Raw genomic sequence first — 112,467 nt, 5'->3', positions numbered from 1 at the left:
TGCAAACCAAACATAGCGTGTTGGAGAGAAGTGGCCAAGTCTAGAAGATAATAAAGATCCAGGAAGAGTGAGAGCAAATTTTTGCCCCGTGTTCAGCTCCACCGTGCATTCGCCAGGAGGAAAAGCATTCCTGCATATCCTCTCAGCTTTGACACGTGAAATGAGTAAATTCCATCCATCGCCAACGATAAAGACAATGTTATTGCAAGACTCACAGTGTTTGTCTCCTTGCGGCGGGGTTAGTAGCCGGATCGAGATCAGAAAGCGGTGAAGGCTCTCACACCGTCTCTTTACTAAATTCTGCAACGGCGAGAGGAAGCCCGATGCCGACAGCGGTCAACTTGGTCAATTCTGAGAATGTTTCCATCAAAATCGGAAGTCTTTGGGCCTTCGCGAGACACTAAAAACTCTCCACTGAAAGCCACATAAATTCAGTAGTTTAACTGTGAGCAGCTCGATGTGGCAGTGACAGAGCGCCGCCCGTGTGTTAAAGCGAGCATTCACCTCAGTGCCATCGATCTCCATTTACAGGAACCGTGCGCGCATGAAAGCCAGGTCTGGACTTGATTGGGAGGCGAGCGGAGAGGCGGCCAATTTGTCATCATTTGTGTGACAACTTGTCTGACTGACATGCTCCCTCACTGACCTCTCGTGGAGCTTTGAACTGATAACACAACTGTATGTGTGCGACTGTGTGTAGAGGAGGGGAGATGGAAAACGACAGCGACGACGGGTCAAATGGTAAATTCCAAGCCGTAACATCGGTATACGAGAGACGGTAAAGCGGTGACATTTTGATTCTCATTTTGTCAGGTTTGTCGCGCTGCCGTGAAATATTTCGTTCCAAAGCGACGCGGATCGGACTCATACGCAGCAACACCTTGGTGGATCAAGTTACAACGTGTAAGGTGAAAAGGGAACGAACCCACAGGGAATTGTCACCCGACTCTGCAGTTCCTCTCAGCTGTGGTGAGCCTTTGAGCATCGTTCGGCTCTTTGTTTTGTTTTTTACGGTCCACAACTTCACTGTTTTCATTGGCTGTCACAGTTCTCATCGCTTTGTTTCCAGCAGCAGGCAGCTGTACTCAGTGAATAAGCTGCCAGACAACGGACAGAAACGTTAGCGGTTGAATAGTGAAGCATTTTACTAGCTGTTTAAATGCTGAGCTAAAGGGCCAGATGTTTTCCTCAGTAGTTTTTTAATCCAACTTTATTGAGAAAGTTCAATAAACTTATTCCATGGAGCATACATGTTCCAGATATTCATTATGAAAATTACAGCAAATATATTTTAAATGACAAAAAACCTTAATAATAATACAATTTTCTAATAATAAAAATCATAATAATTGAAAAAAAAAATCACAAAATGTTGGTAAAGGAAAGAAGAATAACGAAAATAACAAGAGAATATATTTAAATACATTTTGATAAAATGTTAGTCAGATTAATTGGTTTCATCTGCTAAGAAATTAAATGACGTAAATGTGTGAAAAGTGAGTAATATCTCAGTTAGTGTGATCTTTTTCAAAATGTTTAAAAAGGTTTTCATGTAACTCAAACCAAGTTACGTAAAGAGTTTATACTGGACTTACAGACAGATAAAGTTAGCAACTACCTGGTGAACATAACCAAGTACTGACTACGTTTATGCTTAGCTAACTTAGCTGGACTAGCTAAAAGGCTGGATGCATCCAAAACTCAGCTAAAAGCACAGCGGATATTGGATTTATATATATATATGTTTATTTTTGTCTGCCATGTTGGCCAATGTCAATTACTGCAGGTTTAACTTAAAAACTGTGGCGGTAAATGTCCAAAATAAGTTTATATTGAACTCAAACTGACTACTACCTTCGACGGTTGTTTTTTTTCCCCTCAAAGATGCTTAAAGTTTCACCTTCAACCTTGTTTATTTCTACAGGAAACTACATAATTATTCTATGAAAGCACTGTTTGGTTTTGAAATGACAGCTGTCCACTCCGGTCAGCATGGGACTCCCAGATCTGTTTTATGAGTTCACGGAGACTCTGTTACACATTTTTGTAGACATAGTAATGAAATAATTGGCGGTGTCGCTCAGGCCTCAACAGAGATGGCACACAGGAAAGCCAGTGTGTCTCCGTACGCCTGCTAATTCACCTGGAACAATTGCATACAGGTGTAGACCTCCGTTCAACTTGTTAATCACACTCTGCTTATGTTTAGACATTCACAGTTTATGTACAGCGTATGTTGGCATTCGTCTTTTGCTACAATTTTATATGGCATGCGGGCTATATTTCCTTTTCTGCTATTAATAAAATCACATTCTCTGCACTATTTCTCACACTGTAATATTTCAGCACCATCAGCAGCTAAATCAGAGGTAAATGAAGCCTGGTTTTCATAACGCTAAGAAAAACTGCAGTGGATGAATAAACCAAATCTGAAGTTGATTATGAGAAGTAATGAGTTGTTCTGTTTCAGAAGCTGCTTTTTTTTCTAACTTTTTATTTTTACAACCAATTGGTAGCAGAGCAAATACTCCCTGCACGGGGAGCCGGCCAGGTACGCAGGCAGGCGAGGCTGCAGGCGTTGTGAGAGCTGAATAATTACATCGCCTAAAATGTTCTTTTGCCTTAAAGCACGGAATGGAAGATTAGTTCCCCAGAGAGGGGGTTTAAAAGATCCAACCTTCCTGGCTTGAGGACGACTATCGGGGCTGAAGAGAATTAAGAAAAGGCTCTTTCTCTAGATTTGTTTATTAGATGAATAAAGCAAAGTGAAAGGGTAAACAAGCGGCAGGCATGCGCGCCAGCAGTTTTGAGAGTTTCCCGTCTCTTTAAGTTGCACAGGTTCAAATTATATAGAGTTATTATTCACCCTTAAGTCCCGCCCCTCGAACGCAGACCAATCACAGCATAGAAACGGCCAGCTCTGACCAGGGTCCAACAACAACACGGCTCCATATCATGTAATTGATTAAACCTTTCTTCGTTTTCAGGCTGGTTTTGTGGATTTGAAGTCGTGACACTCGTCACCTGTGGAGCCAACATGTGCACAGTACCTCAGGTAAAAGCTTCCCAGTATCACCAAAGGTCTCAGGACTGTGTTGTCAATATGTCAAATGGACCGCTCTGCCATTGGTTCTATTCTCTCTCTATTTGGGCCGGTTCTGTGCCACTGGATTTGGGACTGGGTCTAATCATCCTGCTTGGGCTCCTTTTTTCAGATTTATTTTTCCACAAATTCAATTAGGTTTTTCACTTTTAGGTAGGTTTCAAAATGGTCCTTTTTGAGTTGGGTTCAGGATTTTGGCCTCGTGAAGACTTCTACACTCAAGTCACGTGCTCAGTACTTTGGGAACGTGGAGTTCACAATAGATTTGCATTGTCGGGCCACAAGAGCACTGATGCGTTGTGTTTATCAAAAGTTGAAGTCATTATCCTAGTGTGTGCCACCACCTTGTTTAATCACACCAGCCCACGAGGAACTGCACCGTCATTCTAACACGCCGTTTATAATTTGCGATCGCTCTGCTCAATGTTTATGTAAGCTTTTAATCACTTCAGGACCATGACATCATATTCCTTTTATGAGCTGAGTGCAGGGCCGTGTTGTTGGGCAGGAAGCACAATGTGACTTTACCTCGCTAACTTTCAATTTAGGTGGAAATGGAATGTGGAAATAGTCCACCGAGGCATGGATCACAGACCGCATCACCTTTTATTTTGAAATTTAGACCTCACCTCCTAACATAGCCGTATGTGTTCTGTTTTTTTTATGTGTGTGTGTGTGTGTGTGCGCGTGTGTGTGTTTTGGTGTGGTTGATAGAAAATGGTCACAGACGCCATCGTTGATTAAGTGTTTTTTACAGCAAATATACATAGAAAACACATCGTTAAACACTTTCTATAGTATATGGTGATTCTGTATTAATTGTGCTCATGTCCTAGGTTTCGTCGTATTCTACTCCGTTGTTACTGTTGAACAGTGAATAACATTTCTTTGAGTGTCACAACCTACTCGAAATGACCAGGCATAATTGAATCACTTGATCCCCATTCGAGTTACCATGCAGGGCTAATTAGCAAGTCTCTGGTGTGCAGCAGTGAGAATGCCATCATAACCGTACATGTGTAATTAATAATTAGTTTTATCGTTCAAATTTAGCTGTGTGGTTAAAAACTCATGTTTACTGTATTTAAATGGTTTACATGTTTTCTATTTTACACACAAACAACTGTGAGAATATATACGTGAGGAAATGCAGAGACAACTGCTTTGGTTTAGTAACGTGTGTAACAGTGGTTCTTTGTTAGGAGACCGAAAAAACGCAGGATGCAGGCCTCATAGACACACACACACACACATACGCTAAGGGAACTTATACATCAGAGTAGTCACCCTCCTATGAAGGTTTAATAAGCAAGGAGAGGGGCCAGTCAAAATTCACACACACACACACAAACTTAATGAGGGGTGTCTCACATGTAGTGCTTCAACTGACGCCAGGAATGGTGGGAGAGGGAAAGGTGTGTGTGTGTGTGTGTGTGTGTGTGTGTGTGTGTGTGCACAATGGGGGTTTTGAAGGTGTGAATCAAACACTTAACTAATCTGCTCCGCTCATGCTTCCCCAAGACTTACACAAACACATTAAGCAGCCTGTCATATTTCTGCACGTTCACTGACTGCACGCACACAATAGAACTGAACTCGATGTCTCTGGGCCTCCAAATGTAATCGGTGGAAGATTAATAGAGCTAAACTTGAACTTTCGATTCATGTCTCGATGTAGCAGTGAGTAATAAGCCTGACTTCCACTCTCTTCCACTCATCTATTGTTTTTTTTCTTTCTTTATGATTTCTACACTAAGCTAGTAGACAAAATTAAGCCTTGGTTACACTCATAAAAGGACAGACACACACACACACAGAGCTGCGGATACCACAGACGTGTAGTAGTTCTGTTCATGGTGTCCGCTTTGAGGATGCGTAGCACACATGTGCAGATCGCTACGCTACGCGCATAGCCTTCACGGCACCGTGGCGCTTTTAGCTAACGTTATTATGCTGACCACGCTGATGTTCAGCAGGTATAATGCGTAGGCCTACCATGCTCGCCAGCTGAGTTTAGTGTGTTAGCGTGCCAATATTTGCTCATTTACAACATAACGTACAGCTGAGGTGGGAGGGAATTCCATTAGTTCTTAATGTATTTATTCATGAACCCAAACAAATGTGCTCATTTTTCTTTTTGTTTGTTTGCGTTGCCTTTTAACACCCTCGCATTGGTCTTGATTGGTGTTTGCCTGCTTTTTAAACTTGTGACGTTAGTATTTCAAAGGTCGAACATCAGCACTTAATCAAATGTTAATTGGAATCTAAATACCGTAACAAGCTTATCAGCGTCGAGGATGCTCAACTCTGCTGTTCCCCTGGAGCGAATGGTGGAACACGTAGGGCTCATAAAACTGAACATAACACACATGTGCACACACATAAATATATATATATATATATATATATATATATATATATATATATATATATATATATATATATATATATATAATAGTCCACTGCCTGAATGACCATCACGCTCCACACAGTAGCAGCTCAGCAGAGTTTTGTGGTCAGCTCTTCTCAACACATTATCCTGAAGAGGGGAAACCAGTTTCATTTGTCCCGAAGCGTCCGCTCTCTTCTACCCCTGTCACAGTTATTTTGATGCGTATTCCCCCCCTCGGGCCTGAGCTGTCTCTGCAGCACTCAGAACGTGTTTGTTGTTTCTTGCACTTGCACGGGCCAATTAAGGTTAATGTGATAGACGTGACTTGAGCACACAAAAGCGTCTGAAGTTCCCTGGCAAAATAGTTGAGAGGTATTCCCAACTGCTATGTGTGCGCATGCATGTGTGTGAGACGGGACTTACAGGACCCGAAGCTAGCCCCAAGGTTCGGTATTGTCAACGATGTCTGGAGAAAAAGCCTCCTTTTGAAATAAAGACACAGACTCAGTATTCTCTCTTTACTTTCCATGTTTTTCTTTGTGCCTCACCACAAACCAATCGGGGCAATAAAGTTCAGAACCTGAGCTATAAAGCCAACTGGATGGAAGTGTGTGTGTCTTTTTTCATCTTCTTTTGCTGCTGTTGAAAATAACCGATCTGTGTTCAGCTGCATTGCCACAAAAATGTCTTTCACTTTCAGCAGAAACATTTCATGATGGTGGTACATTACTGGATAATTAATGATGGTAAATCCTAAAGCGCAACAGGATCACATTAATAATCCATTTACTTTATATAACTCTTTTTAAGGTACTCAAAGACACTTTCCATGTAGGCTACGGGGAGCAATTCAGGTTAAGCGCCTTGTTCAAGTACACATTGACTAGGGCGGGGATCGAACCACCGATCCCCTGATTGAAAGACAGACCTGCTAACCACTGACCCACAGTCACCACGACACTAATAGAAAAGTAAGTCCGCAAGCTGTTTCAGTAATGTCAATTCCACAATAATATCTAAGAGGGGCAACGTAACAAACGCTTACGACTGGTAGTCCATGTTCAATCTCCTTTTAGCACCTTTTTGGTCTCCACCAACTCCGGACTCTGACCAACTCTTTTCCATGTAACTCCTTGGTCACCGTGCTGTCCACGTTCCCAGTGTGATCTCATCATGTGGGTTCTTTTTAAAGCACTCACGCAGACCCACATCCATATAAATGGTGGTCCGCTGCATGATGACCTGCAAGGCCCTGTGGGAATTGAGTCCTCTAGTGTGAGGAGGAGATTCAGATCTAATCCAAGTTCTCACCTATTTAAACAAGAGATCACAACCTCAAAGGAAAGTCAAAATCCCCACTAATAGCGGTTTAGGTGGCCGACCTCCACACTCACACACACAGACACAAAGAAGACAGCCGGAGATGAATTGTAGTGGGAAAACCCCTGCTATACGGATCATTCAAAGGCAAAAAAAAACCTGCAAAGCTCTTCAAGGCATATCCTCAGAGCACTCAGCAAAGGGCTCGCTTTCACCCAGTATAGAGAATAAAAACGAATGAGAGCACTGGAAAGTCATTCAGACACTTTATTAAGATCTCAAGTCATAAAGCCGCTGGAAAGCCATCGGATCCACGGCCATTTGGACGCTGTCCTGTGGACAGCAATCAAAACGCTTGATGCATAGCACACATCTGGGGGAGTGCTTCAGGGCTGAGTCTCTCGTATTGGTGTCCAGTTGAGAAAACACTCGCAGAGGCGAGTTGCACCCAGTGTTCCTTGTGAGCCAGCGCTGTTCAGTCCTGGAGGTTTTCTTCCAACTACCTGCAGAAACCTACAATTTTGTTGGATGGAGCTGACCTGAACACAAGGGGACATTGGACACAGTAGAATGTAGGTCAGAGAAAAATGATTGCCTACTCAAAGTGTCACCAGACAGTTGCCAGATAGTCGTAAAGCGTCAACATACTGTATCATTTGCAGGTTCATCAGTACAACCGTGCCAGGACCGAGTGCCCAGGTTAAAGGTTCAGCAGTATGACCAAAAATGAAAAGTGTACAGTATGAGTATTTGTAAACTACGAAATGCTTTTGTCTCAAGCTGGGCCCGACGCTGTACGTTTTTATTCATCTTGTACGTTTTGTCCACTCGCACTACACATTTTGATTGCCATGCCTTTAAGCTCAAATTGCACGACAAACAACAAATGATCTGACGAATTTCCCAAATCACAAATTTGTCAGGGACAGCAAAGTTGGGACGAGGGCTGGCCGATATGAAGAAAATCATATATAACAATATGTTTAACCGAATAACTCAATATCGATATTGTGACAATATTGGGTCACAATATCCCGAGCTGGACGTTGACCCACTGGTTCTGCCAAGTGAAGCCAATTCAAACTTGCATTCTCTCTAATGGACATCAGGGGGCGACTCCTCTGATTACGAAAATAAGTCAGATTATTTGGAAGTCTATGACTAAATTACTCGACTTCCCATTTGGGTTATTAACTCAGTAAACATTATCAACATGAGTTTATGGTAGTTTCAAGCCTTCTACAGCATGATGTTCATTTAGTAAATTATGGTCCATTTAGTGTCAAAAAGACCATAAAGCGGATCTTTTGAAGAACAACAAATATACCATATTACCATTTTCAAATTCTATTGTATTATCGTCTCATATCACGATAACGATATAATATCTGTATATTTTCATCCCTCGTCGGAACCATTATTCACTAAATTTACATTGTGCTGTATTGAAGAATACAAAAAAGCTAGCAATTGAGACAATAAACTCAGGTGTACAATATTTATAGGGTAAGAAGTTTTGTCATTTTCTCATAGACACGCCCCCCGCTGGCTATTAGTAAGTTGTTGGTGTGCCTTCACCCGTGGATTTAGGTAACAATGAACCACTTGTATCATTGTCAAAGTTACATTATTGTGTACGTTAGAGCAGTTGTAGTGAACTTTTCTGAAAAGTCTGGACAACAGTTTCCCAATACATAATGGCAAGTGGAAGCAACTTAATCTTCTTTGTGTACATATAAATGTTCTAAAATCCATAACACTATAGCATTCTTTGACTCTACCACTAATGTAAAGTACAACAGATTTAAAAATGTAAAACAATGCAAAACAAGGTTATGTTTCTTTGAATATAACCCAAACACAAGTAAGGTTGCTTCGGAAATATGTCCTTATTGAAACTTATTTGTTATGTTTTCAGTTCATTAGAACGCTTATGCGTAATTACAGCAATTATAAAACTTCAAATTATGGACTGTCCCCCGACAAACACTTTTTTTATGGTTTCAATTATGTCTGCTATGCAAATGAGTATCCTGTTAATGTGTGGTACTTTGAGGTGAAGCGCTCATGCAGGCAGGCAGGCGGCAACCCATGCTGGCTTTATTTCAACACAAGTACATTGACACACGCACACTCTGAGACACACACACGCAGCTTTTTACAGTCTCTACAGTCGCAAAGCAGCTGCGATATTTTTACAAGCTGCACACACGGAGAGAAAGGCTTGCTTCAGATCATTTACTTATTGAGCAAATAGCCCAGCTATGCGTATTAAGGCAATATGAGCGTTGTTATGCCAGTGACACGGCTTTGTCAAAAGGGGAGGGGGGGGTCAAGATTGTCACTTCATTGCTTCCTTTTTATCTTTCTCCTTTTAGATCACCTGAAGACCCACAGATGGATGAACCCCAAACACTCCACCACACATTGCTTGTCAAACTAAAAATCATTTCAGTAAGTTTGTTCCCTTGAGTCCCCTTTAGCAATCTATACCGTTAGCATGCCTGTAAAATTAACAATTAAATGTGCAATATTTACAGCAGAGGTCCAAACAAGTCTTGAAAATGAAATATGTGGTCGTCTGATCTGTCTCCAACGTGTCAACATGCCTCAGTAGCATCCTTTAACACTTCCTCCTGCTCTCTTGGGTTACACAGCTGTCCCGTAAAGACATCCTCTTCCTATTGCTGTACAATGCGTCTTTTTCACCGTGCACCTCTCTCTGTTTGTCGGGGGCTTGTAAAGATTTACTTTTACCAGATGCTCTCTGCCTTGTCAACTGCAGCCCATTTGTCCCATTGTAGCTCAGCTCATTTAATAAGACTCGCATGGCTGAACATGAAGTCAACAATTCAAGAAGCTACCCACAACTATGTGTGGTGGAAGTTCGATTTGTTGGAGAGTTTTATGCACCGCAGCTCATTACACCCGTGTCTTCCTCTTCCGCGTGGCCCGACAATTTTCCAGTCCGTCTTTTTTATCAAAATGACTTTTCCACATTTCCACGGGCAACTTGAGGTGATACAACGAGCTACTGTTGCATTGTGGGGCTCTTGGGCACTTTTAGAAGTTGAATGAATTTGTATTTATGGTAAGGAATCAGTCAAATGACTCTTGTGATTGTTTTGAATTGTGCATTTTTTGGGCAAAACTCACAACAGGTCCTCATATACAGATATTTAGGTTTCACTAAGGACATAAACAGCTGTCTATTGGGTATTGCATCACATGACTTCCTCCTTTACTCCCGTAATAATAACTATGGCCACTAGAATTTGGCACCTAACATCACAAGTAAGTATTGGTAATAATATTTTTTTTTTTCAGATGAGGATGGCTTTCTAAATGTAGTGAAAGTTTTTTTTTTTTTTTTGGTGCTAATATTCACAAGCTAGAAGGATTGGTTCGAAAGGCTGGCTGTGAAATGTGCTCTGGAGGTGCCTTGAGACGTTTGTCTGGATACCAACTAACAGAGATTTTAGATGCTACAGTATGCATTTGTATGTCAAATTAAAATATAATTACTGTGTACAAATAAGAGAGCTTAGTAGTTTAAAATGTAAATATATTTCATTCATTTCTTTTTTTGGGGGGCCATTTTGAGGCAGCTGAAGAAAGCTGTAAAGAACATTCCAAACACACACTGAACATTCCAAAAACACTGAACATCCCAAAAACACATTCTAAAAACACCGAACATTCCAAAAGCACTGAACATTCTAAAAACACTGAACATTCTAAAAACACTGAACATTCCAAAAACACTGAACATTCTAAAAACACCAAACATTCCAAAAACACTGAACATTCCAAAAACACTGAACATTCTAAAAACACCGAACATTCCAAAAGCACTGAACATTCTAAAAACACTGAACATTCTAAAAACACCGAACATTCCAAAAGCACTGAACATTCTAAAAACACAGAACATCCCAAAAACACTGAACATTCTAAAAACACCGAACATTCCAAAAGCACTGAACATTCTAAAAACACTGAACATTCTAAAAACACCGAACATTCCAAAAGCACTGAACATTCTAAAAACAGTGAACATTCTAAAAACACTGAACATTCCAAAACACTGAACATTCTAAAAACACTGAACATTCCAAAAACACTGAACATTCTAAAAACACTGAACATTCCAAAAACACTGAACATTCTAAAAACACTGAACATTCCAAAAACACTGAACATTCTAAAAACACTGAACATTCCAAAAACACTGAACATTCTAAAAACACTGAACATTCTAAAAACATCGAACATTCCAAAAACACTGAACATTCTAAAAACACTGAACATTCTAAAAACATCGAAGGACATAAACAGCTGTCTATTGGGTATTGCATCACATGACTTCCTCCTTTGCTCCCGTAATAATAACTATGGCCACTAGAATTTGGCACCTAACATCACAAGTAAGTATTGGTAATAATAATGTTTTTTTTCAGATGAGGATGGCTTTCTAAATGTAGTGAAAGTTTTATGGGTTTTTTTGGTGCTAATATTCACAAGCTAGAAAGATTGGTTCGAAAGGCTGGCTGTGACATGTGCTCTGGAGGTGTCTTGAGACGTTTGTCTGGATACCAACTAAAAGAGATTTTAGATACTACAGTATGCATGTGTATGTCAAATTAAAATATAATGACTGTGGACAAATAAGAGGGCTTAGTAGTTTAAAATGTAAATATATTTCATTCATTTTTTTTTTTTGGGGGGCCATTTTGAGGTAGCTGAAGAAAGCTGTAAAGAACATTCTAAACACACTGAACATTCTAAAAACACTGAACATTCCAAAAACACTGAACATCCCAAAAACACTGAACATTCCAAAAACACTGAACATTCCCAAAACACTGAACATTCCAAAAAAAGTGAACATTCTAAAAACACAGAACATTCCAAAAACACTGAACATTCTAAAAACACTGAACATTGCAAAAACTCTGAACATTCCAAAAACCCATAACATTCCAAAAACCCATAACATTCCAAAAACACTGAACATTCTAAAAACACTGACATTCTAAAAACATCGAACATTCCAAAAACACTGACCATTCCAAAAACACCTAACATTCCAAAAACAGTGAACATTCTAAAAACACTGAACATTCTAAAAACACAGAACATTCTAAAAACACAGAACCTTCTAAAAACACTGAACATTCCAAAAACACTGAACATTCCAAAAACAGTGAACATTCTAAAAACATCGAACATTCTAAAAACACTGAACATTCCAAAAACACTGAACATTCTAAAAACACAGAAAATTCTAAAAACACAGAACATTCTAAAAACACAGAACCTTCTAAAAACACTGAACATTCCAAAAACGCTGAACATTCTAAAAACACTGAACATTCCAAAAACACTGAAAATTCCAAAAACACTGAACATTCTAAAAACACTGAACATTCTAAAAACACAGAACATTCCAAAAACACTGAACATTCCAAAAAAACTGAACATTCCAAAAACAGTGAACATTCTAAAAACATCGAACATTCTAAAAACACTGAACATTCTAAATACACTGAACATTCCAAAAACACTGAACATTCCAAAAACACTGAACATTCTAAAAACACTGAACATTCTAAAAACATCGAACATTCCAAAAACAGTGAACATTCTGAAAACAGTGAACATTCTAAAAACACTGAACATTCCAAAAACACTGAACATTCTAAAAACACAGAACATTCTAAAACACTGAACATTCCAAAAACACTGAACATTCCAAAAACACTGAACATTCTAAAAACACAGAAAATTCTAAAAACACAGAACATTCTAAAAACACAGAACATTCTAAAAACACTGAACATTCCAAAAACGCTGAACATTCTAAAAACACTGAACATTCCAAAAACACTGAACATTCCAAAAACACTGAACATTCTAAAAACACTGAACATTCTAAAAACACTGAACATTCTAAAAACACTGAACATTCTAAAAACATCGAAGGACATAAACAGCTGTCTATTGGGTATTGCATCACATGACTTCCTCCTTTGCTCCCGTAATAATAACTATGGCCACTAGAATTTGGCACCTAACATCACAAGTAAGTATTGGTAATAATAATGTTTTTTTTCAGATGAGGATGGCTTTCTAAATGTAGTGAAAGTTTTATGGTTTTTTTTGGTGCTAATATTCACAAGCTAGAAAGATTGGTTCGAAAGGCTGGCTGTGACATGTGCTCTGGAGGTATCTTGAGACGTTTGTCTGGATACCAACTAAAAGAGATTTTAGATACTACAGTATGCATGTGTATGTCAAATTAAAATATAATGACTGTGGACAAATAAGAGGGCTTAGTAGTTTAAAATGTAAATATATTTCATTCATTTCTTTTTTTGGGGGGCCATTTTGAGGCAGCTGAAGAAAGCTGTAAAGAACATTCCAAACACACACTGAACATTCTAAAAACACTGAACATCCCGAAAAAACATTTTAAAAACACTGAACATTCCAAAAGCACTGAACATTCTAAAAACACTGAACATTATAAAAACACTGAACATTATAAAAACACTGAACATTATAAAAACACTGAACATTCCAAAAACACTGAACATTCTAAAAACACTGAACATTCCAAAAACACTGAACATTCCAAAAACACTGAACATTCTAAAAACACTGAACATTCTAAAAACATCGAACATTCCAAAAACTGAACATTCTAAAAACAGTGAACATTTTAAAAACACTGAACATTCCAAAAACACTGAACATTCCAAAAACACTGAACATTCTAAAAACACAGAACATTCCAAAAACATTGAACATTCTAAAAACACTGAACATTCTAAAAACACAGAACATTCCAAAAACATCGAAAATTCTAAAAACAGTGAACATTCTAAAAACACTGAACATTCCAAAAACACTGAACATATTAAAAACACTGAACATTCTAAAAACACAGAACATTCTAAAAACACTGAACATTCTAAAAACACTGAACATTCCAAAAACGCTGAACATTCTAAAAACACTGAACATTCCAAAAACAGTGAACATTCCAAAAACACTGAACATTCTAAAAACATCGAAGGACATAAACAGCTGTCTATTGGGTATTGCATCACATGACTTCCTCCTTTGCTCCTGTAATAATAACTATGGCCACTAGAATTTGGCACCTAACATCACAAGTAAGTATTGGTAATAATAATATATTTTTTCAGATGAGGATGGCTTTCTAAATGTAGTGAAAAATGTTTGGTTTTTTTTGGTGCTAATATTCACAAGCTAGAAGGATTGGTTCGAAAGGCTGGCTGTGACATGTGCTCTGGAGGTGTCTTGAGATGTTTGTCTGGATACCAACTAACAGAGATTTTAGATGCTACAGTATGCATTTGTATGTCAAATTAAAATATAATTACTGTGGACAAATAAGAGGGCTTAGTAGTTTAAAATGTAAATATATTTCATTCATTTCTTTTTTTGGGGGGCCATTTTGAGGCAGCTGAAGAAAGCTGTAAAGAACATTCTAAACACACACTGAACATTCTAAAAACACTGAACATCCCAAAAACACTGAACATTCTGAAAACACTGAACATTCCAAAAACACCGAACATTCCAAAAACACTGAACATTCTAAAAACACTGAACATTCCAAAAACACTGAACATTCCAAAAACACTGAATTTTCTAAAAGCACTGAACATTCTAAAAACACTGAACATTCTAAAAACACTGAACATTCCAAAAACGCTGAACATTCTAAAAACACTGAACATTCCAAAAACACTGAACATTCTAAAAACACTGAACATTCTAAAAACATTGAACATTCAAAAAACACTGAACATTCCAAAAACAGTGAACATTCTAAAAACACTGAACATTCCAAAAACACTGAACATTCTAAAAACACTGAACATTCCAAAAACACTGAATATTCCAAAAACACTAAACATTCTAAAAACACTGAACATTCCAAAAACACTGAACATTCTAAAAACACCGAACATTCTAAAAACACTGAACATTCCAAAAACAGTGAACATTCTAAAAACACTGAACATTCTAAACGCACTCTGGATACCAACTAAAAGATGCTACGGGATGCATTTGTATGTCGTTGTGAATTAAAATATAATTACTGTGGACAAATAAGAGGGATTGGTAGTATAAAATATTACTATATTTCATTCATTTCTTTTTTTGGGGGGCCATTTTGAGGCAGCGGAAGAAAGCTGTAAACACAACGTTGACATATTATCACTTCATTAAGTTAATATGACAAACAGCTGCCATTTAAGGGTCCACAAAGCTCATTTTTTCTGGCAGAAAACCAGTGTTTCAATGAAAAAACACTGGTTTTAAAGACTAATAGAGTATCTGAACATCTTCAACTGTCTCACAAAAATAATAATACTGGCTGAGATTCAACTCAAGGGGTTCAAATTGTATATAATTCAAGGAGAATTAATGTGGTTCTCTGGTTTTATGAAGCCATTTCTTAGGTGCCATGTTACAGTATGGAGAAGGCTTTTTACCCTACAAAGTTGTCTTCTCTCCATCTTATTTCATATTAATGCACAAAGCAGCAGACCGTCCCAGATTTTAGCCTCAGGTTCCCCTTTCTGTTTTCTTTCTTCACCCTCTGTGTCAGACATCATAAACGAGCCATGCAGTAGCAAGGACTGGCAACGAGATAAGAGTTTTGTGTCTGTGGTTCTTATAGATGGAAGACGTTTGGAACTACCAGGACTCTTACTCGAGGTGGCCGCCCAGCCAAAACAGAGTAATTAGGGGGAGAAGTGCCTTGGTTAGAGGGGTAACCGCAAACCTCACGCTGGCTGACCTCCAGACCTCCAGTGTGAAGATGGGAGAAACCTCGACACTGGAACACTGCAACACCATCTAACGGCCATAAGGAAGCCTCTCAGCGAAAGGCAGCTTGGAGATTGTCAAAAAAAAAGGAAAAAAAAGCATCTCAGATTGAGAACATATCACAGCCAAGAAGGGACAACTCTGACTTTACTTGAGTGGCACAGACAAGAGGCTGGACCTGAACCTCTCCGGAGGGCCCTGAAACTAGCTGGCCAACGACGGCCCCCGTCCGACCAGACAGATCTTGAGAGGTTCTGCAGAAAAGACTGGCAGAAAAATCCTCAAAAGCCAGGAGTGCAAAGCTTGTAGACCCGGGGCTGTAATTTAGAACGGTTGAGTCTCTAAATACTTCGGTCAGTTTTTGCTCTTTATTACATTTTGCTGATTTAAATCCTGTGTTCGCTTTGTCGTTACGAGTTCTGGGTTCTGAGCACTTTTTGAATGCACCGATGGATCCACATGTGAAATCATTCTACATTTTGTATATGACCACGTGTGGCATTCCAATAAACAGTGAGCCATACGTGTATTGCCTTTCCGTATGTTCAGTTATTGGTGCGCTGTCTGTTGATTTTGTCGGTTTTTGTACGGCTCTAGTCAAAGATAATTTAGAGATTAATGAGACAATAAAATATAATACAGTATTTTACAACACCACATGGCAAACATTTCAGCGTGTCGAGACACATTTCCTTCATACAAACAACCACCACGAAACGATGTGTTCAGGATCGCATGACGTCATTGTACTTTCTGGTTGGATCTCAAACGACGTTTACCTTCACTGTTCAGCTCTTCATGGCTTTACTGGCTTTACTGGCTTACAGTAACTCATCCGCCGCTTTTCAGTCACGGAAGTTGAGCGTATGGGATTCAAATTGTGTATTCAGTCATTTGCAGTACAGTCATTAATGCCACTAATTAATAATAATAACGCTTGGACGACATGGAGGTCGGCTCGTTCGCTGTCGCGTCGGGAGTCTGATGGCGGCTCGTTTTCTTTTTGGCCTCCAGCGTCCAGCGGAGAGGCAGTTTGGGAGAGATTAATTACAGCCGTTCAAATCATTTCTTGAAAGAGATGACCCATCACTGTCAGCCTGGGTGGTTGATTTCATTTTGGGTGAAAGCTAACTTGACCTCAAATATTTTTGACTATTCCATCCAATACGCATAGCTGCAGCAACTCAGCATGCGGAGAGACAATCGTCATTCCAGCTTAACAATTTCCAGACGGATGGCTTTGGATCTTACTAAAAACCTTATCACAATTACTGGTCAATAACCTTTGTTTGTGTGTGTGTGTGGGGGCGGGGGGGGGGGGGGGGGGGGGGGGCGATCTTTGAACTCTCTAACATTCCTTTATGGCCCCTGTCGCTGTTGTCTCTGTCTTTCCTGACTCCCGGGGCCGGCTGGCTGGTATGAAGGGTGGGTGGGTGCCGTCGCTCTCGTTAGCATTTGGGCCATTTAAAGCTGATTATATGGAGCTGGCTGTGCCATAAAGCTTCCCTTCATGAGAGATCGCCCAGACAAACGGCACGTCCGACCGTCAGTATGACGACGGCTGTTGCCCGGCAGGCCGAACACAGTTCGCTGGAATGTGAGTGTTATAATCAGGAGACAGATGCCATATTTTGAGCGCTATGTTTTTTGTGTGTGTGTCCCTTTGAATTTGTGCTTACATAAACATGCATTGAGCATAAGCACATGTTTCTCTTGCTTCTGTGCATGCACTGCATACTTTTGGTATTTGAGAAGTTTGATCTTGCAGTGGTGTGTATCTTCCTGTACTTGAAGGAAACGTGAGCATGTTAATGTGTGTGTGTGTGTGTGTGTGTGTGTGTATGAACATGGGAGAGAGCGATTATAAGTACCCTTTCTTTCTCCTGCGTTCTAGTGTGCATAAGAGAGAGAGAGAGAGAGAGGTCGTGCTGTATACTACAGGGCAAGTTAGCGTTCATGTGTGCGGTGCCAAAGGCCCAGTGTGGCCACCCATGACGGTTGTGGCGCCTCAGAGAAACACAGCTTGAATCAACAGCAAGACAAAACACATTTGAACCCCGCTGAGTTTCTCCGCGAGGGGCCGGTTAACGGTCCTGTCCTGAAAATACAAACAGCACACAAACGCGCAGGCTCGACACACAGAAGCAACCATTGTGTCTGCCCTCGCAGCTCTCCTGCCCCGGCCGCTTCTGTCTTCAATTCAGAAGATTGTTATTGATAATGAGAACTTACGCATTAAAAGGACCTGAGAGTAAATGTTCACTGTGGGGAAACTGGCCTTGATTTGATTAACGTCTGACCTGGAGTCCTGACCTCAAATTGTGTCTTAATACATCTCAGTATATCTTCCCTCCTGCACCATGTTTACTGGAGGTATATGCTGCAGTCATACAGCAGGAATGTCATACTGTATATGCCCCCGTTTCTTTAATGCTCATGTTATTTGTGATGGGAGGGGGGCCTTATGCCTCTTATAGTTAAAAGGCACAGTAGGATTTGTTGGTTGCGGTTTGTAAACAAAACTTTCAGCGTGCATCTCACGAAACGCATTTGCAGAGGACGATTAAATTGACCAAAATCCCTCATTAGAAAATGTGCAAAATGATTTCTCAACCTGTCACTGCATCGAGTTTTCAGACGAGAGAAACATAAACTCTCTGTCGTCAAGTAGTCTTTATTTATGTGGGATTACTTTTAACGGGGGACATCTGTCTCTAACTAAATGTGGAGGGCCATTTGCGCTCAAACTTTTAACGCACAAATAATAAATATGGCAGATTTGCACCAGATTAAAATCATACTCGACAGAACAATTACGACATAAAGAGCAGGGCTTTTGGCCCAGACATTTGTAGGAGACTGTATCATTTGTTCCAGCGCTTATGAAAGATGTAGGATAAATAAATGTATGAAGGTTTTCATGGCAGCTTTTCCTTAAACAGATTTAAAGGTTTGAAGGGTGGTGGTGGTTCGGTAGATTAGAAGGCCTTCTTATGTCTCACGTGTATTTCTTTAAAAAAAGCAGTATAGCTGCATTTTGTTCTGTAATTGATTGTTGATTAATAATAATAATAATACTTAATACTCAAAGACGCTTTACACAGGGCAGAGACAAACAGAAGAAAACTAAATAGAAAGACAAGGAGCAAACTAAACAGACAAACACAACATTTCGGGTAAAAAGGAGAAAAAGAAGCTGGAGAAGCTGAGTGAGTCATGTAGAGGGGTCGGGGGTTAGCAGGTGAAGGCCAGTTAAACTGATTAGTTTGATTTGAGGCGGGCTTGTGATGAAAGCCCAGTAGAAATAAATAAACTTGAATCCGAGGGAGCATTTTAAACAACAGCTACCAGGGGCTTAGAGAAAATATGCATCTGAATCAGTTCCACACAAAGACTATAAACAGTATTTAGTTTGATTAGACACAACAAACCCCGGAATGGATGTGGATAATCATTGGCTTCGCCCACTGAGTGTTCTGTTGTGTCATCCAGACCATAAACGGTGCAAGTCATGTATTTCTACGTCCCGATAAGGCCCAATTTCTGACCGAGAAATGACTCCTTCGAGGACATCCTCTTTGGAAGTGATCCGAGTCCGTCGGTCTTCATCTGGGAAGCAGAGCTGGTCACGAACCACAAACTCTTGGTCTGGCACAGAAATCAGAAATCAGTCGATAAGTCAATTCAAACCTTTTGTGAGAACGCCCTTTTTTTTCTTGAGTAATCTCTGAATGTGTATTTTTTCTACTTGCTCTACCACAAAAAGCATTAATCAAAAACCAACGCTGACCGTAAAGAGGACGACGCAGCCCAAAAACACTTGGAATGCCTCGTTTTTTTGTGGGCGTACCTATTTCGAACAAGAATAATAATAAATGTATCCATAATTCTAATGGTATTCCTGTATTTTCTCCTCTGGCATAGCTGGATGTAGTTGGTTCTCCTGAAGAAGCCATTTGTTGCGATTCAGTCTTGTCCTAACTGGACATAATCCATCACAATAACCATAAAGAGAGCTTGTGGTATCCTCCTCTCACTGTGCTGAGTCGTGTTTTCATATCAGTTCTGCATGACGCTAAGCTCTTCCTTGCTTCCTGCCAGTCACTTCGTGCCCACAGGAAGAAACGGAAGCTCTGCAGGAAATTATCCGTCAAAAAAAAAAGTTTCATGTCTTTATGGATTTTGGCACATCGAGGATCCAAAAGAGTGATTCTGTTTTTAATTTTTTTTTCTTCATAAAAAAAAAACAAGCCTGCACATGTTATCAAGTCATTACCAAGTGGGTATTGGCCCGGACGCTGTGGAGATGAAATGAAATGGTTTTATACTTACAGCCCCACTGCATCCCGCCTCAACATGCTTCCATTACATTCCTACTCTAACCGAGGTCGCTTTCCTTCTTTTACTTTGCGAGTGACTGGAGTTATACATCCATATTATTGGTCATAAACCAACGCATCTTAACTCTGAGCCACTGACGACGCCGTCCCGAGAACAAAGCTAACGGACGCTAACGCAGCGCGGCTAAAAGGACAAAATAAAGTCACGTTGACAGCTGCTCATCATGCATTAACTATTGGACGACAATTTGCAACTTAAAGTTACTGTGAGGAACTTTTAACTGGTTATGAATCAGCAGCCCCCCCCCCACCCCGGTATGAAGCTGGGAATGTGAACCTGGACCCTGCTGCAGTAACATGAGAGGTTTTCTCAGGGGACTCTGGTGCTGGGAAACATCCACCAGTATAAACAGAAACATTAAAGATCCTCGTAGCTTCAACATACTTTTTTTTTATAGTAAAGCTATTATTATTATTATTATTATTATTATTATTATTATTATACACCCATTTAATCATCAGACATTGTGACATTTCATACACAGTTCTGTTTTCTCATTCATGCATTCCTTTATTTCATTTTGCCTTTATAGCATCTCTCTTTGGCCAGTTCAATATAACACAGGCTCTGTTTAGTTTAGTTTTCAAAATGGTGCATGAACAAAAATCTGTGTGTATTGCAAAATAACTTAGAGAAGCAGAGGTTCAGTAAATGGACTGTATCCCTCCTTGACACTGATATCCTCCAGCAATGTAAAAGAAATGACTCCAGTAATGTCTATTCAACATTTCTCTTCTTTTTTTATTACCAAGCCAGGAAAACCACATGCGCACTCGTCTATAGGATCTAGTCCATATCTAAAGACAATATAGGCTAGCCTTCCGCCAGTAGGGCTTTTGAATGGCAGTCAAAGGGGATCATGTTTTGTATCCCACTTAGCGGTTTGGGAGAGGAACGACGCTGGCGGAAATCAAAGAAGTGTCTTTGTGGAAACAAAGATCATCTGTCTCTCGTCTCGTCTTTTCTTTTTTGACAGGAAAAAGAATGTCTGAGGGTCGTGATTAATGAAAGAATGACGAGGGTATACTAAGTCAGGAAGCATGCATACACACACACACGGAGACTCACACACACACACACACACACACACACGGAGACTCACACACAGTCAAACAGAGCCCGGGCACCTGGAGGAATAAAATCCATCCCAGTGAGAAAAGAAGACACATTTTTTGGCCCAAACCAGCCGGCTCAGCTGTGTGACCTGGGGCATTCACCTTTGGCAGGGAAACACACACACACACACACACACACACACACACACACACACACACACACACACACACACATTGAAGCTGGATGAGCTTCAACTATCATCAAAAGTTGAGGATGGAATCTTAGTTAGTGAGAATAATGGTGTTATTATAACAGTGAGGTAATGGCAGATGGAAAAGCCAATGTCACACACACACTGACACACGCACGTACACACACACACACGTACACACACAGTATGCACTCTAAGCCACTATCCACCTGTTCACGTAGACATACACACACACACACACAGTATGCACTCTAAGCCACTATCCACCTGTTCACATAGACGTACACGCACACACACACACACACACACACACACACTTAAACTAAACAGGCAGACACAATCACAGTTACACTTATGCACAAATACATAGAAACATATTCAGACTTTTGACTACAGTTTAGTGGAACGTCCCACGACGACGCTGCAGGTCTTCAGGGTGAGGTTTTTAGTGCCGCGTAACAAGTGTAACATGTGACAGACACTCTGTCATTATTTATTGTGTTTAGAAGCTCCATCCAAAGAGCCGCTGGCTGCTCTGCCCATGTGCAACACACGGGTGAGGGTGTGGAACACGGAATTGAGACGGAGTGAAAGGTGGCACATGAGACGACAGGTATGATTTAAAGTAAACCTTTATTTCCCGGGCACGTGTTTGTATGAAACGGCAGTCGTTTTGACCCGGTGACTTTGATATACACACTTTGGAGAAAAAGAATGCGTGTAGTCTTTTATTACAATAGTGACTACGAAAGAAATCGACCAAGAAAAGCTTGGATTTGGATTCCTAGACGATCTCGTTTCGTTTCATACAACGTTCTCACACAACGCGCATTTTCCAGTCTGGTTCGGTCTGTGGACACAGTCCTAACAATGATGCACATGTGCAACTACACGCACACACACACGCACACACGCGCGCGCACACACACACGCATGCACACACACTAGTAGGGTACATTTTAACAATCTGATGGTCTGTCTGCTCCGGTAATAGCCAAGCAGACACAGACAGAAGCAGACTGATTCATCTATAATGATGGACACATTCACACACACACACACACACACACACACACACACACACACACACACACACACACACACAATAAGATGAATCAAGCAGATAACACATCGAAGAAGCCTCTCACTGAGCAGGTAACAACAGATTCCCTTAAAGAAAGTGTCAGGTGATGGAGTGCAGTGAGCACAGAGGCTACTATGAAATCAGTCCTGAAGGGGGAGTATCTCATGACTTACAGTTGGCTCAGAGCCCTTGAAGGCCGAGGAGCACCGATCCACACCTGGAGCTGTGGCACATGCAGCACAAAGTCCTTTGGACACCAAATGAAGCGCTGCACTGCCATCTTCTGGCTCTGCACACACTGTGATGAGCCAACGAGCGTCCCAATAACACAATGTCGCAACGTTCGGATCTTTTTCCGTCACGGAGGATGCCGGGACTCAAGCATGCAGAGTGTATGCACGCCGTACAGTGAGCTGCGTTCCAGGACGATGTATTTAAAAGCGTTATGACTGTGCACGATTCCTCCCGTCGCAGTCGAAGCAACCCATGTGCACTAAAGTACCAATTTGTCATTTCTGTGAAACGGAATGAACAACACGAGTCAACGGGGAAATCTTTCCCCTCAATTGCTTGTACAAACATGTGTAGCTCCGACCGTAGCAACCCTATCTCCCACTAATGACATACCACGACTTGGCAAACGTGTTTGATAGACGCTCACTTCAATGGCTGCCAGTAGACATTCTATTTGTCAACCTAACGAGGAAACAAGATTGAAGGTATTTGATGATTTTATAGACAGAACATATCGGACCAAAAGTAAGAATGATCAGAACTTTTTTTAAATGTTTTTCATTCCATCATCCGGATGCATTACAAATAAAGTATTGTTTTTCTGTTTTAGGCTCACACATACCTTGATTTGGGTTAGGGAAAGATTGTGGTCCTGCATAATAAGAGAAAGGTCAAAAGTGACTTGAATCATAAGTTTAATCCATACATTTTTTGGCCACTCGGGGGAAGCTGGGAAAGGAGTTATGAACATTGATATATTATCACCTCAGTTGATGTGATAAACTTAGTTAGCAAGCATGTTTCCTTATCTGCACGTACAGCGGGTGTGGTTGTGTTTCCAATATAAAAGTTCAATATATTCCTTGTTTTGGTCGCTATCTATTCCTGATTCCTGAAATATCAAAAACTCCCCATAACGCTCAGTAAGGTGATGGGAGATGATCATTTCCTGTAGCTTCATCATTCACTGTCCTTGTGGAGGACGTGGACAACCTTTCCTTCTTTTGGGATTAGAAAACCAACAACTGGTTGTTCGGTGTGTCCTTTGAGTGACTCTTGCTGGAAGACCCACGTTTCAGCCACGGTCCTATTCATAGGGTCCGAGGTCAAGATTCATAAATGTTTCGCAACATTTTGGAAAAGCAACAGGAGACAGAATAACAGGTGGAGACAATTTGACCTGCAAGAACACACAGTCTGCTCACATGCGTGCATCCATCCTTAATTCAAGCTCCAGTCCGCCTTGTATCAATCTGTGCATCAAATCATCCGCTCCAAGCACAGCACTCGGAGGATGGTTTGTAAAATGCATGGCAACAAATTATTTACAGGGATCCTTGCCCACCCGAAATAAAAAAATTAAAACATTCACAGGGAAAGGAACTTGAGTTTTTACTGGGACAAATAAGACTTTTATGTGAAGTGATGGACAGATACAGAGCCGAGATTTATGGCTCTGGTGTGGCCTACTCGTCTGTAGGGATACATTAAGGAAGAGATGGGCGGGAGAGATAGAAGAGGAGGAAGAGAAAAAGAACGCTACATCCACAGCCATTAGCTTAGCGTCCTCTTCAGAGTTTTGAGTCTCATCTTCAATTTACTTTTGCCAAATCAAAAGTAAAAAGCTTTGGGAAGGGAGAGGGGAAAGAGATATTTATGTATGGTTCTTAATGTGTATATCCCTCATATTTGTTTTTTTAGTCTCCATCAAATAAACAAGATTATCAAAAGAGTGTTAGTATCGTCAACCATCGTTTGCAAAAGATCCAATGCAAAGATCCCATTGGCGTTTTGTGGAGGAAACCAGTGTGAAGCTGACTTCCTGGGTTGGCATACACACATACATCATCGCTGCAGCACTCCATTAATGGCTGAAACAACACCACCGTTTTTAGGGAGTAAGGCAGCAGCTATAGGACGAAGGGAAAGATGAACTCTGGACCCAATTATAGAAAAAGTATGGTGGAAGGGTTAAAAGAGAATTCATTCTGTTTTCTGTGCACCTGATGAGGACTGCAGGCCAAGTGGTGATAGGTTCCCCTCCCCCGCACGCCACAGCCCCATAGATGTACATGCTTATTTTGCACTTTATTTTCACAATATACACCCATTCTTTTTTGTTGCAATGCGTGTATATCTCTGTGTGTGTGTGTGTGTGTGTGTCTGCGCACATGTGTGTATCATTTCCCCTCCTCTTCCCTGCCTGTTATCTACTGTATGTTGGACCAGTATAGGAAGAACGAGCCAGACATTAAAAGCTTTTCAGCTGCTCCAACGGTTCAGAGGACATAAATCAGAGAACGAAGCCTCAAATTTATGATGCAATCTCGGTTGGTTAAGATCCCAAGCTCGCTAAGTTCAAAATATGGCTGATCTTTAGCTCCCGCCCGTCCAAATGGTTTCTGTCTCTGGAGCAGCTGTGCGTAAAAGAACATTTTCTTTAAGTAAAACCTCAGCTCGAGAGTGCTAATGGGGCCTGGGGGAGTGGTCTGGGTTGGGGGGAAACGGGGCCTTTGGGGGAAAAGGGGCGGTCTGATGGAGGGCAGGACTTGTAAAATTTATCTGGGGCCGATGGCGGTCTCGCTGCGTTTCACGGAGGCCGACGTTAACTGCTGCGGCGAGGTGGAGGGTCCGAGGCCGGTCTGTTTATCCTGGACAAGAAGGTAGCTGGGTGCAAAGAGAGCGAGAGAGAGAGAGGGAGAGAAAGAGAGAGAGAGAGAGAGAGATGGCTCTGGATGATCCAGGCTCTGACTGCAGATGGGTGGGCTTTACAGTACGCGTGAGAGTTGTACTGAACGCATGCGTTCATGTGGCGGATGCTCGTGCCACCCGACTGACAGAACGATTATCGCCTTCACAATGTACTCGCACGTCCATGCTGGACATTTTCACGTAGGACGTAACTCCACTCCTGCACCCGTAAAATCCATCATTTACGCTGGCGTTTGCATCGCACAGAAACACATTGTCTCCATGAGCTGGATGCACACCTGAAGGTCAGCTCCGTTTTTTTCCAGATACAACGCTGGTAGAAGAGCTGCCTGTCGTAACTTTTTATTTTTATTTAGCAGGATAAGTGTGTTCCGCTTTAAAAAAAAAAAAAAAAAAATCTTAATTTCTATTTATTGCTTTTGCCTCCTATACTGTACAACAATCGTCACCGTGATTAATTTCCCTCACTCGTGTTTGCGGTGCTCTACATCAGGATTCAAACCATAAAGTTGCAATGGAGCGTGTTGCATTCGACGGCGTGGAACATTTGGTCCATTAAAACACCCCGTTCGACGTCCCTGTGTCCCTAATTTGTCAAGTAATGATTACACCGCAAATTATCTCCCATATTTCTCCAAACACAGAGGTCATGTGGTCACATATTAGTCTCGTTCAAATGTCTGCAATTTGTTTTTGTTTCATGTTTTTTTCGTAACCTTTTCCAGGTTGAGAATTATGGAGGCTGCATTGGCAATTAGAAATGTATTGATTTTGTCAGCATTTTTAATGCAAATTCAGAAGGCAGACGGGAGGGAGAAGTCTTTGTGAGTATTATATAAACGTTATATAAACATGTGTAGGCCCATATAAAATAATAATGACATTAAAGATACAGACTACACTCATTCCGTCAGTCTGCACCTCACGAAATACAGACGTGGGGGGATAATTTCTAAATCACATGAGGTCCCATGGTAATGCTAGTCCCGTGCAAATAGGGTTTTTGGCTAAATGAAACTCCTTCCCCTTATGTAAGCCTCATTAAGGCTTTTGGGAAAATGACTTGATTTGACGCATCGTACCTCATCCTTCTGGTCTTATCATCACTGTAAAGGGATTCAGGGAAATAGAAGTCCCATTTCTCCTTTGTCTGTTACAAGTAACATTCTTCCCTCATTGTCCATAACCAAAATTCTTGGCCTTGAACTACGCAGAACATCGGGCCCTGGCCTAACCGCCACTGCAGGGAGACTGAGCCTCTTTCCTTTTGGCCGTTTGATCCTTTGCACAGATGGTTTTCCTCAGCAAAAGGTGCCGAGTGAGAGCTGAAAAACCAGGTTTTCTGGCATCAAAAGAACCTGAGAATACTGACCGCTCTCTCTCTGTCCTCTCTGTCCTGCCAAGAACAGATCAGGCTAGCGGGAGAATGAGCACACCAAAGGGCTCTGACTGAAGGTAGGCCTACGGATAACTGTGGATGCTCAAATAAAATGAAGGGCAGTAAATATAGCGCAGTACGGAGGGAGTCATTGCGGACAAAGCCCATGCGTGAGGTCAAATATGTCCACAGCACCTTCTCACTCTGTACGACTCCTATAGTAGTGAGCTAACGTTAGTTCTTATCAGTTGGTTCGATTATGCCACAGTTGAACCAGGTTTTAACTATTTAGTAGCCTCTGCATAAGAAATAACCACCTCTGCTTTGGTTTGATGCAACCCATTTAAATGAGTAATAATAAGTCTCCATTTAGAAGTCATGACTATGCTAAATTTGAACTTGCAAACGCGCTAGCCGGTGCAACCGGCTCCATGCCTCTTCAACAGTCCCACGCCAGCACTCCTTTATCTCCGCTGGGAAATATAGAAAAACTCGCTAGCGTAACACATTAGCAAAAGAAAATATTAAATACCACAGGAATACGTTGTGATGAATAGATGAGCGCATTCAACTGAGGATTTTTGGAGATTTGCAACAGAGATTTATAATTCATGAATGTGATAAACGTGTCCCCAGACAAAGGTTTGTTGGCGGATTGGCAGAGCGACATGCCCAATCAACGATGTTAGCTAATTGCTAGGTACTCAGATGTAAAACTGTGTAACCAAGTGTATGGAAGGGTGTTTCCTGAGAAAGCACACCAGCATGAGACATATTATTGTCATTTTTCCCAGGAAAGGTGGATCCTGTGAATACCTTAAAGTTCCTCCGGGTCAAAATGAGTATTTATTTCAAAGAGAACGGGAGAGCTGTAAATCTCATCTAATGAAGCAATCACTGAACCTCTGGCATCAGACGCCTTATCAGCCCCAGGCAGACGTAAAAACATGCCAAATTCACCTTAATAAATACTGTATCCCGCTCTGCTGAGCTTTGACACATGAAGTATCGGATTTCTGTCGTCAAAGTGAGTAAATCTTTCACGTTCCTTTCCAGCTCGCAAAGTGAGACAACCGCAGGCCAGCTCCAGCTCCGGGGCTCCACGGTCATCTCGTCAGGTTGTGTTTTGCTTTCCCGAAGTGGGGGAGATGTATGATGAGGACTTCCGTTGAAAGAGCTGTTGAATTTCTCCCTGGTGTGTTAGGCGGCTTTCCCCTGGGGCGACCTCCCACACTGAACAGTGTTGACACATCAGGGGCTAGCTGTAGCACTCTCCCATTTCCTTTGATTTTTCTCCATTCCCCGAAGAGTGTGAGCGTGCGCACACCCACTTACCCCTTCAGTCTATTTATCTATTCGATGCATTGAGCTCGCTTTGGACTCCTTTTCGCTGACGTCCCCTCAATTACCTTTTCAGTCTACTTTGTCGTCGTGTCTCGCCCAGAAAGGTGGAATTATTTGGCTGACTGCGCAATTAAAATGCGCAATTACTATTGTTTTCATTTTTTTTTTTTTAAATCAACCATCTCGGTCAGGATATAATTATAATTAGAACATCCTTTCCCACTTGCCAGTAATAAGTCACATTTGATGATTTCCCCTTCACGTCTCAAACCTTTTTCCAAGCCCGGAGTTTGTGCCTGCTGGATGCTTGGCGTCGCAGCCATGGCGATGGATTTGAGGCCCTTCTCAAAAACAACACGGCTTACCTTTAATCGTGACAGCCCACTTTACACATTATCACAATCAATTTAATTGGGGAAATTGCCGAGCGAGAGGTGACATCAAAAGACGGAGGCGAAACGGCAATTACCCAGCAGCCACTGCTGCCCCTGGACAGATCTGTGGCTGCAGTGGAAAATGTGAATCGTTCGCAATGCCTTGTAATGCGAAGAGAGAGAGAGGTCTTTGAGGCCTGCTTAACTGCATCACTGTGCCCATTTGTCTGGGTGGTGTTTTTTTTTTACTTTGGGGGTCACGGAGCCATGTGACTCAGGAGCGGAGACGCGTATCCGTGTCCGTGCGTTGGAGACGCAGTATGAAACAATGGGCGACGTTGGCGGTTTTTAGAGCCAGATTCTCACGTCACATTCTCCTCGCTGACATCAAGGTGAGGACGAGGTCACACCAGACCTCGTTGGAGTTCCAGTTACTGTATAATGCTGTTCTTTGTAACTTGCGTACAATGCACAGTACCGTGTACCACAGCATGTGGGTGGGACATGTCACACCCAGAGCGTGTGCTCAAAGTTCCGTACCGAACCAAAACGGGGAAGTTTTGCTGGTCGTAAAAAAACAAAAAAAACAATGAGCAGAAAAAAAGGTTCACCGATGAGTGGAGTGGAACTGTGGAGTTTGGCGGTGCGGCAGTATAGAACAGGCAATAAAAGGCGCTTCGAGTCACCACAAATTGTCCGGCGGTTTGCTGCAGCACAATGCGAGATTATCTGTGGACAGACACCGAGGTGCACGGTCACACGCGCGGCTGATCAACAAAAGTCAACCAGCAAATGGGTGGTGCTCTCCTCTTTAAAAAAAAAAAAAAGAAAAAAACTAAACATGCTTTTCGTTACAATATAACACAACACTTGGCATAGTTGACGGTGGCTCAGTTCCAGCATATTAATATATGGTAAAGTAGCTGAGAAAAAGTTCATAATACTGTGTTAGCACTTAATGAAATGCTCCCTGGTGTGTGCAGTCACGCACCTACGAGGTTGTAACAACACAATGCGAGGAGGGCAAACAATCCCATTTGCACGGCTTGCATGCTAAATGCACGGTGAAAAGGTTCATCCACACCCTTAGACTCAAACCAGGAACATGTATTAAACATGATGCAGCTCTTGCATACTGAACGCTTGGCTTACTAAACGTCAGCGGCCCGAATACAGATGTTAGGAAGGTATTTTTCACTGTGGATGAGACCAATAACTTTCTCTCACTGTAGACACTCAACATATGGTTGGCGTGATATTTTTTTTTATTTGCACGACTCATCCTCAGCCACCCTTTAAGCACAGCGGGGGAAGGCAGCAGACGAGACCGGTGGAGAAAATCCATCTCCGCCCCATCTTTCACTCATCAGTCGTCACCACGTGCAGTGACCTAAGCAAAGGCCGCAGAGGTCAAGACCGCGCTGTCCGTCTCCGTTACCTTGTTCATGAATAAACAGAGGCCAGCGTATGGGTGTGCGTGTCCGTCAGGGCGATTACACGCACACACACACACACACACACACACACACACACACACAAGCGCTCACACAGCCTCGTGCCGACTCCACTGGCATAATTAGAAACATTTGGGATCATTTGCAAAGGGAACACGAGCTCTGATGGGATCCAGATGCACTACTGGGTTTCACCGAAATATAGGAACCCTTATTTACGAGAGGCCATTACTGGCTCCTCACCGAGGGAGGTGAGTGTGTGTGTGTGTGTGTGTGTGTGTGTTGGGTCCAGATACTAAATTAGTGTTTGTTGGTGGATCATCGATATTCAGGTCAGACTCAGTTTAATGACTCTTGTTTTTATGGGAAAACGAGGGTTTGTATTCACGGGCGTCATTTCAACACACAGAAAAGTTCATTCCTTTTAATGGTAGAGAAATGTCATCCACAAGTTTGTTATTTCAAGATGCAACATATTTTGTGTGACCTCAACAACAATGTATAACAACTATTATTTTACAGTTGGTTTTAGTTGTCCTCTTCTTCTTCGTTAGTGTCAACAAAATGCCTCCTCTGGATTTCCTATGGAAAAAATGTTTAAAAAAATGACTATTACCTTTGTCTCCAAGAAATGCAGTTAACTGCGTGTACTATTTTGGCATCAAAGTTTTTCTTTCGTGGCTCTACTAACTTTTTAAAAAATCTTAAGCATTAATGTTGAAGCATTCTAATAAACAAACATTTTAGACGTGCACTCAACACGGTGGTAAACAAATCAAACGCTATTCTTCTTTAAAAAGTTGAAATGAGTTTACAATGAATTCAATGTTATATAATGCACTGGTGGTTGCCGTTTGCCACACACACTTTTAGCACTCTGCTGCCACCTTGTGGCTGAGAGATGAACTGGGAGTAACAGACGATGGTTGCTTTACAGCAGCAGTTTAAATGAAAGTATGGATCTGAATTGTTCCATACTATAAGTAAAAAAAAATGCTTATGTTTGGATACAACTGACAACTCAAATTTAGAAAATGAACAGACAGATAGACACCAGGCAAAGTACTCCACACCTCCTCTGTGGTAGTTCCAACTACAGTAGGTAGGAAACATTTTTTCGCTGGCAATAGACATGAACACATCTTTTTCGACTATACCTTGAATAGGGAAGGTAGCACCATAGTAGCACTTTAGTAGCACTTAAGTAGCACTTAAATGTCTCTTACTGATAGCACTTTGTAGTTTAACTTCATTGAAGAAATTGTACTTTCTTGATTCTTGTTGTTCTGAGTTTGGACCCATGGTTTAATGCATGTAAGTCGCTTTGGATAAAAGCGTCAGCTAAATGACATGTAATGTAATGTAATGAACGTATTTAACATGTTTAATAATGCCCTTAGGCTCCCTAATTATCCAGTTACTCACATTTTGATTTCACTGTTGCCTCCACAAATCCATCCACATTCAGCCGCCAACCTCTCCGCTCTCCTGCCACGTCACTGTGTCTTCGGCGTGCCTAGTAAACAGAAACAGAAACCTCACGGTTGGTTAGAAGCTTAAAGACAAAGCGAGCAGCAAGCTCGGATTCAGACCCGACATGTTGCGGTGAAGCACCGTGTGTCCTGTTCCGTCTCTCCAGTCATCAAGAGGCTTGACAACACGTTGCGTCACGCGGCGGAACGCCACTGACCTTTCAGCAGAGTCGGAGTCCATCGAGAGGATCGGTTTGATGGACCGATCCAAACACACATAGAGTTCAGTCTTTCCTCCGTCTCCATCACCACTTCCTGACTGAACAGGAAGCACAGCGTTGCTTCTGAGCATCCCTTGATGCTGGTGCTGTGTGACACTGTGACATCACTCATGTGCCAGTGAACTGCTCAATGGAAGGAAGGATCCCTACAGAAAACAGACAAATGGGAGAGGAAATGATGTGGGTGTTAGCCAGTAGTTCAATTACTGCGCAGCTACCATGCACAGTAGAGTGAAGTGTGAGGGGGGCCTCCTTGCCCTTCCTCAAAGAGAAACAAAAAATTAGCACAAAGAGACACAAAGAGACTAAAAGGAGACCAAATAATAAGAGCAAAACCACCACATGACTCAGAGAGACACACAACACTACAAACAGAAGCAAATTAACCACTAAGAGACACACAATGACTAAAAAGAGGCACAAAGCAACTACAAAGAGACACAGAATGAGCACAAAGAGACACAAAACAACTTAAGAGACTCACAAGGACTAAGAAAAGGAGCAAAGCAACCATAAAGAGACACATAATGAACACAAAGAGACACAAAACAACTTAAGAGACTCACACGGACGAAGAAAAGGAGCAAAGCAACCACAAAGAGACACAAAACAACTTAAGAGACTCACAAGGACTAAGAAAAGGAGCAAAGCAACCATAAAGAGACACAAAATGAACACAAAGAGACACAAAACAACTAAAGAGACTCACAAGGACTAAGAAAAGGAGCAAAGCAACCATAAAGAGACACAAAATGAACACAAAGAGACACAAAACAACTAAAGAGACTCACAAGGACTAAGAAAAGGAGCAAAGCAACCACAAAGAGACACAAAGCAACTAAAGATACATAAAATAACAACAAAAAAGAGGCTGAACAAATCCTACTCCTATGTATGTCATATGGTGGGACTTTGTGTGTGTGTGTGTGTGTGCGTGCGTGCGTGTGCGTGTGTGTACCTGGAGCAGGTCGACTGAGAGTAAGTCGGACCTCAAGCGTTGAAGTCTTGAACAGCTTTAGCACCCTCTACAGACACAAGAGAGACGTTTTAACAGCAACACCGCTCTTTGAAAATGCTCCATAACAAGTTCAAGTCCTGCATTAAAACCTTTATTAAGTACAAGTGTGTAAGTATTATTAGCACAATGTAATCTAAATGATTAAAAGTAAAAGAAGGCATTGTGTCTCTGAATTAATAATAATTTTATTGTTGTAGATGTTTACGGTTGTGTTAATATTCATTACTTTATATACTGTTGGGTAGTTTAAGCTGCAGCAATGCATCTTGGTCTATAAGATAATCCTAACATTACATATCTCTAAAAAGGTCTTCTGACATTTTATGACCTCAGAAAGACTGCCCTTTTTTCAGCTTTGTGACTATTTTTAAATAGTTTGTATAGCTTGAGAAGTAGGAGAATGTTCTCCAAACATAAAGGAACCCTTCCTCCTTCAGTTTATTAGGAAAAATTCATAATTAAAAAATCCCAAAATCTGGAGATACATGGTTTTCACTGGAAAAGAGAGGAATCAAAACTTCCAATCTGAAACTAAAGGAGTACAAATGAAGTAAAACAGTATTTGCCTTTGAGATGTAGAAGTACACAGTTGAATAAAATGGAAATACTCAATGTGTCAAACTGATAAATCCTCATGCAAATAACACCAAGTAAATGAAAGAAAAGTCCACTTAACGTAAAACCAAATCAAGGATTACTAATGAGACGAATAAAAACATCTGAATAGACTAAATGTCCAATGTGCACATACTGAGTAGGGCAGCTCCTTGAGTGACTGGCCATTGATTGCCAACAGGACGTCTCCCTCCTGGATCCTGCCGCTCTGCTGGGCGGGCTGGCCGGGGTAAAGCTGCTTTATCCGGACCAGGCTGCCAAAGTCCTGAGTGGGCGGATCCAGCTCACACATTAGGAAGCTGAAGCCCAAGCTGTTGGCGATCTTAGTCAGCGTCACTTCTCGGGTGTTGTCTGAGGGTTCGGGAGGACAGAGGCAGTAATAGGATAACGAGGATGGCAAACACAGTACAGGTGTGTAGAGGTCAGGGGTTAAAGGGGATAGGAAAGAGGAGGTGGAAGGGATCGAGGGATGGAGGGAGGAAAAAGATAAAAAAGCTGATGAGAAGTATATTTGAATCAATTCTGCTGCGATTTAAACTTTAATTGAAAACTACAATGCAACAATAACAGCAGAATTGATATTCGGTGTCAAGTCTCGGCCCTCGTCACGCCCCGCTGGTCAACTACAGAACAGATTATCTTCATCGCAGGATGAGTATTATCGAGAAATTAAAAATAAAGTCACATTCAAGATAAATACACCTTTACTCGCAAATCCTCTTTATCCCTTCGTAGACATGATGAAAGGCAACAGTATACATTCAATTGTATTCATTGTTTATGATAAATAGAATGAGAGGAGGCAAGTGGAATGACAGATGTAGGAGGACAGGCCGAAGGATAAGGGGGGATAAGGAGGGGAAGGTCAAAGTCAGTAAGGAAGATCAGGATGAAGAGAAGAAAGTGTGTCAAGGTTCACTTTGAAGCAGCCGTGGTCGGCTATTAAAGCACAACACAGCTTAGAGTCAACCGGCTCTCTGGCGCAGGTTGTTCCTCAGTAGTGTAAGGTTCCTAAGACCTGCATATCGATCTATTGGCAAAACTGTATTCATAATGGGAAATTGGCAAGAGCTCAAATGCTCTCAGCAAATATTTCTGAGCACCTCCCAGAAAGAGATCGTGGGCTTTCTTAGTTTGCTAGGGCACTTATTGTGCACTTAAGTTCAGGGTCCATTGGGCTAAACGGAGTTCCCCTACCATCAGTGACGAAGCTGTAGTCCCGGGGCCGGTCAGAGGTCACGTTTGGAGCAGCGCTGATGGATGAGCAGCTGTTGATCCTCAGCGGGCTGGAAGCTCGGCTGATGCTCTGATTGGATACACTGCTGAGGGTTTCTGTGCCAACAGAACCCCTGGGTAGGTTTACCAACACCCTCTCCACAACCAAGGTTACCAGCTGGACAAGAGGAGAGGGGAAACGTGAGAATCACTAGCAACAGCTTTGTGCTCCGGTCTCAGGATCCGATTCTAAAAAAACAAGTTGTGCAAACGCACTCATAAAGTTTGTCAGTTTGTATCCACGTGGCAAAGTACAAAATGTATTTGATGCCAATATGACGATTGTGAGGGGTGACAGTCAGCTGAGCCAAAGGTCTTGTGAGGAGGGTTAAAGCCCAGGCTCACAATGACAACGCTATGATTAGCAGGTATAATGTTAGCATGCTAATTTGCACACAACTCAGAGCTGAAACCAAAAGTTTTGGACAATTTACCATTTTGACCTGATGAAAAAAGGAAACTGAAGGGTTCGCCATTGTGATTACAATTCATCCTGTTGGGACGTGAATGCACGTATGCCAACTTTTGTGACAATGCATCCGGGCGTCGTTGAGTCATTTCACTCAAAACCATAAATATCAATAGTCGTGGTGACGCTAGAGGGAAAAGTCAGGTCGTCGTCAAAGTCATAAGCATTCGTCCTCTCGGAGCCGTAAATCTGCGTCTAAATTTTCCGTGCCAATCCATCTTGTAGATAACGATCATCATCATCAGTTTATATATATAGATAACCATCGATTCTCCCACTGACGTCACACAACGTCAGTCACACGTTGTCCGTTACCTCCCCAGTTTTACTCAGACGCTCCACAGCCTGCCGGTAGGTGAAGCGCTGGAAGCTAATCCCATCCACCTCCAACAGCCTGTCCCCTGTAACAGAGAAGGTTTGAGGCCAATAAAGAAACAGATTCATGATTGTTCTCCTCTTTCTCCCAATTATTGATTATTAAATGCCAACATGGTCACACCTAATTTCCCATTCTTAATGAGTGATGAATTTCCGTGACACGGTGTTGTTTGCACTCTGGAAGCTGTTATGGCTCGGGGGGAGATGCTTAAAAATAAATCTAATGTGTTACATTTAATTATTTACTGTATGTAAAAAGATTATTAAAATATCATTACATAATTGGTACCCTACTTTGTTTTTCTCCCTCTTTTCCTATTTATCTGAATATATAATATGCTACTCATTATTGGATGCATTATCTAAACAACACCCAATAATGCTGTGCTCAAGATGCTCAGGGCTTTCTCACTATCAAATTCAGAAAGAGTCAAAGGAATCAATAGGTGGGTAAGCTTCACATGACTGTAAACAACATAAATATAGTATTAATAAAGCACTTTGATAAGATTGCTCTCCATCATGTTGTACCTGAACGTACTCGGCCGTCTCTCTCGGCAGCGCCTCCCGGAACAAGGCTTCGTATGTAGATTCCTCCATTAGGAAGGATCGTGTCGACACCACCCTGAAGGATTCACCATGACACTTTGAATCAGAACATATCTGTGCTACACTGATGTCTGGTGCTGGGGAGGGTGAAGTAACCTGGACCAACCTCTCTCCCTCTGTAATCTTGTCAGATGGTAATCAGATTGAGCAGATTTGTGACCCACTGCTGTAAATGAGTTGCTGCACTTATTACACTCCCTGACTGCTCATTTTCTCACATTTTCTTTTACATCAAAGAAATAAGGTTGTTCTGTCTTCTGGCTAGCACTATTTTACATGTTTTCGATGTCAGTGATATTACATGTCGGAGATGTTTCATACACTTACAGAGATGCTGATGCCCAGACTTCCTGATATCTTTCTGAGCTCCACAGTGATCTCCTCCGGCCTCATACAGTTCAGGGGGACGGACAGAGAGCAGCTGTCCTAAAAACCAACACGGATAGAAGCGACACTCACTTCGGTCCTGTATCTCTGTATGCACACTGACCCATGCGACCATATGGATTATTGGCAGATATTAACAGTCACAAGTACAACTAAATAAAGAAAAAGACTTAAACTTACTGTCCGAAGTACAGCAAGTTAAATTGTGGACATTAATTCTGCCTATATGGGGTCTAATAGGTTATAGATTACTCAATGACCCTTTTCAGGATAAATACTTATACTTATATAAATAAAGACACTGCCACAAAAGCAAACTGTCCCCATGATTCTACCTGTGCACCGAGGACTCGTGCTTCTCGGGGGACGTGAAGCCTGTTGCAGGTCTTCGGCGTCATGGTGACCGAAACAATCTCCTCCAAGCTGTCATCCCGTGATCGGACGTCCGTCATTATTGTGGTCTGAGACTCGTAATGCCGCAGCACAGGAGAGCGCACGTTGTTGGGGCTGAGGGCCACTGTGGAGAGAAACAACAGTCAGTTAATGTTACACCTCAAAATACTAACGCTTTTGAAATATGGTGAGAGATGCTAACTATTCTTCTCATTTTCTTTCGTCTGAAGTTGGAAATATGCTTATTCGCTCTCATAATGTTGATTTTGTAAAGTACACAGCGGATAGGTGTGTGTGTGTGTGTGTGTGTGTGTGTGTTTGTGTCCAAAGCAATTTGACCATCCAACATCCAACAAGCACCTCTGAGGGAGTACACTGTCCCTTTAAGAAGTCCAGTAGCCAGTAAGCATAGCTTAGCAATAAGACTAAACAGCTAGTGGCCCCTATTTTGTGTGCAGCTTTAATATATTAATATAATATATTGAACATATTTAATATAAAGATTCTGTGATTTGTCTCATCTAACGCTCGGCAAGAATGTCAATAAGCGTATTTTAAATTTATTTTAACCACTATATTGATTGTGATATAAGTGAAAACATTGTGATATATATGTTTTAGCATTTCAAATGTAAAGAGATGGAGAAAACATTTTCATAACACTAATGAACATGATGTCTGTAACGACAGATGGCTCTGAAGCTTTAACTGTGCAGTATGATGAGAGGTGGAGGACGGCTTCTTGTGAGCAGGATAAGTCAACAAAAACAGACAAACAAGTCTTAAAACACACTAAAAATGTTCTCCATATTATTGCATATAACAATAGAGGGCAACGCAATACACCCAGGGAGGCATGCTAAAAACAACAAGACAAGGCAGAGAAAGGAAATCCTTCTTACTTTCACATCATGAGAATAGGCTAATTACTAAATCACCACAGTATGATCACACACACACACACACAACAGTAACCACACACGGAGCACCTTTTGGCTGTGAGATTATGAGCTGCACCTCCTCGGGGCTGTTCTGCATGACCTCTGCTGCCTTGCTGAAGGTGACGCCCTCCAGGCTGATGTGGTTCAGAGAGATCAGACGACCACCTGCGGGCAAAGGTCACAGTGAACTGGTGCCCGGTGTCCAGTATCAGTGGAGTCTGAAGACCTCCCCGCCACCTCTGAACCCACGTGTGACCCCCAAGGCCCTGTGACCTTATCAAACAGACACCTCCCATTCCCTCCCTGTCCTCCTTTGCACTTCCCCGCAACACATATTCTCCGCATTCATTTCCTTAAAAACACGATGCTGGATGAACTCAAAAGGAAAAAAAAATAATAATTGAACACACGTGAGGGGGTACTGCACCAAAATGAAGCAGCCACCATTTGAATTAGAAACGATATGGGAAAATCAGGAGGATACATTTGATTTCTAAATTGGATAAAGCAGAGAGCTCTGGAACCTCGGTAAGACCTTGAAGACAGCGTTGCTGAGAAAGTAGAAATATCCACATGGTCCTCTACCTTGTCGGATGCGTCCGTCCTTATCAGCGGGTCCACCAGGCACAATGGAAGCAACAAAGATGCCCAAGTCATAGTGGCCCACGGTGTCTTCTCCCACTATCACAACACCTGTGTGAGCACAAACCACGTATGTGTTGAGAGAAGACCAACATGCATGCCGTGTCCCCCCCCCCCCCCTTCTCCATACCCTTGTAGAAGAGAGCGTGCAGGGGGCAGAGGGGTAGTTTAGTTGAATAGGTTTAGTCTAGTCTGCCTGACTCATTGAAATATCCGGGGGCCGAACTGTGTATCGATAAATCCACGGCGCTGTCCGTGGTGCTGAAGAAGCGGACGGCTTTTGGGTCGTTCACGAAGTAGTGAACTAAACAAAAACTGTTAGGAATAAACAATTCACCGCCTGGTTGTAGTGGTGGAGCAGTGCATTTCTATAACATCAAAATCAGAACAAACTCTCTGAGGGGAAGGGGGGGTCATATCAATCTGCTGAGCTCACCCAGGCCGAGCTTTGGGTCTTTCTTTAAGTTAACGCATATGACTTCTCTCTCTGGCGATGACTCCAGTTTTGTTGAGCTTTCTGTAAGACACAAAAGCAGAACGGCACGTTAAAAGAAGGAGCGGCAGAGACGTTGTTGATCGTGCGGCTCGTTTGTAGGCCAGGTCCGGCAGAGACAACCAGCCAGTGTGATGACAGTGTGATGGACCTTTGGCCGCCGGGGAGCCAGAAGGGGCTTCGGATCCGCTCCTCTGAGAACAGGCTGGGGAACGTATACCGGTGCTGCTGCGCTGACTGCTGGAGCCGGTACTGCAGACGAAAAGCAGGAAAAACAATGCGACAATAGGGATAATGAGCCATTACGCAATTCTGTCTTCTGAGAACAGGAAGTGCATCTTTTTTTCTTCTTTTTTTTAATGTTTGGAATAGGCAGAAGAAGAACTGAAAGCTACCTCTGCTCATTGATGAGCTGCTGTTTGAGGCGCGCCTCGATCCTGGCTGTGACGTCATCGCACAGCTTGTTCAGGGACCCGTCCTGAGGCGTGGTTAGTCCGCTGTCGTCCTGCCGCGTCTCGGAACAGGAGAAGGTCTTGAGCCGGCTGCTCTGAGCGCGGCACACTGCAGCGTACTGCACCATGTTCTCCTCTGGAGGTAACGGAAAAGAAACAAGGAAGAGTTAGTCAGTCCTTCCAAATTATGTCTTCTGGGGGCCGCGGCTGGGTCTACAACTCAAAAAGATGGCTTTGGTAATGGTCATGGTGCAACAACTGACCTGAGACCAGGTTGTGGCTGAGCTGACGGGAGCTCATCTCATTGTTGAACTTGTGTTGGGCGGAGCAGAGGTTACACAGATATTTGGCTATCTTCGATCTCTCTGCGATAAAGATGTGCTTCTTTTTGCTGACACGGCTCTCTACCACAAATTTCCGCCTCTGCAGGAACACGGAGGCAAGGTTTTTTAAGGGAATACCACGCAAAGCCAAAATGACGAATGTCACTGCCAGCCAGCAGCATTTATATTCACAATTGTGTAGAGGAATTAAATCGCCATCCCTCCACTCACATTAGAGGAGATGGTTGCTGCCTCCCTCCAATAGAAAGTCTGACTGGTGGATCGGCAGCCATCTTTAACCTCGAAGACGATGACTCCTTTGGCACAAACTCCCAGCGTGATCGCTCCCTCTAAAGGCTTTTTCTCACGAATCACGCGGTGGAAAAAAACGCCGTATTCAGGCAACTGTTGACACACCTAAAAGGGACAAACAGAGAGGGATGACTGTGCTCCATGTGTTATTACTGGCCGTCATAGTCATTACCGCTAGATGTGAATTTCCTATTTTGCCACCTTGAGGAACTCGAGCTCCGATTCGTCGGCGAGCATCTGAGCGTTGTTGGTGTGAAGTCGTAGCAGCTCGCCCTGGATGTGAGGCAAGGCGCGCTTCTCCATCACGCTCTTGGAGACGTACTGGTCAGGGCGGTAGTAGTTTCTACCGTACACCTAAACACAACCGATCAAAAGCTTTCATTTAGAGACACTCCATCGTTGCCTCTCCAGTAATTATGCCGTGCCATTTATATCTCAATGTTTAAAAATGCTGTTCAGTTTGGGGTGACCTTTTTACAAAATGATTATTTTTATTGGATTAATTTGACATGCTCTAATGTGTGGCGCACAAACCTCCGGTATGCAGTCTCCGCACTCCGTCTGCAGGGCCAGGGCTCCGAGGTGCAGAGCCGTCTCCTCATGGCAGGACAGCCGGTCCTCCAACAGGTCTCTGCGGAGCTGGAGGTAATGCTGGTGGCGGGTCTGCTGGTGCCTGACAGAGAAGGCCGCACACGTTTAAAGGATTCGACTTTTGCACTTTGCACATGTTGCCGCAAGAGAGAGAGAGAGAGAGAGAGAGATAGAGAGTGAGAGAGAGAGAGAGAGAGAGAGAGAGAGAGAGAGAGAGAGAGAGAGAGAGAGAGCAATACTCACAAAAGAGAAATGTCATTGACAAAAAATTTGACCCTGAAAAAAAGGACAAAGGTGGTCGTAGGCACTTTCTTCCAGCTATCTGGGGCAACTTTGGAAATCTTGGTTTCATTGTCCACAAAGAACAACTCATTATCTGACCAGAGAATAGAGAAAAGAACACAGAAAAAAACAATATGAGTTGACAGACATAACACCACAGACAACGGTCTTTTTGGTATGTGCATGTCTTCCCACCGGGATGTAACGTATCAACAAATGACACAACCTAAAGAACCCCAAAATGCTCAGTGTGTTCAGATAAATTGCTATTAAAAAAAACAGAGCACCTCCAGAAAGACTCCCTCTTTACCGTCAATAAAAGCAAGGCCAAAGTAGAAATGCTCCACCAGGTTGAAGTGAGCCACGATCATGTCAAAGACGTCCCCTCCTCTGGTCTTCACCTCACACTTGACCAGGATGCTCTGGCTGTTTGGCATCAACACACTCAGCTCTCTCTGAGTGGATGGAGACTTCCCTTTCTTTGACTACGAAAGGGAGACCATTATTTATTTTTTAAGGACAGAATTAGATTTAAAACAAAAAACTGATGGTTGCCAAATATGTTAAGGGTGAGAAATGATTCCATTTCTATTTTCCAGAACTCACCACGATGGATGCGGGCAGCTCCAAGACGACCAGAGGCTCATCTAACATTCTAATAAACTCCGGACCCATGTCCTGCAACAGAGGAGGAACCATTAAAAGGCAAGGTTTTCGAAGACACATGTGATGAGCTATATGTGTTATTACTATGAATATCATTATAATAACCCCGGCTCACCTTCACTTTCCTGTCACTGAGACTCATCGTGGACTCAAACTGTGCGAGGGATCTGGAGACGGCCTTGCGGCTGCCGTCCATGTACGGACTGCAGGGGCCGCGGTTCAGCTGCTGCCAGCTGCCGTATCGCTCCCTGTGAGCACATCCCGAGGGGATCCTGGGGAAAAAAAAGAGTTTTCCATCCTCAGTGTGATGGGAGCCAAGACCTATCACTCAAACATCACACATTTCTTTTCATTCTCCTCAGGGTTTCTTTTTGTGGTTATTGCTGTTTATCTTTTTAGCAACATGTCAAACTCAACTTGAATTTGGTCGGTTTTGAGGCAACGTTTGTTTATTACTGTGCCTTAGACCTGTTAATGGGTCAATGACAAGGTGCTGTGTGCTCGAAATAAAACAAATGATTGTATTATAATAACGTTATAAGACGTGTAATGCTTCATACCCCAATGGCTCGCATGGATAAGATGCTCCGGAGAATGTTCTAGAAATCTTCCTGTTCAGTGCCCATGATGAGTTACTGAAAGAGCCCCCTGAAAAACAAATCGGTATGCAATACTTATATCGTACTGATATTATGGCTTTCACAGTTGGGATGGAAAATGTCTAAAAACCTTTTTTTTTAATTTTTTTTTTAGTGAGATGAGAAGATTGTTACAACCTGGTTGGTGCCACTCTCCTCATCTTACTCTGCAATAAAAGTGAATATGCATATTTCCTAAAATGCTGAACTATTGCTTTAAAGTGAAATCACATGCAACCGTCCCTTTTTTTTGCCGTTCAACAAGAAAAGGAAACTAAATTGAAAAGGTGCAGGACAAAAGGCGTGTGATATAAGAAGCAGACTTTAGGACAAGTGGTTTCACAGAGCAGCTCTATGAACGCTGCAGCAGACACAAAGAAATGTTGCAGTTTAATTTCAGATGGACTGCGAGTCTGACAGATGGGATCAGTTTCTTACTGTGTAATCTGTCCCTGATCATTTGACTGCGGTCTGTTAGCCGGGATCCATTTTCAGCCATGGACACATGATCAACCTGCAAAGACAACACTGTCCAGGTCAAGGAAACAGGCAATAAAAAATAAAGAAAACATCTCAAAACCAAACACGACCTCCTCCCCGAAGCAGCTGAAACCAACACCACCCACTCATCCACCCACTCACTGAGTTCCTGTAGACGTCTTCTACCAGCTGCCTGACGAGCCGATCGGCCGGAGGCAGCATCAAGGCCTTGTGGTGGAGCTCGCAGGTCTCCAGCACCGTGAGCAGGTCGGTCCTCCGGATCACCATGTCCTCACACATGCTCAGCAGCAAACCCTCCAGCTCCGCACTCAGCTGGACCGGCTGGGAGGAAAACAAGCGATGGCAAAAAATGGCTGATAATGCAAAACTACTAAGAATATGCAAGAAGTAGTTGGAGCAAGAGATAAAAAAAAAAAAAAGGAAAGTACCTGGTTTTGAGGTAGATGATAATCAACACACCAATAAAGAGTCATCCCCAGCGAGTACACAACCATCTGAGGAGAGCGGAGAAAGTGATTCAGATGTTAACACGCTGGACTATAAGGATGCTCCTTTATGTGCAGAGCTCATGCTATTAACTGACGTTTGCTGGCGTTATTAAAGTTAACTTCATACACAATCTTTGGCCAGTTAAAAAGACATGGGGTATTACTCCTCTCCAAGCAAAGTGCTATCCAAGAATACTGTGGACTAATTACAAATAGCAGGTTACATGGACCTGATTTCTTCTTATTTCATGATATCCTGGTGCTCAAACCTTTTAACTTGTGTCCTCCCAAAACAAAGCATTTTTTCAGCAGTGACATTTAAAAAAAAAAGAAAAAAAAAAGGTATCCCATTAATCATCTAATGACCCTCAGATTTATCTTGCGACCCCTCCCCCAGGTTTGGAACCCGCTTGCCCACGTCGTGACATCTTTGCAGCAGATTTTCCTCACAACAAGTGCGAGTTCTTCCCGAACCTTTTCGGCTGCAGTCCTGGAGGAGGCAGCCTGGCCCTGCTGGATCTCAGGAGCTGTGAAGGAGGCCACGTCCTCGTACCGGGCACAGCTCTTGAAGGCCAGGCTCCCATTGGCTGACAGCAGCACAGAGCCTGGGCTCAGCACACTGCACATGTTGCCCGAACCTGAACGGAAAGCGCAACGCAAACTGGTGACATTTAGGAACTCACAGGGGTTCCTCTAGTCTTTCTGCTGCCGCTATTTCGCAGCGTTTCAACCTCAGACTGTTTGGATGCTCTTGAATGCTGCTTGAGAATAGAGCCCTGTGCACTGAAACAGGTGGAATTAGGAGGAAATGGGAACTGATGAGCGGTTACCTTTCTTGGAAATGGCCAGTAAGGCATCAGTGGTGGCGAGCAGCAGACACCAGACCTCATCCTCATCTAGTTTCGAACCCCGGCCCTCCAACACTTCTGCCAGGGTCACAAATGTACCCATCCTGCTGGGGGACACACACACGCACACACACACGCACACACACACACACACACACACACACACACACACGTTTGCAGTTTGAAAGACTATATACTGCTATATTACGTGTGTTTTTTTTCTGTGCTGCACATTAGTTGAATTACTTATCTACATTAAAATAGCAATAGCTTTTTAATATGTAATACCTGTTACCGGATTAACACTGTTGTATACCACAGCACGGCACATTACAGGAGGAGCTGTGTCATTTCTTAACAAACAGGCTGAATGTCCTCACGGGCTGGAATCCCACTGCTAAGTACGTCTGACACAATTAACGTTCAGAGGTCAGAGGTCGGCGTTTGAGATAGACAAGCTTAAGGTTGAGTGGATTTAGATTTGTAAAAATCCAACCGTTTTTGTTTCGCTTTTCACGCTCAGAATACAGCCATCTCTACGGACCACATCTAGTTTTCTTTCTCCCAAAAAAAAAAGCAAACGTGCAGAACGGACAGGAACATGCTCCCTTTTCGTTCGACCGGATTAATGGCGAGAGGATCACAGGAAACAGATTATATTTGTGCTTTATGTGCTTTTTTGTTTGCTCATTTTGTTTGTACCAGTTCCATCTGTTTCCGCTGAGCTCATGGCACAAAACGGGAAGAAGGGCGAACAGATTAACAAATCCCTCTGAAGTATTAGCATTGGTTCTCGGTAACCACAGCAACCTGCGCGTTTTCATTGCTTGTTTCACAATCAGATTAACATCCGGATGTCGCCTCCAGAAGGAGTCTTATTATAACCATCTCATTCCTTCTCATATTAGAGGATACCAGAAAAATGGAAGAATCTTTATTATGTTCCTGTTTAGTTTTTTTCATTGATGACTTTACTGCTTTAATTTCTATGAATTTATTACAAGTTAATTTAACGCCGCTCTGATAATGCACTTTTGATTCACCCAAACAGCCTTGTTGGCAGCCATCAGTAACGGCCTTTTCCACAACAGACAAAAGCACACGTGTTACTAGTAACATTCACGCTGTTTCTGTTCTCGTCCAGGCGGAACATGCAAGTTGTGACGGCGCGACTGTGAGCCAGCGATGACGCACCGGACCCTGAAACCGAAGCAGCTGAATGCAAATGTACCCACCATTCGTTTTGTGATATTACCCCCAGTGCTTTTGCTCCTGTGACATGTCAAAATGTCTTGTGTGAAAAAATTACCACAATTTGAATGTAATCACACGTAATCAAATTAGGGGATTATGCCACTTGTGTGTGTGTGTGTGTGTGTCTGTTATTGACCAGGTTTGAGTGGGGCTTTGTGCTATTTGTTGCCTTCATTTATCCTCTCCCTCTGCACCATTTACTGTGCGAGTAAATGGTGTGATTCGTTGCACAGGAGCGCCCTACGTCTCATTCAAATCTGTACTATTTGTCTACATTATGGAAAGTGTGTTGTTACATTCCTTATATATATCTGTAAGGAATGCTGCGCCTCGTGCCCTCAGCCAGCACTGTGTCTGCAATCACACACTCAGGAACCACAGGTGGTTATACCACTAAACGCTCAGGCTAAAAAACATTACAACTTGACCCGTAACGCAGTGTACCTTATTTCATCCGGTATCTGGGAAGACTCGTCTCAAATTCCTTCAGACATCCGCCACTCTGGACCTAATCCTTCTTCCTCTCATGCATCCCCTGCTGCCATTGCAACCACCGCTCCCTCGTCCCGGTGCTACTGTCTGTCATTGCATCTTGTCACACACACACACACACACACACACACACACACACACACACGGTCATTTCGTCATGGACAGATCAATCGTCTCCACGCAAAGGACACATCAGCTCCGTCACATAAATTGCTCACAACTAATGACGTGTTGTTTCTGCATTTTGCTTAATTTGAACTATTTTTAGGCCGGGGGACGTAAGAACATAATTGGATTTGCAGGGCGAGGGAACGGCAGATGGGGCAGCCATTGTGTTAATCTGATGTTTCACACTCAAGCGACACAATAATTGTCCCACTTTCTCACCTTACATAGATTAAGTTGATTGACTAACACAGTTCAGATTTCATGGCTTATGTTACCTTTCTTCTGTGTTTAAAACACATTTGAAATGTTACTTAACAAAAGAGAAAAACAACATCATGTAGAAATAATATATGTAATATTAAAAAGTAACGTATTGAATATCAAATGTAATAAAGTATCAATGATACAAGTACTATTCTGAAGGATATGTCTGGACAGGTGACATATTTGGATTCATATAGGTGAGTTTAACAGTAACTACTGAGCACCGAGGGCCTCTGAGAGGTGCTGTTCCTGCTGTTCTGCAGTTTGATGTGCAAACTATGCCTCAATTATTTACAGTTAAACAGTATTTTCTTGTCCACGGCCACATAGAATATGCTTCATTTGCAGCCACATCATCAAGAGAGTAAATTACAGCCCAAGGAATAATTAACACATTGACATGTGGCAGAAGGTCAGAGTGATGCTTGCATGTGCAGCAAGATGCATAAATGTGACACCTATAATAATTCTTTAAACACGCTCACTCTAGTATGCAAAGTCCCGGTGATGAATTCTCAAAAACTGGTACGGAAAATGATTTAGAAGGACATCTTTGATTAAATGAACTGTGTGATATGATGTTTCAGGCAGACATTATACACCGTCACACGTATATATTTCTTAGATAATGCAATTAATGCATTGCATTTGATAATCGTTTCAAATGTTCTGAAAAATCTATGGCTTAGATAGTATAGTATTTAGTATAACAAACTGGGCCTACATCAACATTTTATTTAGGCTAAGTACAGTACTTAAAATACACAATGTAATAAAGTTGTACAAGGTAAAACCTTCATAAAAGGTAGAATTACTCAATTTATAGTTGTAGGCTACGTGATAAACTGACATCGGAATCTACCAAATATAATTTAGCACACACATTTTCAGGCTATAATAGCCAACCTATAATTTGTTCAAATGAATGGATATTAAAATGGGTGTACCCAACTTTATTTGGTAGCATTAACTGTTGACAGGGAATGTAATCACTGGTGCAAACTCGTTTATACAACGTTTGCATACATCTATTTATGTATGTAGTACGTATATGTATTTTAAAATCAGCAGCAATAAATATCGTGTATGATAGCAAAAAAAAAAATGCTACCGCCGTGTCATCACGAAACGTTGCGAAACCGTCGCTTCCGCTTTCCAGCGGCGGCTGCCGGGAACGCGCAGGCGGTGTTGAACGTCCCCTCGGTCCTCATTGTGCAGCCGAGGAAGCGTCGCAAGGTTTCAGACGACGCTGCTATGAAATGGCAGAAACCGCTTGTGTCGCGGAAGCTCAGAGATTAGGTTGCGCCGGAGCCACACGTGTGTTTTGCGATGACCCTGGCCTGCTAGTGTGAGGACAAACGGGAGAGTATCCGGAGGAAAAAAAAGGATTAAATAGTTGTTTTTGCTCCTGCTCCACCACCACTCCCCCACCCCCCCCAAAAAACGTCCGGGTTGTGTCTCCAGCAGGCAGCAAACGGCGACTGCGGGTCGACACTATTGGAATTACCCGGAGAGGGGTGAGCTCGACATATGTTTTTATTCTTCTTCTTCCTGTGAAACATGTCAGACGTGTTATTGTGAACAGTTAGGGGGGTGGAAACAGACACGTTTGGCTCACGCGCCCTACTGTGACTAGGTGTTACTCCAGTATACACGGTGACTACCACGGCAGGCAGGACAGGTCTGGCCTAACTGGTAGAAGGCAGCCAGACCGAGTGGCTACACCGGGGGAGCGCTGCGCGGCGCAGCTCTGTACTGCTAACCTACCCCATGCCAGTGCTACACACGCACACGTTAGCACAGCGTACGCTGTAAACTGCGAACCGGGTGGTGGTGTTTGGTGGCGTTGCCAGTTGCGAAAAAAGCCTCCAACTGCAACGCCGTGACCTCCAGTCTGTGTTCATCCCCCGGAGACGAGAACACCCCTCCGGTGAACCGAAATCCCGCATCGACGCCTTTTTCAATACCCCCTCCCTTTTTTTTTTAAAGCTAACGTATCGGCTCGCGGATATTTCCTGCTAAAGATGTGTTCTCGCACATGTCCCCTCGGAAGAAAGGGAGCTGGTTAAACCCGACGCGCAGTAACGCGAGCATCGGCGGGTTTACGCCGGTTGTTGTGTACTGATCTCCGTTAATGCGCTGACCGCTGTGCGCAGATGGGGTGTCGATATTTGGCTATATCCGCGAGGCTGCAGTGTGTGTGTGTGCGTGTGTGTGTGCGCGTGTGTTTGCGACGGGAATGGCGTCACATACCTGCGAAAGGTGAACGTGAATATGTCGAGCAGGTTGATCTAATGTAAAAGGGTTTTGTAATCCATCAGATTACCAGTGATATTTCAAAACGTGATCTGGGGCTATTTATTAGAACGGTCTGATTTTTATTATTTATGAAAAAAGAAAACAAATCTGGTTTGACGGTGACTGTCACAGGTTGCAGCTTGTGTGTGCGTGTCTACTGTGTGCATCTTGGTTGGTGCTATCTGTCCAACATGTTTCCTCTAGTCACAGTTGGTTGATGCAGCTCCCAGACTGCACTGCACATTGCAAGTTTATTTTTTAAACAACCTGCCAAGAGAACAGCAGTGGTCAGCCAAAAGCACCAAGAAATCTGATTCCTGCAGTAAAAGTAAAAAAGTAGCCTTCAGAGATGAAATCGCGAGTCCTGTCATTCATATCTGGAGGTCTTATGGGTTGGTACTGAGATTTTGGGGCCTGTGACTTGTGGATATTGGGTAATTTGTAAGTTTCCCAATAGTTAAACCACAGTGCCAACAGTATCAGGGTTGTTGAATGCACTGTTGAGTGTGACTCTGTGGTACTCACAGTTTTACCATAATTTGCTTGTGTAAATGTGTTCAATATTTTAAAAACCTGGTGGCCGATAGCGGCCCTGGCGAAACGGAAACGACACGGCACGCCACACTTCATGGGTGAGCGCAAAGATGGTTTCTTTGAGAAATAATCGTCCACCCTCGCGCGTCATTCCTTTCTGATCATGTTCAAATCCTCCCCGATACTTCATTAGTCATGTTCTGCAAATATGTGTTTTGTGCTTGCGCCTGACGTAGCTGTTCAAACGAGGCTTGCTATGAAGATTTGCAAGCACAAATCGATTCGTGTATATATCATGCATGGTGACATTAATGATGTTAATTGTGCGCCATGGCAATGTGGCAGTCTTGTTTTTTCCTCGTATCTGTCCATATTGCTATTAATTTCAGTCACGAGGGGGGGGGGTTCCCTCAGACCCTGTGCAAAAAGCCAATGGGATTGTTCCATTGGATTTTAGCTTATTGCAGAAAAAACAAGTTTTGAAAGTAAAAACCTACTGTTGTGCTGCGTTCACACCAAAAGCGTTGCGAATATTCGCGAGTTTACTCGCCTGACAAGTGGTGGTTTATTCGCTTCATTTGTGCCTAAGAGGGGGTGTGGCTTTACTCCGTGCAAACAGTTTTCATTTCCGCTATCCACCATGGAAGAAATGACCACTATTTATAGTTGTTGTGGACATCCCACAAACGTCGGAACATCAAACGCCCTCGTGTTTGGCTTCATAACATCACCCGTAGGCTCACACAGCTCGGTGAATTTCGCGACTACGTCTCGATAACTGCTGCTTCCAGCGCTACTAGAGTAGCAGCGCTGCGAACATTCGCGTAATCCGCGTCTGTGCATTGACTTTGCATGGGATCTACACCCGTGAAAAATTCGCACCGCTTTTGGTGAGCACGCAGCATTAGGCTATGAACAAACTACACAGTCTCACAAGCACGCGTAAACACAACGAGGCCGTGAGGGCGGACTAGTCAGCGAGATGTCGTTTCGTACTCTTATTCAGCCGCCTTGTTTGAGACAAAAAAGGAAAGTTTTGTACATGCTTTAAACCCATTAAAAAACAACTTGGACAGCCTACAAGGTCAGTTTTTGTGTCTTGTTTTACGAGTAGCACATTAGCTAAAATTGGGCTCCGATTGTTGGAAGGACACGCTTAAATAACCCCCCTAGCGTCCCTCCAGACTATCAGAATAGAAGTGTTGTTCACCGTATTCATTGGCACCGATGTGCGGCCCATAATGTGCCCCTCATGTGCTCTTATCAGCGGTCATTACTTGGCTCAATGTGAGCAATTCAAAGATAATACATAACCCTTCCAAATTGCTTGTGGACTGGATCTCGGTCAAACCTCGTTGGTATGCGAGTCTGGCCTGTGAAGCGTCTGTATTCACAGTGAGCAAGACCAGACCTGTGATGGCTAGATGAGGTACAGGTTGACTCCCAGCAGAGCTTGTGTGATGGACGGATGCCAGGGAGATAATGGTGTAAATCTGGACATGATTGCAGAAGCAAATGTGTGTTCACCTCTACAAATGTTTTGCCGCGGTTCTTTTCCGTCCGTTTTTGTTGGAGACATTATTTCCCGGCGATTTTAAAAATGGCCGGCTATGACAGCTGTAGTGGGCGGGGAATCAAAGCTGCAACTTTTGATGCCGACATATCGAGAAGGATTATCAGTAAATCGAGTTGACCTATGACCCCCTGAAGGGGGAGGGTCACGGGATTGTACAGATAAAGTGTAGTTGTGGGGCCGTCTTTTGTCCTGTTAAATGACAAACCTCATTCTTTCTGTTTTCACCCTGGTTGTGTAACATGCCTCCTAACGGTCTACTCGGGTTGACAGTCTGACACACACCGTCGGCCCGACTTCCAAAGCCAGCCACAGATCCTCCAATCTCGCAGTCCCTCTGATATGTGCTGTTCTGTCTCCAAATGGAGGGAAATCATGTCACACCGCGCATTGAAGCCTAACATCAGTTTAGACATATTCTGCAGTGCTTAAATACGCCTGGCCGAACACGACGGGAGTTCTCTGTCTCGCTGGGCCGTACTTTTGACTTACTGAATGACATTTTCCAAAAAGGAGTTATAGAAGTTCTTTGCATTTTATTTCTGGTCCCTTGGCCATTGGCTAAGAGAGGTTGACATTTTTTCCGCTGCTTGGTGGATCAGTCTAGAGATTTGATGATATTCGCCGTCAGACTGAATCACATGGAAATAAAGGGCCGTGAGGACATTATGTATCAGGATTAATTTAGCAATCGTAATCGGGCAAATCAATTCCTGCAGATTCGGCACAGCGGGGATGTAAACTCACTCGGAACAGATTTAGCTTTGTTTCGTCCATGCGGTGCCGATAAAGATCAATTGTTGCACTCCATTGAGTACATATATACTCAATACATTCCAGGGCTGACATTCATTACTTACTGGAACTACAAAAGCTGAACATCGTGAAACTTTTTGTGCATGTGTAATTGACCCTTGAACGTAGACTAGCCAATCATAGCGTAGCATTGGCCAGGTTTGAAAACTATCTGGCTGTGTGCTCCTTAGACCCTCATGTGATCAATGACGAGCTCCTTCAGTTCACAGGCTGGTTATGTGGAGTCGGAGCTGGTCCTGGTTAAAGTAATACTCCTGTGGAGCTAACATTAGCAGAGTACGTTAGCACATGCTAGGTACTTTAGGTTTATCTACTGTACATGCGTGAGGGCTCAGTCGGGTTCTGGTTTAGTGGAGCGTAAATAACTGGTTGGTTTAGGGTCCAGTGAAGCATCTCAGAAGACGACTGGTTGGTTCAGGGTCTGTTTGTTTGAGTGCGTTTGTTTAGTGAGCTCTCGATTCTGTGGAAGTGCACTTGCATATATCTTTTTTTCTTCTTTTTTTCCCAAATCTGGCACCATGTCTCTTGCTGTTAGATAACATGACTGAGTTCCGGCTCCTCTGTGAACCTTTCATCCATCCCCCATCAGCTGCAGACTGTTGTTGCGGTTCTCCGGCGGGTGACGGGAGATGATTGAAGGCGGGAGAGCAGAAAGCAGATTAGAAGAAGCAGAAAAGGATAAAGCACAAGAGAGGAGGTGGCACAGGTGGATGCGAGCAGCATTTGAGGGAGAACGCTTTTCTGGCCTACAAAGAGGAAAATGGGTGTGAACAGGTTTAGCAGCGAGGAGGAGGAAAACCTCGTAGGCTAACGGATACTGAAAGGGAGGGAGGTGGGGTAGTCAGCGGTAGTCAGAGAGATCCAGAGGTCGGTGGGGGTCATGTTCCAAGGAACGTACAGATATCAGCACAGACGCAACCTCCTCAGCGCAATGTTCCAAATCCTACTAATGATTCGTCGTCTTCAGACGCGCCATGAAACCCAGCTTTCCTGCTTCCTATGTGTCTCTCGGTCGGCCTGGGTCGTCACGGCGTCGGCCAAACCTTTTGGGGGTTATACAGTAGTCGTTATAACCGATGAGGTGGAAATAAGATTACATTTATACTGTACCATTATGCACCACACACACACACACACACAAGCATATCTGCACTTCAGTGGAGTTGATCGCTACTAGGGACTTGACAGTTCTTCAAGAAATACATGCACATTAGGGTGTTAAGCAATAATTACACGAGGCCCCCACATAATTCCAACCCTAGTAGTGCTTAATAGAATAAGTGAGTGATTTAGTGAGGTATTAAGCTTTCTGAGCCTGCACTGTGGGGCTGTTTAACGGATCTACGGTACATCCGCAAGTCCTTGAAGTTTCATTGGCTGTTGTCCTAAAGCAGTATTTCTCAAACATCACATTTTTATTTCAAGAACTTTGAGAACTTCACATATTACAAAAGTACAAAGTACACAGAATTAAAACAAGGTCATTAATTAATACGTGGCAAACTGCCCGTACTTTTCTGTAAACCTTTACGCTTCGCCAATAACAGGTCACGCTTGCGCGACGGCCAAGATTGTTGGCGACTCGCCACATCGTACCTCTGTGAGATCGGCTTTTCTGCTGTTGCGTCTCTCAAAACAAGATCCAAGTTCATCGTTGAGCATGAATTGCGATTGGCCTGCAACCCCGTTTCAAAGGATTTGTAGTGGAAAGCAGGCTGTGATTGTCCGATGGAACAATCTTGTTTACTTGAAAGCAATTTCAATTTTCTTTATTCTACTATTTATAAAAGAACAGATGGAGTCACGAAATGTTGTTGTTTTAATAAAAATTCAGCATGGACCATTTTGTTGGTGCTTGAACATTTTTCTTCCTAAGTGGGGCGTGACAGACAAAGTTTGAGAAGCACTGGCTTTGATGCTGGTTCCAGGCAAGCAACTCTCTTTTCTTGCCAATCTGGAAGCGTACATAAAATAAAAGCCTCCTCGGTGTTTCGGTAAATCCCTGCAGTTCTCATTCAGCGTGGACGTGTTGACTGCTGGCAGGCGGGTGTGAAATGAAAGGTTGATATGTGGTGGGGAAGAAATGACAACATCTCCTTCTCTTTACGCACGGCAGGTCTTGAGAGGACAGCCCCACTTGGACGCCCAGTCATAGCGTTCGTCCAAGGCTTCACCATGAACCGGAACAAGCGCGAGAAGGAGTACTACAGCATCGATGTGGGCGATTCGACTTTTATGGTTTTGAAGCGCTACCAGAACCTCAGACCCATCGGATCCGGAGCACAGGGAATCGTCTGGTAAGTCGAAGGACAACAAAATACAAATTCCTAATGCTTTTTAAAAAAAATAGTGCCTTGAATTTGGAAAGAAAATAAATTGTGCTCGAAGTCCACTTGAACGGCATTTTCTGTTTTCAACTGCATTTCATGGTCTTCATCAGTGGCTGTGTTTTCTTAGTTGATGATTCATTACTTTGGTCACATGATGCAAACTGTGATATGTGGTTTTAAGTCTATTTTGTTAGTTGTTTTTATTTATTATTAGTATTATTATTTATGGCTAGAACCCTTAATTCATCAACGATGCATCACATTAGCAGTGTTTTTAAAATAAGAACTCAGCTAGAGTGACCAGAAAAATAGAAACCTGCGTGTGTGCGTTGTAGTGATGAACGCACAGATTTTGTCCATCTGCCTTTTTATGGACTACAGCTACCAAACAAATGAAGTGTCTCTGAGGTAGTTTTTACTTTCTTTCCTTCACCCCAGTTCAGCGTACGACCACAACTTTGAGAGGAACGTCGCCATCAAGAAGCTGAGTCGGCCGTTTCAGAATCAAACCCACGCCAAGCGGGCCTACAGGGAGCTGGTGCTCATGAAATGTGTCAACCACAAGAACGTAAGAGCTCCAGTTCTATGAACAGTTTCTGTTAATGTTTGTTTTTTATGTTCCTGTATATCTTTTTCTCCATGAGGGATGAGCTGTGACACCTACACTTTTTGGGTTTTTCTGGTTCCTATGGATACACGCTCACATCTGGGTTTAAATGCACGGGGTTGTTGCAGCAACAAAAGCCTCGAGGAGACGCTCTCCGGCTATTCGTTTACATTTGTGCCGCATCGGGCTGCGTTTCCCACCACCTCGCTCACCTTGTTTTGGTCGACAGATTACAACAACGCTCCTCCCTCTGCTTCTTTTTTTTTAATGCAGCTTTTTAAATGGGGGACTGTCCTGTTGTGGTTTATCAATGACACGCAGGCTGCTGCAGTGCCAGCCTTTCAGTTGTTCCTCCTTTGCTGGTTCAGGGGTGCGACGGCGATGACATTCGTTACAGCCCTTCGTCTCCCGTCCAGACTTGCAGATTAATAAGTTTTTTTTCTTGTTTTTCTTCGACAGATAATCGGCCTATTAAATGTATTCACCCCACAGAAGACACTGGAAGAATTCCAAGACGTGTGAGTGCAACTGAGCCCGGATAACATCTGCTCTCTGAGTGTTTGTAAAATTAATACAGGATGTGGCGTGCTGGGGGCTTAGATTATCTTTTTTCTTTTACTTTTAGGGGCTTGTGCAGCTTAGCAGGATCTCTGGTACGGTGTTATCCTGCCATAGTGCAGGGTGATGTAGTTCACGAAGACATACAAATTATAAGTGGACATGTATATACTCTTCCTACAGACTGGAATAACGGTTGTTTTATCTTAAATTAATATGTTCATAATTGATATCGCGGGCCTACTCTAACAAATTTTTTTTAACAAATAATGGTCCCGGACTGCAGCTTCTGCAAAGTTTTACTCCATATTCTACAACAATCACTTGGAATGATGGTTTTGCAACAAACATGATTAATGCCATCCTCTAGAAGCTCTGTCACACACACACACACACACACACACACACACACACACACACACACAGACCCACACCATACATGCATACATACATACATACAATGGCTAGCTCCTGTCTCGAATGTAGATAACTCATCCTTGTGATATACAATATATATACACACACACACACACACACACACACGCACGCCTGCAGGGCTGTGTCTGCTTGATTGGAGCTAAAAAGGAAGCTGGACAAATCATAGCCAAAGGGCTGTGAGGCAAACACACAGTTAGAGGATGGAGGATTTGTGTACCTGAATGCGTACTTAATTCACAGAGGGCCTAACAGTTATTATACAAATGTATAGTGTACGAAATATGTGTGCATGAGTACTTTCTCTCGCATACTTTGACAGCGCATTATACCCATTTTCGGTTTCCGAGGACGCAGAAGTCCTGCTTTGTTTGGTGCAAAGCTGCACGCTCTGTCACTAAGATGTTTTTTTTTGTTGCAAATAACAATCTGTCGGAAGGTCCTTACTCCGAATATGAGGACTGGAGGGACTGATGATCTAACAGCTGCCAGATAGCATAGCATCATCACTGTTTTTAGGAGTAGAGCCATTACTGTCACTTCCTAAATGTCATGGGAAATGAGTGCTGCGTGGGCAAGGAAATAAGAGTTGCTTTGCTTTTCGCTTTGCATACGTTTGTTTTCCACGGCCATCTGGAGACTACTGACAAATGTCCGGAAAAATCTTTTCTGCAAATAATAAATGCATTCCCTTTAAAAAGGGGGGGGGGGAAAGAAGGCAATGTAACTTGAAAAAACTGAAAGTCTAGTTTTTACTGTAAACAGCCTGTAAACATATTACATTTATAATGTGTTTGAATAGTATCACATAAGTCATAGAAATGCGTATGTAGGATTTTGCCTGTGTGTCTATGGGATTGCTTCACCCTCTGCGCTTTCCTTGCAGGTATCTCGTGATGGAGCTGATGGATGCCAACCTCTGCCAGGTGATTCAGATGGAGCTGGACCACGAGAGGCTGTCCTACCTGCTCTACCAGATGCTGTGCGGAATCAAACACCTGCACGCTGCCGGCATCATCCACCGGGTGAGGCACGCTGGTGCACACAACACAAGTCACAAGTTGTTATGCAGCTGTGAGGAGATAATGTACAGGTTGCAGTACAACGAAGAATACACTCATGTTCTCGTTCACTTTAAAACAACAGAAACGTGGACCTCGCACACCCTGACGCCCCAGCGGCCACACACAAAGGGTCCCTCTTGCACGCACATACGAACGAGCACAGACGCACACTTGCGTCGCGCTGTCAATCACCCTCGGAGAAAGATGCAGCAGTAGAGTGGCAGAGCTCCTCCTGCTCTGCCAGCCAGAACTAATGGAGCCGCAGGCGGCGCTAACCAGCCCCGCTCGCATCAGCACACAAAGCTCTCGTAAGGTGAACGGAAGCAGTATGAGATTCAGATCTCTGCTTCTCGTGGGCTTCGTCTCTGCAATGAGAGCTCTCTAGTCCTTTTTTTTTTGCATTTTATTTTGGCAGCAAGTCTGTGCAGAATTTTCCAAACCCGGAAGTGATCACGATAAAGACGAAACTACAGATCACGTATCCAACTATCTGCCAACTAGTCAACCTTAAACTGTCATGGCTGGTAATAAATCAACTGGCAGATGGCTATCATCAGTAAATTATCGCCGCGGGTACCAAGTCTTATTTATGATGTGACAACCATGTCATTTTAGTCACGACTCCCCTCAGAATAGAGAAAACACTTGACAGGTGGCTGCCAAAGACAATTAAGTCCCTTTTCACACATGCTGTCCATCCCTAAAATGTTCAGAACCCATTTCCTGTATGTGGACCATCAGTGTTGCGAATGAAAGTGGCAACATTGCGTCCCGCTGTTAAACAAGCCGATCCCCAGGGCGCCGCTGACGACGCCGTGGAGACCGCAACTCTTATTTACCGTTCAACATTCACGCCATATGTCACAAGAACATTGACACGAGACAGAAACGGCTCCTCGTCTGCCATGCCATCCCTGAATGTCGTGCATCTGAGTGCTGAAAGAGGCAAGTGTCAGGACACCTGCAGAAAGATGATGCTGCGGCTGATATGAAAGCAAACAGTTGGATAAAGATCAAATACTAAAACAATTCTAAAGGAAAAGATAAAGAAAAAGGTTTTCTGTAAGCCAATTCACGTTACGAGTTATTTCTTCCTTACACCTTTCAGAGGGGAACGTCCCCATATTGTACAGCTGTGCCACCTCCACTCTAAATCTGTCTTCTGACTCTCTCGCTCTCTGTTGTTGTCTGTACAGGACCTAAAGCCCAGCAACATTGTGGTGAAGTCTGACTGCACACTGAAGATCCTGGACTTTGGCCTGGCCCGGACAGCCGCCACTGGCCTCCTCATGACGCCCTACGTGGTCACCCGCTACTACCGCGCCCCCGAGGTCATCCTGGGCATGGGCTACCAGGCCAATGGTGAGTCAGTGGCGGAAAGCGGCTTCTAACCAATGGCGGTCAATGAGGAGCTGGCGAAGCTGCCGCATGGCCTTTCACCCCCCCCCCCTGGGATGTTTTTCAACACCTCACACACACTCTCACACTCTCCCTGTTCCTGTAAAGGTCACACTCTGGGGGGTTTGGCATCGGTGCTTTGTGGGGAACTTCCTGTCCCAGCAGTGCTTTAAGCATGCTTTTGATGTTTTATTAAGAGGTTGCCTATCTTGGGCGCTCCATACAGCCTGGTAGAAAACCCGCCAGTATGCATACAGGCTTCTGTGCATGCGTCACCTTCACTGGGACGCATCACAGTTACCGCAAGACGGTGAAAACGTTTTGAGAAATATGCTTATTGGCCACAGGCTTGCTTGGAAGACTGGCACCACTCGCATGTATCTGTTTGTTAGATATGTAGCTAGAGCCAGGAGACCGTTATTTAAGACGGGGGGGGGATCGGCTCAGCTCAGCTCAGTCCAAAGATAACCAACTCCCCCCTCTAATGCTCACTAATTAACAGTCTTGTTTCTTTAATCCATGCAAAAAGCAGGGGTGTGATCTTTCGGGGGGGGGGGAGGGGGGGTCATTTTATTCCACCCTTGGACAGAGCCCTGCTAGCGGTTCCTCCCTGTTGCCAGACTGTGTGCTAAGCTAAGCTAACTGCTTCCCATTGGTAGCAACCTTCCCGTGGTTCCCCAAAATGTTGAAACATTCTTGTGATGGAGACGTGACTGCAGTTTGACTTTTTTAGGTATCAAGTTAGCTGCGTAAGTCAGTTCAGTAAATATGTTTTTGCGTGGAGATTTTAAAACAACTCTGAGAATAAAATGTTATCCCTTCTTTGTCCCGACGCCATGAGGTGGGATACATAACAATAATGCTCCTGTTATAACACAACTCAGGAGACTCTTGTTAATGTTAATACCTTCTCATCCTCTGTCCTCCTGACCAAAAACATGCACCCTCATTTCCTGCTGACCTGTTGCATTCTTTTGCTTAATCTCTTCTCCCTCCTTTTTACGCTGCGCACATGTAGTGGATATTTGGGCTGTGGGCTGCATTATGGCAGAAATGGTTCGCCACAAAATCCTTTTTCCAGGAAGGGATTGTATCCTTGAGCTGCTTGCAGCAGTGTCTGGCTTTTCTTAAGGAACCGAAACGTCTCGTCCCTGCGCACCGTTTCCTTCTCATCCCACGGATCCCACGTCCCGCGAGCGGGGACAGATTCTATTTCTCAGATTTGCCCGACAACATTCGACTTGCGACCGTTTCTTCTTGCAGATCAACATCCTCACTCTCCTTCCTCAGCACCAGCAGCACTGTCGCTTCGAGCAGTCGCATAAACAAATGACACAAACAAAAAGCTCTCCCGTAGACGAGAACTAAACTGTCTGTCCTCAATCTGCTTCCCATATGTCTTTGTTGATGCCGTATCACCCGCATTAATTCTCCACAACATAATGCTGTTTTGTTCTAGACACATTCGTGAGCCTGGGAAAAGGGGATTATTTCGCCGCGTGGTTTGCAATGAACCTTTTGGCCTCACCGATAACGAATATTCTAGTTTTAAGACGTGCGACATGAGTTGCAGTGAGGATGCTGAGGAGGCATTCTCCGTAGACCGTGGCAGTCACTTAAAGAGCTCACGGTTCACTGACTGCACACGAAGCAGAACTGAATCCGGCTTTTCTTTGATTAGTTCTTCAGACACGTGCAGTATGCACAGGTTATGAGAGCCCCAAAGAAAAATGAAGATGATCGTGTTGAGTCCGCGTAGCTTTGTTGGGACCCTGACCCAGGTTTGAAGAGTGCACTCGACTGCATGCAACTCGTTTTTTTGTTGTTGTCATGCATCACACATATCACCTGGCACCACACCATGTTTTAATTTTTCCCCTTTGTTCTTTTGATTATTATTATTATGTTTTCCTGTCCTGCATGCTAAATAGGTGGTTTGTCATTTCATTTTTTCAGTTGATGTCTGGTCTGTTGGCTGCATCATGGCTGAAATGGTCCGGGGCAGTGTGTTGTTTCCAGGCACTGACCGTATCCTTAAGTTGAACCTCCATCCAAACCCCAAAATGCCGTCTTGTGTCTCGTCCTTTTTGTCTGACATCTTGTTTCACATCTCGTCACGCAACACATCGTGCACGGTGTGGACATTCATTTGAAGGGCAATGGACGCTTGTTTATTTCTTGATGGCAGACAGGTGAAGCACAGGTGCGATCAATATCACTAATGAACACGCCTGTGGTTTCAAAATGTGTAGAAATGTTTGTCATGGAAACGGTCGTCTTGTGATGTTTATTATCTTAATATTTAGGGGTGACAAACGGATTACTTTGCATTAAGAAGCTAATAGTCGCTTGAAATTCTAATATGACTTTGGTTAGTTTAAGTTAATATAGCATTAGCGATGGAAGCTAAACAATAAAAAAAAAAAGCATAATCTATTATAGTTCTATACAATTTAACCAACTGATATGACAAAGACGGCTGACATACTAAACGTTTTAACTTTGGTAATATATAAATATTTGAAAACTATTTGCTTTTTTTGTTCTCACAAGATCTCCAGCAGCCAGTTCCATTTCCATAAGACGTCTTCTTAATTTATTCTATGCACTGAAGACTTTAAATTCAGATATATGAGTGCCGAAGTATTTCACTGATTTTTCTTCCCAGACATGAAGATATTCATGGGGATTATAATTGAAACTGTTTTTGAAATGTTTATTCCATAACCCGAATAAGAACGGTAGTCTGCTAACGACATCATCAGCAAATCCAGCCCGTGTCTTCTGCTGCCATTTTTTATTCCCATAACTGTTGTTTAGACTTTTTCTTGTGCCGGCAGCTCGACACAAATTAAGAGACGGGGACTTAAGTTATATAGGAGTTATATTTCTGATTGATCTGTGGCATTCTGGATTTTGTTCATTTGAGATGGAACCTTTTCTATATTTTTATTTTAGCTGGGATTCAATACACTTAGTGGTCTTATGATTCACTCAGTCTAACTCATTTCTTATTTGTTGTTCTTATTTCTTCATGAAGGTGGGGGTTCACCTTCCGACATGAACCTTTTTCCTCTTGTTTTTCATTCAGTGTTCAGGAAGATGTGAACAAGGCATGTCTGTATGTGTCGATCTGTCGTTGTTACATCTGCATGTAAATGTGTTTTATGTCATCTGAGGTGAGCATCACCCGTCTCACCTAGCGTGCGTGCGTGCGTGCGTGCGTGTGTGTGTGTGTACCCCAGTCGGTTGGATTGGGTTCTAAACGAGCGCTTCAACCAGCCTTCTGAGTACAAACTGTTCGAGTTACACAGGTATTTTAGGAGCATATCCAAGATAGAACCACACAGTATGAGATGTAGCAACTCCATATGGCGCTCTCTTAATTATTCATCAGTTCACAATGCGACTCAAAGAGGACCGGCCCGTCTCTAGAATGGCCGCTCCTGTGGTCCAAACCCAGCCCGGTGCTTTTTTCGTTCTTAACACTGAAACCTAAAAGATATCGACCAGTGGAATAAGGTGATCGAGCAGCTGGGGACGCCGTCCCAGGAGTTCCTGATGAAACTCAACCAGTCGGTGAGGACCTACGTGGAGAACAGGCCCCGGTATGCCGGCTACACCTTTGAGAAGCTCTTCCCCGACGTCCTGTTCCCCGCGGACTCTGAAAACAACAAACTGAAAGGTAACGGACTCTGTTGTCGCTCTCAATGCTCATGAGATCCTCCCGTAAGAGGCTCACTGAATTCAGTGCCTGCTAAGAGTTCAAAAAGCATTTGGGGTGTAGTTCCTGTCCCACAGGTGCAGCAGTCGTCCAGCCTGAAGGGGAACCGTTTGTAAAATATAAATTGCGCTTTTCTCATCACATCCCGGAAGGCGCGGTGAATAATGAGGCAATCAATGTTTCAGAGGGTTTTGTGCCTCCATATGCTTCAGTTTCACTCATTGAAATTCATTTTTTTAAAGCTGGGGGGGACCTCTTTTTTGTTGATGTAGAATTTATCATGGGTGACTTTTTAAATGGCTTTTTTTAATTAAAAGCATAATGTAATAATTCCCTGGTGACCCGAGTGAGTTTAACCAAACCAAAATATGAACTCTCCCTCCGTGTAGAATCGGTTTGCGGTGCACTCGCTGGCTGCAAAGCCCAGGTGACAAATACATTTTCAGAGGCTGCCTTAAATTCTGCATTTATTACCAGAGCTGAGGAATTCACCTCTAGTGTGTCTTCATGTGGAAATTGAGAGGAGATGACGGAAACAATCACCGCTGTTATTTATGCTTCCTCATTAATTTAAAGAGGCAGGAACGTCGTCCTGGTAAAGTTTAAAGACGCCCTGTGGTGTTTGACCACCAGTAGAAAACACTGAATAAAGCTCTTTACAGTAAGCTCTCCCTGCTGTCTGGAAACCCACCTCCTTCTGAGTGACGTCCTCCTGTACCGGCCTCGCTCCAGCACTCTTTTCTTCACTCACTGATGCTCCATTCATTGAAGAAGCCTTCCACATTTACGTTATTTCAAATTAATCTTCTATGCCCTATATTAGAAAAAAATTAAATAGATATGCTCAACTAGCAGAGTGAAGTTACAATAATCGCAACACGATTTTGTGTTTTTTTTATAACACTTTTCTTTTAATGTGTCCAGCTCCAACATCCTGTTTGAGAAAAAATATGCATCACATTGGCAAGACACCAGAATGTAAACTCAAGTCGGCTGAAGCTTAAAGTTGACACTTTCCGCATCTCATTTCTTTTCAGCGAGCCAAGCCCGAGACCTGCTCTGCAAGATGCTGGTAATAGACGCGTCCAAGCGGATCTCTGTGGACGAGGCTCTCAAGCACCCCTACATCAACGTGTGGTACGACCCGACTGAAGTGGAGGCGGTAAGTACTCACTCGTCCCTCAAAGATACTAAGAGTATTTTTAAATCCAACTAAACAATTGTGACTCAATAAACGGCACTAAAGTTCTATGAAACAAAACATTCTTATTTATCATCTAAATAATTTCTAGTAAATATGTGGAAACCGTTAAACTCCACTTCCTCTTGACTGAAAACATTTGTGCTCAACATTGTTGCTTTCTCCCCGGCACGAACGGGCGCGCCAGACCTGATGGCACACAAAATAAATAATAATCCACAGATAATTCACACTTCACATAGAATCAAATCTCCATTTGACTCCGGGGGGGAGGTTGATGGATAACTCTTTGAGGTAGTTTTAGTCCAACGACAAAGTGTGTGTGGCATCTTCCTCTCGGAGAAGGGTTGTGCCCTCCGAAGCAGAACATGTCAGCTCTACGGTGGCTCAATGTGCCGGTGTGTTTTTGAGCCGGCAGCTCCTGCAGCTGAGCTTCCCCCTCTCCTCCGGTGTCGCCCAGGCGTTCACCTGCTGCAGCGTTTAGGTGAAGTGAAAACACGCTTTAATCCCACAGCAGCAAATGACTGCGACCCTCCGGCCTCGTAGTGAAGACGTGCTTAGAACCGGTCTTTGTACCTCAGAGGCTTCAAGTTCTGTGACTGGCAGCAGCAATAATGTACATGACAGCAACTCGACATGACTAAACCAAAAGGACTTTTCTCTATTGGAGCCTGAACATCATTTGCCGCAGTGTGATGTCTGTGTGTGGAGCTGTCGCTCTAAGTTTAGAAAAATAATATATATATATAATATCTTTATTTCTTTTTCAGCCGCCACCCGCGATCACAGACAAGCAACTGGATGAGAGAGAGCACACGGTGGACGAGTGGAAAGGTACAAAGGATCCTCTCTGGAAGGCCGACACGAGTGCTGTGCTTTGTTGCGTAATGTCGGCCCGTGCTTTGCGGCCTGAGGCATTTCATCTTTATTCTGGAATGAATATGAATATGTTTTCCTCTGCGTAGTCTGAATTAAAAAAAAAAGAAGAAAAAAAGTAGCACAGAATCGTACTTAAAAATTCAGAAAACCAACTGCATACGGCCTCCCTCGTCTTTTTTTTCTCTCTCTCTCTCTCCTCCATATTGTCGTCAATAAATGTGTCTCGTCTTTTGCAGAACTGATATACAAAGAAGTGTTTGACTGTGAAGAAAGGACAAAGAATGGCGTCGTCAGGGGACAGCCAGCATCCATAGGTGAGTGGAGTTCCTCGTCTGTGCGTGAGAGACTGCGTTGCATTGGATGCTCTTGGTTCTGTCGGTGAGGTTTATGGTCCACTCTTGATCCCTCACTGGGGTCTTAAGTTCAGCCCACCCCGTGCTTTCAGTCAGCTGACCACAGGCCTTCTCCTGTGTCTCACAGCACAGGTGCAACAGTGAGCAGCAGCGCACCTCCTCCACGTCCTCCTCCGCCTCCCCGTCAACGACGTCTCCCTCATGTCCACCGACCCGACCCCTGACGGCAGCCTGGAGACGGCCAGCGCCGCCGCCACAGCCCGCGCCGGGCTGCTGCAGATGACTATCACCTACACCCCCTCTTGGTCCCGGGGCCGGGCCTCGCCCATCCTGGTCACGTCTAAGACCAATCCACTGGCTCCCGGCCCCGCCCCCCTCCCCCCCACCCCTTCTCTCTGTGCTTGTCTTCAGTAGTGTAGCGGTTAGCCAGCTAGCTGTTTGAGAAATATTTTTATTTCTGAAAGGACAGATGATCTTTTTTTTTTTTTTTTTTTTTAAGTCAGTCTATTTTTTTCTTTTCATTTTTTTTTGTCCTAGCTGTAATTTATTGTGGAATTTCTTAATTTTTCAGAAACCTAAGATGATAAGAGAATTTTTATGATTTCACTACGTTCCGGTTTTGATGAACCGACAGTGAGAATTGAAAGAAATATCTGTAAAATGTTTTAATGTGATCTATTTTTCTGTTGAACGCCATTTTGTTTCACTTGTAAGCGACTGCTTTTACAACTTGCCATATACATGTAGATTGAGTTTGTACAGATTTTATGGTAGATGTAGATTTACCTTCGATACGAGTTTGCAGTGAGCTATTGAAACATAATTGAATTGACACATGTACGGTCTTAGTACTCCTCGTATCTGTTCTTATCTCGCACCATATGGATATTGTTTTAACTGCATATTACATCCATATGAACTGAGATCATTTAGATTTACTTGTAAGAAAGAAAACAAAGATGTATTTCTTGAGTCACGACTACTTCCTACATTGTAACATTTAATGAAAGTTTTATCATTTTACTCCTTCTTCACTTCCTTTTTAGTCACGATAGGATTTTCTCAGATATGATTTTATTTTGTACTTTCTGCATTTATGGGAGTGACAATAGCACAGTTGGGTCCCGCAGGATAACCCGGAGCTTTGTGATGCTTTTAAAGTACCGTTTCTTGTCTACAACAGGCTGTGAGACGTTTAGGAACCGGAGTGGTGGCTCTTGGAGGTCTGGGTGCTCTTTCACATTCTCCTCTGGCTCGCTCTGCCAGTGAGGTGCCGCTAAATGTTCTTTTGTCGTGCTTTGGGGAGGTTTATCCAGACGTGAGAGTCGTGCGAGGTCGTGAAATTGGTGACGGTGTAAGTAGAATGTTGCTTCAGTGGAGTCGGGAACCGTGATGTTGAGAAGGCAAGTGAACGTGTCGATGTTGGGTGTTGGTGATTCTGCAGCCTTGCGGAGCAGTGTGAACACATGTCCTGCTATTAGTAATGTGCTTTCTTTTTTTAAATTTTGGACATTTTGAGAGGGATTTTTTTTTCTAAAAGTTGGCCAAACACTACAAGTGAACCAGACTTGCCTGCAATTGTGTGAGAATTTTTTTTTAATTTTTTTAAAAAGAACCTCAAACTCAGCAGCACAACCAACCAGTCAAAAGAAACAGATTATTCTCACGTTATGCAATAATAGTGCCCATTTTGAGTGGTTTTCTGTTTTTGTTTGAGCGTGGAAAGGAAAAGTGCCTGTTGTCTGTCGTTCATTCCTGAGTATGTGGGAGGAAGCGTTTTCATTTGACGTAGGCGTTCATCTGGTTAACAATAGTCGTCTCCGTATCAAATCCATAACGTGTGACGGGGGTTGTAGTTCTCACAAATGTATTGTATATTTTTCTACTTGTTTGGAATTTTGGCCCTGGGGCTGGAGACTTGGGTGTCTCGCAGGGTGAGAAGGCGACGTGCGTTGAGACGAGTCATCTCAGAGCAAAGGGCAGATGTATCAAGGTCTTTCATCAAAGTAAGAACAAGTGTTTCTTTGCAGTGGCAGCAACCGCAATATAGGTTCAAACCAGTTTTATTTTCTTTGAGTACTAATTTAATGTGATGATTGTAAGAGAGATCAGAATGAACAGGGTGTGTTTCTTAAAGTTTTTTTTTTTTTTTTACTCCACTACCGGATCAAACGAAGCGAGCGAACTCTGCGACTGCGTCGTCGGTATTTGGAGCTTCGGGCCTGAACTCGTATCTGAGGGGCGGAGCCAAACACTCAGCGTTTCCCGCTTTCAACACTTGTGGCGTCGTGTAATGTTCTTTTTAAAAAAAAAAATATGTATTAATAAAACCAAGGAGCCCATGCTATTTTAAACTTCCCATGCAGCAATTGTGTTTGCTTTAAATGTTCACATGACCTGCAAGGAGCCCAGAACATGTCGTTAATAACGGGATGGTCTCTCAATTACTGTAAAGCACGATGGCGCCTTCTCTTTGTCAAGCTCTGGACTCTGTGTGTGTGTGTGTGTGTGTGTGTGTGTGTGTGTTTATGGGGTTGCGCCATACAAACTTAAGGATACCTTATCCAGTGAAAACCTGTAGCAGTAAATTGTTTTGCTACGAATCATCTGAGTTTTATTGTAAAAAGGAAGTTGTTACTAGAGCTGCAACATAAGTTCCAGAAAGTTTTAGTCGATGTATTAAATGTATTTGCCTTTTTTGTAAATGTAAATTTGTAGAATTTATTTCACGCGATACAAACTTCCCAGTTTACATCATTACCAAACTCACCGAGCATTTAACCGTTAGCGGTCAACACGGTTAACATTTGGTGTTAAAGGAGCGATGCGACAGTTAGCATTGAATACGTTAGCAGCTTCACCACGAAGCACACACACACATACACACACACACACACACACGTTAGCAATGGCTTTGTCAGTTAGCTACACAACAGGTAAGAATCAATATATTTGTTCAAGAACTCGTTTATGTGGTGCAACCCATTTAAATGTTGTGATGTGTAAAATGTCCACTCTGTCCACAACTAGTTTGAACTGAGGAACGGCTGCTCCGGCCCCGGCTCTGCTTTCTGTCCCCAGAATTTGAAAAGGGAAGGTTTTGGCTCATAAAGTGCAGCGGCATATTGGTACAGTACAAAACGAACTTCAGTTATTGTTAGATTAAAACTAACGCAAAGCAAACCACAGTGTTCCATCTGTAAAACACTGGTATGTATCCATTTGTCATATGAGCCCATCTGTCATATTTGCTAAAATAATCAATTTGAAAAGATCTTTTGTTGACTAAAGTGCTCTTCATTTCTCAATTGGACTATTTTGTTATGTTTTCTTCTTCTTAGGTTGTTGTTGCTTTTTTTTCTCCTCCTCTTTAAATATGATTACCGCATCTCTCCAAACGATGTAATTCTGATTTAAGTCTGCTTTGATGAACTACCTCACGCTGAATTTCTGCCAGTTCTTGCATTTCCTTAGTCGCCTGCAGAATTAGCTCTCGAAGACGTGTGAATAACAGATTCCATTATTTATTTATTTGAAAGTGTACTATTTGTCGGTTTCAACAGACTTCTAGTTTTGTACATTATGTATACTTCACCTAGAAGTAAGAGAATTGTTATATGTATTTTTTTTTTGTTCCTTTTTTCTTTAAACATCTTTTGGAGTGGGCGAGGGTTTTTATTTAATTTTAATTGTTTGTTTTTTAAACTAAATGTGCAATACCTTCAGCAAACTGTGCTAGTCGTGTGTGATGGGCCTAGCCCGTGTTAGCTGTCTCCTGAAGGTAAAGAAAATGTTTGGTACTGTCAATCCATGTTTTCCTTTTCTTTTTCTTTTTTTATGAATAAGATCAATTTGAGTTCTGTGGCTCGTTTCTCGTCATGATGTTACGTAATCGGTCTCACTCACCAAGCGGACCTGTCGGCCGACGACGAGTTCAGTCTCGACGCGGCCGGCAGGTTTTTTTATTTTGGGGATGTGGTAGGGACAATAATGTTAATAAACGCATAAAAGATGAGTGAATACCTACAAGAAATCATTATATGTATGGCGCTGGTTTGTTATGTTTGCTCGTGAATCCAGTCATGCAAGTAGTTTTAAGAATTCCTGGATCTGCGCGTAACAAAAACCGCAACCAACGAAGAAGTGCACGATTAGAATACATATGCACTGGGATCTGATGATGCCGCCCCTAAAAGAAACAAAAAAAATAATCATGTACTGCAAATAAAAAGAAAAAAAATACACTTTGATCTATGGTTGTATGTTTTTCTTTCTTCTAACCAAACATTGCATAATCCGGTACAGTTGAGTAGCATTTTGATGGCACTGGCAACAACAGGTCATTGTAGTTATGAATATGTGTGTGTATACATGAAATATATTCCCTTCTGTGTAACCTTTGCTAACTGGGTTTTTGTCAAATTTGCTACACACATCCAGTTGAGCTCGAGGAAAAACTGATTCCATGTTGGAGGTCAAGAGGTCAAGGCATCAGTCCCATTATCAATAATTCATGAGCTATTTGAGCATTTCCCGCAAATGTCTAATAAGCTAATTTTAATGTAGTGATGACATTTTGAAAAGACGTGTCAACTGCAAATTGTCTGTTTGGCGGCGCTGAACCGCAGGTAGAAACAATTATGGGGAGAATAGGTCAGTCCATTTCATATTCAGTCTACAAATATAGAATTAAAAAGCAGGATTCACTGTTTTCTCCCCCGTTTCATTGTCATGTCACAATTACTGATATTTATTTAAAACGACTACTTTGTTTCTTTGTCACCTTTTATTTCCATACATGTCCATTCATTGCAATAGTGGAAATCCATAATAAATAAGCACCATAGATAATCAGCAGAGCAGTCAGGAACATTCAGCCTTTATCATGAGACATTTATTAATTACCCGTTGGAATCAAAGCTCATCATATTGTGAGCTGGAGGATAATTACCTTGTAAACCTGTGCAATCAAAGACGGTAATGTATCAACATTGCCTTTGTGTTTCTTTATAAAATTTAAAAAAAGAACAAATACAGTCACATTGTCTAACCAAAAGCACACTTTCACTTGTAATCATCGTGTCGGGCCCTTTAAGAAATAAGTGTCACACTTGTGGACATTCTTCCGATTGGTGGACAGACATTATCAACAATGTAACCGCATGCAATTCCCGCAAAAGAGATATCTGCAACGCTTCATTTTGCAAAAGTATAATTAAGTGTGTAATACATCACATTGGTAAGTAAGAGGAGCTGAGAGCTGATAGCCGTCGGTGATTAACATTTCTTTCCCCGCTCTGGGAGTAGTTAACATTTCCTTTTTTTTTTTTAATTCTTCATAGCTGGTTTCAACAACAACATTACATTCACTACAAGGATACATTCAGAGTTCAACACTTCCATTCAATTCACAATTCACTTTCACAAGAATTGGCACCTTCTAAAGGGTCAACTTCAGCAGTCTGTTGCCATAAAACAAAGTGTGTGTGGGGGAGACAATGCAGCTACTGTGTGTACTAGGGGTGAATATATTCACTACATCTCTGAAGCAAGCAACACTACATCTTTTTTTTTTTCCTTTCTCCTTTTTTTGAAAACACTTCCCTGAAGGCACAACCAGGAAGCTCCATTGTTTCTTTGAGGGCAGTGTTTCAGCTTCATGTGCCAAAATCAACATGGCGTCAAGGCCATTCTGACTTTTAGTGAGCGATCAGCTGAGGCGTCCAGCTTTGGTATTTACTCGTGTACCGTAAATGGCCTTCGCCTACCGAGCCACGTGTCCCGTGTCCGAGGCGGGGAAAGAAAATGCTCGAATACTTTAATTTTCTTTGTCCCTGTCGTGTTATCCGTGCGATTAAAAAGGAAACGTGGACGTCTGAGAGGATCGGACCGAAACGGGCCGAAGACTGCGGACGTGGAGAGAGGCGTCGAGGCACCGGACGGCCTGAGGGAAGAGGAGCTTCCACCTCTTACTGCTCCAAGAGGGGTCGTTTGGAAACTCTAGCGTTCTCAACCTGCGTTTGTGTTACAACATACACATTTAGAGGGTGGGGGGGGGGGGGGGTTATTCTGCAGCAAGAAATACAGAACAGGAGGATAAATGCAAGTTCAAAGATTACAAAGAAAATCTTCTCCACTCCTCCCGGGCGGTGTCTACCCAGACAAATAATTAAGGATTTATAGACGCAGGTTTAGATAAGCCCGCCCCCCAAAAATCTGCGTAATATAAAGCTATTGAATTAAGAATGAAACGGACAACATATAACATGTTAATTAAATAGCTTTACAAGTAATTAGTAAGCAGATTTAGTTTTTATTTCGCCAGGCTAATTGGCTGCTGGCTGTTGAGCTTCACGGTATCAAACTTTTCATCCGTCTCTCGCCAAGAAAAAGCGAGCGTGTTTCCCAAAATGGTCCTTGAAAGGTCAGCTTCAGCCCGCTGTGCGCATCCACCCCGTCTCTAGCGAGCGATGCGGTTTTTCGGTCGTTCCTGTCGGGTCGTGGTCTAAAGAAGCCATCGGAGCAGCACGAGAGCCGCCGCCTCATCGCCACGTTCCCTTTTCAAGCGTGCGCGAGAAACTCGGGACCGCCCCGTGCTCCAATGGAGACGACCCCGGCCTTCGCCATCTTCACCGGCGAGTTCCCCCTTTTTAGAGTTTGTCCTGAATGTACACAAACAAGGCGGCTTCCTTTTATTTTTTCCTGTTGTCATTTTTTTTCTTCTTCTCGAGGAACGCCCCCGGATACGCTCCGACGGTTTTGTCCACAAACGGGTGGCGTGTCAAATATCGCTAGTCCTCGCACCCAGGGCCAGATCCCCCAGCGTGGAAAAGAAATCCTCCATCTCCTTCTCCAGCAGCCGGTTGCGGTTCTCCGCGTCCTCCCGCGCCCGCTCAGAGTTCCGCAGTTTGATCTCCAGCATGCGCTGCTTCTTCCTCTCCTGCTCCATCTCTTGCTCCAGACGCTCCATCTGCGCGCACAGAGCGGCGCTGGACTCCTCCAGCCTGAGGAGCACATGGCACAGAGCAGAGGTCATTGGCCTCAACAGGCATCAACACAATGCAATCAGCTATTGGTGTTCCAGGTAGTTTGGATTATGTTCATCCTTGTTGGGAGATGCGGATTGAAATAATATCTCTGAGCAGTTTTCATTAGAACTACTTTCTACCTTCAAAAGAATAGTTACAAAAAACGCTTCACATTGACTTTTGGGCAGCAAAGATTCCCCCGGCAGAATCGACTGAGGGAACTTGAGGTTACATGATATTGCTCTTAAGAGTTTAAGTGTCTCTGTGTGGGGGATTTGAACAAGTGGTATTTCAGGAAGACGCTAATGATCAGTTTACTGGCCGTGAAAAGAGCCACCCAGTCTGTGAAACCAGTTGTTGAATGTCTTCTATGGGTCGAGGGGACCAGAATAACAAATGAGCGCCATCAAATAAGTCACACACACACTTAAGAGAGTTTAGGAACTTACTTCTGGATCCTGGTCTCGTACGTAGTCTTCTGCTTCCTCAACTCGTCCTTCAGTCCCTCCACCAGGCTGCTCAGCGTCAGTGTCTCGTCTCCGTCCTCCGACGTGATGATGGACGGCACCCCGGCCGCCGTGGCCATGTTTCCGTTCTCGCTGCAGGCCGCGCTGCTGCCGCACAGCTCCATGGCCTCGCAGCTGTCCTGCTCGGAGCTCGGGTCCGTCGCCCCCCCTTCGTCCAGCTCCCTTTGGCTCTCCACCCACTCCCCTTTCCCCCCGCCTTCAACCCCTGCGACGCTGCAGTTGTGGTTGACCGAGGGCTCGCTTCCCGAGTCGTGAACGGAGATCTCGCAGGAGGAGGTGGACCACGGCGTGCTGGCGACACTCGGGACGCTCCCCATGCTGGAGGAAGAGGTGACGTTGTCGTAGGTGGACAGTCTCTGGGAGGAGCCCGTGGAGTCGCGGTCGCGGGCCGACCGCTCGCCCGACGAGGTGCGCCGGTGCCCCCTCAAGGAGGACAGGCCGTTCATGAGCCAGTTGCCTCCACCTCCCCCCCCACTGGAAGATACACTCGCGGCGTCGGGCACAGAGCCGCCGCTGATGCTGCCGCTCGGCTTGCCTTGCGGCTGCGAACGAGGCGCCGAGGAGCTCTTGAACGAGTATTTCCAGGAGGGTATGGCCTTGGCTTGTTTACTCGGGCTGACCACAATCTCTCCTTTCCCCGATGGAGACCCCAGTTTTGGTCCAGTGTTCGTGGTCTGGGTGGGAATGACGGCGGCACACAGTTTGGCGTCCAGAGATGAGGCACTGCTGTGCAGTTCTTGGTCGGGGTTGGACACCGGGCAGCTCTGGAGGTCTTCCTCTGAGATCCAGGCTCCGAGGCTGCGATGCTGGAGCTGATGCCCCTGGACGGGGAGCTCCGTTTGGGGCGCGTTGGATGCCTCCTGTTCCCTCCCTGAGTAAAAGCGGTTGTGCTCCCTGATGAGGATCGTCATCAGGTGCTGGACCAGGGAGGTGCCTGTGGATCAAGGTCAGACAGGGTGTCAGACATGTTTAGTTTGCAGTGACTTTAACCACGAATCCAGTCGTTACGTCAGTGGACGTCGGCCCTTACCTTCCATGATAGTGACCGGGTCCTCCATCTTGGGCCGAAGGATATTTGGTCCAAATACCGTGGCGAGGTTCTGGACGCTCATTTTGTTCTCACTGGCGTAGGACTGGACCTCATCGAGGAATCTGAGCACATAGCAACGTTAAAAGTACAACAAACGGACATCATTCTTCAAACTTAACCCCTTGTGTGGTGTTCATATTTTTGTTATTCAGCCAGTGTTCATTGGTCTGGTGGACCCAATCAAACAATGTGATGTTAAAATATTCAACATATGTTTACTTCATCCCATTTAAAAACAATATAAACAGCATATATGGTCAACATTTGCCCTTTACCTTTGTTAGATCACATTTTATTTTTTATAAGATGTAATAAAAAAGAAAATCTATGATAGTCTAGATATATAAGTGATGCTCCTGGCCACAGATTGTCCCATCCATGTGGTGTACTCATTAGTACCACATTCTGGCCTTTCTTTGGCAAATAGGATACACAAGGCCCTGAACATCCTGGATGTCATGTAAATCTGTAGGGGGGTGTACAGTGTGTGGTTATTGAAAATGTGTTCTAATATATGTTCTTCACAGAAAATGAGCCAAGGCCAATGAGTCTGAGTTTGCAAAAAAAAACATTTTTCTTTTGATCAAAAAATGAAAACGAGTCCCACACACACAACACAAGGGTTCATGACACGATGAGATACAAACATGACTTACTTGCATATGTACGTGAGGAGATTGTAGTTAGGGAGAGGTAGAGTGTTCACTTGCCTCCCGAGCTCCTGGACCCCCTGAGGAAAGATTAAACGGCTGTGAGGCGCACGCACGCACGCACGCACGCACACACGCACGCACGCACGCACATACCTCTTCCTCCTCTTTGGCCAAAAGCTGTGCACAGCTCAGGAAGTCTTCATATTTGGAGAAGGGGATGACTGGCTCCGGCAGCTCTCGCAGGTACAACTTCAGCAACGACGCCACCGTATGGACGTCCGTGTTACTGCAGGCGAGCACAGAAAGAAAGGAGTCAACCGCGCGTCCTGCGACCGAGCCGACGTGCTCCTCCTGCGGCCGCTCTACCTGTCAAACAGGGGCTTGTCGCCGCAGTCGAAGGCCTCCTGCAGCTCCTTCACCAGGTTGGCCTGCCCCGGCATCCGGAAGAGACCCTCCTCGTCCAGGCCCCTCTCCCTGATGAAGTCCACGCACTGCTCCACCAGCAGGGGGGCCAGCCGGGGGCCAAACTTCTTCTCATACTGCACGGTGTCCTCTAAGCGCTGACCAAATATCCCTGGGGACAGATGGGAGGGTCCATCAGGTTATTCATGTCGTGCTGTTATGAAGTTATGCCTATTAAAGCTACATGTATAACATGGGATGTAAATTGCACAATTTGTACAGTGATATTGTTGAGACATGGACGCCTGACGCCCCTTGAAGAACGCAATATAGATAGCAAAGAGTGCAACCTTCACGTTTTAACACTTTAGCATAATTTTATTCCTCGTGTTAAGTATGTTGCCTCCCTTCCTCTATTTAGGAATATTTCAATAATGCAAATTTAAACCAAAATAACAATAATAAAAGCATTTTAAAAACGGTATTACAAGTACTGGAAAATGACTGCTGAGATGAAACGGTGGCACCGCCAGCCAGCTGCACGTGTTTGATTGGTTGCTGACCGGGCCGTTAATTGTTACCTGCTGATTGGCTGCAGCCGTGGGACAGCGCGCAGTGATCGTAGCCGCATTTCACCAGGTTCAGCCATTCCGGTTCAGGCATTTGACTCCGCAGGTGGATTATTAATCCCCCATTTATGAAACTCCTGCGCAAAGCGGACGACGTTCCCACAGTTTAGAAGGAACAAAACAAACAACTGACGGCTGGGTCAAAGTGTGCGCGAGCGAGTGAGTGTCCGCTGCTAACGACGGTGGTGGCGACGCGTCTATTCTGGACCGAAGGACCGAGAGACAGACACACCTCCCCTGTAAATATGAGAGGGAGGCTGTAAATATGACCAGGCAGCGTGAGGTAGGGCCTCCACGAGCCCCGCCCCTATTTATGACTGCTTTCAGAAAGGATAACTATCTCGCCACGATTTAGTTGCTGTTTTTTTTTTTTTAACTTAAAATAAGCAGTGTGTCATAACATTATATGGTTTGACAGAATTAAAGCTGCATGACCAGGTTTTGGCCACCAGGGGGTTGAAGAAGATGACAGACACACACGCCTGAATAAAGGTTTTCATTTAAAGTCGACCTGCATCTCTATAGCTCCAGTTTGTACTTCTAGGTGAAGTAAGTTTGACCAATACATTGGAGAAGCCATTAATACTAGCACCCATTATTTATTCATGTGTGTGTGTGTATATATATATAATTCGTAATCGTTTTCCAAATAGTTTTATTGTGCAGTAAAGGACGGTGGTAGATGCTGTTAAACGGCCTTCTAGGTTTTTTAAAAGACTGCTGCTCTTTGAGGTGAAACACTTGTGCTCCACAATAGGGTGATAGCTCTTGGATTCAGCAGAATAATAGTCATTTGATTCAGTGTTAATACAAATATGAACACAACTGCTAATTAAAACATAAAATAAAATACCACGTTTCTGTTTTCTATAATTGCCAGAAAAAACTTTGGCCTAATAAAACTTGAAATTGGTCAAAAAGACAAAATAAAGAAACATCACTGGTTGTAGCTCTAGCTGTTGGCGCCGTGTTCCCCCTCTACCACCGGGGTTCAAACCTTAAAAATGGAAGTTTCAAATGAGACCAGTGATGTAAAACACTACTATATATGACCGGCGTGTTATTCCACATTTATCCCCCTATTAATATACCACTCCTTTGTAATGTAACACCATGCTGTTCAGCTGCTCCTTAGGTCCCAGTTCACACCCAGACAGGTCTGGTTATATTTCTGGCCTCCCGTCAAGTGCACTAGTTAGACAGCCAGACCAGAGCAGGCAGGGTGAGAATTAACCACAGGATCCCTGGGGAGTGTGTGTGTGTGTGTGTGTGTGTGTGTGTGTGTGTGTGTGGGGGGGGGTTGACCTTTAGGAGTCCAAGGAACCTCAATTTGACTGCATTCAAAACACCCTGGCCTCTGTTTTTAATTAGTTTTTCATGTGGAATAGATTGACAGCAAAGTCTGATCACATTTCCCTAGTCAGGTACATTATAGTTGGAAACCAGAAATAGAGGTGCATTGCATGACCGGGTTCAAGTTGGTAACTCACAGTCTGATGTTGACGCACCAGAGAGGCAAACTGCAGTCTCGTGTTGCGAGATCGCGTAGGCATATCACAACTTCTTGATGGCATTAATATTGGCTCGATAAAAGATCTGAATAAGTAATATTCTGTTCTTTCTGTCGCTGGACGTAATCTTTCTCGCCTGTTTTCGGTATGTTGTCCATTTAGGCTCCCCGCAATCCACGCGTTGCATCAGAAAAAGCCTTGACTTTTTAATTGATGCACATTCCTCTGAAGTCAAACTGGCTCAGGGATGAAAACAATCTGTCTGCATGCTGAGTGTGTTTCAGTTCAAAGGCTTTGGCTCTACCTCCTCCGAACGGCGCCCAGATGACCCGCCGTATGGCCTTGACCCAGTCATCCATGTCCGTCTGGGAGTTCGCCATCAGCAGGAAGGACTCATGGCTGATCGGCGCCCGGTCCTTCTCTCCCGTTCCACCTGGAGGGACAAATGAGGGACGGAGGAGACAAAAAGAAGAGGTGAGTGCACAAGAGATACAAAAATATGTATTTCCCAGAACACTGGCATTTCTACGTGTGTGTGTGTGTATAGAGTAGTTTTTTTTGACATGCATCATATTTCAGCTTGAACCATTTCCCAAATTCTTCTTCTTTTCTGTACTAAAGCCACTTCAATGTCTAGTCATTTGGTTTTGTGCAAGCACGGACTCACGGACCTTGAACCAGCAAGTATTTTTCACAAAGAGCACACCAAATATGCTGAATAGGTTTCTCACCACTAGATGGCACACTTGTCCCGTGGTGCATTCTCTGTATTTGTACTCTCGCCCTGGTGATCCAGAGCAAATGTTAGCGATAGCAGGAGTGGAATGAGCCTCTTTTTTCTTCATGATTTTGAACACGTGAAACTAAATCGTGTGAAAGCTGCATAATAGAAACAACATTAACACCAGCGGCCGCATGTGTATATATATATAAATATATATATATATATATATATATATATATATATATATATATATATATCCATATATAGTACATATACTATGTACTACCCCCGGCGCCTTTGTCTTCTGCTATACATTTAAATAACCCGGAGAATGTGTCGCCTGTCTCCCCGTTGGTCTGAGCCATTAATGTTGGATGGTGTTGTTGTCTGCGAGGAGGGAATCCAAATATAAACAGCGGCACCATAAAGCTGAGTGCCATTGTCCCCCAGCTCTGCAAACTCACACCGGCTTGATGGACAACATGTCTGTCTTCAGATGGGCTCCCGAGTAGTGGAAATAGTCCACTTAGCATTTAGCATTATTTTATATTCTTTTGACCTTAATTAATGCCCTGTGCGCGTGTTCAAATGTGCACAATATAATAATCTCAATGAATCCCTGACTGAAAATACAGAGAGGACGCTCAGACGTTAAGGAGCCTCGGCACATCAAATACTTCCACTTAAAGGAATCAGGGCCCTGATAAGACACACACACACACACACACACACACCGACAGACACCGAAAGTATTGGATCATGCAGGTCTGGGTGGACGAGGAGTAGAGATTCCATTTGGAGCCCGTTGAGATAACCCTGACTTGAAAACTGAGTGGACCTCTCAAAGTCTCCGGATCAATTGGATTTCCACCCGGCGATCATCAAACGTTGACATTTGTGCCACCGAGAAGGGTCGACCGTCCGCAGCATGTGTGCGTTACAGCTCGGGCCTTTTTCAGGTGTCTGACATTTAAGAACTGAAGACATCACGGCTTCCGCTCTTAAATGTCAGGCCGCTTCGCTGACGCTGCTGGAGGGGAGACGAGGGCGGAACAATTCAAACGGCTATCTCTTAGTGTGTAGAGAGAGAGAGAGAGAGAGAGAGAGAGAGAGAGAGAGAGAGAGAGAGAGGGGCCTTTGAAATGATGTTATTGTCCTCAGTTCTTAAGCATCAAGCGGCTCACATGGCCAGTCATTTTCCTCTTATGCAAGTAGTCCAGCACATTAAAAAAAAGCATGACTTTTGATTAATCTTTTTAATTAATACTGCCGTTTGAACAGAACACCAATGAGATGGAGGAGCCAGGCTGGCTGCAAAGTCAACTATACGCTATGCCCACTCTTCTGGCCTCGCACCACTCGTTTGATGTGGTTTATGTCCCTCAGGTCACACCCGCCATCAATAATGTGACTGATGTGACTTGGGGATTAACTATATACGACCTTTGTGCTACTTATTGTTGTTATTATGTGTGTATGAGAGAGAGAAATACAAGAATGAGTTATTTTTGAACAAGTAGTAAGACAAGCCCTTTTTACTACCGAAGCTTAAAAATCACGTTTACATGTTTCTTAACAAAATGCAACCATAGCATGTAGGACTAGTTTTGCAGGACAGTGATGGCACATTTACAGAAATGTTTATATTAATGTGCACTGTCCCTTTAAACAAATTTTAAAAAAGAAGAAAAAAAAAAGGGATTCCAGCGCTAAAAGTTGCACAAGAAACGGTAAAATGACAAAAACCAAAGACAGACGTTTTTCATCCAGTACGCACTGCTCCCACCTCAATGTACTGTATCTACTGTAAGTGGGACACAAAGTACAACTACAATGCTAATAAGAGTAATTATATGCTGCTTGGAACGACTGTAAATGAGATGATACTAATTTTCATGTAAGGATAACTTCCCGAATACTTTAACTTTTAGGTTGAGGCGACAATTCCTCCACCTTCACAATCAAGTATTATGCACAAGTTGGTGGGTTACTGCAAACACTTGCACATAAAGATGTTGTCGAGAGGTGCAATAATCTCAATACGCATTAACTAGGAGCCAGTACTTTTTACTACTTTTACGCTAAAAAAAAAAAAAGAAAGGGAAAAAAAAGCCATACAAAAAGAGGTTGTATATCAGATGCTCGCATCAATCTCAAAGCTACTCACGCGCTCCAAACTTCAGCCTCTACGACGCTTGTAAAAAAAATCTCCAGCATCTGTTTCCTGTTACCTTGGAGATGTTTCTTCAGTCTGTCCGGCTTGCAGCACACCGGCCCCATGTCTGAGTGAGCTGGGGCTGGGGCAGGGGTGGAACTGGGGCTGGGACCGGAGCTGGAGCTGGAGCTGGGGCTGGGACCAGAGCTGGAGCTGGGACTGGGACTGGGACTGGGACTGGGACTGGGGCTGGGGCTGGAGCTGGGACTGGGACTGGGACTGGAGCTGGAGCTGGAGCTGGAGCCGGGTCTGGAGCTGGGGCTGGGACTGGAGCCGGGTCTGGAGCTGGAGCTGGGACTGGAGCCGGGTCTGGAGCTGGAGCTGGAGCTGGAGCCGGGTCTGGAGCTGGGGCTGGGACTGGAGCCGGGTCTGGAGCTGGAGCTGGGACTGGAGCCGGGTCTGGAGCCGGGTCTGGAGCTGGAGCTGGCGTAAAGCTGCAGCGTGGAGCAGCTTCTCCGTCACCACTATGCCCGCTTGGAAGCAGATCAGTACGCAGGTAGCACTGACGGACAGAACCTGCCAGTGAGGCATGCTCGATGCCAGCGGAGACAAAAAAACCCGTCAAACGAGTCCCACTTCTTGCCCTTCACTCATTTATTCTGTCCATTCATTCACTCTTTTCTTCCCGTCTTCTCTCATTCAGCAGTGTGGGCATACAGGTCCGTTCCCTCAGCCCCCCTGGGGAGAAGCAAATCCCTGAGGAGGAATGTAACAAGGATCTTCTCTCCCTCTCCCTCTCCCTCTCCCTCTCTCTCCTCGAGTGTGTGCGTGTGTGTGTATGTGTGCAGTGACAGGAAGATGGGCTGTCCTCCAATCGTTGCCAAACAAACTTGGTGACACACACACACACACTCACACGCACACGCACACACAAAAAAGACAATGCCAATCAATCTCTGTGAGATACGGGCAGTGCAGTCTTTGGCTTCTTCACAATTATTCCAGACACACACCGCTATATACAGTATATACAGTACATACTATATATACTGTATATACTATATATGCTGTATACATAAATCCCTTTCTATCACTGATTGCCTGCTGAGTGCGAGCGTGGCTCCGTCTCCTTCTTGAAAATGCCCCGAAGATCAATAGAGGACAAGCATGTCGTTGATGCAATACAACTTCATTTCAACAGTTTTCTTTGAAAATACAAAATGTATAAAATACTCTCCCGGCTAGCACAGGCATACCTTTCTAAATATGAACCAAACTGTGGCAGGAGCTGCCAGAGGTTGTAATAGGTTCTTCTTTATACATGGAGACCGAGTAATTCTTAGCAAACATGTTTGACTGAACATGTTCATAATGAACAGACTAACAAATATACGACGTGCTCCAGCTCTAAAAGTGTTATCAATTGAAAGTTCCAGAAAAAAAGAAGAACAAAAAAAATGTCAGTCCTTCGTCCTCATTACAGAACAGCAATATCAATTAATACGACCTATTTCAAGCATTTTGAGAAATATTAAGCATTCTTTTATTAGTTATCTGCATTCCTCTCTGTACTGTAAATGCCAATATAAATTGTACGCAATTAAGGGACTTTTTTGATAGAGTAATAAAGCACAAAACTAACTTGGATAAAAATGTAATAATTAAAAATAAAGTACCCGGACAGTTAAACCCTCCTGCCTGAAAGTTTGTGCTGACCAGCTAGCACCCATCTTTACGCTGGTCTTCAATAGACAACTGAAGCTACTACTACTTCCTGCACCATCTCAGGAAGTTCCATCTGACTCAAAGGCTGCTGATCTAGCTGTACACCCCAATGAGCCAGTGTGTTCCCTGCACATCCACCGTGTGGTTTGGTTCAGCCACCAAACAGGACATTCCTGTCTTGCTTGGTGGCTTGTTTGGAGGGTACAACGGACCGCCTGCCCTCCATTCGGGCCTTGGATACCTCCAGAATCCGGAAAGGTCTGTGGGTAGAACCACTGCAAGAACCTTCACACGCTAAACACAACTAGTTCTAACTTGTCCCCTCAGGTATCGGTGCTACAGAAGAACCTACGCCCAAAAGAAGCGGACCCAGGAATACATGCAGACTCGCCGTGAAACCTCTCTAGGAGAGCAGCTTGTCTCTCAGACCTTCTCCTAAAATGATGAATAGCATTATGTTGAGAAAAAAAAAGCGTGGAGCTGGGGATCAAATTGCAAACCTTGTGAGAGCCGGTCTTTATTAAACCCTATAACGAGCTAAGGACTCGAGGACTCATAAGAACCCTGTAAGAATCGCTCATCCCTGAGCTTTTCTGTTTGCCAACAGTAAAGACTTTCCTTCTGCTTTGCCTCTTGGGAAAAAAACACAGGAGCAGAAAGGTGTACAAGAGCATCGGTGCTCGCTGAGCTCGTTGCTGATTAGCGTTGGCTGAGACGTTCCAATAAGCTTCGGCCTCTCTGTTTGAAGCCGTGCTGTTCGGTACAAAATTGGCTACGGATGTGAGGGTAAAAAAAACAAGGAAGGAAGCACCATCTTCCGTGAAGCGTCACCTTTTATTTAACAAAGTCTTTTCATTTCATACAACGAGGGCGGGTAAAGCCTCCATCGCGCTAAGCCGATTACACAGCGGAGAAAGAGCAGAGCAACTCATGTGGTTCTCCCCGAGGAGCCGACAAATCCAATGTGGTGTGAACAGAAGACGTCGTCAGCGTCAGGTTGCCGCGCACGGAGAGAGAGAGTCTTCATCGGGTTTAAATGAAATGCACTAAATAAGTCTTTAACCTTTTTAAACCTGCCTCCTTATCTTCGTCCTACCTGTCTCTTTTTGCACCCCCCACGGCCCCCACCACCGAACTATTTTCCTCTCCGGCTGACTGCCTTTGCCTCAGCACCCCCCTTCCCCTCCCACCTTGTCTCTCAGCGGCTGCCGGCCTCTCCGTAGAAACCCCCTGGGGTTCTCACCCCTCTGCTATGTTGACTGGCCATAAACCGAACACACAGAGACTCACAGCCCTGTCAGCCACTCTAAACACAAGCAGAGACCTCCGAGCAAACACTCCCATAATGACACGGGGCGATGCACGGAGAACCAGACCAGCTCAGCTGCACGTCCTGTTGCCTCTTTTCAACTGCAGGGACTTGCGTTTTGAGATTAAATGTTTAGTTCTTTGCTGGTTGAATCGAGCTATCGGAGTCAAACAAATAAAAGGGCCTTAGAGAGGCTTCCTCTCAGCTTTTTGTGGGATATAATGTGCCTTAAGGTCAACACTGGAAAACATCACATTGACGCTCGCGCCATCACACTGAGAAAAAGGTGCCGTATTGATTGAGTAAAAACTACGAGGTCAATCTAATCAGACTTTTCAGCCGCAGGCAGAGCCTCTCTGTAAGTTAGCTGTGAGTGCGAGCCCCGAGATCTACAGGCACAGGCCGGCTGTGGATGATGGAGCGGCTGCTTTATTTCCTATTTATTTCATGGAGTTGTCCATCACAGCTAGAAGTGTGATACTCGTACTGGACCCGTCACCAGCTCTGAGGTCATGCACCGTGAGGGGATTGAGTACTACACAATGGAATCCTTGGCGAACAGTGCTCTCTGCTGTCTGAATACAGAATAGCACAGTCTGTTTAAAAATGTTTTGGGGGAAAACATAACAATTAAAATACATAATATATAATTTAGTTTCTCAATGTTTGCTTTGATTTTATCTTAGCTTTTATGTGTTTGGGACACTTTCAATAAGTACATATCTGTATAGTGTTGTATAGTATGTCTCCCTTAAAAGGCACATTTTCTTTCCACATTCTACACCTACAAGACCTCCACCGAGAGGCACTTCTACTGTTTCTGGACCAGATGGGATGCCCCTCCATGCCAGGACTTACATTTTACCTACATTCATGACCACCACTTCCATATTGATATTTCAAAACAAAGTGCCAAGATTATTCATGCAACTACAGTAGTGCATAGTGAATGATTTACAGATGTGGAGTAAGTGGGTGGAGGAGGAGGCGTGGGAGGAGCTTTGGGGTCTCACCTGGTACAATCTCAAAAAGGTGTCTTCCTGGTTCGTCCGGGTTAGCTGTGAGTTCGTTGACCTGGCATCCCTGCAGAGGTATACAGCCCTGAAACACACAGAGAGAGACATTCAAATACCAGGTGGAAAAACATGTCAAATGTCCTGAGTTTTAAACAATCTTTTTATATTGCAATGGACATTTTAAAGGGCTTGTCAGGGACTTTAACAGACGGGACCTTTCGGGAAAAAGTCCACTTCTGTGTTTTTTCCCCCTACTTATTGATCACTAAGAAGATTTATGGCGTCCGTTGACTTTGTACGTTTATTGTATCTGAAACTAATTTCATGAGCAATTGGTCGAAGCTCCAAGAGACCTCCATGTGGGAGTGTAACAGACATGTTTGTAGGATTGTCCCACATGTCTTCTGGCCTCTTGCTCTTGTTCTTCTTCTTTTCTCTCCTCCCCCTTCCTTACGTCCGTCCTTCCTACCTCTCCACTCTTAACCCCTCTCAGATGTTCAGCAGCTCTGCTCCTGTGATTGAACAGGGGCCCAAACAGATTATCAGAATACATTATCCAGATCAATACCCATTTAGCCCTGAGAACTGAGAGGCCAAGTGAGTTGTGAAGAGGTGCCAGCGTCTGTGGGTCTGCCCCGTTAATCTGCACGCTGGCATCCTCCATCAAACGGGGAGGGGAGTCTTCCTAAAGCGCCCCAACCAGTCGCCAACATTGGTCGCCACGGCAACAAATGGAAGGGGTGGGAGTTGTGGATGGATGGAGCACAGGGGTAGGGCAGGAACCGGAGGGGGGGAGAGCTCCCAAGGGTGCTATGTGCTCGGAATAACACAAGTAGCTGGCCAAGGATGAATGAATAAGGAGGCAACACGTCAGCCGAGACAAACAAATCACACAGTCAAGCAGTGCAAGCTGAAAGCGGAGGGTCCTTTCATACGCCTCAGCCCGGTGACGGAGCGACTTGGAAGTGGAGCTCACGGTTTTAGTTGCAATCAATACGAAGCTTTGCCTGCAGGGCCTTTAGCGAGCCCTGAACAGATGTGGACGCGCATAGTTTAACCCGGTTTGCACATAAACGCCAATCAACATCCCGGAACCAGAACCCCCTGACCAGAAGACCCCCGAGGATTGCTTCTGGCTTTGGCAACGCCTTCCGCCGGCGCCGAAGCACGCAAGTAGTACACGCTGCTATTTCAATCAGGGAGAGACCAGTTAGATAAAGAAAGGATGCATGTTTATTGTTAACAGATGATATGAAATGATGAAGTCTCAAAATCTTTGGCGCTTGGACTCTGCGGGGAGATTTGCAATTGAGGGCCGACTGCCCCGATCAGCAACGAGATAGACCCCCCCGTGGAGTCCAGACCTGGTGGTGATGAGCTGATAGAATGATGAGTTGATGAAGCTGATGGATCCGTGGAGACTGGGCGGAGATGGGGAGGTGAAGGGGTGCGTAACAGCAACATGAATGAACTGAAGGTACAAAGACAGTCATATTTAAATGAGACAGCAGCAAGATGATTGGCTAACCGTGTCATTGTTTCCGTGTGCTTATTGGATAGAGGGGATCAGCTGATCTGCGCAGCTGGTGTCGTGATTGACGGCGCGGAATGATGACGGCAAGTAAACAATGAGTGAGCATTTGTGAGGAATGATTGGCAGACATGTGAGGAATAAATGGCGGGCTTGAGGGGTATGGTCTTCCTGTCTGAACTTGCGCTAGAGCTCCATTAATTGGCGCCGTGTGCGTGGGCTGTCAATAGAGTCTCCTGAACAACTCCGACTCCCCTTGTTTAACATGCGCCATGACGCTGTCTCCTCCTCACAAACCTAGTCAAGTCAAGTCAAAGCAGCAGTAAACGTCTGACCACGCCAGACCCAGCGCTCAGAAGCATCAGGACTGGATTCTGAATTGCCTAAAATCTAAAGTCTAAATCCAAGGGACAGAGTTGCAAATGTTGACCCTTTTGATGTAATGTGTTCTGAAGAGCCTTTTATCAAACCTCCCTTTGGTAAACAGGAAGTGATGTGCTTTTTGTTTCTGGCCTCTGCGTATAACATGCACAGTCAGCCACCATTGCTGAGCCAGATCAGTGCACCGCCCAAACTAAATCTCCATCAACGGATGAACTGAAGGGAAGAGACGCCATTGTTGTGCCCCCCCCCCCTCCCCTTTTTTTTGATTGACAGGTGGCCTTTACATCAATCATCACCACGGCAGCATTTAGCGAGAACGATGGAAGCAAAACAGAACCCGTCTCACCCCTTTGAAACATGCTTTTCATCTTTTGACGAATTGCAGCTGGATACGGGTTTTGTATTCAGAGTACTGATGGTCCGCCGCCCCCCATGTGTGTGTCTGCTGTCCAAAATAGAAATCGATTGTCCGATAAGTGAAGTCCATTTGTCCCACAGTGGATTTATCCCCACATGATGAAAAGGAAATGAAAACCTGTATAGATCCTACGTCAGTATTGCTCCACCTTTGACCAATTATCCCATCTTTTCATCCCGATGGGGGGTGGTCTTGTTCTTGTTCTTCCCCCCACACCACTCCCTGTCTCGTATTTTCTATCGATTAGAAGATGAGAGGGAGAAAAAAGGCCAGAGTGACACTTCCTCACACATCCGGCTCTCTGAGGGCGTGGACCTGTGTGTGTGTATTCTTCTGAGTGTGTGTGTGTGTGTGTGTGTGTGAATATGTGCATTTAACCATGTGTGTGACTAGAATCCACTGAGAGTTGCACATCAATATAGGCTGGATGGGTATTGGCAAGCTGTGATTAAAGGCAGTCTGTCACATCCTTCACTCAGTTGTTCCCCATAGAATAGAGATTGTGAGGAGGAGAACACGTCTTTCTGTGTGTGTGTGTGTGTGTGTGTGTGTGTGTGTGTGTGTGTGTGGTGTGTGTGTGTGTGATTGACTAAAAGACAGCGATGGCAGACGTTTGTTGCCTACATTAAATGAACAGCAGTCACGCAGCGAGAAGACTGTAGGAATCAATAAAAGTGTCGGGAATTCAGCCAGAAATGTAAAGAGATGATTATTAGGCTCTAAAGGCTGTGTGTGTGTGTGTGTGTGTGTGTGTGTGTGTGTGTGTGTGTCAGAGCCGTGCCCCTGCTGTCTTCTGTTGTTGGATTACTATCATCGCCTCATGTTACGACTATGTAAGCCTGTCAGCTCTACGGTGACTGTCCATCCCAACATGGTTTTTATGAGTGGGAGGTCAGTCCGGGCCAGGTAGCTGCCTCTCTGCTTGCGAACTTCAATCAGAATCAGACCAGCGAAAGTGTGAGTCATCACCTGGCCACAAGAAACATCCCTCATCAAAGGAGCAATGGGATCGATTGAGGCTTTTATTCTGGGAAACATGTTTATGGCGGTGTACTAATGGAGGAAGAAACAAGGCGCTGCTGTGCTGATTGTTCTGATGCGCTAAGACGTGATGCTATTTTCAAGTTAATTACACGGCAAAACAGTATCTTTTCTAGAACACTTGTATTTATACAGTAACACCTGTGGGAAATAAAATGAGCAATTCATATCGGCATGGGGTGCATGCCATAAAATAACAGAAAGCAGGAATCTAGTCAATGTAATCTGTTTTTCTGGAGACTGTCTCTCTCCAGATTAAATTAGATTCCTGCAATATTTGTGTTTACAAAACAATATTAAAATATTAGGTCAGATTCATATAAAGTCAAGGTCAGTAAAAAACAGATGTCTGTTACATCTTGAGAGCAATGGAGTGTTAAGGAAAATCTTACAAAGAACACTGGCTGTTCCTGGCTGTGCCACATGTGCGCCAACGCGGCGTAACGTCCTACCTGTGGTTTGGTTTCTTCCTCGTCTTTGTAGAAGAAGAGCTGATCCGAGCGCAGCACGAACCAGCGCAGCTGCCAGTTCTTCATGATGCTGCGCTGCTTCTTCAGCCAGCCAGCTTTCAGCGCCCCTTCCTGGAGGCTGGGGGAGGCCGGCCGGCATGGGCCCCGGGACACCTCGCCCATCACCATGCTCTTGGACCTGGCTGCGAAAACACACACACACACACACACACACACACACAAATGAAGCAGTTTTACTGGATACATGAGCAGGCATAACGTGAGGGCCTGGATGGGTTAAAGGTGATTGATTTCTGCTTCATTTCTTTGGCTCGTGTCTTTTCATTCTTCTCCCTCATAGAAGCTCGTGTTATCCCTCATTGAGCATGCTGTATGCACACACATGCTCTGCCAGGCACTTCGGTCATGGACACGCACACAAACCTTGTGCCCCGGGCGGAGACGTCTCTAGATGAAAGGGGAGTGGGACTGCAGAGAGGCAGCAGGCACAGATAATAACACAGAGCAGATAAAAAAAAAAGAGATTGTACTGGGGGAAACACACACACACACACACACACACACACACAAAGACACAGCCTCAGGTGACAGGGATCCCCTCCCTCCATTTCAGAGGTCCTCGGGAGAGACTCATTGTGTGTTGCCACAGTCCGATTGAAGAGGGGGGGGGGGCATTGAGCAGGGATAATAGGACCACATGGGACCGACTGGCTGGCTGGCTGCCTGAATCCTTCTCAACAAACGGGTGTAACCTGAGCTCAGTCAAGGACAGGTTTAAAAGGGAGGGGGTGGTTTATAGCCGCCGTCTCAATGTGACATGAGCTCTGTCCCTGCGGGGGCGGCCGTCCTTGTGTGACATCAGATACTCCTCAAAGTGTGCATTAAATTCAACAAAGCTACATTTTCCTTCATGATATTCGGATGATGTCATCAGCTATGGTCTCTACGATGACGACGATGTGCAGCGGCCAGTGTTGCAGGCTGTGTGCACATTTCATACGTTTCATATGTGTTCAGAGGATGTTAAAACAATAACATGTGAAAGATTCAGGTGGCATTTAATGGTGCATTCAGAATCTTGTTCAAGCTTCAAGTCGCGTGTTTGTGCCGAGTATCGTTCCCACATCTTATGCCGTGTTGATGAATCTTATGCACCGTTTAAAAAAAAAAAAATCTTATTGGTCTTAAATGAACAAACATGTATGTGACACAAGGCAATCCTCTTGTTTTTTAAAACATTGCAACAAATCTCTCTTTTAAATACTGTGGATTGTTGTTGTCCACATATTGTATGTCTGAAATGAAGTAATACAGAATTACGTGTGTAGGATGCATCAATGCAAAGCACTTTCAGTTGAGGATCAATTCTGTTACTTACAAAACTGGCTGAAGATATTTCGGGTTCATACAAATGAGAAAAAGGCCACAGAGCTGAGACGAGAGACATTTTCCTCGTCGGGCACCCAGGAGATGCTATTTGATGATGATGTATAATTTATAGAAATCAATTGTGCAGACATCCTCCCTGCTGCTGTGCGTTATACACACACACACACACACACACACACACACAGACAGATGATCAATGTTTAGATTGGCCAGAGGGAAGAATGGGGAGGGGGAAGAAAATCAACATTTATTTTTTATTGTCTCATCTCTCTCTCCAGCCTTCATATAGCCTGAAGTCATTTTCATTCGCAACCTTTCCTGGCAGTTTGTTAAAGCCTGTTGATCCTCGGTGTAGATTTTCTGATTTCAGGTCACCAGTGACAAGCTTTTGGTTTAATGGTTTCAAAATGTTTTTTTGGCTTATGATGTGTGAAAATATAAACCATCATACGCATTGCGAGACACCAAGACCACTGTTTTCTTTTCATAAAACAAATACAAAACATACTCAAAATGTTTTTTTTCCTGACATTTCTAGGTTTCTTTCGAATTCTGTTAACTACTCACACCAGATATCCTTTTTATTAAATAAACGTGTGACTACAGCGGCAGCTTTGATTAAAACAAATATGTCACTTCAAGTACAGAACCATTTTTTGGGTGATTTTGGCTCCAATATTCGCTGTTCTTTTCGCTCAGTTTTGGTCTCCACCAACCCCTGAGGAAAACATGGGTCTCTTCAGCTGCTAAATGCTCCATTACATTAACCAAATGCCATGTTGGTTCACCACTCTGAGCTACACCTTCCACATAACACACAGTCATGTCATAAAAACATTGTTTAGTGCAGTTTTGAAGTGTCCCCTGAAATCTTCACAGGTCCAGTAGAAACCTAAAAAACAATCAGATGTACCAGTTATAATGTGACTTTTCCCTTTAATGATGATCACCGTGGTTCGATGAGAACATGTCTTGTTTTAATCCTCCTTTCTCTCGACCTTTCCCTTCTTCCTGTATCCATAATGGTTTTAATAGACCTTCCTATTATTTTGCCCACCGCTCTCTCTTTCTCTTTCTCTGTCTAGCGCGTCTCCTCTTGGCTTTCCTCATTTATCCATCTTGTGTTAATTCCAGTTTTCCAGCACTGTTATTTTCACCCGTTGGTCTTCCTCTGACTCGCTCTGATTCTTCTCTCCCTCCTCACGTTCAGCCCCGCTGATCCTGTTGAATCAAAGCTGTGTTATTACTGAGAGCTCACAAAAGAGGACCCTTGTCCTCCTCTCTGGCACCTCATCTGAGCCGGCTTTTTGTAGAACACGTTAGCTCTTGAATTAGAGGCACATTTCCATTATAGCTATTTAAAAAAATTTGATTATTGCCATACATTTTTACGAATGATGTTGATATCACTGGTCTTAATTGCTTTTTGCAAATGTGGTTTCATTTCTGTCTGTGAGCACTCAATGTTTGTATTAAAAACCGCATCAGAGCTCTGCGTGTTACAGTTTCAAGCAGCAACAAGCTAACGTGGTTGTTGTTGTTTGTCTCTTACATCCGCAGCTCTCTTACCTGCAACCAAGCTTTACTGACCCATATATGAACTATAATCCAGAGTATTGCTGATATCTAAGCATGCATACATGGACACTGTACTACACTGTACATGGCTTGGCTAATGCCTGGCATCTTTGGAGTGACGACACCAACCAGGCTCAGATTATTGTGTCTCACAGCCGAACCTTAAACCCCATGATGGTGTCTTACTACTTCATACCGCCAGCTAACAGTGGCACTCACCTTCCCCGTGACCCCCCATGACTCCTCTTTCTTTCTTTCTTTCTTTCAATCCATCCCCACTCTGCCAGTGTTAGCATAAAAGAGCACCAGTGTTTAACACTTCAGCTGTCTGGATCACGGACTGAATGGAACATAGGCTACAGTGGCCGATGAGTCACCACAACTGATTTTTGAGTGCGTGTGTGTGTGTGTGTGCGTGTGTGTGTGTGTGAGTCAGTGTGTGAGTGGCTGACTACCCACAGCGGCATTATGGACCTTTTGAGTGATTCAGACCTTCCTTGGCTTGGGTGGAGCTGCTCTGTGGTCTCTTCTACTATCAACTGCAGTGCTGAAAAGAGTCTGTTTGACTGTCAAAGCCCCGCTTCATGCATAATCACTGCAATTCACCAAAACAGAGAGCCCATTTGTGGCCCATTCATTTACCGAGTCCAATAATAGTGCTCAACATCAGGCCCGACTGACTTGTGTGCAGATGTGCAGTGTCCCCGCGTTTGTTCATCGTGATTCACACCCCCCAATGACAATTAATGTCAATTGTTCACGGAAGAATCATTTCGGGTACGGAGCTGAATTATTCAACAACACCAGATGGATTGGCGAGTCATTATGTCATTGATATCAACAGGATTTCATGAACGTGTTTTGCTGTGTGTGTGTGTGTGTGTGGAGGGGGGGGGGGGGGGGGGGGGGAGGGGGGGGGGGGGGGGGGGGGGGGGGGTCAGAAATTACAGGAAATACTTTTTTTCGTACACTTTAGTTGTGACCGACGAGCTTTGGCATGCTTCAAGCTTGCTCTCCAACTGCAGTTGAGCACCAGCTAGCCCAGTAGCCACACTAGTATCCCCATCACCGTGGGCTTGGCTAAACAGCCTAAACAGTTAGCATTGCTGGATCCTACTACAAACCATGACGGATTTGTAATTTGGGTAACTGAGCCCAAGGTCGCTTTAAGCTATAAATCCACACTACCTGAGGTTCTGTAGATTCTGTCAATTTGCCCAAATGCAATATGTTTATGCCCGATCTGTCACGGGAAGTGACCAATCAAATGAGAAATGTAAAGATTGAAATTAAGAGTCTCTGATAGCACTCTGTCCATACATTACGAGTTGTTTTACAATGCCAACGAATGCTTGTCTGCGGACCACAAGCCCCCTGTGATGTCGATTAATACTGCAGTTTGGAGTTGTACGTTTATCATCCCCGGGAAAATTAATGCATGGCTCTTATGCGCGTCGCGGAGGAGCCCATCCATTAGCATGGCGAGGCAGGTACTCCACAATAGCGCGGCAATACTACGCCGATGGCTAAATCACATACACACAAGCACGCACTGCACGCGGGCGTGTTGGAGGAATTCAATTTCATTAATCTGGTTGTTGTGTGGTGATTTATGGCTGCGAAGGAAAATGGCAGAGAGAGTTACAGGTGCATCAGTGCGTGGCTTCCAGTTAGCCCATCACTGTTGATTAATGTGCTATCCATTATGTGTGTGTGTGTGTGCATGTGTGTGCGTGTGTGTGTGTGGCAGCCCTCCCTGACGAACTGGAGGTGTGGCCAGTAATATACAGCCCGTACGGGAAGACTGCAGTGGAGCGGGTCTGATCCGCAGCAGCGGGGGTGCGCATATCTGTGCATTTCCATGCATGTTATCATCTCCACATGCTCATTACCCGAGTGTGTCAGTGTGTGAGCGTTTCATCCATGCGGCACGCTCTTCTTGCTCCCCAGTATCTCGTTGTTCATTTATAAAGGCAGGATGTCAGGGTGTCGCTACATGTGCAGGACTTTGATCACATAACCATGGTAACGCAGATCAGAAAGAAGAAGAAAAAAAAAGACACAGCAAGAGAATGAAGCAGCTGATATGTGGGCAATTAAAGCTGCTATTTATGGCGCCGGCCAAAGAAAAGTGCAACCAAAACCATATTACACCGTCGATTGTAGCATGTTACTGAAGCAGATATTCACGATGATTCATTCAGAGTTATTAGAAAGGCTTCTAGCATTTCCAATTATGAGTTGCTCTAAAAGGACGGCATAAATCTCATTATAATTTAATCACCCCCTCAGGGGCAGATCAAAATAATCAGTTGGGAAATGATGTTTAAGGAGTAGTTCAACATTTTCAGGAAACCCACTTATTTGCTTTCTTGGTTAGATGAGAACATTGATACTACACTCCTCCTTATGTTTTACAGTTACATTTCTGTACAGAATAAACAGACAAGATGTGGTGCCCCCCGGCTTCCAGTCGTTATGCTTATGCTTAGCTTTAATTAAGCTAAGCTAACCATCTTCGTCTCCAGAGCACGAACACGACTCTCGCCAAAGGAACTCAGTGAGAAAGAGAATGTAGCTATGTAGCCATTTTAGCTAACCGCAGAGAGAAGACAAGCTAGCCTCCAAAAGTCAAACATGAGCTCAAGAAAACTACATGTAAGCTAGTTAGTTTTTCAGCTGACTTCTAGCATCATGTATGTCGCAGCCATGCTTGATCAATAAAGAAAATAAATACATTTATATTATTGATTCATTCTTGAGTGTCAGACGGGGTGGGGGTCAGTTATCAGTCATCTGAAATGTCACACGGTCAGCGGTCAGGGGCGCCGTCCCTTTTCTTGACCCGCTTTGACCTCAGCCGAGTATCTTCTACACTCGTAGATCTGCCACATACCCGTTTACGCATGGGCTTCGTGCAACAAATGCGACGCCGCCAGCAGTGGAGCGCCAATTTACAGGAGGTTGTGCTTCTCACGCAGATTCACAGAGCCGCATGGTCTCCTGTAAATGCACTCTACGACACTAAAAACTAAAAAAAGTACCGTATGCAACTGATGTTCGTAATAAGTATTTGACGCGTCGTCACGTGATGTCGTAATCAATCGAGTGCTAATTTACAAGGTGTCACAGCGAATCACACGTACTCATCGAGCCAGTTGATCCTGCTCCTAATACATGCAAATACAGATTTAATCCACTTTTCTACCAATTTCATGCCGCCTCCCCGCCAGCGAGGGGGGATTTACACATCACTCGCCTATTCTTGGAAACTATTAATTTCATCCAAATCAGATCCGGCTGCATAATTGCGGTCATGGAGATTTGTGCCGAGGAAGGAAATGCACTTATACACATGGACTTATTAATACATCGAATGCAGATAAACACACACACACACACATAGTACATATATACGAGTGTGAGCACACACACGCACACACAGTACATATATACGAGTGTGAGCACACGCACACACACGCACACATAGTACATATATACGAGTGTGAGCACACACACGCACACACAGTACATATATACGAGTGTGAGCACACACACACACACTCACACACGCACACACACAGCAGCAGCAGCTGACAGCAGCCTGATACTGCTGAGCGTTACAGTGATGAAACTACAGATGCTGCATGCTCCTCTTAATAGGATTCACACTGGCAGCGTTGGCCAGCTGTAGTAGAATGCTAATGTACAACTGGTGCTTTCCGGCGTGGGCAGACCTCCCGCTTCATTCAGAAATATGTGAGAAGAATAGATGGAGTGTTTCTGCAGACGTGTTCTTGTGTGAATTCAGAATGTCTACGAGAAAGCATGAAAAGCACTTTATTGAATGACAAGGCATTTGTAAAAGTGCAGGTAAAGCATCACTAACGCGTCCTCTGAACCAAATCAACCACATGCAGTGTCACGACAGAGTTGTGGGTGAATAAGCAGCGAATGCAGGCACTGTAGCTGTGAAGGCAAAGCGAACAGAGTCCTACCTCTCCTGGTTTGTCTGATCTTTGGGCTCAGCATGGCTGTCATCGCTCGTCCACACACTCTCCTCTCGGCATGTTCGTGTACATCCAAGCGCACCCCACCCCTGTCTCTCCCTCTGCCTCTCTGTGCCTTTCTCCTCGGTCCTCCTCTTCCCTCTCTGACCTTCTGCAGTGCGTCCGGGCAGCTATCGGGGGGTTGGGTGAACAGGGGAGGGGAGGAGAATGGAAAGGGATGGGGGTGGTGAAGGAGAGGGAGGAGGAGGAGGGGGACGTCCCCACTTTCATTTTTTCTGCGCACACACGCCCAGTGGCCTCCTCCACCCCTCCTTGTTACATTATTCATAGCGGTACATCCGCTTGGGGTTGATGGAGGAGGAGGTTTTTTTTGGGGCGGGGGTCCAGGGGCAGTGTGTGGACCGCTCAGGCTAACAGATGCCGAGTTTTTAAGTGTTGTTATTTTCTGCTTTTTTCCCCAGAGAGAGCTGCATGTTTGTAAAGGGGAGAGCAATTGAAGAGGAGGGGGGTGTTCATATCGGGCAGGTGTCTCCTCCTTCTGCACCTAATTAAGCTATAGCGGTCTTCAGTTTGTCTCCTCCTCCTTTCCTTAATCACTCATTTTACTCCCCATCCTTCCTCAGCGTCCTCTCATTTTCTTCCTGCCTCTCTCTATGGCTCTCACTTGCCATCACCTTTTTTTGAATGTATTTTTCCTCTACCCACCTCTCGCCACAATTCCTGTTCTAATTCCATATACGTCAGTCTCTACTCTCTTTTCTTTTCCTCTACATCCTTGAACCGTTTCTGTCCCTGCCACTCTCGGCTGTCCAAGAAAGATGCTGCCTTCAATTCAAAGACGGACGTGGGAAATTCCCAGCTCGTACAGTAATTACATCCTCCAGGCATTCTGTGGCACAACTCAGAACAACCAGGGAGAAAAGAAAAGTACTGTTCCTTCTCTCTAACAGACAATGTCATGTCGCCTTGAGCTACAGTGGCCTATAATTGGCAGGAGAAAGTGTGTGGGAGTGTGTGTGGTAGCAAGGGAAATTGTAGCCAAGATGAAAAATGTCACCGCAGTGTTCATTTTGGCACCTTTTGGAGTTGGGTGCAGTTTAAGTCTTTTATGAAAAATGTGCATCAGTTTTTGTTGTTTTATAGTAATCCAAGGAGGCTCCAGCTGTCACAATCTGTTGATGCGGTGGTGTCGATCTCAGGTAACATAAACACGTGATTTAGAATCCACTATTTAAATTCCTTCTTAAAACTCATTTTTACAGACTGGATTTTATGTGACGTTATACTGATTTCATTTTATTACTGTTACTATCATTTTATTTTATAAATGTATTTATTTTTATTAAATAGATTTCATCTATTATACCATTTTCATCAGCGTTTACATTTTCACCTTAGTTTGTACTACTTTTGTTTTAGCTTTCTTTTGTTAAATTACTTTGTAAACTCTGTTTTTAAACATGCTATATGAATACAAATGTTGTTATTGTTGTTGTTATTATTATTATTATTATTATAATAGTTGACAGCCTAGATTAGACCTAATCCTGAATTTAAGATAGCAGTGTTTAGTATTTAGTGTTATTCGCAACCTTTGACATATTAATAGCATTAGCTTACCTTTTATTTGGTGGACTGGCGTCACAATTGTTTTGTTTCCACTTCTTGTCCCATTTTCAGTAGGTCTGCAGATTAATTTAGTTCATATACAGCAATAAAATGTCATTTTTTCAATGTATTAAAATAACAATACCATAGAAAACATTGGTATGAAAAAAACAGACCAGCAGTGTACTGCAACTAGTTGAGGATAGCTAGCCTTATGGCTAATAATTAGACGTTTCCTATTGTTTAAAAAACAATTTTGATGCTCCAACATCTCAGTAATCGAGTTTGTTGTACCACATAAATAAGGCAGTGCCGTTTTTTATTTTATAATCTTATAAACGTTAGTTGTTATACCCTTTGGCTTTAAAACTTCCAATTTCTTTTTTTTAACTGATTCTGTAAAACAGTTTTTTCCCTGTCAAGAAAAGTTATAGCTAATGTTAATTAAGATTCATAATATAATGTGTGGCTCCACATATCTATACAGCCTGTAGAATAACAATTTATATGAGTTCACCTCTCCACTTGTCCATCTTTCATTTCATCATTTAGTTTGATTTGGAAAAGAATACAATTAGTCATATAGTCTTATTTTCAAACATTACATTGTATTTAAGTTTTAAACCGCCTTCAACGTTAAAAAGGAATGTCACAACTTGCCGCATATAGCAACTTTTTTATGGAGGAAAAGAGGACGAACCCGAAAGAGTTATTTTAAAAACAAGCCGTCTTTTTTTGCAACGGCCAAAATAGCTTTTAAATGAGATGTTCTCCAGGCGGGGAACGCAGGCATTCTTTTGTTGTTGTTAAAGTTTCGTGCAAGAAATTCCGCTTTCGAGGGTTGTTTCTGTATCTGATGTCGAAATGCCCTGCTCTCAATCTTCCCTGAAAGGCAGCATCAGACCTGTCATTGCTGTTTGCAGCTGTGCGACAGCAGCCGGGCTTCCCTCCTCCTCCAGTGTGCCGGGGATAATAGCCTTAAGTCCTGCACTGCAATTGAATCAGAGCTGGCCTCACAACAACCACAGCTGCTCTTATTACAGAGCTAAGAGGGAGAGAGAGAAGCAGAGGGGTTGGAGGAGTGTGAGTGTGAGTGTGTGTGTGTGTGTGTGTATCTCCTCACATACATGCACATGTACACACAAGCTAACAAGCTGTTAAAATTAATCAGCAAATGCCAAGATAGATCTACCGCACACACATGTGCACACACGCAGAAAATAGAGCCAGAATGACGGCTGACGGAAACAGAGATGGGGTCAAACAAGCTGAAATGAAACACGCAAGCGCACACACACACACACACAAAACACACACACACACACACACACTGACAAGAAAACAAAGAAGCCCTAGAATGCCAGTGTTTGGTTTTAAGACTGAGGTTGGGTGAAAGCAATGTGGCCACACCATGATGGGTGTGGCTCTGGGATTTGTTTTGCCTCCACACGTATCACCCAAATCATCCTCACAATGTTCAGCGATCGCAAAACGAGACGTTGCACAAAAGAGAAAGAGACAGTGAGGTGAGAAGAAGACAAAACGTGGACGTTTGAAGCCACACTCGAGAGACGAGTAGCAGAGTTGTTTTTGTTTGGGCCCTGGGCCGCTCTCTATGGACACTTCATTGGCGCCTTCCCTCTGGTATACACACACAAGCATCCACGGCTACTTCAGAGTGCCACATTTACAGCACGGTAAACTTGGTAGTTTCTTTGAAATAGGATTAAAAATAGCAATTAAATAAAAAACTTCGGAGGATTCAGTGCGAATGAAGAAATGATCGAAGGAAATAACGGCTAATTCTACAAACACAGGAAAAGTCAGCAGCTTTGGAGACTCAAGGTACCACCACATGTACCCATCCAGCCACTCTTCCTGTATGTTGGCTAAACCAGTGCAGTGCCTGTTCAGTGCACCTCCCAGCAATGCACGTGCAATGTATTGTACAAGTGAGACCACCCACTTCCTCCTGCCCATCTACCTCGTAGTAGGCGACACCGGAGCTGTCAGGCAGTTGGAAAATAATAGTCACAATCCTTCAGTTGTATTTTGTGAAAACATCACATCAGTATCTTCCTTGAACTGTATCTGTGGACGTTCAGGGCCGAGCAGCAGCTCGTGCTGTGAAATCACATTAGCCCCACAGCCAAAGTGAGAGCTTTTAATTGGATCACTTTAAATGATATCCGATATCTTCGGCCGTAATTGTCAGACGTGATGGGCAGTTGGTCATTATCACTATAATTAGACAAGTATATAGCAATCCCAACGAAACACGATTCCTCTTTTTAAGGTAATGAGAAGAATAATGAAAAGGTTTCAAAGCTGTTATCGCTAAATGCAAGATACATTTAGTTATATTCAACACATTTTCAGATTATCTATAGTTGATTTAGTTAAATACTGATAGTATTTGCCCTATTTTCCATTCATACGATATTTCCTAAAAAATATTTCCTTTTTTTCCATTAAAAAGCCCTGTAATTTTATCCCAGGCGTGACGTCAGTGTGTTTTTAAGTGAAGATGATTCGTCTGCGGGAAGAGCGGAGGAAAGGGAGGAAGTCAAAAAGGATTTGGCTGATCTGACAGACAGAAATATGTTAGCGCCAATATATAGACCTTTTTGAGAACCAATACTCAAATATAATACAGAAAATGAAAGCCGTCAGGAGAGCAAGAGCTCATCAAAAATGTGTTGTTGTGACGTCGGCTACGAGATGATACTGGTATCCTCCAATGGGATCGGCATGCTCGATGGTTAAAGAACGAGGACATTTTAATCTTGCCCAAATGAGGCAAATATAACTGAAATACACTTAGTAAATGTATTGTCCTGTTAGCAGTCTGATTCACCGGATGTAGGCTCTGGGTTTAGTGCTGCCTAATATAATTGTCATTGATTTAAACAAATACACACAAGCCAGAACGTAGGGTTAACCCACAATGAAGCGTGGAGCCATACCTTTCTATAGCGACGACACCGCGCTGTGCGAGACTATCCGGTTAGCACTCGAGCTAGCTATAGCTTTTTGACCGTTAGCAAGCCAACTGGCTTAGAAAACCATGTTCCCAGCTGCAACTGCACTCAACATGTCGCTCAACATGGTGAATCGCAGAACAACAAACGCCTTCACGTGGAAATGGAACTTGTGTATAGCACGCCATGTTGAAGACGCAACCTTTGATGCATCTATAACTGTGCTCATCCTCCCTTTGTTACCACCGAGGTCAAATCATGTCACTGAGGATGAACCATGCTTGGAATGCTAACGAGTCCTCTGAATCCACAATGTGGAGAACAGCTTTTAAATAATGAATACTGAGGATTAACATTTAATATTGTCCGCTACAACAGACCAGTGGCTACTGAAGGTGTCACTGTTGATTTAGCGTCACTTATGGACTGGATGTGATGGGCCTCATCAGTCATTCACCGGGAGCTGTATTGACATTAACTCTGCCTCTCTGAATAATGACATTGAAATCAGGTTTTATTTCTATAGACCCGGTGATACTCAACACACAAGACCCAGAACAAGAGACTACTATACCGAAAAATATGGATTTGATTGATATCGCATGGAATAAAAGACTCAAGAAGCGAGCTTCAATAGAAGGCCTAAATGCGGGTCATATCAAAGAGGAAATATAATATGTTTAAATAGATTATGAATAAACCACCACTGCACACAAACCAAATCAAATCAATTGTACCTCCTCACAGCAAACTAAGGTGACTCAAACCACTCAATAAAATACACATGCAACATGGCTACTCTACCACTCTGCACCCCCCAGCACGAAGAAAATTGGCCTGGTCAATTGACGAGGCGCACACTATAACCCAATAAGTCTGGGAAAAACAGTGGTTGCGCTCCTCTAGTGTTTTTTGTTTAAAAACTAAAAGAAACAAGAACACTTTAATATACTGAAGAAAACTGATTATGGATTTGAAATTACTGTGATGACGTATGTATCAGGTACCTTAATTTTGTAACCATTTTCTCAATTAATGTTCCAGAAAATGTAATAAATTCAGTTTCAACAGACGGCACATTGCAGCCTGTACAGATTATCAATTATATATAAACAACCACCTTCAGTTAGCCTGAGTAGAATTAACCAGAAAAGAGACAAAACTCAGACAATTAAAATAAAATGTCAAACAAAACGTCTATGGACAACGAGCCACATACAAAATAAATAACCTTCCGCCAACGCAGTGATGTATGAAAAATATAAACTCCATGGCAGCCGCACCCACAAACAAACATATTAAAGCAAAAAGAGCTGCAAAGTCTTCAGAAGTGCAACAGATATTGTCACAAATTTGTTTTTTTGTTTGTTGCAGAAACAAAAGTAAACGTAATTAGTTATTTCAACACCTGTATCCAATATCTTGATAATCATTCCGTTTTTATTCTGTTCAATATTGAATTTGGTAACCTCTCCCACTTGTTCATTAAAACCTCCTCTCTGACTCACAAGTATTAATCTCTCATCTCGCGTCCTTAATTAGAAGAAAGAATATTTAATTGGTGCTCATTATCAGAGAAGTGTGAGTGACTGAAGAGACATAAATACATAAATACAGCAAACAGGTGTTTTCCCATGAGGTCTGTCTGTCTTTAAGTATGTCTGTCTGTCTCTCTCTCTCTCTCTAACCCTCTCTCTGCTCCCATTATCCTCCCTCAGTACTCTGTCACTGACAATTAGCACAGGGCCATGACTTCATCCACTAATGGTCATGAGAGGAGTGGCCCGGACAGCAGACTGTGGCGTATGCAATATGGATGGAAGACTTCTGCCTGTCTGACCGTGTTTCTCTCTCCGTGTCCGACTTGTCTTACTCAGTCCTTTTGTTTAGTTGTTGCACATACGCATTTTTCATGAGACAAAGCGGGCAATATGAAAAGAGTTCCGAAGCAAATAGAGTTGGTCCATGGAGAGGCCACTTGCTTCTACCCACTGGCTCGTAACTTATTGAAATCTCTCATTAGTTTTTAAGGAAGTGAAATGTGTTCTCAGGGCTATCTTTCCATTTTCTTTGATGATTAAGGTTACTTATCCATGATATCCACTCTAATATTATCTTTTCAATTTTTTTTCGCTGCAATTTTTCTTTTTGTCCAAAGAGCACCAGCGTCAGCCTCTTACTCTCCAGGGAAAAGACAACACAAATGAATTGAATTAGCAATAATATGAAATTAAAGCTTCTCTGTATAATATTTGCTACGCAAAGTTATAGTGGAGCTCTGCTGGAGCAGAGGAAGAAGTCACTCGCCAAAGATACTCTGTGCTTTGTTGGCCCGCTGGATATGACTCAGAGCTGCTGGCGTTGCTAGCACTGTTAGCACCAGTTTGCTGCTCGCCATGTTCATGGCCGTGTAGAGGCAATAGATATACAGACAGTGCATGACATGTACTGTTGAGCAAAGTTATGTTCCAAGGATGGAATGCTGAAAGCTCCTCTATATTTTGGATAAGATTGACACACACATATGCCTGATCAATTGAATTTCACTGGATATTTTTTAAAGGTGCTAAATTAGAAATTCAAAGCATATCTATTGCCTCCACTCACTCGGCCCACAACATGGCCGCCGCTGGCTGCGTCCACTGCAGCGTCCACTGCCGCGTCCACCGCCGCGTCCACCGCTGCTGGCTGCGTCCACCGCCGCTGGCTGCGTCCACCGCCACTGGCTGCGTCCACCGCCACTGGCTGCGTCCACCGCCACTGGCTGCGTCCACCGGCGCGTCCACCTCCGCTGGCTGCGTCCACCGGCACGTCCACCGCCGCTGGCCGCGTCCACCGCCGCTGGCCGCGTCCACCGCCACTGGCCGCGTCCACCGCCACTGGCCGCGTCCACCGGCGCGTCCACCGCCGCTGGCCACGTCCACCGCCGCTGGCCACGTCCACCGGCGCGTCCACCGGCGCTGGCCGCGTCCACCGGCGCTGGCCGCGTCCACCGCCGCTGGCTGCGTCCACCGGCACGTCCACCGCCGCTGGCCGCGTCCACCGCCACTGGCTGCGTCCACCGGCGCGTCCACCGCCGCTGGCCGCGTCCACCGCCGCTGGCCACGTCCACCGCTGCGTCCACCGCCGCTGGCCGCGTCCACCGCCGCTGGCCGCGTCCACCGCCACTGGCTGCGTCCACCGGCGCGTCCACCGCCGCTGGCCGCGTCCACCGCCGCTGGCCGCGTCCACCGCCGCTGGCCGCGTCCACCGCCGCTGGCCGCGTCCACCACCGCTGGCTGCGTCCACCGGCACGTCCACCGCCGCTGGCCGCGTCCACCGCCACTGGCCGCGTCCACCGCCACTGGCCGCGTCCACCACCACTGGCTGCGTCCACCGGCACGTCCACCGCCGCTGGCCGCGTCCACCGCCACTGGCCGCGTCCCCCGCCACTGGCCGCGTCCACCGCCACCGGCACGTCCACCGCCGCTGGCTGCGTCCACCGGCACGTCCACCGCCGCTGGCCGCGTCCACCGCCACTGGCCGCGTCCACCGCCGCTGGCCGCGTCCACCGCCGCTTGCAGCTAAGGGTGCGAACAACGGTAACAGTGGCGACAGATCTGTTTGTGTTATCTACGGGGTGAAAACCGGAAATATCTGTTGTATGTATGAGCGAAGTGTGGGGCGGGGGCCATGAGCTAGCCGGTGGGGCATGCTCACATGAGGCCGTCCAGGCCATGTAAACAAAGCACACAGAAGCTCGGATTACAACGCACGCAGTAGGAGAGCGACTACTCCACCGCATCTTTACACCGCAAATAGTTATTGCTGCTATATCAATTATTTGAATAGCAGCAATAACTATTAAAACAATGTAAAAGGTAGAAGGACCACGCTGCCTATTTGAGCTCCTCGTTTCATTTAATAGAATGTAACAAACTCCAATTGTCCGATACCTGAGCCAATAAAGGAGCCAGGGCAATGCCATCCAAATGAATTACATTCTATTCACGGCCACATGGCTACGCCTGCACAGCGATTCTGTTCCATTCATTCTGCCCGCCTGTTTGTGTTTGGGTGATTGACCTACAGAGAGCGAGTGGGAGGTTGGAGAGATTGATGGACCGGCTGAGGGAAAGAGCAGGGATTAACCAAAAGACGGCACATCTATATGTGTGCGAATTGATTTTCAATAGCACTCACAGTGTCCTTGTGTCCGGGAGCGTTGCCCGAAGAGCAGCAGACTGTTCAGCCGTAACCGGCCCTCGAGCTTCACCCACAGGAATATGCCCCGAGACTGAATAAACAGATTTCAATACAACCATGGTTTTCGCTTCATGGTCGTTGAAGAGAGATGGACACACAAGTTGAAACTCATGTTGTTACCGTTATCCACACCAGACAGCTTTGATTAAGCAGCATTGTGGTATTTTTTCTTCTTCTTTTAAATATATAGTCGCGTTGCCAATCCATTATAAGGGGGTCATGTTCTTCCTGTTTTTCTCTCACATTTGACCATAATATTGGTCAGTCTCACCATATGGCTGGGTCAATACGCTGCTCGCTCCTTAATGACGGCATCTGCTGAGCTCTTAATCCAGCCTCGTCAGCACTCTTCTGCTCAGCGATGTGGTTAAAAAGTGGATGACACGACGCCCACTGAGGTTATTTACCGTTTTCACATCGTATCGACTGTTTTTACGTCGACATAGTGAAGACAAGCGGGGTGAGAAAGAGAATTGATCTTCAGGAATAAACAGAGGACGCGGGCTCGAAGCAACGATTTCTAAGACAACCGCAATGCTTTTGTGGTGATTATCACGGCCTCTCAGCTGGGAGAGCCGGGCGTCCGTCACAGTGACACTTGAAGGGTAATATATCCTGATAAGTGACTCATTCGGATAAAGCGGAGGACCGCTAATATGAGCTGCTTACATTTTGTGTGTAATTTTATGTGGGAAATCTGCGCTGAAGTGATAAAAGTGATAAAAATAACAACGAGTAAAATAATGAAGGAACCTCCTCTCTCCCATTCGTCATCTCAGCAGGAGCAACAGTCTCGTTTTCAGTTTGACTGCATTTGATAAATAATTCAAAGGGGTTTCAAGAGCCCATTGTGGTACGATACATTTTGATTTAATCATGAAATAAAAATTAAATAGAATTTGGATTTGTGGTTTTGTATAGGATAGTGATATTACAAGTCATGTTTATCATTTATGACCATATAAATATTACTCATTAAACTTTGCATTCATTATCTAAAACTGAACATGTCCTACCATGAAGAATACACATGCATTTTTAATTTATAATAATTTATTTTACATTTTTCGAATAAACACAAGCATCCCTGATGGGGCCTCCAGCGCAGTGTATTGACAGCCTAGTACTGACATTAAAGACAGTTTATCGTTAAGATATCCAGAAGCAATGACAATGACGTCAATGACAATGACGTCAATGACAGAGCGGTGCCGTGTGACCAGGGTGTTGGTCTCATGTTGCTTCTGGTACTCTTTGCTGCCCTCTAAGCCAAAGAGATTGTCAACGCATGCAGTATAGTACACGACCACAGCACATGCTATTCATATACATATTTAATACACATCAAGTGTGTGATCCACAGATTAGGTTTCTGTCATTGAAGAGGCCCATTTTATACAAAGCTAATTTATTTGAACAATGTGACACTTTAATTTGAGGTACTGTGGAACATATGAGTCAGAAATGATGAGTCTTGTCTCAACCGTCAATGGACACCCTGCAGCTCCATATGAGTAAATTCATAACGATGCTGGTGCATCATGCACATCTGGTGCGTGTTTATTAAACTCCTTAGTGTATGTTTCAAAACAGCAATTTATTACCACTTTCCAATCGAGGGTCCAATACCACTTCCTTTTCACTTTTTTTTAAATGACTTTTTTCTACTTGCGCCAATCTCTCCCCGGGGTCATCAAGGGTCATAAGGCATCCTGTCCGTACCCCCCCCCCCCCCCCCCCCCCCCCCCCCTCCCTCTCCCGATCACGCTGGCTCCTGCCCTCCCTCCCTCCCCCTACACCTCCTCCTCCAATGTCTTCCTCTCAGTTCGGCACTTCTTCAGGCAGCCCTCACACAGGACGCTCTCCGTGACCAGGGAAAGCCGCTCCGTCACCGCGAGGTCCTCGTGACCGGCTGCAGCCTCCGTGGTGAACAAGGGGTTCCTTTTCAGGTTGATGCTCTCCAGCTTGGTCAGCCTCGAGAGGCAGCCGGGGACGCGGGTGAATCGGTTGTCGGAGAGGCCGAGGTGGCGGAGCTTCTTCAGTGCGCCGACGGTGGAAGGGAGGGCGTCCAGCCGGTTGATGCACAGGTTGAGCGTGTGCAGGTTCTTCAGCAGGCCGAACTCGTCGGGGAGGCTCGTCAGGCGGTTGTTACACAGGTTCAAGACCAGCAGGTTGTGGAGGCGGCCGATGGTCACGGGCAGCTGCTCCAGCTGCAATGAAACCCACACAACACTGAATTCATACTTTCGTAATGTATGATCTACTTTTTATTTAACATTTTGCTGTGTTGTTTTAATGCATTGTTGTTGTGTCTGTGGATTGTGCATTCAAACAACAAAACTCAATTGCCAACTTGGCAAACCCCTCAAACAAAATATGTTGTGTATGTGTTATGTATTCGTTATGTATGTGTATTCATAAAAAAAAGAAGAAAAAGCACTCAATTTAAACAGAAAGCACAGATTATTCCATCATTTTGAGGCCCCCCCCATCTCTTTCAGGGGTCTTGAGTTAGACTCTAGTTTTAAAGCCTTTATTATTTTAGTTTGACTTGTGATTGAATGGCACATATTTCAAATGAAAGATATGTCCAGGAATTAATCGCTGCCTAATACATGCACAGTACACGGAACATAATACATACAGTGACACACAAACACTAAACATACAACATATGCCAGGAAAATCAAAGGACCCAATATGGCTAACTTGTAATCCTAAATGTGGGTAAACCTTCAAAACGATTGGAGCCTACACTTCCCACAATGCAACTCAATACTGTCCCTGCATGGTAAACACTTGGCAGTGCGGCCTCTCGGTTGCACACGTGTAGACTCCGGGTCCCAAGTCAAAATAACCCTGACGACATCATTGAGGGTTCCTCGGACCACCAAAGCTCCTTCAGAGCCGCACGAGATATGAAATATATCACTCACTGAAGCTTAATTTGCCTCAATTCTCTGTCATACTCACATAGTTGCTGTGCAGATCCAAAACACAGATTCTGATGAAACTGTCAATGAAGTCGGGCACCACTCTGATCAGGTTTCGGCTCAGGTCCAGTTCGTCCATTTCACACAGCTTCTGGATGCACTTTGGCACCACGGTGACCTCCTTGAAGCTGAGATCCAAACGCCGTTTGCTGTCCCGCGTCAACGCCACGCAGTTCTCAGCCACTTTCAAGGTGATTGTGTTCTTTTGAGCCTTTTTGGTTTCCTTCCCCTTGGCCATTCTGCTGTAGGGAGATACGGGACGGTGACCGGGTCTGCAGTGAGCAGTGGGAGCGAGGAGTCGAGAGGGGCTGAAAGCTCACGTTACCCACCGCAATCCAGACAGCTGAATTCAGTTCCTAAATATCCATAACATCACCTGTTTTCCCATGACGAAGCAAATGAAACAACACTTAGGCTTATCAGTTTGTAATCAGCAATCAAAAATACAGTTTAAGATTTACTTTATTCACTGGAACTAAAAGGCGAAGCGTGATTCCTACTGCGTCAGAACAAAATAAAACCAGAAAAAAATAACGTTTTATGTCAACGGGAGGCTGGTTTAAACAGATTCTTGACACAAAAAAATCAAAAAACTCTTTGATTCCTTACCAGCACTAAGAGTTTGCTTCCTTAGATCCAACACACTGAATCGCAGCCTTTCGATCTCTTTGTCCAGCCTGAGAATTACAAGATGACGAAGGAAAAGAGTTGTACAAATAAACACAAGTCAGATTGATGTTAGATATAAAGTCCGTCACTTGGCCCGGACAAGGGAATTGTTTTCTTTTGTTTCCAGGCAACTGCTGCTAGCCTTTCGGTAGACTGCATGGCTGTGACCGGCAACAGCAGGTCACTATTGTTCTCCTGGTGTGTGTGTTCCAAAGACATTTTAAAAGATTGCAGAAATGAAATGAAAAATCCCACGTGAAGGTGTCGATGATAGTCACTGGCTGCATAATAGTGAAGGCCTTACTGTTTCCAGGTCTCTGAAAAAAAATTTATGATTTAGAAAAATATAAATCATTTTCAAGACGATAAACATCAAAATAATTATGTGATCAAAGCATAATAAAAAAACATATCCTAATTAAAACTAATAATAATACTTAAAGTAACTATAGCTATAGTAGTTACTTTATATAGTATACTGCCAAACTCTGTTTGTAAATAATTTTCACCAAGCTTGATTGCAGTCACATGGCTGTAATGAAATTCTCTCTCTCACACACACACACAAACACACACACACACACACACACACACACACACACACACACACACACATGCACACAAGCACACACAGACATCTGCACCTCGAACATTATTCAGTTGCCTAATATAGCCTGATGCATTTCATACGACTTACTTTCCCTGAAAGCGATGATCACACAGTACCTCCCAACTACCAGTAGGTGGTGCTGTCTTTTCACTAGTATCTTCGCTCTACCATGAAATCAAGACAATTGACTTTACTGTGACATCTCTAGAGACTTGCCACCAGTAATCACAGACGTGCCACTACGAGTCAGAGACTTGCCACCAGTAGTTGGAGACTTGACACCAGTAGTCGGAGACATGCCACTACTAGTCAGAGACTTGCCACTAGTAGTCAGAGACGTGTCACTACGAGTCAGAGACGTGCCACCAGTAGTCAGAGATGTGCCACTACGAGTCAGAGACTTGCCACCAGTAGTCAGAGATATGCCACTACGAGTCAGAGACTTGCCACCAGTCGTCAGAGACCTGTCACTACGAGTCAGATACTTGCCACTAGTAGTCAGAGACGTGTCACTACGAGTCAGAGACGTGCCACCAGTAGTCAGAGACGTGTCACTACGAGTCAGAGACGTGCCACTAGTAGTCAGAGACGTGTCACTACGAGTCAGAGACGTGCCACCAGTAGTCAGAGATGTGCCACTACGAGTCAGAGACTTGCCACCAGTAGTCGGAGACGTGTCACTACGAGTCAGAGACTTGCCACCAGTAGTCAGAGATATGCCACTACGAGTCAGAGACTTGCCACCAGTCGTCAGAGACCTGTCACTACGAGTCAGATACTTGCCACTAGTAGTCAGAGACGTGTCACTACGAGTCAGAGACGTGCCACCAGTAGTCAGAGACGTGCCACTACGAGTCAGATACTTGCCACCAGTCGTCAGAGACCTGTCACTACGAGTCAGAGACTTGCCACCAGTAGTCAGAGACCTGTCACTACGAGTCAGAGACTTGCCACCAGTAGTCAGAGACGTGTCACTACGAGTCAGAGACTTGCCACCAGTCGTCAGAGACCTGTCACTACGAGTCAGAGACTTGCCACCAGTAGTCAGAGACCTGTCACTACGAGTCAGAGACTTGCCACCAGTAGTCAGAGACGTGCCACTACGAGTCAGAGACTTGCCACCAGTAGTCAGAGACCTGTCACTACGAGTCAGAGACGTGCCACCAGTAGTCAGAGACGTGCCACTACGAGTCAGAGACTTGCCACCAGTAGTCAGAGACGTGCCACTACGAGTCAGAGACTTGCCACTACGAGTCAGAGACGTGTCACTACGAGTCAGAGACTTGCCACTACGAGTCAGAGACTTGCCACCAGTAGTCAGAGACGTGCCACTACGAGTCAGAGACTTGCCACTACGAGTCAGAGACGTGTCACTACGAGTCAGAGACTTGCCACCAGTAGTCGGAGACGTGTCACTACGAGTCAGAGACTTGCCACCAGTAGTCAGTGACTTGCCACTACGAGTCAGAGACGTGTCACTACGAGTCAGAGACGTGCCACTACGAGTCAGAGACTTGCCACCAGTAGTCGGAGACGTGTGACTACGAGTCAGAGACTTGCCACCAGTAGTCAGAGACTTGCCACTACGAGTCAGAGACTTGCCACCAGTAGTCACAGACGTGCCACTACGAGTCAGATACTTGCCTCCAGACTTGCCACTAGTCAGAGGACTGTGCCCCTTCACTAATTGAAAACACAACTTCCACTGACATTTTATCAAACCACTTTTGTTATTGATGTTAATGCGTTGTCATTGTTCTAAATATCTTTTTAATGTATAGGGTTTCCTTCTGTCAGCTGAGCATGTGGTCTTGTTCATCTCAGACGGCCATCAGTTGTCAGAAGATTGCCACAGAGTGCCAGGTCGGTGACAGAGGGGCTTTACGACAACTCAATTGTTCCAATGGAGGATAATGGGTATCACAAAGGTGGTTTACAAATGTCTCTGTTAATTACTATAATACTAAATATTAAAACCAGTCTACTATTATTTATGTTAAATACATGTCCTCGACTCAATGAAGCATGTGGAATAGGTAGTCCAGTATTTTCATGTGCTCCTCAGAAAATAGACATGAGGGACTGATATGTTCTACTCCCTAAGAACTTAAGAAAGCGTTACAATGTTGCTTTAAGAGATGTCATACTTTAACTTTGGATCCACAAGAACCTTCAGATTAAATGCATTGTCAATACCGAAGTGAAATAAAAAAATTATTCAATAAAACATTGAGGGCCACTTTTGTGTCTTGTGCGATTATAACATATATTTCTATAAACATTCACAAACAGAAGCAGATTCCGAAACGAAATTAATGGTTTAGCGAGATAAACCGAAGTAACACATAAACTGTTTGAATTTTTTTATTCGGTTAGTCTTTACGGACTATAGCCTACACTTTTTTTTAGCGGAGAGAATACAATACACAGGTCTATAGATTATTAAGCTTGTGAAATGTGAAAACATGGAATGGTCAATCAGCTCGCCATGTCATATCCATCATGCGACTCGCAGCCGACTCTCTTGCTCTCAAATAAAAAAAGATTATGGTTTCCATCAAATCACTCATTGAAATTAATATCTGTATGATAAATGTACAGGTTGTAGTGTCAGAAATAAAACAATAAAAAAAAATGCCTGCTCCTTTTTTGACAGACATCCAGGATCGGTCACTGCCATGCGATACATTCACTGTCAGGTATTTAATCAGCCATTGAAGCAGTTGTCACGTGGACACTAGATGTCGCTGTCCAGTACAATGTGAACAACACAAAGACGCAATTAAAGAGTTTTACTGTAAATAGGCTTGTCGAACATATTATTATTATATTATAGATATTTCGTGTTAATGGTTTGAACGTGAAAAGTCAGCAGCAAATATTCAGAATATTAAATTTTTCTGTTTATGTCCCCCGTGTGAAAACACCTTTGCTTTAAGATTCTAGTCCATTTAAATATAAATGTAACATAATTGCATTTTAGGTTAAACCATAAACAGTGTCATGATTATCACATATAACCTATCTCCCATTATAAAGACAGAATGTGAGCAGTATTGGATTGGTCCGGTAACAATTTGCACAGAAATAGCAGAAAACAATAATAAAATAATAAAGAAAAGACGTGGACATAACAATAAAAACAGACCCAGCACTGACGTCATAAACAACATCATCTTTGCACTCATTTCCTGTCTTTCACTCACCAATTTCCTTCCTTCCTGTATTCTTTCACAGCTGCTTGACAGCATTTTGAAGCACTCTTCTGCTGCTCACCGCCATAGTTGTGCACACAAACATGTCAGTTAAGTGTCTTGTTGTTGCTAATTTATGCAGCAATATTAATAATTAATGTCCTGACGTTTCGTCAATTTCCAAAGGCTTTGGTGAAAACGTGAAATACGTTTATTATTTTCTTAGTGTTGTGGTGAAAAACTAAATATGGCAATTCACAACCAGATTCTTTAAACAGCCACCCCTTTGGAAATGGACAGAGTACAGTTTTGGCATAAAACGCCGGACACAGCAAAAAAAAACTGTTAAAAGCATCACATGGCCTACATGCTGGTGAATTGTCACTGACCACTTCTCAATTTTCTGCCCGGGTATCATGCTCTCACTTCCTTTTTCTTGATTAGTTTGTGATGAGCGTCACGTTTGAAAAAGACAGAAAAAGACAGAAAAACACATCAAACGACTGCATATGAATCGTGTGCATTGCGAAAGAAGATCATGGGGTCAGAGACACATGGCTCACAACATTTTTTTTGTGATTCTTCCTCTCCGGCATGTCTACACTGCATACTTTGTTGTTTTCATGAGCTATTGTTTAGTCCTTCTCATCCAAAACAAGAGTAAAGCTGCTTCTTTGTGCAGAGATGAGCGATAGCTTGTTGTACGTGTTTATGAAAGCTGGCACCGCGGGGGCAGAGTGTGTTTACTTAAGCTTGGGATGGAAGTGTTGTCTTTGCCTCGAGTTCAAAGACCTCCTTTCCCTTTTTGTAAATGTGTGTCCACGTTTCATTCAGGAAAAGCTTCATGTGGACTGAATATCCACTGGGCATTTTGACTCTATCAGTCCTGTCGTCGTTGTTTGAATATGACTGAACCATAGAGATGTATCTTTGACTGTATTAGAGCCTACATTAGAAGACATAAAGTCATTACTTATGACTGCTCCTAATCCATTTCCCAAACTCGCCAGAGGGAAAAAAATAACTAAGAGAGTGTGCATATAACTAAAAACACACTTATATAAACTTAAACTTAAGCGATCATTTGCATCTACCGCACGCTCACACACATCAGATGCATTTTGTAAAATGTAATAAAATAGAGCAGTAGATCAAAATGTAGTGGTAAAATATAATACAATTTCAAATAAAACCTAGTTATGAGGCAGGGATTGCATTTATGGACTTATTATATCTACACACATTCTAGTCTTCCGACTTCTCAAAGCGCTTTACAGCTTTACACTACATTCCAACATTCGCCCATTCACACACACATTCATACACTGATGACAGAGGCTTCCAAGGTGCCACACACACACACACACACACACACGCACACGCACACGCACACGCACACGCACACGCACACGCACACGCACTCACACACACACACACACACACACACACACACACACACACACACACACACATACACACACAATGGCACAGCCCTCGGGGGCCATTTGGGTTTCAGTATCTTGCCCGAGGGCACTAAGTATGTTTGTTACGTAGTTAAGTATGTTAAGTATGTGATGTGGTAACCTAGGTAACATAGTTCAGCCGGCTACGTTACATAACTTAAGATAAGTCGACATTGTCTTTTGGTACCATATGGGACACAGACCTGTGCTTTTGGACCCATTCGTCCACCCCGACCTCCTCCGTCTGGACCTTTATTGCTCTTTACGCTACGTAACCTGACTCACTGCATTTCTCCAGCCAGAACTAAAGCGACATCGAGCGTCACAGTGTGAGACGAGGACGGGCTGAGATGGCCCCCGAATCTCAGCGAACAGTATGAAAACAAAGCCAAGGCCACGGGGGAAACACGATCCTGACTTCATCTGCTTCATCATTTACAACTTTGCACACATTAACAAATCTTGAAGAATGATGTCATCATTTTGGGGAACCCAAAGGGCTAAAAGGCAGCCTGCCGGTGAGCCGGAGACAAGCTGTTTCTCATTAGATCTGCTCGGCCGGCAGAGTGAACCCTACTTAGAGGTGATGGCCGCCCTTACTGCAGACTAATACATCTTGTGATGCCTCATCAGTCACTTTGCGTCTGTCAAACAAAGCGTGTGTGAGACAAATATGAAAGAGCTGTTGGAGAAGAGAAAACAACATTTAGTATACCTACAAAGGGCCTTATTCAGAGGTCGTCTGTGTGTTGTTTGTGTTTGTTCATCCCTAGTGTTCCTCTTAGAACATGGAAAACAAGTCCAACACACTGGTTTGTGTTCACAGACTCATGGGCACCGCACCACTGGGTCTGGTTCAAGACTGGTTTACGTGGATGTGATCTTAGAGTAGCGGTGGAAGAGAGGAAGAGGTCACTCCTTTTACTGACCGTCCAACACTGGGCATCGGGGTCCAGGTTCTTACAGAACGTAACGTTCCGAGCCCTAATCTATGACCTAATTCTAATTCCTGTGATTTCCACTCGCCCAAGTCTTTCATTAGGCTCCCTTTTGCCTGGAGGCCCTTGTATACTATGCATCACTGTAACCACACCGGATGTGTTGTGCTGTAGACTGTGTTTACTGTGCATTGTATTGCGATGGACTGAGATGATGGCA

General features: G+C 44.0%; 4 protein-coding genes and 1 long non-coding RNA gene across 8 annotated transcripts; 1 reads left to right on the top strand and 4 right to left on the bottom strand.

The window, feature by feature from the left end:
- Positions 1 to 30,455: 30,455 nt before the first annotated feature.
- frmpd2 (FERM and PDZ domain containing 2) lies at positions 30,456 to 45,859 on the bottom strand. The gene is made up of 30 exons (XM_034558121.1): positions 45,707 to 45,859; positions 43,991 to 44,112; positions 43,635 to 43,798; positions 43,101 to 43,166; positions 42,814 to 42,993; positions 42,610 to 42,685; positions 42,094 to 42,181; positions 41,649 to 41,805; positions 41,474 to 41,545; positions 41,178 to 41,352; positions 40,829 to 40,961; positions 40,529 to 40,667; positions 40,196 to 40,348; positions 39,914 to 40,099; positions 39,623 to 39,782; positions 39,303 to 39,495; positions 39,059 to 39,159; positions 38,851 to 38,931; positions 38,358 to 38,465; positions 37,821 to 37,937; positions 36,774 to 36,955; positions 36,379 to 36,477; positions 35,974 to 36,067; positions 35,380 to 35,465; positions 34,518 to 34,713; positions 33,457 to 33,671; positions 32,646 to 32,712; positions 31,625 to 31,833; positions 31,360 to 31,450; positions 30,456 to 30,516 (listed from the first exon to the last, which is right to left on the bottom strand). The coding sequence occupies exons 2-28, from the start codon at positions 44,109 to 44,111 to the stop codon at positions 31,796 to 31,798; spliced, it is 3,447 nt and encodes a 1,148-aa protein (XP_034414012.1). The 5' UTR covers position 44,112; positions 45,707 to 45,859; the 3' UTR covers positions 30,456 to 30,516; positions 31,360 to 31,450; positions 31,625 to 31,795.
- A 1,473-nt stretch (positions 45,860 to 47,332) lies between these two features.
- Positions 47,333 to 68,206, top strand: mapk8b (mitogen-activated protein kinase 8b). Of its 2 annotated transcripts, none has more exons than XM_034558122.1 (12): positions 47,333 to 47,703; positions 53,524 to 53,704; positions 54,176 to 54,305; positions 54,804 to 54,862; positions 56,224 to 56,362; positions 57,598 to 57,763; positions 59,756 to 59,827; positions 61,302 to 61,484; positions 62,561 to 62,685; positions 63,495 to 63,558; positions 63,840 to 63,917; positions 64,089 to 64,284. In XM_034558122.1, the coding sequence occupies exons 2-12, from the start codon at positions 53,583 to 53,585 to the stop codon at positions 64,178 to 64,180; spliced, it is 1,230 nt and encodes a 409-aa protein (XP_034414013.1). In that variant the 5' UTR covers positions 47,333 to 47,703; positions 53,524 to 53,582; the 3' UTR covers positions 64,181 to 64,284. The 2 variants fall into 2 exon arrangements, with proteins under 2 accessions (XP_034414013.1, XP_034414014.1); XM_034558123.1 differs by having other exon boundaries at positions 47,334 to 47,703; positions 64,084 to 68,206.
- Positions 68,207 to 70,214: 2,008 nt separating this feature from the next.
- si:dkey-191m6.4 (rho GTPase-activating protein 22) lies at positions 70,215 to 93,644 on the bottom strand. Its single transcript, XM_034559540.1, has 10 exons — positions 93,535 to 93,644; positions 86,552 to 86,751; positions 82,723 to 82,810; positions 76,101 to 76,229; positions 73,621 to 73,828; positions 73,408 to 73,540; positions 73,258 to 73,331; positions 72,542 to 72,663; positions 71,434 to 72,445; positions 70,215 to 70,960 (listed from the first exon to the last, which is right to left on the bottom strand). The coding sequence occupies exons 1-10, from the start codon at positions 93,575 to 93,577 to the stop codon at positions 70,738 to 70,740; spliced, it is 2,232 nt and encodes a 743-aa protein (XP_034415431.1). The 5' UTR covers positions 93,578 to 93,644; the 3' UTR covers positions 70,215 to 70,737.
- On the bottom strand, positions 88,226 to 89,866 carry LOC117749246. The gene is made up of 3 exons (XR_004611684.1): positions 89,756 to 89,866; positions 89,016 to 89,179; positions 88,226 to 88,850 (listed from the first exon to the last, which is right to left on the bottom strand). It is a non-coding gene; the product is annotated as an uncharacterized LOC117749246 (long non-coding RNA).
- A 10,010-nt stretch (positions 93,645 to 103,654) lies between the features above and the next one.
- On the bottom strand, positions 103,655 to 110,141 carry lrrc18b (leucine rich repeat containing 18b). 3 transcript variants are annotated; one of them, XM_034558899.1, is made up of 4 exons: positions 109,859 to 110,141; positions 105,983 to 106,359; positions 105,354 to 105,749; positions 103,655 to 104,590 (listed from the first exon to the last, which is right to left on the bottom strand). In XM_034558899.1, exons 3-4 carry the CDS (start codon positions 105,609 to 105,611, stop codon positions 104,174 to 104,176), a joined length of 675 nt encoding a protein of 224 aa, XP_034414790.1. In that variant the 5' UTR covers positions 105,612 to 105,749; positions 105,983 to 106,359; positions 109,859 to 110,141; the 3' UTR covers positions 103,655 to 104,173. The 3 variants fall into 3 exon arrangements, with proteins under 3 accessions (XP_034414790.1, XP_034414788.1, XP_034414789.1); XM_034558897.1 differs by lacking the exon at positions 109,859 to 110,141 and adding an exon at positions 106,740 to 107,044; XM_034558898.1 differs by lacking the exon at positions 109,859 to 110,141 and having other exon boundaries at positions 105,983 to 107,044.
- Positions 110,142 to 112,467: the final 2,326 nt, after the last annotated feature.

Source organism: Cyclopterus lumpus, chromosome 19, assembly GCF_009769545.1.
Source record: "Cyclopterus lumpus isolate fCycLum1 chromosome 19, fCycLum1.pri, whole genome shotgun sequence".
Lineage (NCBI taxonomy): Eukaryota > Metazoa > Chordata > Actinopteri > Perciformes > Cyclopteridae > Cyclopterus > Cyclopterus lumpus.
This window is presented reverse-complemented; position numbering and strand designations above follow the sequence as displayed.

Excerpts from the sequence above, each read along its gene's own strand:
- frmpd2 (XM_034558121.1), bottom strand. The coding sequence starts at position 44,111 with ATGGGTACATTTGTGACCCTGGCAGAAGTGTTGGAGGGCCGGGGTTCG. Across the intron at positions 41,806-42,093 it reads TATCCATGCGAGCCATTGGG|GATCCCCTCGGGATGTGCTC; the intron begins GTATGAAGCATT and ends TTTTTTCCCCAG. Across the intron at positions 40,349-40,528 it reads GCGGAGACTGCATACCGGAG|GTGTACGGTAGAAACTACTA; the intron begins GTTTGTGCGCCA and ends GGTTGTGTTTAG.
- mapk8b (XM_034558122.1), top strand. The coding sequence starts at position 53,583 with ATGAACCGGAACAAGCGCGAGAAGGAGTACTACAGCATCGATGTGGGC. Across the intron at positions 53,705-54,175 it reads GGAGCACAGGGAATCGTCTG|TTCAGCGTACGACCACAACT; the intron begins GTAAGTCGAAGG and ends CCTTCACCCCAG. Across the intron at positions 61,485-62,560 it reads TGAAAACAACAAACTGAAAG|CGAGCCAAGCCCGAGACCTG; the intron begins GTAACGGACTCT and ends ATTTCTTTTCAG.
- si:dkey-191m6.4 (XM_034559540.1), bottom strand. The coding sequence starts at position 93,577 with ATGACAGCCATGCTGAGCCCAAAGATCAGACAAACCAGGAGAG. Across the intron at positions 73,829-76,100 it reads CTGGGCGCCGTTCGGAGGAG|GGATATTTGGTCAGCGCTTA; the intron begins GTAGAGCCAAAG and ends ATCTGTCCCCAG. Across the intron at positions 70,961-71,433 it reads TACGAGACCAGGATCCAGAA|GCTGGAGGAGTCCAGCGCCG; the intron begins GTAAGTTCCTAA and ends TGTGCTCCTCAG.
- lrrc18b (XM_034558899.1), bottom strand. The coding sequence starts at position 105,611 with ATGGCCAAGGGGAAGGAAACCAAAAAGGCTCAAAAGAACACAATCACC. Across the intron at positions 104,591-105,353 it reads TGGATCTGCACAGCAACTAT|CTGGAGCAGCTGCCCGTGAC; the intron begins GTGAGTATGACA and ends GTTTCATTGCAG.